The 138,257-nt window shown below is 55.6% G+C and overlaps 4 protein-coding genes across 9 annotated transcripts; 2 read left to right on the top strand and 2 right to left on the bottom strand.

The window, feature by feature from the left end:
- The first annotated feature begins 18,724 nt into the window (after window positions 1-18,724).
- TPCN1 (two pore segment channel 1) lies at window positions 18,725-80,595 on the top strand. Of its 2 annotated transcripts, XM_075534879.1 has the most exons (28): window positions 18,725-18,915; window positions 22,157-22,402; window positions 52,648-52,775; window positions 57,439-57,615; window positions 60,001-60,114; window positions 60,629-60,759; window positions 61,434-61,522; window positions 63,521-63,555; window positions 64,011-64,069; window positions 64,282-64,381; window positions 65,675-65,791; window positions 66,019-66,143; window positions 66,468-66,516; window positions 66,985-67,048; window positions 68,641-68,685; window positions 71,433-71,489; window positions 71,812-71,865; window positions 72,739-72,811; window positions 73,462-73,569; window positions 74,411-74,482; window positions 74,892-74,981; window positions 75,625-75,740; window positions 76,434-76,480; window positions 76,886-76,954; window positions 77,080-77,164; window positions 78,094-78,233; window positions 78,371-78,451; window positions 78,666-80,595. In XM_075534879.1, exons 2-28 carry the CDS (start codon window positions 22,282-22,284, stop codon window positions 78,786-78,788), a joined length of 2,469 nt encoding a protein of 822 aa, XP_075390994.1. In that variant the 5' UTR covers window positions 18,725-18,915; window positions 22,157-22,281; the 3' UTR covers window positions 78,789-80,595. The 2 variants fall into 2 exon arrangements, with proteins under 2 accessions (XP_075390994.1, XP_075390995.1); XM_075534880.1 differs by lacking the exons at window positions 18,725-18,915; window positions 22,157-22,402 and adding an exon at window positions 35,095-35,202.
- A 131-nt stretch (window positions 80,596-80,726) lies between these two features.
- SLC8B1 (solute carrier family 8 member B1) lies at window positions 80,727-100,623 on the bottom strand. Of its 5 annotated transcripts, none has more exons than XM_075534881.1 (18): window positions 100,484-100,623; window positions 99,668-99,948; window positions 99,330-99,460; window positions 98,772-98,950; window positions 95,116-95,268; window positions 94,963-95,015; window positions 94,456-94,513; window positions 94,231-94,336; window positions 93,974-94,141; window positions 93,017-93,124; window positions 91,181-91,240; window positions 90,851-90,981; window positions 89,391-89,532; window positions 87,825-87,946; window positions 86,671-86,824; window positions 86,000-86,080; window positions 84,296-84,360; window positions 80,727-82,218 (listed from the first exon to the last, which is right to left on the bottom strand). In XM_075534881.1, the coding sequence occupies exons 4-18, from the start codon at window positions 98,874-98,876 to the stop codon at window positions 82,021-82,023; spliced, it is 1,704 nt and encodes a 567-aa protein (XP_075390996.1). In that variant the 5' UTR covers window positions 98,877-98,950; window positions 99,330-99,460; window positions 99,668-99,948; window positions 100,484-100,623; the 3' UTR covers window positions 80,727-82,020. The 5 variants fall into 5 exon arrangements, with proteins under 5 accessions (XP_075390996.1, XP_075390997.1, XP_075390998.1 ...); XM_075534882.1 differs by having other exon boundaries at window positions 99,668-99,826; XM_075534883.1 differs by having other exon boundaries at window positions 99,668-99,734.
- A 7,186-nt stretch (window positions 100,624-107,809) lies between these two features.
- On the top strand, window positions 107,810-121,489 carry PLBD2 (phospholipase B domain containing 2). Its single transcript, XM_075533865.1, has 12 exons — window positions 107,810-108,148; window positions 112,545-112,638; window positions 113,576-113,734; window positions 115,381-115,481; window positions 115,690-115,904; window positions 116,778-116,875; window positions 118,262-118,422; window positions 119,144-119,239; window positions 119,389-119,460; window positions 119,995-120,147; window positions 120,504-120,666; window positions 120,776-121,489. The coding sequence occupies exons 1-12, from the start codon at window positions 107,859-107,861 to the stop codon at window positions 120,941-120,943; spliced, it is 1,770 nt and encodes a 589-aa protein (XP_075389980.1). The 5' UTR covers window positions 107,810-107,858; the 3' UTR covers window positions 120,944-121,489.
- Window positions 121,490-124,706: 3,217 nt separating this feature from the next.
- Window positions 124,707-129,704, bottom strand: SDS (serine dehydratase). The gene is made up of 7 exons (XM_075534651.1): window positions 129,552-129,704; window positions 129,183-129,222; window positions 128,837-128,976; window positions 128,662-128,753; window positions 127,381-127,608; window positions 125,659-125,783; window positions 124,707-124,915 (listed from the first exon to the last, which is right to left on the bottom strand). The coding sequence occupies exons 1-7, from the start codon at window positions 129,702-129,704 to the stop codon at window positions 124,707-124,709; spliced, it is 987 nt and encodes a 328-aa protein (XP_075390766.1).
- Window positions 129,705-138,257: the final 8,553 nt, after the last annotated feature.

Here is a 138,257-nt window from a genome sequence, read left to right as displayed (position 1 = left end):
CCCACCCCTCCTGAGGCTGAACTTTCCTGGTCATCAAACAGGACCGGCTGCTCCCAGCCCAGTCCCCAAGGCTGACTAACAACTACTGTTTTAACCCCTGTGACAGCAAATCATGGCTTCATCAGAGGCCTCCTGGTTCAGTCTCTGAGTGGGCAGGGGACCAAGGTACCCTTACAAAACACGCAAGTGGACCCCCCAAAGACCCTGGCACACCCCCATGCCTGGTCCTGCTTCTGCTTTTGTCTCTGCATTGCGCTGAGCAGCTTGGCCTGCCTGAGCGGCCCCCCCATTTTACTGCTTCCTTGCCCACCGTGTCCAACTGGCCACCCGGGCCTCCCACTGCTGCCGCCCAGCTGACTTCCGACTCCCAGCCCCCTGAAGGTGAGAGAATGCACCTGTCTTCCTGACAGCTACTCACGTGTGCTCTCTCAGTAACAGAAGCACTGGGAAAGGAGACGTGGAACCCAGAAAGGGGCTCTGAACACACAAGACAGGCGGGCTAGACCACGTGCTAAGGATGCTTGGGGCCTCAGCCAAATGGGTCCAAGCTCGGAAGCCTCTTTGGGAGCTCAGGACCGTCACCTGGTTGCCCGGGGGGGGGGGGGGGGGCACACCCCAGACAAGCTCATGGGTTCCTTTCAGGCTTTGGGGGACAGCACAGTTTAAGGAGCAGTCAAGGGGCCTTCCTCCGCCTCTCGGTGGGGGTCGGGGTGAGGAGCATGAACCAAGTGTTTGATGAATGGACTTCTCCCCAATGTCCCCCAGCGCTCTCGGGCATAAATCAAAATGCTCAAATTCATCAGCAATCGTGGCAGGGATGGCGACGTTAGAGGAAAGGTTTCCAATTTGCTTTCAGCCAAATTACCTCTTTTGCTTTAAAGGGCAAACTTGTTTTCTTTGATTATGACAACTGCCCATCAGGTCTTGACAGCTCATTTGGGGGAACAGGAAAAGTCGGTGGATGAGGATGGGGGGCGGGGGGGAATGCATCTGACTCTGATGGGGGAAGGGGGCGGGAAACACTGGCAAATCTAACTTTCCTTGAATTCTAATACGATCCTTTCACGTCCTTCTGAATGCCACCAACCTGGAGAATTCAATCATCTCCGCCCCCCCCCCCGCCCCCCTGCAGCCGCCCCTGTTGTAGAATTCCTGCCCTGAGAGTGAAGCGGGGTTGTTAATGGCCGGGCAACTTTAATTGGATCTCCTTCTTATTTGTCATTAATTCTGCTGATGAGCTTTATAAATGGAAATATATCTTTATCATGCAAATGGTACCTCATCTGCTTTCTAATAGGCGCACTGGATATCTTATTACATCCTCTCTCTCTCTCTGAGCATGTTGGAGAAAGAGAAAAAAGTTTGAGGAAAATGGTATTTTTCCCCTTGGCGGAAAAAAAAGAAAGAGAGAGAGAGAGAATCCTCTATCTACCACTACCCCAGGATTCCAACAGTGATGCGTCTGTGTTGTGTGGGGGGGAGGGTGGGGGTGGAGGTGAGGGTGGGGGACAGGGATCTCGTTTTAAGGACTGTTATTTTAATACTAGCGAGTTCTTGAGAATGTATGTACCGGATGTACTGGTCTAAGGGCTTTATATGACCCACCCCTTCAATCCTCATAGAAACCTACCAGGGGTGGGGGTGGAGGTGGAGGTGGGAGAAGGTGTCGTCCTTTCCATTTGACAGAGGGGAAACCAAGACCGGAAGTGGTTCGACGAGGAGGCTGGGGACACATAGGTGGCATGGTGACAAACCAAGGAAAGATGGGACTCGCCAGGGTTTCGCCTTGCACAAGCAGTGCTCCCGGGAGCACCATCAGGAAGCCAAGCGACGGGCTGCAGGAGGCAAATCTGTGAAGGGTCTCCCCCAGCAAAGACGTTCCTTTGAGGGGACCTGACCCAAGCTATGATCTTTCCTACCGCCTCTGTGCGTGTGAAAGTCGGACAAGGAATGAGTGATCATGTCTAGATCGGCGGTTCTCAACCTGTGGGTCTCGACCCCTTTTGGGGGTTCCAACGACCTTTTCACAGGGGTCGCCTGATTCATAACAGTAGCACAATCACAGTGATGAAGTAGCAACGAAAATAATTTTTGTGAGGAACTGTATGGAAGAGTTGCAGCCACGGGAAGGTAGGAGGTACATGCCCCACCGACCGACCGACTGACCGGCAAGACTTGGTCTCACCTCCTTTGGACATGTTGTCAGGAGAGACCAGTCCCTGGAGAAGGATGTTGTAGTTTGGTAAAGCAGAGGGGCAGGGACAAAGAGGAAGGCCCCCAAGGAGATGGATCGGCACGGTGGCCGCAACCACGGGCTGGAGCTCAGGCACCATTGTGACAATGGCGCCGGACCGGCCCGCGTTTCTGTGTGTTGTGCACCAACAGCCTCAGAGGGGAGGCCGTAGCAGGAATATCCGGGGGGGGGGTGAACATCCTTCCATCCATGCCATTCCACCCTTTGACCAACCCCCAGTCCGTGTCCCCGCTGCATCAACCCAAAGGTCTTAACATCAACTCCGAGCCCCGAACCCACCTTGTGGGTCATTTACATCAAATAGGGGTGAGGGGTGAGGTGTTCGGTGGGTCCCACCGGGGACAAAAGTCCTCTTCATTCGTGAACTCTTGAGATCCAGACAGGGTACATTTCCAGGGTGCAGTGGTGGACCCCCACACCAGGTGGACATTGCCATTACAAGAGGGAGACCTTGGAGGGAGAGTAGGGATAGCAGGTGCCCGGCAGCCCCAGAACCAATGCCCAGAGGAAGAAATTCCAATGGCTGCCCGGCTGGAAAACACTCCTCCCTTCTCAGAGTTGCTGCGCATTGCCTCCCCTCTGGGTTCAGGTCCCTCAGCCCCGGACTTTAGCTCCTGGCCTTCTGGGATGGCAACTGGACTTGGGACCTGTATTATCCCATCTTGTCTCTGCCCTCTTGTATAACCCCGAAAGAGAGAGGGTCAAGGTGCACCTGATCTTAATCTGGCCTCGTTTTGTTAGGTTTCTAGGGTGGTTTACCTTGGTTCTTGCTTCTTAACACTGAAAGAATTCATGCGGCAGAAGCACTTCCGTAACCTGTGGCAGTTACATAATCTGTCAACTTGTGAAGGGGTGGAGTCTAGTCTGTCAATCAGGTCATAGCCAATGAGGCCTCTGTGTGGGCATGGCCTTCTCCCAGGGATTCTGGGAACTCTTATTTTCCTCCTGGGAGGTGGGACACACACTCTCCCTGCGAGACATTCCTGTTGACAAGGCACATGGAGCTAAGCTGATGGAGCCAGAGCCCTGGAGCTGGAGGAGCCCCACGCCAGCACTGAGATGCTTACACTGCCACTGGATCCACAAGACTTTCCACCCACTGGCCTGTGATCTTCCTGCATTCAGTGTCATTGCATGTGTTGAGTGAGTCTGAAAAGGACTTTATAGACTGGTATCAACGTATGGGCTAATATCGGACTTATGGACTTGATCTGGACTGGGCTGGGATGTTTTCTTAATGTACAAGTGCTCCTTGATATAAAGTTCTCTCTCTCTGGATTTGTTTCTCTAGTCTACCCAGACGAATACATAATCCAAGTAACTTTTGTGAGGGAAAAGTATCATAGTCTCAGAAAGTACATGCAATCTCTGGAAAACCACGCAAGAGTTTGCGACTGAAAATGGCCACTTCAGGAGAGCGCATATGGAAAATAGATCTTTAAGAGGAGTACCCCATCCCCTTACAGAAGGGTCACCAGGAGGAGACAAGCCATCAGGGTGCAGTGTAGCAACGATGAGACATACAACTTTCCTCTAGTTCTTAAATGCTTCCTCCTCTCCACTATCATGATCCCAATCCTACCTTACAAATCCGGCTAGACCAGAGGATGTACACTGGTACAGATAGGAACTGGAAACACAGGGAATCTAGGACAGATGAACCCCTCAGGACCAGTGGTGAGAGTGGTGATACCAGGAGGGTGGAGAGAGGGTGAGGTAGAAAGGGGGAACTGATTGCAAGGATCTACATATAACCCCCTCCCTAGGGGATTGAAAACAAAATTGGGTGAAGGGAGACTTCGGACAGTGTAAGACATGACAAAATAATAATAATTTATAAATTATCAATGGTCCATGAGGGAGGGGGGTGGGGAGGGAGCGGGGAAAATGAGAATCTGATACCAAGGGCTCAAGCCGAAAGCAAATGTTTTGAGAATGATGATGGCAGCACATGTACAAAGGTGCTTGACAAATTGGATGGATGGATTGTGACAAGAGTTGTACAAGCCCCCAACAAAATGATTTTCAAGCATACTAATAAATAAATAAAATGAAATGAGAAGGGAAAAAAAAAAAGGAGTCCCCAGAGCCAAAAGAGAGCCTGAACTGACAGAGGCAGAAAAGCTCCGGGTAGAGAGAACGCACTCTGACCTATCAGAGAGCAACGGAAAGAAAGAGGGGTGGGGCACTGCCTGCCCACTATCCCCACTGGCTGCGGGTGGGGTGGCATGGGGTGGGGTGGGGCTGCTGGCCGATCTTATTGGCTGCATTTAGGCTCCTGTGTGCTGTTGCAATGTGACTGGTGCCTAGCATTGTGCCCAAGTGGGCCTCTACTGGGCCTGGGGAAGGTTAGTCTGCACATGCTCCATTTTGGATGAACCACCTGTGTGCCTGATCCTCTGTAACCCCTGTGACTGTGGCATGGCCAGCTCATTTTTGTTTAGCGTAGGCATTGGGTGGAGACCCCACCCTTTAACCCTAATCTTTCTCCCTGTCAGTTTGAATCGCCAAGACATCCCCTTCCACAGGCAATACAGATTGGGATTAGTCAACATATATATTTTTGGTGGGGGCGGTATAATTGAGTTCAGAACAATTGGATAGCACAAGCCCACGCTGTTTGAAGGAGAGAGACCTGGGTTAAAAAAAGAGTTTTTTTCCCTGTGACCCTTTTGCATTTTTAAATTTTTCTTTATTTCATAAACTTATACAAACACTCCAGGGGTGAGGTCCAGGTAGTATGGCAGGGGCCAGACCAAATCCAGGGGTATATGTGGTAGCCAACTAAAAAGGAGGGGGCAGGGAGGAGAGAAAAAAGAGAGATGTGTGTGTGGGAGGGGAGGAATAGGGCACTGACCCACCCAAGGGGAGGGTATTGTTTGTGTCTCCACAGGGAAAGAGGGACCAGACTTAAATCCAGTGTTCCAGGATGCAAATGCAGTGTGCTGACCTGGAGGGGAGCCAGTGGAGGGGCTTGAGGGCTCAGCCCCCATACCAGCTACGTGGACAACTGCCCCTCCTCCCAGAAGAATTTACTTTAGAGGACGGCACTGAAGCTGCAGCTAGGGGAGAGGTCGTGGCTGATCAGAGCACACGGGAGCAAATGAAGTGGGAGGAAGAGAGAGTGGAGCACATCCTGGTCCACCAGGCCTGGAGGACGATATCCCTGGCTCCGATGAGCCAATGCACAGAGTGGACCATATGGCTGATCCCACTATGAGACACGACGTCCTTCCCTGACCCATGGCCCTACAGGGGCAACACTGGAGACTCCGTATTGGGATTGGCCTGGACTGACCCCGAGACACCGGAGACAAAACACTAAAGGCGTGTGGCAGAGCAACGGGGTGGGGGTGGAGGGGAGCAGAGCAGGGAGCTCCCGAGGGAGTGCAAAGGATAGACTCTGGGGCCAGAGCCCCATCTGACTTGACTGGAGGACACATCTAGAGGTAAAAAATCAGACCTTGATCTATTTACAGGTTTTCTTTCTTTTTAAAATTTTTTCTTTTGCTTTTTAAAAAATTAATTCTTTTTTTAATTTTAAAAAAAGTAATTCATTCTTTTATGTGTCATTGGTTTCCTTTTGTTGTTGTCATTGTTGTGTTCTCTTTTTTGCTTTGTCTCACTATCCCTTGTTTTTTGGTGCATACTATTATCTCTACAGATCTATCTAGATAAGATAGGCTGGATGAACAGTCTAGAGGAGAAAACAATGGGATCGATGGTTCCAGGGGAACCTAGGAGAGGAGGAGGCGGGGGTAAGAAGGTGGTGTTGACTAACCCAGGGACAGGGGAGCAACAAGTGATCCAAAATTAGTGGCAAGGAGGGTGTGAGAGGCTTGGTAGGGATTCAGCAAGGGCAATGTAACCGAGACAAATTACTGAAACCCAAACGATGGCTGAGCATGATGGTGGGACAAGAAGAAAGCAAAGGGAAATTGAGGAAAGAACTAGGTGACAAAGAGTATTTATAGAGGTCTAAATACAGGCATGTACATATGTAAATATATTTATATAGGATGGTGGGGAAATAGATCTACGTGCATATATTTATAGGTCTAGTATTAAGGCAGCAGATGAACATTGGGCCTCCACTCAAGTACTTACTCAATGCAAGAATACTTTGTCCTATTAAATTGGCATTCCAAGATGCACACCTTCCCAACACGATCACTAAAGACAAATGTGTGCATAAGCAAATGTGGTGAAGAAAGCTGATGGTGCCCGGCTATTAAAAGATATAGCATCTGGGGTCTTAAAGGCTTGCAGATAAACAAGCATCCATCTATCTCAGAAGTATCAAAGTCCACATGGAAGAAGCACACCAGCCTGTGTGATCACAAGGTTTAGAAGGGACCAGGTATCAGACATCAAAGAACAAAAAATCATATCAGTGGGTGCCCACCTTCCCGATATGATCACTGAAGACAAATGTGTGCATAAGCAAATGTGGTGAAGAAAGCTGATGGTATCCGGCTATCAAAAGATATAGTGTCTGGGGTCTTAAAGGCTTGAAGATAAACAAGCGGCCATCTAGCTCAGAAGCACCAAAGTCTACATGGAAGAAGCACACTAGCCTGTGTGATCACGAGGTGTCAAAGGGATTAAGTATAAGACATCAAAGAACAAAAAATCATATCATTGTAAATGAGGGTAAGTGCAGAGTGGAGACCCAAAGCCCATTTGTAGGCAATTGGACACAACCCCTTACTGAAGGGTTACGGGGAGGAGACGAGCCAGTCAGGGTGCATGGTAGCAACGATGAAACACAACTTTCCTCTAGTTCTTAAATGCTTCCTCCACCCACTATCATGATCCCAATTCTATCTTACAAGTTTGGCTAGACCAGAGGATGAGCACTGGTACAGATAGGAACTGGAAACAGGGAATCCAGGTCAGATGACCCCTTTAGGGCCAGTGGTGAGAATGGCAATACCTGGAGGGTGGAGGGAAGAGGGGGTAGAAAGGGGGAATCGATTACAAGGATCTACATATAACCTCCACCCTGGGGGATGGACAACAGAAAAGTGGGTGAAGGGAGACATCAGACAATGTAAGATATGACAAAATAATAATAATTTATGAATTATGAAGGGTTCATTAGGGAAGGGTGGGGAGGGAGGGGGAAATGAGAAGTTGATACCAAGGGCTCAAGTAGAAAGCAAATGTTTTGAGAATGATGATGGCAACAAATATACAAGTGTGCTCGACACAATGGATGGATGGATGGGTTGTGATAAGAATTGTATGAGCTCCCAATAAAATGATTTTGTTAAATCACCAAGACACCAAGCATATTGAACTAAACATCATTGTAAGTTATTCCCCACTCTGGTAAATAAAACATACAATGATTGCAAAAAAAAAAAAGAAGAAGAGGTTTTTATGTTCAAATTTAATACCTTGGCATTTGATCTCCCCTTTGACCTGTTTTAAAGTTGTTTTAGTTTTGATTATTTTCGACTTCCTGTTCTATGGAGGTTTTTCTGTTTTATTTTGTTATTGTTGTTAGGTGTTTGCTATTATTATTAATTTTTTGGCAATTAAAACGCACTGCTATTGATTCGATGCTGACCCCTAGCGACCCTGTAAGACAGGGTAGAACTGCCTCTGTGGGTTTCTGAGACTGATACTCTATGGGAGCAAAAAGCCTCATCTTTCTCCCCCAGGGAGGCTGGTGGTAGGCACATCTATAGAGGCTGGATTTCCTGGGGGTATAACAGAGGCGGTTGGCGGGGAGGCCCGGGGGGATGGGAAGCTAATATTAACGAGTACACGAAAGAAGAAAATGATCTAAAATCGATTGTGGTCATGATTGTGCAACTTTTCTCAATAGGCTCGAACTACTGAATTATGTATGTGGATTACGGCCCAATAAAACGTTAAAAAAAAGAGCAACCCAAAGGCACGCTCCTAATAAGATAAATAAATAAACAACTTGGAGTTAAAGGTCTTCCTTGGCTTAAACCTGAGAAGAAAAGAGAATATGCCTTCAAACCCACTGCCATTGAGTCTGTTGACTCAGGGCAGGGTAGAACTGCTCCCGTGGGTTTTCTGAGAGGCTAACTCTCTGTGGGAGTAGAAAGCCTCATCTTTCTCCCAAGGAGATGCAGCGGGTTTCGAACTGCTGACCTTGCCGTTGGCTGCCTCCCGAAAAAACAAGCTCACTGACATCCTGTGGATTGAAGGTCCTAGCGGTTCGTCAGAGCACGACTACGTCACTAGAACTCCGCTAAGACGGCTCGGAGCTGCTCCCAGCTCTCTCCTGGCAGGCTGCCCGCTTGGTTTCTGCCAAGTTGATAACCCGAGCTCTGCTGTTATCAATCAACTCGACTGTTGTTTTCTTCAAGTCTACTTTCACTTTCAAGTACCGGTCTGTAAAGAGGAAACTGTATCTCGTCACTGTAAGTCAAAACCGGGGATCGCTTTCCTTGGCTGGAAGATAACACTGTCTGCACCGGGTATTAGTTTATCCTAACCAGCACCCCACAGTTTGGGGGCCTGTCAGTTGGCCTCACCACGATGGCCTGGGGGTCGCAGGGATGCTGAAATTGGGCCACCATCATTTCAAATACCAGTGGGGTCACCACCGATAGGGGACAGGTTTCAAAGAAGCTTTCAGATGCAAATGGAGCAGGAAGCTACTTCTGGAGATTAACCAGTAGATACCCTCTGGTTCAAGTTGACTATGGTCCAGCACAGCCCTGGACGATGAGAGCCCTGAGCTGGGGCTCTCTGAACGCACAGTGGCCACCGTCGTGGCTGCACACATACCTGTGGGTTTGCGTGGGTCTCACAGGTTGCAAAGCGACTCCCTGGACATCTGACAGTTGTATCGTGTTTCTGAGAGGGCTCCTTTGGGACCTAATACCCAGCTGTCTCATCCTCAGCCCTGAGGCTACGCTTGTGACTACCGTGGGCCAAGCCTGGCCTTCGCGGCCTGCTTCTCAACTCTGCACTCCGGGCGTGGAATCTTAGAAGGAGAGACCAAGTCCGAGTTGTCTGACTCATAGTGCGGTCTTTGGCTTCCCCATCCCCAAACACGTCTCCAGTTCTGAGCATGCCCATTCTGTGGGCTGTGGTTGGCTTCCACGAGAGGGACCCTGCGGTGCAGGCTAGAGGAAGGAGCGGATCCCATCTGCGCTGACAGCTCGGTGGCGGCTGGCGCCCGTGTCATTCTGGGCTTTATGGAGACAGCCGACACCAGGAGAGTGGCAGAGGATGGGAGGCAGTCGGGGGCAAGGGACAGCTTTTGAAGTCATTGGCTGTGAAGAAGCGCTCCGCACTGGCCACTCGCCACGGCTATAGCTCCAAGCAAAGGCATTTGACCTTCTGGGTCTGAGACTCCGCGGCCGTGAAAGAGGAGAGCGTGCGACTGTGTCCCGGGGTGATTACGATGTTTATTGGTTCTGGCGACAGACACTTCTAGAGCTCAGTCTTTGGGCATCGGTACTGCCTAGCTGGAGGGCTTTGGGCAAGCTGCTTAACCTCGAAGACCATCAGCTCACACTTCCGTAAAATCCCGGGGACCGTGACGGAACCCACGCTTGATAGAATGGCTGTGAGCAGGCAGTGTGAACAGTACTGGCTTTTGTTAAAAAGCAAAACAAACAAAAAGCCAACCCAAGCCGGTCGCTGTGGGGTCGATTCTGCCTGATGGAGACCCCCATCCCTCATGTGTGACCAAGCAGACACGCTCCGTCGGGTTTCCCTGGCTGTCATTGTGAATGGCAGCAGATCACCAGGCCTGTCTTCCTCGGTGCTGCTGGGTGGATCTGAACCACCGACCTTCAGGTTCGCTGTTGTTAGGGGCCCTGGAGTGGACCAGATGGACAACAGAATGAAACCGTGCCTGGGCCTGCTCACCGGGTGTCACCACCCTCGGGCCTCGTGGTTTTTCATTCTACGTCAAAAACTCTTATCATATCGCCACCTGAATTCCCCTTAATGAGCCAAAACACAAAAACAAAAACCCTCCAAACGCACTGCCATCGAGTCTATGCTGATTCATAGTGACCCCTCCCCGCCATCCCCGTGGGTTTCCGAGACTCTAAATATTTACAGCACTAAAAAGCCTCTTTTTTCTCCCACAGAGCAGCTGATGGTTTCGAACTGCTGGCCACCTGGATGGCAGCCCAACACATAACCACAACACCACCGGGGCTCCTCATGCCTCTTAAGATAGGAATTTTCCTCAAAATCATTTCTGAACAGAAAGCCCTTCTGAAGACGCCAAGTGGGACCACGCTTCACTCTTTGTTTCAGTTTTGCTGACGTCTATCTTATTCATAAGGGGCCCTGGTGGCAGGGTGGTGTCTCCTTGGGCTGCGAACCACCAGATCATCAGTTCGAAACCACCAGCTGTCTGTTCTGAGTGAGAAAGACGAGGCTTTCTATTCCTGTCGAGTTAGTCTAGGAAACCCACAGGGGCAGTTCTGCTCTGTTCCCTCGGGCCACTGTGAGTTGGTGCGGGCTCGGTGGCAGTGAGCGCCATAAGCTTCAGGGTCTCTAGTTTGTTTTCTGCTTCTTGTTCTTGTTGTTAGCCAGGGAGGAAAGCGCTCTCTCTGAAGCCACTCTATCTCCAGTTTCTTCCTTCTTCCCAAGTCGTTCACCGCGACTGATAGCGAGTTCTAGCTTTTCAGTGGTTTAAACTATGTGCTCAAAGCCGATGCCGTCTCGCATCTCTCCATCGTCGACGTCATTATCTGTGTGTTGATCTGTGTGTCTGTCTCAGCTACTCTTCACGTGCCTACCAATGTCATGACGTTAGGAGTCCGGCTGGCGCTGCGGATTGTACAAGCTGGGCAGCTCCCTGCAAGGGCAGCAATTCAAAACCACCAGCTGCTCCCTGGGGGGGAAGGTGAGGCTGCCTGCTCCCGTGCAGGTGAACCGTCTGGGGGAGCCCCCCGGAGTGGGTCGACTCCGTCCCACAGGGTCCCTGGGGGTCGGAATGGACTCAATGGCAGGGAGTTCTAGGTGGCCACAGATTTTTCTTCCTCTTTGGGTTGTGGTACAGCTTTAGAAATGCTTCTTGCTGCTTACGACCAACTGTGGAGAGGATCCCTTTGGTTCGTTCAAACACAAGGAAGACTGTCTCGCGGTGAATTTAGGGTCTTCTGAAACAAACCACACTGACTTATATATAGAGAGACATGTTTTTCCATAGTCTTATATTTATGCATATTTCTATATACGTACACGTCTACGTGCTTCGACTTCTAGATCTCTGTATTTCTTCTACACACACAGAGAGAAATTTCCATTTAAATCACAGCCTTATCAAATGCAAGATAGGAATTCTCTGACAGTCGGTTGATGGAGAGCCTGTGCAGAACCCAAAGATGCAGCCTTTGAGTGCTGGGGGCAGGGAACCTTGTCTCGCCTGAATAATCATATGGATGTTTAGCACACCAGACATGGGCCATACACAAAGGGCCCAGTTCACAATGCACCTGCTGGGTTGGGTCAGACATTGCATCAGCTTGTCTCTGATGGGATGGGTGCTGGAATGGCTTCTCTTTGGGTGAGGCATGGTGGTAGGTTATCATTCCTTGGGCCTTATGCGGTCCTGGGGCCGGACTGCCCCTGCCCCTTCTTGAGCGGGTGGCGGAATCCATCCGATGGTTGGAACTCGAGTTCAAAATGAATGGAATGGTATTGAACACACCAGCACGCGATGCAGGTGGTCAGCACGCGTGTGTCATGACGCCCGGATGCTCTGAGTGGAGGGAGGCCTGACAGTGCAGCAGTGAAAGCACCCGCTGCTAACCAAAAGGCTGTTCATGCAAATGACCTCAACTGGTCCTCAGGACCAAGGCCTGGCAGAGCAGAGCCTTGGAACCCCCCCGGGCCATTCTACTCTGTCCTACACGGTCGCTGTGGGTCAGAATCCAGAGGAGAGTGAGGCTCAGAGGAGCTGGCTTCCTCTGGTGTCAGAAAACCCCAAACAATCTCTGGACTCCAAAGCCACCCCAGACCCCCTTCCTAAAGGTATCTGGGCATAGGAGATAGATAATCTGCTGCTATGAATGTGAAAGCCAAGGTCCAAGAGATACTTGTCTTTGATGTTCTGTATTTCAAATGGTCTTGAGTCGAATCACTTAGTTTTGGGCTACCCTTATTGGGCCAGAAGGGGGAAACTCCGCTGTTGGGGTGGGGGGCTGTCTTGCATGTTCAGTAGCATCCCTGACCTCTGCGCCCTAGCTGTGTGTAGCAACGCAATTTGCAGAGCTCACTGGACTAGAAACAGAGGCCGCGGTGCCACCACTGGCCTCCCCACCCCAAGCCCAGCACACCCCTCAAGTTCAAAGGTAGGCTCCTTTATGGTCCAACCGTGCCTGATAATTGCATCCACTCAGTCTCCAGCAGTTACAGAATCAAGACTCGCTCATGAGCTGGGGGCTGGAGGCCCAGGAAATGCTCCTGCCCTGCTGGAGGCTCCCCAAGTCCTTGCTCCCTTGGAGCAAGTCCCTGATCTCGGGCAGCTGGGGAGCTGACCGCTGTCCCAGCCACTTGCAAAGGGAGCCGTGGGGCATGGAGATGGCATCACAGACCGGAAAGCTCCGGGGAGGGTTAAGAACCAAGAACTCAATGCTGACTCACGGCAACCCTACAGGACAGGGTAGAACTGCCTCCACAGGGTAGACTGCAACTTGACGGGAGCAGAAAGCCTCATCTTTCTCCCAAGGAGCGGCTGGTGGCTTTGAATTGCTGACCTGGAGGTTGGCAGCTCGAGTCACCCACTATGCCACCAGGGTGCCTCAGAGAGAGTTTTTAAAAAAATCATTTTATTGGGGCTCATACAACTCCTTTTTAAAAAAATCATTTTATTAGGGGGTCATACAACTCTTATCACCATCCATCCATCCATTGTGTCAAGCACACTTGTACATTTGTTGCCGTCATCATTCTCAAAACGTTTGCTTTCTGCTTGAGCCCTTAGTATCAGCTCCTCATTTTTGCCCCTCCCTCCCCGCTCCCCCCTTCCCTCATGAACCCTTCATAATTTACAAATTATTATTGTTTTGTCACATCTTACATCTCGTCGAGGGGCTGCCTCTTTTGTCACTGTCCTTCCACTTTACCAAGTGTGATGTCCTCCTCTAAGGCCTGGTCTCTCCTGACAACACGTCCAAAGTGCATCAGACAACGTCTCCTCATCGTTTCTTCTAGGGAGCATTCAGGCTAAACCTCTTCCAAGACACTTTGTTCTTTTTGGGGACAGGCGGTGGGTGTGGGGGCGTTGGAGAGCAGTCCACGGTACCTTCAATATACTTTTCTAGCGCCATCCTTCACAGACATCGACTGTCCTTCGGTCTTCCTTATTCAACGATGACTGTGAGCAGAGGCATACATGGGTGGTGCCTTGACTCCAGGGCCTGACGCCTCTCTCCTTGGGCCCAGCAGGAAGTGGAGGGGAGAAGCCTGCCAGGTGGCAGGCAGCTGAGCCCTTTTGTTCTCTGCCGGGACCAAGTACAAACCCCCAGAGCAGAGGCCACGGCATGTGTGTCTGACCACGTATGTGTGGAATGCGCTCCCAAGGGGAGGGAGGGCCCGCCCGGCCGTCTGGGTGCTCCGGGCCGCCTGGCCAGCGTGGTGGCTGAGGGGCAGATGCCAGGGTTCATTAGCAGCTGCTTTCAATCATCAGGGACGTTTTCGCTCTCTGGGGGAGGAGAAGACTAGGGAAGGGAACCCTCATTAGCTCCTTGCCCTCTCTGAACAACGTCCCTTCTCTCGTTCGGTCCATTTCAGCGAGGCATGCTGGCACGCTGACCTCGGCCCTCACCGCCCCTCGCTCTGGACTGTGTGAGCCCGGGCTGACTACAGAAATACACCCAGTGACACTCATCAGGTGTAAGAAAGAGCTGCCAACCAGAAGTCGTTATCGATCAAGAACGCCTCCCAGCCCATAGGTCCGACATGTGTCCAGGAGTCCGATGCTAGTCCGTAAGTCCCTCTTCCGACGATGCAGTCACATGCAGTGATGTACAACGCAAGAATATCACTGGCCCGTGGGTGCAAAGTCACATGCCAGGTCAGTGGAAGTATTGCAGGGCTTCTGCAGCTCTCAGGGTCAGCAGGGAGGGGAAAAAAAGGCTGTGTGTGTGTGTGTGTGTGTGTGTGTGTGTGTGCGCGCGCACGCGCACGTGCACGCCTGGGCCCTCCTTATGAGAGGGCCACGCCCACAAGGAGGCACCATTAGGCCGTGACCTGACCACCAGGTTGGAGACCACCTTACACATTTCTGGATCTTCAAGTTGACACGAAACTATTTAACCGCCACAGGCCTATCCCGCCATTTCTTGGTCTTTTGTCCCAGGCGGGCCTGGTTATCCTGGGTTCTGGTTTCCCTGTCCTCTGGACCACCTGACTGGATGGGCTCAGAGTATCCGGTCACAGCAGGGGGAGGAGGAAGCAAAGGGTCTGGGGGTGGTTGAAGCAGGGAGCCAGTTTGGCTTGGTTGCCCAGAATGGCGACGTGGGACAAATGGCGGCGAAAAGGTTGGCATGTGCAGGAAGGCGTGGGGGTGCACGTTTGGAAGGCTGGGGAAGAGACCCAGAGGGGAGGTGGGGTGACCTCGGGCAGGGACAAACCAGGGAGGATGGGGAGAAGCATTGGGAAGGAAGCAACAGAACGAGGTGAAGGACTGGCTGCAGGGAATGTTGCTGAACGCCATCGGCTGATGAGCCGATTCCCACTTACAGAGACAGGGCAGAACTGCCCCGTGGTGCATCCAGGGCTGCCATACTGGTGGAAGCAGGCTGCCCTGGTGCACTCCTGTGGAGTGCAAGCCTCACGCCTTCCCCTTAGCAGGCGGGCGCTTTAACCACGGCACCACCAGGGCTCCTATAACGCAGAGGGCGAGGGAGAGAGAAAGGACAGTGCCCACTTCTCTGGCTGGCTTGGCCGTTTACCCAAAGGGCAAAGTCAGGCAGAGACACGGGGCGGGGGGTGGGGGGGGAGGAGTGGAAACAGCGAGTGGAGAGTTCAGACCTGTATGTCGTGGGGTTTGAGAGGTCGATGGAACCTGGAGTTCCTGGGGGTGGGCACAGACAGTTAAATACTCAAAACATTGGCAGGTCAATACCATCCCAAGATTCCTCAAAGCTAGGTCAGCTGACCAACTGCCCACATGGGTTTACCACGAGCCAGAACCTATTCAACGGCAGCCAACAATGTGGATGAGCAGTGTGGAGCTTGAGGACCAATGTTAGCCCCACAGCTCCTGGCCTTCCCTGCTGACTTGCCACCGACAGAGCCACTTTGACAATGCTTCGTGCCACGTCCACGTGAGGGGCCGACAGTGGCACTGCTGGTTTCTACAGCCTGCCCCATCCTAGTGGAACATGCTGACCCAACTAGGGCCGTGGGAACAGGAACGCTCCGCTGCAGGGCCATATGCCGGTAGCTCCACGTTCACTTGTTGTGTCTGGTTCTAACGCACGGCGGGCACCTTAGGTACAGTAGAAAAGAACACTGCCCGGTCCCGTGCCAGCCTCTCAAGGGGGGCTATGCTTGAGCCCATCCTTACAGCTGTTTGTCAATCCATCTTACGGATGCCTGTCTTTTGTCAACCTTCCTCTTCCCCAAGCACGGTGTCATTCTCCGGGGACTGGTCTCTCCTGATAACACGCATACAGTGTGTGAAATAAAGTCTCTCTATCTGGCTTCGAAGGAGCATTCTGCCCGTACTTCTTCCAAGACAGATTTGTTTGTTCTTCTGATACTGTCAATAGTTTCCGGCAGCACCATCCGTCAAAGGCCCTGATTCTTGCTCCGTCTGTCTTCTTCACGCACTTTCAGTCGATTGCAGGACTCGGGAATCGTTGTTGTTGGCTGGCTCTGGTCACCTTTCAGAGGGCTGGAAGCCCACTACAGAACAGCTGTGTAGCTTTCTGGTTGCTAGGGTTTTTGACAAAGGGGCGTGGCAATGAATATCTATCCCTCACAATAGACCACAGGTACTTTGGTGGCATCCTGGCTACTTGTTGGGTTGCCATCCTCAGCCCAAAGGTCAGCAGTTTGAAATCACCATCCCAGGGAGATAAATGAGGCTTTCTCCTCTTGTCAAGAGTTACAGTCTAGGAAGCCCACAGGATCACTTTTACCTGGGGGGTTCGTTCTATCCCCCAACCTAGAATAGCGCCTAGTCCTGGATAAAGCACCCAATGCATACTTTCTGAACTTGTGATTAGATCTTTATTCCTTCTTAGAAAAAACAGGATAGTGGTTTGAGTGAAAGTCTACAGAACAAATTAGTGTTCCACTCAACGGTTTATCCCGATTTTGTTTCGCGGCATTAGTTCCCCCACTGTCACTATGCCCCTCCCACTTCCTGTCGGGACTTCCGGTTTCCATCTTTCTTTTCCGCCCTCCTTTCGGCTACGGCTCTCTGCCTCCAATGGCTGCTTGCTTTGAAAAGCGGCTTCATCCCAAGGGACCCCGTTCACTTTATAGGCCTGTTTGTTGGGCTGCAAGGTGCCCCCGGGGGCCGCGCTCAGTTCCAGGTTTGAAGGGTGCCTAGAACTTGGACATGTCTAAGCCATAGGTTTTCAAACTTAGCAGGCCGACTGTCTACTTTTCAGAAAAAACAAAAACAAAGAAATTATCCAGCGTCCTGTTGGCAATGGAAAATTTTGGTCTCTAGCCCATAATCCAGGATAAAGTGTGGGCTTCCGTTTGTGCAGCCTCTCCCCATCATTCCAGAGCACCCCCCTCAAGAGGGCAGTATCGAAAACTTTGAGAAACGGTGGCCTACAGGATGGCAGGAGAGAATTTCCTTGGCGCTGGATGTTTCCAGCTTTCCTTTGAAGCAGGAAGGTCGACCAGATGTGTCTTTGGAAATGGATAACGGGAAGTGGTACCATGGATTTAGCTCCGCAGACCCCTTCTCTGCTCGCCCTAGTTCAGTTGGGTTGAAGCAACGGGCACCTGGAGGTTAAGGCCCAAACCCAAACCAAACTCACTGCCTTCCAGTCAATTTTGACTCATAGACACCCTATGAGGCAGAAACCCTTGTGCGTTTCCGAGGCCGTGATTCCTGACCGGAGCAGAAAGCCTCCTTTATCCTGCAGAGCTGCTGGTGGTTTCTAACTGCTGACCTTGGGGTTAGCAGCCCAACAAACATGTAACTCACTAGTCCCGCCACCAGGGCTCCTGTGGGTAAGCGGTAGGGGTGAGGGTGTTACATCCAGTACCTGTTTTTGACTTGAAAGATGCTCATGATGATGGGAGGGGATTGAGGGGAAGCCCACTGGAGAGTAGGGTCTTCGGGCTGGGACTTGATGAGGTGTGCGCTGAGGCAGACTAGCAAAAGCAATTCCATCTTTGCAAGCTGCTAAGTAACTTGCCCTGTCCTCCATCCCATCTCTGAAAGTTGCTTACTAGTTGACCTGCCCATTCTCCCTCCCTTTATGGGAAAGTCTCTGCTGGCGATTAATTATAGAATGTCCTCCCATGTTCCCAGGTTCCGGACACTACAATTAGTTTAGACTCTTCTTCAATATATCGTTTGTTCTGATTCAATATTGTTCCCTTTGATGTTGTCACCTGAATGGCGTAGTTAATCTTGTTATAGTAACCAGAAATGTTAGAGTCCATTTTGGTCTTGTTTCATTTATGCTAAGAAATGTACGTTGTAATTCATGCTTGCTCTTCTTGAAGGTACCAGAACGTTATAATTAATGCTGTACCCTGTAACGCTCCCTAACCCTAAAGAATAGTAACGTCAATTTTGCTTTCTGCTTCTATCCGCGCTTGCTTAAGTCTTTGACAAAGGATAAATGAGTTTTTCGCCTTCAAAAGATAGACTGAAATGTGGACTCGGGACTGCAATAAAAAAGAATTGCCTTTAGATTCCAGCAGTCCGTTTACAACCGAATAAAGACTCTTCTAAATTATGAAGACACTTTGGTGGCTGTCATTTATTCGAACCCGCAACAGGCTACTCATTTTCAAAGGTTCAAAGGAGGCAGGCTAGACCCCATGGTACATCTCGCCCTCCCCTTCATCATTTTATCACTCACCTTCTTTGAGGCCTCCAATCGCTGGATCCACGGTTTACCTTTTGAGGTACCCGCGTTGCTAGGTGACCCGCCAATTTCAGGAGGCGGGACTCAGCATCTGACTGGCTTTCCTTTCCACCGTTCAATTCCTTTTCCACTCAGTTCATCCCGCCTCCTGAAAGCCGACCAATCAGGCGCAAGATCTGTCTGACTCTCCACCAATCGGGAGAGCCAGGGCTTCCCGTGGGGTGGGCCAAATGAGTAATGCGGGGACAGTGGGAGGGGAAAGGGGCGGAGTCTCTTCGTCCCGCCCCTTCCCAAGGAGGCCGCTCGCAGACCTGCTCCGGCAGCAAGCGAGGGCTGAAGAAGGACGTAAAGGTGGACCAATCATCGCTCAGCGTGACAATCCCGGTAACCAATAGATCGCGGCGGAGAAGAAATAGGGCGGGGCTGGCGGTGTTGCAAGCTCGGTAGGCGGTGGACCGGAGAGGGCTGGCGCAGCTGCTGTGGCGGCAGCGGCCGGAGTGGCGGCTAGTCGAGTGGCGGTGGCAGCGGCTGTAACAGCCCCGGGCTCGGGGCTTTGGAGGTGGAGCCGGTGGGCTGTGCTGTGCTGTGCGGATCCTGGTGCCCATGGTTCGGGTTGCTGGGGCGGCGCGTGTAAGAATCCTGGGGCGCGAGGACTTGGCCCGGGGGAGAGGGCAGGGGGCGGAGGTCATGAGGCACCGATTGTGGGATTGCGTGGGCGGGGGTGTGTGGGGGCGGCAGGACCGACTGCGGGGGGGCTCTGCAGGGACATCACCAGTGGGCTCCTCGCTCTCCAGCCCAGGCCGGTGCTTTGCACCCCTTTTACTATTGCCCAGCCCCCTGAGTCACCCCCAACGTAGGATCTTGGGCCACGAGCACATGGAACCGGACCCGGTGTCCCTTCCCTTGCCCTCCTCCCTCGCCAGCTCTCTCCCTGGCGCCCTCGGACAGCCCCACGACAGCGGGACAGCTGCCACCCCTCCCGGTGCCGACCCTCCCTGATGGGCCTTGTATAGATGAAGAAGCCCAGCCCAAGGAAGGAGAACCAGGCGGGGACACAGGAGCCGTGCGCCCTAGCTCAGGCAGCTGCGCTGTGACCTTGGGCAGGTCTCTTGCCCTCTCTGGGCCCAACTTTCCCCTCTCGAAAGGACGGATTTGAATGCTAATGGGGGACTGGTTTTGGGGGAGGAAGTACAGGGTAATGTTAAAGGTGGACCATCCCCGAGTTCTGCCCGGCTGGGTTGAAGCCTGGACTCTTAGTTTATGTCTTAGGAGGCAAGTTCAGCTAACTTCTACAAGCCTCCGTTTCCTCCTAGGGACTTCCTGGCAGACACCTCTGACACTTAGGACCCGATAATTCTTGGTTGTGGAGTGTTGTCTGGGTACTCTGAAATCTTGTCACAGCATCCATGACCTCTGCCTATGAGTTGTCATTAATAGCTCTGCCTGCCTGCTACCTGCCGGCTGTGACCATCAAACAGATACAGAAGGCAGCTGCAACTCTTTCCCCTCGGTAGCGGCTGAAACAATGCAAGGAAGTAGCCATGTATTAAACAGTTAAAGGAACCCACAAAAAACCCTTATGATCTTGCTACAATGGGGAAACCGGGTCTTGATGAGTGGAAGAGGTTACTAGGTTGCCCGCTTTCAATGCCCATGCAGGAGCGATGGAGGCAGGGGATAAATGCAAGAATGACTGTCTCTCCCTCTCCTTTTGTGAATGCGATCATGGTTGAAAAAAAAAAAGTTACAAACAAAACAAAAGTCCGTGTAATTCTTCCGGCAGCCAAACGGTGGTGTCTCTCTTGGATTTCTTCTGTTTCCTCATGCCCGAGAATCAAAAGCACAAAAACTCCAGAAAGACCCAGCTTGCGAGGAGACTTCAAAAACAAGGGCAAGCCAAACAACCCACAGGAAGTTGGCCAGGCAGAGTTACAAACTTGCCGGGAGGAGAATGGTGTGGACTGTTCTGCCTCTCTCTCTCTCTCTCTCTCTCTCTCTCTCTCTCTCTCTCTCTCTCTCTCTCTCTCTCTCTCTCTCTCTCTCTCTCTCTCTCTCTCTCTCTCTCTCTCTCTCTCTCTCTGTCTCTGAGACACATACTCTGCGGGCCTGTCCCTGCTGACTCGACCGGGGTAGTCATTTCCAGTGGCTTGCCTGACAGGGAAAGTTGGGTGAGCCCAGAAGGCAAGAGCAGGAAGCGGGCGCTGGCTGCTGTTTTCAAGTTCAAAGGTCCCTCAGTCAGATCTGCTGAAGCTGGGTTTTCCTCTCCGACCTCCCAAGCGGAAGTGAGAAAGGAGCCCCCGTGGTGCAGGGCTGGGGCTTGAGGCTGCAAACGGCACCCACCTGGCTGCTGTGGGATCTCCCCGAAGCCACTCTCTGCAAGAAAGATTATAGCCTAGAAAATCCTGTGGGCAGTTCAACCCTGTCACATGGGGTCAGCGGGAGTCAACATCAGCCCAGTGGCATCCAAGGACAACAGATGACCCCGGAAGCTAAGGCTATGAATGCTGTAGGGGTGGGGCGTTGGGGGGGAACCTAACCAAAAAACACCCCCTCCACCCCTGTTCAAAGCACCATCGAGTCGGTTCTGACTCACAGTGACCCTGGAGGACAGAGTAGAACTGCCCCTGTGGGTTTCAGAGACTACAACTCTCAGGGTACAAACAGCGTCACCCTTGGGGTGGGGCTGAAGTGCAGATTTGGGGGGCTAGTCGCTCAATGCGTAATCCACCACGCCTCCCAGGCCCTCTTCCTTAGAGTGAGGCGACTGCGAAACTCCAAGGGTGTTACTTAGTGGGATTGCAGGGCAGTCACTCTGGAGCCAGACTGCAGTGGAAAACGTTGGCTTTTTCGCTGTGTGTTCTTGAGCAAGTGACCTAGCCCCTCCGCGGCTAAAGTTACATCCTCTGTCGTGGAAAAAAAAAAATAAAAATAAGCCAACACTACCATTGAGTCAATTCCCACTGAAAGAGACCCTGTAGGACCGAGGAGAACTGCCCAGGGGGGTGGGAGGGAGGCAGTCTGAGACTGTAAATCTTAATGGGAACTCACTGCTTCCTTTTTCTCGTGGTGGGGTTGGAACCAAGATTTTGTAGGGGCCCAACCCACTGTACCCACCAGTCAAAGAGGGATACTAATTCTGCCTCTCTCATGGGGCAGTGATGAAGATCAACTTTCACTGATCAGGTGCTAGAGTGGCTGATCTATAGGAGTCGCTCGGAGAATTTTAACTACTATAATTCTATGGCTGTGTTCCCCCAGCCCTAAATCCTTAACTCTTTATGACACACACACACACACACACACACACACGGGGGTGGGCGGGGGTAGGCTAGGAGACTGGGTAGAACATATTCGTCACCCTCCAGATTTCTCTCTCTCAACTGCTCCGGGTGTGTTTTGCAGGGTTTATATCTGCAAGAGTTATGTTCTTAATGTGTTTTAACGAGATGGGTGTTTTAATGGCATTTTACTACATTTGTCATTTTCTTAATTGTAATATAATCCACACGCCCTAGAATTCGTAGAATTGTAAGATAGGTGATTCTTTTTTTAAGCATCTACCCAAAGTTGGGCAACCATTAAACGCACTGCCAACAAGACCAGTCTGACTCACAGTGACCCAGTAGGACCCGGTAGACCTGCCTCTGGGTTTCCAAGGCTGTCACTCTGTGCGGGAGGAGACAGCCTCATTTTCATCCCCTGGACCAGCCGGTGTGTTCAAACTGCCGACGTTTGCGGCAGCAGCCCACCTTGTAACTCGCCGTGCATCCGGGCTTCCCTGGGCAACTGCCACCGCTGTCCAGTTACAGAACGCGTTCATCAGTGACGGGCCTGCTCAAATAACTGTCTCTTTTCCTCCCACCAACCCTAGAAGATGCTGCTGATGGACGAGGTGATGGGAAGCACCTTGGGGACAGTGGCTTTGAAAGGGACACCAAGCCAGAGACTACTTGCAGCCTTGGCCACCGCGTCCTGAGGGCAGCCCTGGAGGAGACCATGGCCGTGAGCTTGGACGACGATGTGCCCCTGATCCTGACTTTGGATGAGGGTGGCGGTGGCAGCGGCGCTCTGTTGACTCCCTCCAATGGACTGGCCCAAGAGGAACTGCCTAGCAAAAGTAAGACCATGGGATGGGCCGGGGGTGAGGGATGTGTAGGTGGTCTTTGTGGGCTCATGGCGGAGATGGGTACCTGTCGCCCAACACCCATGTTAGACACTGAAATGGCTCCCAGTACCCCCCTGGGGCAGGTGACACTCTCAGGGGCTGTGTTGCCCTCCGGAAGCTCTTTCCTCTCTAAGATGCCACCTGCTTCCCTGGGTTTTGCCCTGGCTGCCAGGCTGGGGCCTCTGTCCAACCTGCTCCTTGGCTGACTTCCCAGCCCCATTCCCTGTTAAAAAAAAAAAAAGAACCAGCCTGCCCCCGCCTCAGCCCAGCCCAGTCTGAAGCTGCTGGCAGGAAGATGGACTTGACCGCTTCTCGCTGCCCCGCTCGGCCCTGGCAGACTGGGATGGGGTGGGTGTTTGTGGCGAGCCATCAATTTTGAGTGTTTGGGGCTTTTTGCTGTCTTCCCTAGACCTAGGTCTAGCACACAGCGAACCTAGGAAAGGTTGTGTGAGCTGTAAATTTTTAAAAACGAATAAGTGTGTTTCTGGCAGAAAGAAGAAGCTTTAAAAACGTTTCTGGTCTTCGTCCCGAAGCCATTTGCTTCCTGGGCTTGGGCTTTGGGCTCATGGGAGGCTTAAAATAGCCTGCCCTTTACGGAGGGTCCCAAGGCATCGGGGACCAGAGGGTTGGGGTCTCCTTGGCAAGTGGACACAGGGGCGTTACAGAGAAGGATAAGTCTGCTCCCCTTGGCTCCTTTGTATCGAGAGTGCACAGTTGGGTCCCGGGGAACGCAGCCGCCTCCCTCGGAGGCAATGATGTCATGTTTGGGGCTCACGAGGGTACCAGGCAGCCCGACTCCCTAAAAGCTGGCCTGTCCTTGTTTCTGCATGCCCACCCATCTAGGGTGGCCAGGCTGGTGCTGGGCGACCGACCAAGGCCCAGGAGAGCTGGACTGTAGGCGAGATTGTCGCCCTGAGTGTCCCTGGGGGCTGAGAGACTAGGATGGCTTCAGGCACGACTTCTTTGGTGGCGAGGAACTTGGGTGTCACAGCAGTTAAGCGCTCCTCTGCCGACCGACCAATGGGCAGTTGGTGTAAGCCCCCCAGGTGCTCCAATGGAGAAAGATGGAGCAGTCTGCTGCCATACAGATGGACAGCCGCGGCAACAGTACACGGGAGGCAGCTCTCCTCTGCCCTCTAAGCTCACTTGTCGACAGGAATGGGCTCAGTGGCATGCGCTTGGGTTTTCTGGTTTTTTTCTTACTTGCCTTGGAGTCGTTGGTCTACATATAAATCTCTTATCTGTTACCTCACTAAGTTTCCCTTGCAAGGTAGGAAGTCTATTTTCCCTATTTCACAGAGAAGGAAATTCTGAACCAAAGAGGTTGAGTCACTTGTCCAGGATCACACAGCTGACAGGTGTGTGTATATAGGGATTTGAACCCTGGGCTTTCTGACTCTGAAGAGCCTCCCCTTCCTCCACTTCCTCCCTGTCATTATATTAAAATAAAAAGGGGGGAGGAACCCTAACTAGCTCACTCCCATCAAGTGAATGCCTATGCTAGAGGACAGGGTAGAGCTGCCCCTGGGAGATCGTGAGCCTGTGACTCTCTGTGGAAATAGACAGCCTCGTCTTTCTCCCGTGGAGCGGCTGGTGGGTTCGAACAGCTGACCTTGCAGTTAGCAACCACAACTCCTTCCTTGTCGTCACGGGCCCATAAGAAATGTGAAAAGAGTGGCCCTTAGCCTTTATCACGTGATTGCCTCACTCAAGAAGAGCCGGCGTCACGACGATTGGGCACGCGGCTACTAGCCAGCCACGAGGTTGATGGTTTGAACCCTTCCAGCAGCCCGCTTCCATCAAGAAACCCTATTGGACAGTCCCCCTCTGCTACGTGGGGTGGCCACGAGTTGGCATTCACTTGATGGAACCTCACCACCACCGCTGCAACCTCTAGCTGTAACCTCCACGCAGCATTACTGTTATCTTGGTATGCGTACTGTTTTATTTTTAGCAGACGAGGAAACCACCTCAGAGAGGTAAGCAAGGTGTCCAGGGTCTCACAGCTGTTTGCTCTTTGCACTGCTAGGTAAAGATAGCACAGACTTCCTGTCGGGGAAGGACAAGCCCAGGGACAGCAGAGGGAGAAAGCAGGCGGGTACAAAGGGTGTGCATGGAGCCGGGAAACAGCCGGGCCCAAGGTTCCTGCACGGAGTCCTGCTTGGTGCCCGGAGTGCCACCCTGAAGTCTTCCCAGAGTGTCCGCGTTGGCGGTAAGGTGGCCAGCTTGCTCACGGGGAAACGTGGGATCGCAAGCCTGTGTTGCATCAGGATCAGGTGAATGAACTGATGCCGGGCCCCACGGAGCAGGAAATGGGCCTGACCTTGGCTAGGCCACAGACGACGGCAAAGTCCGTGGCTTTCCGTGGCCGGTTTCGTAAGCAGAAGCAATGCAGTGGCAGCGTCCAGGGGGGATGGTGCATCTTGCCCTGGGCACCAGGGCATCTGCCTCCTCTCATTTTCCTCCCACCTTCCTCCCACGTCGTTTGCTGAAATCCCTAAGGGCTTGTGGGTTTGGGCCATCGAGCCTGGCTGGGGAAACGGATTGAAGCTGTTGTTAGTGTCGTGAGTGCCTGGAATCGACCTGCTACTCAGGGCACCTGTCTCCACCAACCCTGCTGTGTCGCCATCCATGCCAGATGCAGTCTGACCTGGAGTTCTCCTCTGGTTGGAAAGTTCAAGACCTTCCCACCGGCTGCAGCGCATAAGCTGAGCCCTTTAGCGGACATCAAACCAAAACCACCACCCACCAAGTCCACTCCCACTCCTGGCAACCAACCTCCAGGGTGGAAGAGAATGGCCCCATGGGCCTCCCTGCGCTGTGAGCTGTCCAGAAGCCGATCGCCTCCTCTTTCTCCCACAGAGCGACTGGTGCATTCGAACCACTGACCTTGCAGTTGAGCATTTAGTCAGTGGGCCGCCAGGGCATCTTGTACCTGGCAGCCGAGGCCTTCCGTGTTCCAGCACCTTCTTGCTGGACCGGTCCTGTTTCCTGCCTCATCCTGTGGCATCTGAGCTTCTCAGTCCCATGCATGCTCCTGCATTCTGATACCTAACAAGCCGGGATGTTCACCCAGCCTCTTGTTGGCTCAGAAGCCTCTGTTGGGTCTTTAAAAGCCCCCTGGGGATATGCCCACTATCTCTCCTTGGGAGCCTTTGCCGAACCTCCCCTTCCTGGCAGAGTGAATGCCTCGCCGCCCTGTTTGCCTTCTGTAGTGACAGGTAGCTGGCTGGGTTGAAATGACTTGTTTAACCATCTGATTCCCCTCGTTGGTGTCTGATTAACCCTCATCATCTTGCTGCCTGGTTCGTTGTTGACACCGTGCAGGTACTTAGCACGTGAGGGCCGGAACCGACCTGGCTGGGTTTCTGAGGCTTAGCATCATGGAGGTGGCTGGCTCCTGCCCGCCTTCCGCCCCCGGGAGGCGGGTGGTACCCACTCCTGCATCTCCTCCTGACTTTGAGGTGCTGTGGGCCCCATGTCTCCCACCACAGCTGACCTCCTGGAGGCCATCATTGCTGAGCAGACAGGGGGACCTTCGACAGAGTTGGCAGCGGCACCAGCAGTGAGCCTTCTAAGGGCAGGAGTGTCCATCGGTCTGGATTCAGCAGCCACTGGCGGGGCCGTCTGCCTGTTCACCCTGCTTATTACGCCACATCTGCAGGCTCCCAGGAGCCTGGCCGCAGCACCCCTGACCTGAACCCTGTGCTAGGGACAGCTAGTGCCGTGGCTGGTGCTGGAGGATGAGTCAGGAGACCACAGGAAAAGAGCCTCAGTGCCTCACCAGGCTAAGTGCCAGCCTCTCACTGAAAGATGGTTGCTTCAAGCCCACCAACCGCTGCGAGCGAGAGAGGTGAGGCCTGTCCAGTCCAGCCCTGGGTGCCGCAATCCCCCACCCCATAGGGGTCAGAGTTTGGGGTGGTTTTATAGGGCCAGGTTGGATTTTTATGCAAGCCAAGCCTCTTTGAGCTTGCAGCCGTGGCCTGCGACATGCTAATGAATGACTCAGCGACAGAAGGGTGTCGGGGTGACAAAGGAGGCAGGTAGGAGCTGAGATATTTAAAGCTTGACCGTGAAGACTAACCTCAACACCAACAGCAGGGCTGACTTTGATGGGGGTTAGGGGGTTGGGGGTCCTCATTGTGCTTCATCAGGCTGGACTACCAAGCTCAGGAGGTCACAACGCCAGGGCAACGTGGACATCCCCATCACCACCCCCTGTGACTGTGGTCAGTCCCACTGGGTGTTGGCCTTCTCACCACCCATCTGCTGCAAGGGGCGGGCCTCCACGGCTTGCTCTTCCAGGACCACCAGATGGGCCAGGACGGCTGAGGTGGGACGGAAGCCCACACTAGTCTCTGTGGAGCTGGGCTGCTCGAGGCTCCTGGAGACAAGCCGTGCAGGGATAAGCAGTAGAGCAGGGGACGCCCCAGACACCTGGCATGCCGCTGGGAGTCACTTGGAGCTCCCGCCCTGTCCAGTACATCGAGGTCACGTGCCCCGTGTTGGGGACCCACACACCAGCCTGACTCTCTTTTCAGACTGCTTCAGGCTGGGCTGGGGCTGTCTGAATTGGGGACAGGAGTGGCCCCGATGGGGTGGGTGATTGGGAGGCGCTCAGAGGGATTATGGCATCCTGGGCTCGGCGTGGCAGGTGTCTGGGCCTGTGGCTTTTTCTCTGACCCGGTGTCCCAGCGTACTTGCCCAAGAGTGAAACCCAGGGTCTTTAGTCATTCTTGTCACATGTGGTAGCTGGGTTTCCAGAGGTGTGTGCTAAGCTGGCCAGGCCAGCTGCGAGGGGAGTTGGGTTTCCAACCAGACTGCCTGACCTGCAGGGGCCATGGGGGTGGGGGTGGGGTGTTCAGGCCTGTGGGCATGGGATGCAGGCAGTACCCACTCTGGGTCAGTGCCCGTCCAGTCTTGGGTGCTGTCCGGCAAAGCCAGAGCCTAGGCTGTTCCCCCAGCCTGGGGCCTGGTCCCAGCCAACATCGCAGCCTTTTTCTGTTCTGGCTCAGCTGGTGGAGGCAGCGTGAGGCAGCTGGGGACCAAGCAGCAGTGATCCCACCTCTCTGGCACCCAGGGAGTTGGGGAGGGGGGCATGTACCTCTGCCACCTCACTCCAAAAGCTGTTTCAGGGCCTCGCCCAGGCAGAACACTGGGTGCTACCAGACTGGCGGGGGCACCAATTAAAATGGGCGAGCGTCATGACGGAGCCCCGAAGCCGCTCTCCCTCTGCGTCTTCCCCGGGTGGGGGGGGGATCTTGCCTGTCGCCCTGGCGACCCCCACCTCGCGATGCCGTTACCCCCCTGCGCATGCAGGAGCAGGCAGACCTCCACTGTGTCTGAATGGCAGCCACCCCAGCTGGGCGCGGGGCTTCTGGGAGGGAGGACTTGGTTCCCATTGGCTCCAAGAGCAGTTCATGAGCCAGAACCCCTCGGCGCCAGCCGGCGAAGGTGCCGACAGCGGCTGGCCTGCCGCTGCTGCCGCTGGATGGGATGCCCTCCCCACCTCGCCCACCCTTGGTGAGAGCACCCAGACCCCAGGAGGAAGCCTGCCCCCTCCAGAGGAAGCACGGGGGTGGGGAGAGAACTCCAGGGGTGACTTCACCTCCCTGGAGATGTTTGTTTCCAACTGGATTGGGGTGTGAAAGCCCACCCAGAGGCTGGGCGGGATTGTTGGGGGTGGCTTCCAATGGCAGGCAACCCTCTTGGAGACCGGCCCCGCATGACTGGCTTGAGACTATGAGTGCCTTTCCCATCCGGGACCCTCTTCGATCCCTGAGTTTTGTAGGAGGTATGGACCTCATCGCAAAAGCAGCCAGCACCCCAAACCACTCTGAGAATGCCCTTACTGAGAATGTGACCTTGAAGTTGAGGTCAGGTGCCGAGGGGGGATTCCAACTAGTCCAGACCCCGGTGTGGGACAGATGAAGCACTGCCATCCCTCAGTTGTTACGTTGTAGCTTGTTGCAGCCGCCATGTCAATCCATCTGTCCTGTCCAGCCTCTCTCTGTGTCTCCATGACCCTCTCCTTCGCTTAGCATGATGTCCTCCAGGATTCAGACAACTGCGTAGGGTAGAGTGGGCCCGGGGCATGCTGGGGGGTGCATGTACCATCTATAAGGGCTGCCTCAGTCTCCTCATCTGTGGATGACGGCTGATGGCCTTCTGGAAGAGGATGGCTATGAGGGGGCTCTGGTGGTGGCATTGCATGGTGTGTGTGTGTGGTGTGGGTGGGGGGCACTTGATGGTTCGCACCCCGAGAAGAAAGATGCGTCCAGCTGCTCCCATGAACACTTTACATCCTGGGAAACCGTAGAGAGCAGTACTCTGTCCTACTGGGTCGCCATGAGTTGAAATCAACGGTGGGTTTTTACAATTTTTTATACACACACACATATATATGACAGTTCTGAGGTGCGCACAGGACACCCCACTTCAAACCCTTAGCACAGAGCCTCCAGGTGCGTTACCATGTGCGTGGTACCCATTCTTTACAGGGCCCAGGGCTCAGAACCAGGCATGCTCATTTTATGGAAGCACCCCGGCAAGTCCCAGGGAAGAGTGCAGGCCTGTTTGATAGGAAATGGGGGCTTGTGAACAGGTTTGGGTCCGAGAGTGACTTGGCCACAGTGTTTGCCTACTGACCCTGGGTCAGCTCAACATGCCACCTCCCACCATCCAAGGAACCTCCCCACTCCCTCCCCCACTCCTGAGGCCCAAGGAAGAGCCTATGTCTTTGGTTAGGGTGTCGGCAAAGAACATTAGAGCCTGTTGAAATAGCAAATACGGACAGAAGCAGCAACAGATCTGTCCGGGACGAAGTGCAGCCAGTTCCGCAGAAGCGAGGATGACCAGGCTCCGTCTCATGAGCTTTGGGCATTTTGTTAGGAGGCACTGCCCTGGTCAAATAGAAGGGCATCCTGCTTGGTCAAATAGAAGGGCAGCGGCAGAGAGGAAGACCATCAATGAGATGGGTGGGCCCTGTGGCTGCAGCAACAGCCGCTTCCTGCACCACAGTCGTGGGGATGGCGCAGGACCTGGTGGCGTTTAGTGGGGACAGGCTCACAGCACTGATAACAACAGGTGCCTTGGGGTGGGTCGGCTCTGACCACGGATTAGTCTCTCTCCTGGAGCTTGGGAAGTGGGTGCAGAGGAGACGCCCAGATACTCTGAGTGGCAGGAGTCCAATTTGGCTCCCCTCCCCCCACACCTGTGTCCGCCTCCCTGACCCAACCCTGAACCTCCATCCCAAGACCTGGGTCTGGCCTGAGTCTGACTCATCCGCACAGTCTGGGAAAAGCATAGAAGGAGCTTAGGACGAGTCTGGACAAGAGTGAACCCATGAAGACTTGGTCAGCCTCACCTGGCCTGGGGCGGAGGAGGGTGCCTCTCGAGATTAGACACCTCAGAAGCAGCGTCTGGGTGGCGAGGAAGTCGTTAGAGTACAAGAGAAACAGAGTGGGTGGGATGGACCCGTTCGGCAGGGCCTCTCCCTGGCCCGCCCAGCCCTTCCTGACCCACCACGCCAACCCCTTAGGACCCAGAACCAATCTCCTGATTAAAGAGGCCCGGCCGGCCGGGGATGCTTCCGGCAGCAAGGGCTCTGCTTTGTAGCTTGCTGACATGAAGGGGAGTGAACTCGCAGCCCCCCATGAAGGAAGCCGTTCTTTTAAAGCGGCCTGCTCAGGAAGCCAGCCGTCTGTCCTGCCAGCACGTGTTGCTCCTTAGCCGCTTCATGCTGAAGTCAGGATATCCTGGGTTTGCAGTTAGTGGGGGAAAAAGAGGACTGTGAGCTTTCATGTATGGAGGAATTGGGAGCTTGGAATACAATGGGGATATTTTAGATTAAACATTCTTTGTTACTTTTTTTTTTTTTTTTTTAGCTGTGTCTGTTTTTCCAAGGCATGCCTTGAGGAGTTTTGTTTTTCAGCATTGTTGTTTGAGCCCTGGTGGCATAGTTGGTTATATACATGTTGGGCTGTTAACCCTAGGGCCAGCAGTTTGAAACCACCAGATGCTCCTTGGGAGAAAGAGGAGGCTGACAATCTCAGAAACCCAGAGGGGGCAGTTCTAATCCACCCGTGGGTTTGCTGGGAGTCACCAAAGACTTGATGGCCGTGAGTGTTTTGGGTTTGTTAGTTCTGTAGTCAGGGGTCCTCAGCGCTTGGCTAGCGGTGACCGTCCGTCTGCACAGCTGCCTGGCCCTGCACCATCCTCACAACGGTTTTCTGAACTGAAAATCCTGTGAGCCGTAGACTTTCCCTGGCTCATTTTTGGAAGTAGATCTCCACGCCTTTCTGCCTCATCTGTCTTAGTCTAGCAGTGCCAGGGAGAGCTGGTTAGCATCATAGCGACGGGCAGCGGTGGCTGTGGGTGGTGGTGGGCAAGAGGTGTGTTGGCCAGAAATGGAACCCAGGCCTCCTGCCTCGGAGGGGTGACGTATCCCAGGGAACGACAGACTCGGTGGTGTGCAGGGACCCCTCAGCTCTGTGCTGTTCGGACTCTCAGAAACATCGGCTGTACCATGTGTCCATGTGTCAGTCCATAAGAGTACGGCGGGAGAGCCCCCTGCTCCCTGGCCCCCTGCTCCCTGGCGTGATGGTTAAGTCTAGCAGATGCAAACCAGAGAATCCTCCCCACTCCACCCCACCCCACCACTCCGTTCTGAGTCAGCCCCAGAGCCGCTCCTCCTCATCCTTCTGTGACAGGCACCGGGCACGGATCATAAATCATGCTTAGGGATGGCCCTCAGGATGTAGGCAAGATTTCTCCCCATTCTGCAGCTGTGCCAGGTATACGGCCAAGGTAGCCACAGGCAAGTGGTGGCTCGGGAAGCGCTGCTCATTCAGCACATGGCGGGCCACACTGCACATGTCCGCCAGACACCTGAGCGGAGCAGGAGTAGCTGGTGGGACCCTCTTGGGCTCCGAACAATCCCTGTCGGCACTGCCTGGGCTGCTCACCGCAAAGTCGGCTGTTCAAACCCACCAGCCGATGCACAGGTGGAAGATGAGGCAGCATAAAGGCCTTCAGCCTCAGGAACCCAGTACAGGGTCGCTGTGGGCCAGGCCCGATGCTCGACGGCCACGGCATGGCTGGATTCCTTGCTCTAGAGCCGTGGAGCCCGGCTCCTTGTTCCCCAGCCCTTGCATGTCTCTGCTCAGGCTCCGGCAGCCCCATGGGTTTGCTGACACTGGAGCATGGGGCCACAGGGGCCACAAGCTCAGGCTAGGCCAGGTTCTTGAACTAAATGAACCATGAAATCTTTTTCTTCTTCTTGCCCTTTTCTGGATACCTCCCCCAGTGTGGGCTTTCATTCATTCATTCATTCATTCATTCATTCATTCATTTCCATGCTTTATTGTATTTCTGCTGCTGTGGAGAGCATGCACGCCCTCAACAATTTCCATGCGTACACGTCTTCAAGCGTTGCTCCCAAACTCCCGCTCCTTTTCCAAATCGCTCCCCCACCCATCCCGCCCCAGCAGTAAACAAGCACGCCTCCCCCACTAGGTTTCATATCATCTCCCACAGCAGACACTGTGTGCTAATTAAGCTAAACAATTGTTTGCTTTCCAGAAGGTTTGGGGAGGGGTGAGGGTGGGGCTGCTGGTGTTTTAAGGGTTAAGAAAGACGAAGCCATTAAGACCCAGGAACTCAGACTCACCTTCCCTGCCTGCTGTAACGCGCACGCCCCCCCCCCCCATGGGCTCTTTCCAGACCGTGGGGCATCTCAGTTGACCCCCTCCCCCAGCTCTTAGCTTCCGGCCTTTCATTCCATCCTAGAAATCCCAGTCGCTCCTCTCCAGTCCCAGAATCCCCCACTCCCCGTGCAGTTATTTATCCACTGCCACCATCAGCCCTCCTGCTGGGCTCAGGCTCCACTGCTTCCGGCAGAGTCCCACTTCCGCTTTCCCCCAGGGAAGACCATTGTCTCCCTACCACAGGGACAAAGCAGGTGGGACAGAGCAGCCCCCACCCCCCCATCCTGGGAAGACTCGGGGAGGCTGTTTTCCTCTGGGTACTGCTGCCCCGCCCCCTCCTGGCCCCGTACATGATGCACATGGAAGATCATGGACAGATGGATGTGTGCCCAGTGACGTCAGGTCATCATGAAAGGACAAATGCTGTCTGAGACCACGGGAGGAAGGAAGCAAAGGGCTTCTTACCATAAGAAACAGATTTTAGTGGTTTCCGAGGGAAGTAATAGATTAGAAGGTTGATAGGTGTTAACGGGTGAAAACCAAAAACTCACAGCCATCTGGTGGATGCTGACTCACAGTGACCCTACAGGACAGGGTAGAACTGCCCCTGTGGGTTTCCGAGGCTGTGACTCTTTACGGGAATAGAAAACCCCCCTCTTTCGCCCAAGGAGCGGCTGGTGCTGTCGAACCGCTGACCTTTCTGGTGGCAGCCTAACAAGTAACCACTATGTCACCAGGGCTCTCAACCTGGGTGAAGGGGAAGACAATATTCTAAAAGAGAGATGGGGGCGGGGGGTGTGCGGTGTGTTAGTCCGCGTAGACTAGAGAAACAAATTCATAGAGACATTCATATGTGTATAAGAAGGCGCTTTATATATATAAGAGGAGAGGGGTAATTTACCCAAGCATTGCTCAGGGCACTTACAAACCTGCATTCCATTGTGATGTTAAGACAGATGACCTTAGGCCAGGCTGAGGCCATTCAGAGGGGGCTTAAAAAATGCCTCAGGGAAAAGGGTTCTAGGGGAGGGGGGGTACAGTTCTACTAAAGCAGTTGAATATTAAGAAAACATCCCAGCTCAGTCCAGATCAAGTCCAGAAATCCGACATTAGCCCATATGTCCAATATCAATGTATAAAGTCCTCTTCAGGCTCCGGAAACACGTGCAATGGCACGGAATGCAGGGAGATCACAGGCCAGTGGGTGGGAAGTCTTGTGGATCCAGTGACGACAACAAGCGTCTCAGCACTGGCAGGGGTCTCCACGTGGCTCCTCCAGTTCCCAGGGCACATAGGGCATATCAGCTTAAGGCCATGTGTCTTATCAGTAGTGTCTCTCAGGAAGTGAGGAGAGAAAGAGAGAGAGAGAGAGAGTGTCTCTGGCCTCCAAGGAGGAAAATCTGAGGTTCCCAGAATCCTGAGGGGAAGGCCATGCCCACACAGAGGTCTCATTGGCTGTCACCTGATTGACAGAATAAACTCCACCCCTTCACACTTAATCCTCAAATTGACACCGGATTATGTCACTCCCACAGGCGGGGGCTGCAGGGACAAGCCAAGCCATGGGAAGGTTGATGGGTTGTTGAGTGCATTCAGGACCCCCTGATATGTAACTCTCTCACTGCCAGGGAGGGAGTTGATCACAACCCAAAGCGACCATGTAGGACGGGGCAGATCTGCCTCTGGGGGTTTCTGAGGCTGCCAGTGAAATAGGCAAGTTCAAGGTGACCACATTTAAGTAGAACTGTACCCCCCCTCCCCTAGAACCCTTTTCCCTGAGGCATTTTTTAAGCCCCCTCTGAATGGCCTCAGCCTGGCCTAAGGTCATCTGTCTTAACATCACAATGGAATGCAGGTTTGTAAGTGCCCTGAGCAATGCTTGGGTAAATTACCCCTCTCCTCTTATCAAGAGATGCCCTAAGTCCTTCTCTCTGGGTGTCTACACCCCCCCCCCTGACACTCTACCCTAGGAGGATAAGCTAGAGAGGAAATCCTGGGTTGGGGTGCCTGAAACTTTAGCTAAATATACTTTTGTTTGACTCTGTCAATACCACTTAGCGAGACATGTATTTTAACCTGCCTTTTCTTCTGCTTTCTGTATTCTGCCCTCCCTGAGAGATATAAAAGAAAGTCAGCCAGGGAAAAGGGGGCTGCGGGCTGGAGAGAGGTTCTCTCTGAATAGTTCGGCTGAAGCCCAGGCGAGCCTGACATTAAAAATAGACTTCAATCATGCTCATTGGACACAGTAGCGGTCTTCTTTTATCCGAACCCGTGACACCAGTCTTTATGGGAGCTGGACGCTGCTTTTTTCTCCCCCGGAGTAGCTTGTGGGCTTTAACCGCTAACCTTTGAGTCAACCACCCGATGAACAGTATGCCACCAGGAACAACTCTGATACATAAGCTCCACCTAATTCACAATAAAAAGTTTAAGTATATATTTATATTTACTATATGTAAATTTATATAGATACACTTCCCCAGGGGCTTTCTGGGGTCCCCTGGCATGTGATTATTGTCGCGGGCGCCAGCCGAGGTTTGCTCTGCACCATGGCGGATTCCTAAGGCTGTTGCGAAGTGGGATTTGGGTGGCTTACAGTAGAGGCTGCAGGCCTGGCTTCCCCCAGGTCAAGTTGGGTTTTCATAAATCAGCACTCATCAGTCAAGCCCAGCCGACCCTGCATACGCACTAGCTTCTTGTGTGTCCCCATTGGAGATGGCCTGCCCGGGCGGTGTCGCAGGAGTGGACAGGCCTGGCCCTTGAGTAATGCCTGGGGTACTGACGAGGTCACTGGGCCTCTTTCTGCCAGCACAGATCCGAAGTCACATCCCCGGGGGTTGAGTCACCAGGTTCCAAAACCACGTTCCAAGTCCCGGGTGACTTCGTTCATCCGTCCGGCAGAGCTCAGCTAGCTCCCAGAGCCATCTGGGGTGAGGAGGAGACAAACGCACATGTGATCGGATCAGAAATAGCTCAGGCAGGGTGGGGTGGGCCTGGCTTCCCCTCCCTCCAGGCGCACCCTGGTCTCAGGCCTGCTTGCTGTGGGTGAGTGTTGTCCCCAGTTCTGACTCACGGTGACTCCGTGTGACGTCCGAGAGCAGCCTCAGGGGCTTTCCTAGGCTGTGAAACTTAAAAAAGAATTTTTTTTGTTTGTTTTAAAGTTTTGAATGGTGTTCTGGGTGAAAGTTTAGAGTCAGTTCTTTTTTCCATCCAGCAGTTCGTGCCATACTGTTTCCTAAAGTTGGTCACAACCACTCCCCTCAATAGGAAGGCCTTCCTCTCACTTCCTTCCCCCCAAGCCCCCCCCAACTCCCCTCTTTCCTTTGGTCCTTTGAGGCGCCTCCCTCCTCCTCAGCTTTTTTTCTAGCCCGCAGCTGCCCATTTGGTCGGCTGCCAGGCGGCTGGTCTCAGGAGCTTGGCCCTCATGGGGAGGGGCGCTCGCTTGCTCCCTTGATATGCCACCGTCTTGGGGTTCTGCCTGTCTCCATCAGACCAGAAAGCCCGGTCTGGCTTATGATTTTGAATTTGGTGCTGTGTCCTCCCCACTCTCACCCCTTCTGTTGGGATCCGGGTCCGAGCCCTTGGAAATGGGGAGTCAGGCACCACCTAGTTCAGTGATTCTCAACCTTCCCCAGGCCGCGACCCTTGAATACAGTTCCTCATGTGATGGTGACCACCCACCGTCCCACCAACCGTCAAATTATTTCAGTTGCTACTTCATCACTGTCATTTTGCTACTGTGATGAATTGGGTGACCCCTGTGAAAGGGTTGTTCGACCCCCAAAGGGGTCACCACCCACTGGTTGAGAACCGCTGGCCTAGCACCAAAGCTTGTGGAAGCAGGTGGTTAGGCCTCCCCCCCCCCCTCACCCGCTGTGGAGCTGCTAAGGGTTTGAACCAGCAGCTTTTCCATTGGCAGCCGCGCGCTTAACCCTTGCACCGCCGTGGCTCCTTGAGGACAGCTCAGTCTCTGCTCTAGCTCTGTGCATCCTCCTGGGAGCCCATAGTGGCCAGCCGTGCCAACCTGAGGTGCCTACCGCCCCTGACAGCTAAACCCTGCCCACCCACTACCCTTCTCAGGCCTCCTGCCTGTCTTTCTGTTGGAGTGGGATTTTACTTTCTGTGTTTCCTCCCCGCTCTTAGCCCTCGCTGAAACTTGGGCAGGGCTATTGTGCTCAGCGCCGCTGGCTAATGGCCTGGCGCAGCTCCAAGCTGCCGGCTGCCCCAGCTTTCACTTGTGGGTGGTCGTTGACAAGCGTGATGTCTTCTCTCTGTGACTCTCCAGGGCCCCCTCTTCTTGCGCGCTCCGCTGTTCACACTTGGCTGGCCCGCCTTGTTTTTTGGAATCGTGGTTTTTACTGCTCACCCCGGAGGCAGTCTGGTACCATCCGCGGAGTTTGGGATTTTTATGGTGTTTGTTTTCTTGTTTTCGTTTTTTTTACTTCGATACCAGCATCCATATCGCCTCCACCCCCACCGGCCCATTTGCTGTCGCTGCGTGTCATCCGGCGCTCTTTCCCAGCTGCAGGCCTGACGCTGCCCCCCAGCCGTTGAAGGGCCTCCCAAGCCCGGAGCTGGCCGGGCCTGGAGAGTTCTCTGGGGTCTGTATATCGGGTGTATGGGAATGTGTGTGCTGCGGGGAGTGTGATGCTGTCTGCTGGTAGCATTTCTTCGAGTTGCAACAAAAATACCCCAAACACACAGCCATCAGGTTAATTCCAAATCATAGCCGCCCTATAAGCCGGGGTAGATCTGCCCTGTGGACTTCTGAGACTAGACAGCCTCAGCTGTCTCCGCAGAGTGGCTGGTGGGTTCCCCTGCTGACCCTGAGGTGAACAGACCGACACCGGGTCCCCAGGGCTGCCGGTGGAGCAGCACCGTCTTCGGCAGAGGTCAGGGTTGAAGGCCAGGCATCATCTCTCGAGGTAGAACCTGAGCTCCTACGTTTCTTCCTCTGTCCAGTGGGGTGTGGGTCGCTCCCCTCAGGGCCACGGAAGACTGGCACGGGGAGGTTTCTCCAACGCAGCACAGTCCCACGTCGGCAAATGGGAACCCTCCAGCCCAGCCCATTGCTGCTGGCTGACGACAGCACTAGGGACCCTATAGGGCAGAGCAGAGTTGCCCCATGGGGCTTCCAAGACTGACCTTCATGGGAGCTGACGGCCACCTCTTCCTACCCCAGAGTGACCGGTGGGTCCAAACCACCGACCTGCCGGGTGGCGGTAGGGCGCTTTAACTGACGTGCCACCAAGGCGCCTACATGATCACAGAGCCACCGCGGCCTCATTTGCAACAAAGCAGCAGTGCTGTGCTTCCCTGCACACGGGAAGAGTTGGCCCAACAGCAGCTTGCTTTGAGGACTTGAGTTCTTGTGTTCAGGGCCCCCCGCCCCCTCCCGAGTTCTCTTCCAGACTGCCGTCTGATTTTCCTTCCATCTTCCCGAGGGCCCCGTTGTGGAGAATGGGGAGCCCGAGTGAGGCTGAGGAGGGCCAGTGGTGTCGTGGTTACGCGTGGGCGGTCCGTCGCAAGGTTAGCAGTTCAGAACCCCCCCAGCCAATCCGTGGGAGAAAGATGGAGTGTTCGATTCCTGCAAAGACTCACAGCCTTGGAAACCCACAGGGGCAGTTCTACCCTGCCCTATGGGGTCGTTGTGAATCGGCATGGACTCCGTGGCAGTGAGCAAGGGCTCCAGTCAAAGCTCCCGCCCGTTAACTGGAAGGTCGGCGGTTCCAGCCCACCAGCTACTCTGCAGTTGAAAGATGTGGCCGTCTGCCTCCGTAAAGACTGACTGAGCCTGGACACCCCACAGGGCAGTTCTCCTCTGCCCCACAGGGTTCCCACCACTCACCGATGGGGGTCTGTAGGCATCGCCGAGCTTCCTGCACGGACTCCCCTCTCCGTTGCATCAGAAGAGCAATTCGAGCCCAGCAGCATATCCCCCTTAGGGCAGTTTAGTTCCTACCACCCTTCCCCTTATGCATTCTGCCCCTCTGCAGGCTGGCTCCCCGTTTGACAGAAAGGGAAACAGAGGAAAAGGAGAGTGGGGCAGGGAGGCAGACCTCCCAGTGTGGATTTTCAAGAAGCCTATGTCTCGTCACACACACACACACACACACACACGCACGCGCGCACACACACCCAACCCCGGCCACTTGGCCCTGCTGCTGCGCCTCTGACCAAAGTCCAGATGCTGGGGCATGGCCAGTAGTTGCCCAGGCAGGGCCAGGCTGGGCCAAGCCATCACCTGACACAAGTGACCTTCCTGCGTGTCCAGTCTCGCAGCCAGACTTGTCCCTCCCAGCAGGGCCCCTGCAGAGCCACGGCGCAAAGAACCATGTCTGGCCTCCCCGTATGGCAGCCTGGAGCCCCTTCCCGGTCCCCTAGCAGTGCGCAATTAGCATTTCTGAGTCCTCCAAGAGGATACAGGACAGCTGCTGGCCCAGGTGCCGCCTGGCCGCTAGGTAAACAGAGCGACACCTGCATGCCTCAGCGCCCCCGCCCACACCTGTGTGACGCGTGGGAGTGCGCGCGCTCCGCTCCGAGTGTCTTCAGCTGGGTTCTGTAGCGGAGCAAAGCTGACGCAGGGGCCCCTCCGTTCCAGACCCCCCCCCCCCCGCCCGTGTTGTCCAAGCGGATGTCTCGAGAAGGCAAGTCACTCCACGTGTCGGGCTTTTCAGCGCCTATGAGTTAGGTGGACACTAGACTGTAGTGGATGAGGTGTGCAATAGCATGATGCAAAACTCTGAACTATCGTGGGACCCACCAAAGTGTGACGCCAGGGGAGTTGGTGAGCACCCGCTGGTGAAAAGATGGTGCCGAGAGACTGAGTAACTCGATGCCGGGTTTGCCACACACCTATACCATTTGTCATCTGTATTTCACTGCAGTTGAGAACTTTCCCCACCCCACCCACACCTGGGGCAGTAAAGCAAGGCACACTAAAAGGCGTATATGTATATGAGTTTGTATATGTGAACAGAGACCTTTGACTCAAAGGAGTGGCAGGCACAGGTGTGCAGTGCCAGGTCTGTGGGTCAGGTGTCAGGGCAGAGGGTTCTCCTGACTCACGAAGTCCCAGAGACGGCAGACTGCCCCAGTCAGCAAGTCCGATGACAGGTTGCTGCCTCAAGGGACTATGGGAGCTGGCAGATTGCAGAAATGTGCTGTTCAGAGGGCAAGCTGCTGGGTCGCATCCCCCCAAAACCTGTCAGAAGATCATGATTGAGATGCAGGACTGAGAGACGGCAAGCTTTGTCAGGACATCCAGGTACATTAGCTACAGGGAACACCCCCAAGGACATGCCCTTTTCTGTTGATTAGATGCTCACATCCCGTCTCAGAAGATAACATAACACCTGCCAAACCATTGGGAATCCTGGCCTAGCCCAGTTGACACTGAACCTTATCTTTAGAAATGGTTTTCCAGAGCATCTGAAACACTTTCCCCGTGCTAACCCCCCCCCCAAAAAAAACCCCCAAACTCAATGCTATGGGGTCATCCTGACTTACAGCAGCAGGTCAGAATAGAACCTCCAGGCCACAGTGGGATTGCGCCTGTGGATTTCCGATGCTGTCTATCTTTATGGGAGCAGTAAACTTCCTCTTTCTCCCGAGGAGCGCCTGGTGGGATCGAACCGCTGACCTGATGGTTATCTGGGGGGGGACAGTGAGGACCACCTGCTTCACAGCAAACCCAGCAGCACAAGAGCAGGTACAGGGTGAGCCAGACCTGAAAGCTCACAGGTGCAGGGAGAATGCATGGCTTACCTTACCCAGCCGTGGCACCCACAGCCCGCAGGTTCTTGCGCGGCCTCAGCAAAGGGTGGCAGTGCAGGGTGCGAGCAGAGCCCCAGCCAGACACAGCGCTCCTTCCCGGAAAGGCTGCTTGGGAGCATTGTTGTTGGGTGCCATTGAGATGTTCAGGACTCCTGGGGACTCCACGTGACGGTCGTGAGTTTGGTTTGGGTTTGAGTACGGAGCACAAGGACCCCTGGTGGCGTAGTGGGCTATGCATTAGGCTGCTGACCGCAAGGTCAGTAGTTTGGACCCATCAGCTGCTCTGAGGGGGAAAGATGAGGCTTGCTTTCTTTTTTTAAGTTTAGGTGGCATTTTATCCACACGTCGTGCAGTTCAATAATCCAGTCATATCAAGAAGCATTGGACACTTGTCATCTTATTCTAGAAAGTGGTTCTCCACCTTCCTAATTCCGTGACCCTTTCATACAGTTCCTCAGGTCGTGGTGACCCCCTGCCCCCCAACCATAAAATTATTTCCGTCGCTACTTCATCAGTCATTGTGCCACTGTTATGAACCAGGCGACCCCTATGAAAGGGTTGTTCGACACCCCCCCAAGGGTTCACGTGACCCACGGGTTGAGAACCGCTGCTCTAGGACATTTTCTTCTTCCTTGTACTCATTGTTATCCACGTAATTATTATTATTTTTTCTATTTGTGGCAAAAATATACACCACGGAACACTCTCCACCATTTCTGCTTGTATAATTCAGCGTCGTCGATTCTATTCTTTTTGATGTCCAGCCACTATTGATAGCCCAAATTATTCTGCCACCATTGACATCAGCTCAGTGCCCCCTACCCAACAACTCTTTCCCCTTCGCCTGTGGTAACTAACCACCGGTCGAGTTTGATTTCTTTCTCTCCCCCGCCCCCCAGCGGTTTTATGGATAGAGTATTCACCTATCATATCATATACTTTCGTGGTTAAAACGTTTTCAAAATGAATTGCATAATAGCAATCGTTCTAGCGCTCCTCCCCCCTTCAGCACTCATTGTTTGCTCCCCAAATCCCTTCACCCTCCCTAGCTCCACCCTCCACCCCTACATCCCCTGTAAGCCCTTGCATCAGTGATTAACTCTGCAGAAAGAGGAGGCTTTTGGATTTACTGCCTCAGGAACCGCCCTGTAGGGTCACTATGGCTTGATATCCAGCGTGGTGCCCGGTGTGTGATCCACCAGAAACGCCGAGCCCGTCGCCGTCCACTCGAGACCTCACGCGGCACCGAATGGAACTGCTCCGGAGGTTCGCGCCTCCCTAGTGGGGTTTTCTTGGCTGTGATTCTGACAAGAGCATCTCACCAGGCCTTTCTTCCGTGGAGCTGCCGGGTGGGTTCGAAAGAGGGACAATTCTGATAAGTGTCACCTCCAGTGAACCTTGCTTGCCTGCTTGTGCGCACAGGGCATCCCTCTTAGACGTCACCGCCCCCTTTTCACCCCACAAGATGGCTGTGATTAGTTAATGAGGCTCCCGAGCCGCCCACTCGCCTGGGGAAGGGTGCAGCGCCAGCCAGTCCCCGCTGCTTGTGGTCCATTGCCCGGCTCTCTGTGTCCACCTCCCGGGGCTCCTCATCCACACCCACTGCCTTGCTCATCCCTGACAGCACTAACTGTTCTGGTCCCTGCCCCCACCCCTCTCCCCCACTAGCTCAAGGCCTCTCCAGAGGGCTGGGGTGGAGTGGGCTGGTGGGGGGACTTCTCAACCGCAGGAACTCCCCAGGATTTTGCCAGTTGGTTCCCCCAGGCCCGAGCCTTTCCTGCGGTTTGGGGCTTGAGGCCAGCCATTCAACCGGGAGCGCTCTGTGCTGTCCTGGAGAGGATGGAGGTGTGCCAAGGGGCTCTACCCTGCTCCTAAGCCGGTGTGACCAGGCACCGGTAGATGGGCCTGCCGCCCACACTGACCACTTCTCAGCACGGAAGGTCCGAGCGGAGGGTCGTGAGCCCTCTGCTTTGTTTCTTTGGCGGTCTTCTTCCCGGTGGGTGTCACCAGACCGAGGAAGCTGCCGTGAGCACAGAAGCACCTCGGAGACGCCGAGAGCCTGTGAAGCTCGGCACTGTTACTCTGGCTCTTGCCTCCCCCCCCCTGCCCTTCCTCATGGAGTGGGGCTCTCCACGGCAACTGGCAGCCGGTTGGGCAGTGCCTCATTGTCATTCTGGCGGGCACCGACTTCTGGAGGGCGTGAAGGGCTCTGGGGATTCACATTTGTTTCTGTGATGGCCTGGAGCATGTTGACGATCCGGAGGCTCTGGGCACTAAGGCCACAGGCCAGAACTGGGGGTGGGGTGGACGTGGACTTGAGTGCCCAGGGCTGCAGCGGATGTGTACGGGTGTGTGTTTGCACGTATGTATGTGTAACTGTACCTGTGCATTTGTGTGCATGCCGGGGTACATGTATGTATGCATGCATTTGAATGTGTGCGCATGCCTGAAGCATATGCGTGCACACTGTACATGTGGACATATGTATGTGTGTACATGTGTTTCCATGCATGCGATGTGAGTGTGTGTTTGAGCTTGGATGCATATGTATCCATGGGTGTGCACGCTGTGTGTGTATGTGTGGACATGCGTGCATGGGCTTGCATGTGGGCGTGTGTTTGGGTGTGCATGCACTGCCCAGGTGCATGTGTGTCCACATGTCTCCTTGCACATGCACGCCCGTCCGCCTGTCTGAGAGGTAAGGGAAGGAGAATGAAAAAGAGCAGCGGCGGGAAGTGGCCCAACACAAACCCAGAACCAGCCTCTGCTCTGTGTTCTTTCTGATCCGTGTGCCCTCCCACGGGAGCTCCCAGGCCTTCGTTCAAAGAATCCTGGGATGGGGGGGGGCAGGGCGGCCCCAAACGAGGGCTGGAGCCCTACCCCAGGATGGCCCCCGCCGTGCCCTGGCTCTCCTCCCCTCTCGCTCGCTCGAGGGCCGGCATATGGAGCCGGTTCCTATTTACCGGCACCACCAGGATGCCGCTGCAGGCTCTGCTCCAGCGAACGGAAACCCTGGAGTCCCCGCAGGCTCGTTGCGCAGGCTGCATGCAAAGCAGCCAGCTGTTTTGCAGGGAGCGTCTGGGCCGTTACATCAGCGTGGCGGAAGCGTCGTCGCCATCTGTGCTAACAGGTCACCCTGGCTCTCGGCTGCTTGTCCTCTGCTGCCGCCTCCCACCCCCACCCACCCCCTGGCCAACCCCAGAACCTCAACCTTTGCTGCTTTGTACTCTAATCCCTGCCCCTTCAGCGGCTCTGGCTTTCTGCACCCTCCTCCTCCTCCACCAAGTGCTTTTACGGCCACCTCTCTGGACACATGGCTGAGGTCCAGGGAGGGTAGTTAGGGACGTAAATCTCTGTGGCAGAGGGCCACGGGCGCACTGCCCAGGGCCCCAGGAGCAGAGAACACAGCGTTTCCCCCCCTACCCCCCAGGGGACTCCCCCTTTGAGCCAGGGTGGACCTTTTTGCTTGGCAAAATTATTCCTGGTCAGCTTTTGAAAACCTGCCCCGCTCCCCCCCCCCACTCCATACACCCCTCCCCTCCCGCCCCCAGGCTCCGAAACAGGGTAATGGCTTCTTTTCTTGTCTGGGTTGCTTTGTTGCTTCCAACTTCCCCGCCCCAGCCGCTAGCCCGCCCGCCCCGCCGGCAGTGTGGGGCCTGAGAGCCGGCAGGGCGGGTCAGCATGGAGAAGGAGGAGGCTGCAGCAGGCCTGCCCCCTGACAGCCCCGTCGTGAACTCGCTCCTTCTCCACCAGCTGGGCCCAGGCAAGCCTCCATCCTCCGGAGCAGGTCTGAGAGGGCTGGGCCCAGTAACCCTGGTGGGGCTTGGTGGGTGGGGTAGGCTCTGGTCTCCTCCCTCCCTGTGTCCTGCAGAGAGGGCCCCCAAGACAAGGAGGGGAGCCGGAAACACAAGTGCAGACTCCACATGGGACCTAGTGGGCAGGGGCTGACCAGGCAGCTCATCGGTGGGGCTGGGGTCCCAACAGAACAAGTGGTGCCGTCTGGGAACCTTATGGGGATAGCAGGGACAGACTGGCCAACGGTGGCCAGTCAGGGGACCTGCCCTAGCACTGGCCACCTCCCCTGAGGGCATCGCTCCACCCTTGGTCTCCTGTGGACTAGGTCACCGCCCCCCAACCCCTCGTACCCTCTTGCCTCGGAGCTGCACCCTCTCCTCCTAATGGACTGGGATTGCCCTGTGAGCAGACCTCCTTCCAGAACAATGCCGAAGCGGGAGCATTCCCATGGGGTCAGAGGGGAAGTGGGGTCAGAGGGGAGCAGATGGGCAGGGGGCAAGAGCCCAGGAGGCCCTCCTACCCACTGATGGCTGTGTCCTCAGATTTGGCCAGCCAGCAGCGGCCGCCTGGTGAAGTTATCTACAGAAGAGCCCCGTGGGCCTCTTGGCAGTTCCCTGGGCTCTCTTGAAAAGCTCCTCCGAGGCCCACCTCACTTCGGGCCTTTCAGCCTCGTCCTGGACTGGGTCAGCGAGTCAAGTGCTGTGTTCCGGAAAGTGAATGGTTGGGCAGCTGCTCAGAGTCCACGCTGGGAGGGGACGTCTCTGTCCCCGCCCCCTCAGCCCCCAAAGCAGTGTGTTTCCCCTTTCTCTTCTCTTTACCAGCAGGCTTGGCTTTGAATGGCTCTTATGCAAAATAGCCCCTCTCCAGGCATGTCCTTGAAAGGGTGACCTTTGAAAACTACCCCAGAGCATGCTGCCCGTGAGCCCCTGCCTGTGGGGCTCCCCCTCAGGCTCCCCTTGCTGCTCACTCCCTGCGATCCTTCCATACCCCTCTGAACATTGTACCCCCCCCCCCGCCCCACCTCTGCTGGACCATCTCAGACACCCACACACACCCCAACACTGGGCTCTGGGGATGCACGGGGGAGGGGGGGCATAGAGAGAGGGAGCAGGAGCCCTGTCCCGAGGTCCCGAGACCATAGCCCAAACCAAACTCACTGCCATTGAGTCCATGCCGACCCCCCGCGGCCGTAGCAGAGTCGAACAGCTCCAGCTGTTTCTCCGAGGCCGTAAATCTCTCTGGAAGGAGAAAGCCGTCTAGTCCTCTCTCAGGTGGTTTCAGGCTGGTTTGCAAATTAGAGGAACTTGACTCTGTATCCAGGGAAAAGACAGCTTTGGAAGCCCCATGGGAGCAATTGCACTCTGTCCTTGGGGATCGAAGCCATGGGTTGAATTATGCTACCACCACCCCCTCCAAAAAAAATGTATTGATCTGGCTGGACCCTGATTCCAGGTCTGGTTCTCTAATGTGCCGACCAGTGTGAAACTGGTTACCATTCATGGCTGGCACTGGGGACCCACAGCATTGGGGTTCACAGCATAGATTGGGGCCCCTCTCTAGCTCTGTTGCTTTCTATACCTGTGACTCCAGGCAGGCCTTAGATCCCATCCCTGCCCTGTCCAATGGGAATCGGGGCGGCTTCTTCCTCTCACAGTCCGTGTGTGGATAGGTTTCACTTACTCATGCCTGCTTATGCCCAGTTCCCGGCGGGTAGTGGTGGCTGGTGTTATAAGTCTCGAAGTCTCACCTTCCATGCAAGAGACCCTGGTTCGATTCCCGGCCAGTGCTCCATGTACAACCTCCTCCAGTCTGCCAGCAGAGGCGTGCCTGGCTGCCCTGACGCTGAGCAGGGTCCAGTGCAGCTTCCAGACAAAGGTGGAAGAGAGGCCTGGTGGTCTATTTCTCAAAATCAGTCCACAGATGGCAACGGGGCTGTCTTGGACTGATTGCTGGTGGGAGGTGGCGTGGGGGGTGGACAGCAGCACAAGCCTGGACAGCATGTCCTTCCTGTGTGCCTGGGGTCACTGTGAGCCGGGGGACCAGCCTGAGGGCCGTGAATAACCTCAGCTCCTTTATGTTTTCCATTCTGTCTCAGGTGACTCGCCTGGGTTTGCACTGAGGGACCTGCCAGACTGCCGGTCACTGGGGTGGGAGGGCTGTGGTGCTTGGAGGATGGCCAGTGGCCTCTCCTCGTGGCAAAGCCCTTTGCTGACCAGCCCGGTCCAGGCACCGGCTCCTTGGTGGATCCTGCCCCCTGGCCTACAAGGACAGCTGCCCGGGGGCTGTCATCAGTGCTCGTTGACTGCCAGCTGCCTGCTGCAGCAAGACCCCTAGGAGCTGCGCAAGGATCCACCCAGTGGGTTTAGAGCCCGCTTGCTATGGCCGGGGGGGTCAGAGTCTGGGGACACGTCAGCAGAGGGCCCTGGGCAGAGTTCTCCCACAGCACAATGCTGACCGTCACAGCCTGAAGAAGACCAGTGCTGCCTTGCAGACTGGAGAGAACAAGGAGACCCTCTGCAGGCCAGGGCTGAGGGCCCTCCAGACCTGGCAACTATGGGGCCACGCGGAGTGGAGCAGGTGCCTTCTGAGTGTCCGGTCCTCCCATGGCTGCCCCGGTGGCCCCCCTCCCTGTCCCCACAAGGCTTTGAAGGGACTGAGTGTGGGCAAAGAGGGGACATCTCTCGCCCGCACCAGGACACTCTGAGACTCCAGGTGGTGCTTTGAGCCAGTCACCTGGTGCAGTGGAACTTCAGGGTGTGGCTGGAGAGCAGGGGAACATAGAGGGGGGCCAGGTGCCTGCTCCCCACCAGGGGTGGGCTGAGAGCGTGCACGGGCTGAGAAATGGCGTTCTGCTCAATCTGCTGCGATCCCCAGGAAGAGAAAAGGGTGGGCAGGCTCTGACGGCCGTCTTCCAGGCGGGGGGCCCCCACCCCGCACAGGCACTTGGCTGTTTCGTGCAGGGTAGGGATGTGGCGCTAATGCCTGCTGCCATCTGTGCCCACGCCTGCGCCCCAGCCGCTCTGCTGCTGGTTATTTATCTGACGTGGGGCGCTGTCGCAGAGCCAGAGCCGGCAGCTGCAGGGGCGCTTGAAGGTCGAGGAGGACGGGGCAGGGCACCCGAGGGTGCGTCTCCGGGTACGTCCCCACCCGCTGCACGCTCCAGATGTCCCCACACAGAAGTCACCCTATGGGCAGTGTGTCTCCAATGCATGGGAGCAGACACTCCTGAGGGAGGCCCTGTTCTCCAACACTCGGGCGCCGGGCACCCACTTGGGAGAGGCCACGCTGTGGGCACCGGGCAGAGAGCTCATCTTTGAAAAAAGACAAATGGTCGAGAGGACCAAGCACTACCTGCTTTTTCAAGACGTCTACAGCTGCAGCCATCAAGCGGTGGCGCAGGATTTGAAGCAGTCTCTTAAAACATTCACTGCACCCCTGCCGCGTGAGGGAACTGTTCCATCCCTAGGTGGCACTGTCTGACCCCAAGGTCGGCGGTTCAAACCCCCGAGCACGATGAAGCCGGCTGCTCCTATAGTGTTACAGCCTCAGCAAAAGGAGACAAGACTAACAATAATTACTTATAATATAAGAATAAGGGTTCCTGGGGGGTAGGCTGGGGGAGGGTAGGAATAAAGGGGAGCTGATGCCGAGGCGTTCCAGAAGAAAGAAAATGTTTTGAAAATGATTGTGGTAGTAATTGTACAATCATGCTGATGTCACTGCATTATGGATTGTTATAATATCTGTAAGAGCGCCTGATAAGATTTCTCAGAAACCCCACTTGATGGCAGTGAGTTTAGTGTTTCTGCTTTTTGGGGTGTGTGTGTGTGATTATTTATTTGTTAATTGGGACTTACTACATCTGTCATCTCATTCCATCGTTCAGTCACGTGCAGCAGAATTGTACAATCACGTCAACAATCAGCTTCCAATCATTCTTTTTTCTACATGGACTCCTTGACATCACCCCCCTTTGACCCGCCCCTACCACCACGGTACCCCCCGCCCCCCTGAGCCCCTTATTCTCCTGGCTGTCCCACTAGGTTCAACAATCCCGTGTTTCCTACACTGAAGAACGGGAAAGCAAAAAACACAACCTCAAGAGGGTGTCCTTGAGTGGCACGTCACCTCTGAGCCACACACCCCGATGGGAACATACAAAAATCAAACAAACCAAAAATACAGACAATTTTGGAAGCCAGATCCAGGCCTGCCTGCATCATGTGGTGGGGGAATCTACTGATAAAGTTTTAAATGCTCCAGTCCGATTGATGCCTTTGATTTTCAGTACTCATCTCCCCAAGGGCAGGGTAGGGGGGTTGGGTGATTATTGACCCAAGAGAAGCAGAAGCGTATGTGCATACAGAACCTGCACATGGCTGTCTGCTTGAAACACCCCCAAACCGGAGACAACCTAACTGCCCACCCACAGGAGAGTCTAGATTCACTGCCTTCCCATCGATGCTGATTGGGCGGAACCGCCCCTGTGGGTTTCCGAGACTGTGACTCCTTACAGGAATAGAAAGCCTTGTTTTTCTCTCTTGGAGAGACTGGTGGTTTTGAACTGCCGACCTCGTGGTTAGCAGCCCGATGCGTAACCACTACCCCAGGGCTCATTGGACACACCCATCAGTAATGGAACAGGGCTCAGTGGCACAGCAGCGTGAACTGGCTGGCAGGGCCCCAGTACAACACGGATGAGGTGAACCTTGCAGGATGAGAGAAACCAAGGGAAAAGAGGGCATGCCTTTGTACATGGGTCCAAACCTACCAGGCTGTGCTCCTGGTCTAGGTGCAGTTCAGCGTAGGCCACATTGTAACTCAAAGGGTAGGGGTGCCCCTGGTGACTCAGTGGTTAAGCGCCCAGCCGCTAACAGAAGGGTCGGTGGTTCAGACCAAACAGCTGCCTCAGATCACCCACTGCCGTCCAGTCCATGGATTCTGATCCCGAGGACAGCTTCCCCACGGGGGGGTCCACGGCTAAGTTCTTGGATGCAGATGTTGGAGACAGGAGGGATGAGCCAGGTGGGCAGCTGGTGGTCGCAAGGCTGGGTCAGGCTGGGTCTTCCTAGTTTCTGTTTCCCAGTCCGGCTCTCCCAGCCCAGAGGTGGTACCAACAGGAGCAGGGAGCCCTCCTCCTGGCTGCTCGGTGGTGGGTGCCCCCGAGTTGATGCCCCCTCTTAGGAACAACGTGTAACAGAGTAGGACAGACACATGGGTTTTCTAGGCTGTAATCTTTTTGTAAAAGCAGTTTCATTGGGCCATGCGATCATGTATCATACAATCCATTAGTTCAATCCTGTCAAGAAGACATTATATCCTATAGGGTAGCAGTTCTCAACTTGTGGGTCACAACCCCTGGGGGGGGGTGTTGAATGACAGGGATCGCCTGATTCTTAACAGTAGCAAAATGACAGTGATGAAGAAGCAACAAAAATAATTTTATGGTTGGGGGGGTCACCCCAATGAGAGGAACTGTATTAAAGGGTCGCAGCATTAGGAAGGTTGAGAACCACTGCTCTAGGGCATAGCAGAGCTGTCCCATTGGGTTTTCAAGACTATAAATCTTTACAGAAGCAGAGTGCCCCATCTTTCTTGGGAAGAGTGGCTGGTGGGATTTGAACCACTGACCTACTGGTCAGCATCCAAATTCTTTAGCCACGAGGCCACTAGGCCTCCACATTGATAGGACCCCCCCCCCAAAAAAATAATTCAGTGGAAACGGTTTGCACACACATAATACAAAAGAGTCAACTAACTGGTAAGAACAGTCTCAACCTTATTCACAAATCAAATAAAAACTGAGTATCATTTAGTTACAAGATTGGTAAAAAATTTTAAATATTTTTCGTTGGCAAAATTCTAAGGAAACAAGTTCTAACACTATAGATGATGTGCGATGGTAGGTCTCGATGAAAATATGCAGTATGCTTTTCTGTGCCCTAACAATGATCTCCTCCACCCTTTTATCGTATAAAATACATATTTAATTAAGTCAATAAAGAAATATGAGTCTGAAGCAATAACAGAAAGAAGACTATGTTACAATGATGGATGTGTACATCATGTACCAGTCGCTTTTGGAATGTTTTCCTCTTTCTTGTACTCCTTGCTGTTAGCTCCCCATTTGCCCGACCTCCCATGTCACAACCCCAAGAGACCATGAATGCAGTTACTGCCTCTATACCAGGGGTTCTCAAACTACGGCCCGCGGGCCACATGCAGCCCGCCTAGGACATTTATCCAGCCCACTGTGTGTTTTTATCCCATTTTGTTTTTTACTTCAAAATAAGATATGTACAGTGTGCATAGGAATTTATTCATAGTGGGTTGTTAAAAATCCTTTTTTGGGGGGTTCGTACAATTCTTACCACAATCCATACCTCAATCCATCGTGTCAAGAACATATGTACATTTGTTGCCATCATCATTCTCAAAACATTTGCCTTCTACTTGAGCCCTTAATATCTGCTGCTCATTTTCCCCCTCCCTCCCTACTCCCCCCTCCCTCATGAACCCTTCATCATTCATAAATTATTATTATTTTGTCATATATTACACTGTCTGACGTCTCCCCCCCACCTTCTTCTCTGCTGTCCCTCCCCCAGGGAGATGACTGTACGTAGATTCTTGTAATCAGTTCCCCCTTTCTACCCCACCTTCCCTCCACCCTCCAGGCATCGCCACTCTCACCACTGGTCCTGAAGGAGTCATCTGTCCTGGATTCCTGTGTTTCCAGTTGCTATCTGTGCCTATGTACATCCTCTGGTCTAGCCAGATTTGTAAGGTAGAATTGGGATCATGATAGTGGGGGGGGGGTATTTTAAGAACTAGAGGAAAGTTATATGTTTCATCGTTGCTACCCTGAACCCTGACCGGTTCATCTCCTCCCCACAGCCCTTCAGTAAGGGGTGTCCTGTTGGATACCATTGGGCTTTGAGTCTCCACTCTGCCCTCACCCATATTTTCAATGATATGATTTTTAGTTCCTTGATGCTTGATAGCTAATCCCTTCAACAGCTCGTGGTCACACAGGCTGGTGTGCTTCTTCCATGTGGGCTTTGTTACTTCTCAGCTAGGTGGCCACTTGTTTATCTTCGAGCCTTTAAGACCCCAGATGCTGTATCTTTTGATAGCCGGGCACCATCAGCTTTCTTCACCACATTTGCTTATGCACACATTTATCTTCAGTGGTTGTATCAGGAAGGTGGACACAAACTGATATGATTTTTATAGTGTTTTTTTTTTAAACTATAGTCTGGCCCTCCAGTGGGTCTGAGGGGCAGTGAACTGCCCCCCTGTTTAAAAAGTTTGAGGACCCCTGCTCTATACATTCACCCACTCTGGACTTCATATACCGAAAAATAAAACCCAAAAAAACAGACAGTAACCAAAACAACTAGCAACAAGAACAAAATAAGATCGAGGAAAACCACAAAATCTAAAAGAAAGCAGAGAATAACAAACACTGGACCGATTGTCTTATGAGTCCAAAGGGAGATGAAATGATACGGTGTTACATTGTAACCTAGCTGCATCTGCCACCATCCACTTTCCAGTGCACGTTGCATGCTAGCAATCTCCATTGGCCGGGCTTGAGCCTCACCCAGGCCTGAGCAGTCACAGTGGCTGGGACGGCCAGGGATGCAGGGTGGGGAAGCTGGAGCCGTGTCATGAGAGAAGACACCCCTTACCCTTACATCAGTCGAATATTAAAGCGCTACCATGAGCCCCGGCAGCGCCGTGGTTCTGTGCTGAGCTGCGAACCGTAGAGCCAGCGGTTTGAAACCACCAGCCGCTCCACAGGAGAAAGACGAGGCTTTCTACTCCTGTAAAGAGTTACGGTCTCAGAAACCCACAGGGGCAGTTCTGCCCTGTCTTATAGGGTTTGCCGCGAGTTGGCAATGACTTGATGGTAGTCAATTTAGTTTTCTGGTCCAAGAGCCAAAAAAGTATCAACTTCTACCCAGTGTTCTCCCGCCTGACTGTCGTAACCAATCTCACCACCTTCCAATTTATCCTTATTGTAGCTCCTTTCGGAAAGAACTCTGGTGACCTAGTGGGTTATACAATGGGGCGCTGAACACCAAGGTCAGCAATTCGAACTCACCACGTGCTCCAGGGGAGAAAGAGGCGGCTTTCTACTCCCGTAAAGATCGCCCAGCCTGAGAAACACCAAGCAGCCTCTCCTCTGTTACCCAGGGTCACCATGAGTCAGAATCGACTCGATGGCAGCGAAGCTGGAATTTTTGTCTTCGGAGATTTCCTTGTATAACCCTCACTAGATATGTGTGTGTTTTCTTGTCTCTTTATTATGATTATTTTTTTAACACAAAGGTTGCAATTACGCACTCCGTGTGATCGTTCGCCGTTTTTAATTAAACAAGAGAAAGAAAGCCCCGTTCAACTAGCCATACACGGTAACTCTTGCTGTCGGCCGTCCCCACGGCTGACCTGCCTACAGGCAGACGGATCTCAGCAATTCTGCAGGTCCAGTCCCCGACCACGGCATGAAGGTGAATGCCGAGATAAAGCCAGTCAGTCACGTGGGCTTTGGGGTGTGTATGTGTGTGTATCTCATAAAGGTCCTATTGAGCCTAGGCTGTCATCCTGCTGAAAGGCTGGAAGGGCTGTGAGAATGGCCAACACATGTCACCGAGATAGGAAGTGGGCACACTGTGGCGGGGAAATGACCCCCCCCAAAAGGCCTGCTTGACCCAGGGCTGTCACGGAGCTTCCGCAGTATCTACAAGCAAGGCTCAGTGAGGCGGGGTGTTCCTGGATAATAGGATCAACCCCCCAACCACCACCACCCCCAAGCGTATGCAGCACCCTCCGGACTCTCCACCTGGTCTCTGTCACCTTTTCTTCCCCTCTGAAGCCTGGCTCGTAAGTGACCTTCTCTATCCTTGGATGCAGATGGAGGCAGCTACGCCATCAGCGACTCTCAGGACCCCAGCCTGAGCTCTGGGGGCGAGAGCCCCGCCTTGAGCCCCACCGGACACAACTGGGAGATGAATTATCAAGAGGCAGCCATCTACCTCCAGGTGAGTGTCTCCTGGCCCGTACTTGCGTGTGGGAATAGAAGGTTCCAGAAGGGAGGAATGCGAAATGGCATGCGCACAGAACTGTTGACACCTATCCCACCTCACCCCCACCCCCTGGAATTCTGGGCACCCATCACTGACCACCGTCTCTGGCTGGTGGGATTTGGGAGCCTTGGTGGCACTGTGGGTTAGGCATTGGGCCATGGAATGCAAGGTCAGTGGTTCAAACTCATCAGCTGCTCCAAGGGAGACAGATGAGGCTGTCTGCTCCCGTGAAGACTGACAGCCTCAGAAAGACAAAGGGCCAGTCCTGGTCCCTGTGACCCAGAGTCAGCTGGATGGCCGATGCTTAGTTCTGTTGTCTAATCCTGGGTATTATCTAAGCAGCCTGGTGGCACAGCGGTTACCCAGTAAGTAGTCTGCTAACCACAAAGTCACCGTTGGAAACCACCCGCTGCCCCTTGGGAGAACGATGGCGCTTTCTACTCCTGTAAAGGGTGACCGTCTCAGGAGCTCACAGGGACAGCGCTATAGGCCAACCCGAGGACAGTTGCTATGAGTTCGCATCGACTTGATGTCTGTGTGAGTTTTGGACTTCGGTTTTGGTGGCGCTGTCGGGTAAGTGCTGGACTACTAACCACCAGGTCGGCAGTTCAAATCCACCAGCTGCTTGGCGGGAGAAAGACGAGGCCCCGCTGCTCCCAGAGCGAGTTATAAAACCTCTGAAACCCTAGATTTAAACCAAAAATAAAAGCGACGGACTTTATAGGACAGTGTAGAACTGGCCCAACCCCCACCCCCTTGGATCTCTGAGACATTAAATCTTTACAGGAGTAGACAGCCTCGTTTTTTTCCTGTGGAGCAGCTGGTGGGTTCGAACTGTTTACCCTTGAGGTTAGTAGGTCAACGTGGAATCCACTGCGGCATCAGAGCACCTTCACAACCCCAGATGGGGCTTGCCGTCGGTCAGAGTCCACTCGCTGGCAGTGCGTTTGGGCGGGTGCACTTCTTAAACTATTTGACTAGAGGTTCGGCATCATTCTCTAAAATAAAACAAGAGCCAAGTCTGGGAAGGGAAGGCCGGGCCTGTTTCCGGAGGCCGGCTGTCGCTGGTCTCTGAGCCACCTCTTCCTTCCCCTCTCGCTCACAAGCAGCAGTCCAGCAGACCAAGCTGGCGGTGTGCTTGGATAGACAGCTGCTCACCGCCTCGAGGCCCCTGGCAGCTGGCTCACCCTCAGAGCCAAGCACCTCCAGAAGACCCTCATTATCAGCGAGTCCCACCCCAGGGTGCAGAGACAGGAGGCCCAGAAGTCACGGACCGCAGACCCGAGTTCTTGTTCTAATCTAGCTCATGAGCCGCAGCCAGGAGACCAGGCTTGTGTGCACCGCTGGGCAGTTGGCTCAGAGTCTGATGTCACGGTTAATCTTCCACTCGCCCCCACTTCTCGGTAGTTCCAAGTTCAATGGCCAGGCCCACTTCCCATGCTTCCCGGGTCAGTGGCTTCAGGTTTCACCCAGGCTGAGGATGGGGGTATGGTTCTAGTTCGCCCGCAGGCCCGGCTAATCCGGCAAGCCTAGGGCCTCATCTGGAGCCCTGGGTCTCAGCGTTGACTCTACTTGGGACTCACCCAGGGATCTTGTGGAAATGCCCATTCCGATTCAGTTTTCCTGAGCTGGAGAGCACAGTCTGAGCCGGAGGCGGAAGCAGAACAAGCCAGTTGGAAGCCCTGGCCAGCGGATGCCTCGAGCCAGACCTGCGAGCCTGGCTAGGGGGTCGGAAGAAACCGTAATTCAAACCAGAAGCCTCACAGGCCCGCTGTGTGTGTTCCCTGCCCCGGGCCATGGAGACCGCGGGTGGCGGAAACCCCAGGACTGAGAGCCAGGCTGGTCCCGGGCCCTCGGCCTGACTGCCAAGAATTTGGCTTCCCCTGCTCTCCTGCTCCTGTCAGGCCTTCAGGGTTTGCCTACATTATTTGCTGGTGCTGAGTGACATCCCAGTGTCCAGGGAAGTAATGTACTCAGCATTTACCTAGCCCACCACAGCCAGCCAGAGCCCCAGCCCCCTAAGCTACGGGGCAGCCTCCAGGTTGGGCAGGGGCCCAGGGAAGCGGGTCCTCTCAACATCTGTAAGACACCCAGGTCCATAGGTGGTGCCAGGGGGTTGAGATCAGCTGCTCACCAGGAAGGTGGGGGGGTGGTGGTCCAAACCCATCCAGTGCTGATGTGCAGAAGAAAGGCCTGGCAGTTGACCCCCATGAAGAAAACTGTGTGGAGCCGGTGTGCTCTGTGATACACAGGGCCTTTCCTGAATGAGACAGAATCGACTGGCGGCAGTGGGCTCGGCTCAGCTTATAAAACATCTGCGCTGTGTAGCAGGAAGGAGTCCTCGTGGCACAGTGGTAAAGCACTTGACTGCTACCTGAAAAGTGGGTGGTTCCGACCCACCAGGAAGATGTGGCGATCTGTTTCAGTAGAGATTTCCACCTTGGGAACCCCATGGGGGCAGTTCTGCTCTGCCCTACCGGATGGCACTGAGGGGGTGGGGTAGCAGGCACTGTCCCAGGAGAGATACTGACCCCTCCCCACTCCCTGACATTGTCACAGGGGCTTGGGGCCAGCAGGGGAGCCCAGCAGGCCAGAGCTCTTCCCAGGGCATCAGGGAATGCTTAGCATCCCCGGCCTCTCCCCGCACCACATGCTGCCAGCACCACCCCCAGGTGTGACAACCCAGAATGCCTCCAATTGTTTCCCAGAGCTCTGGGACACAATCACCCCCAGTTGAGGACCACTGAGAGGAGGAGATGCAAGCCAAGTAAGCTGTTGCTGGTGCCAGTGGTGATGCTGATGTTGATGCTGCTGCTGCTGCTGCTGCTGTTGGTGCTGGAGCTGGCGCTGCTGCTGCTGTTGGTGCTGGTGCTGATGTTGGTGCCGGTGCTAGTGCTGATGTTGGTACTGATACTGATAGAGATGCTGATGCTGGTGTTATGTTGGTGCTGATGTTGATGCCAGTACTGATACTGATGCTGAAGTTGGTACTGATAGTGCTGATGTTGGTGCTGATGTTGATGGTGCTGATACTGGTGCTGATGTTATGTTGGTGCTGATGTTGATGCCAGTACCAATGCTGATGCTGAAGTTGGTATTGATGTTGGTGCTGGTGCTGATGTTGGTGCTAGTGCTGATACTGGTGCTGATGCTGTTACTGGTGCTGATCCTGATGTCGGTGTCGGTGCTGGTGCTGGTGCTGATGATGTTAATGCTGATACTGGTGCTGATGTTGATGCTGCTGATACTGTTGCTGATGTTATGTTGGTGCCGGTGCTAGTGCTGAAGTTGGTACTGATGTTAGTGCTGGTGCTGATGTTGATGTTGGTGCTGATGCTGGTGTTGATGATGTTGGTGCTAGTGCTGATGCTGATGTCGGTGCTGGTGTCACTGTTGATGTTGGTGCTGGTGCAGATACTGGTGCTGATCCTGATGTCGGTGTCGGTGCTGGTGTCAGTGTTGATGTTGGTGCTGGTGCTAATGCTGATGTCGGTGCTGGTGCTGATGTTGGTGCTGGTGCTGCTGATGTTGGTGTTAGTGTACAGCACAGGTCATTACTTAGTATCCCCCAACTCTGGGGACTCCTTGAGTCCCCTACTCCACAAGTAGCCTAGCAGAGCCTGCCGGAGGCTTGGCAGTGCCCTGAGAGTGTCCCCAAAGAGGACATCCTGGTCGGTATCTTTATTCCTCCTTCTCTAGCAGGAGGGCAGTAGAGTCCCTGGAGCTGCAATCTCAGCCAGCACCGAAGCTCCCGGTGCCTCAGTTTTCTCCCCTCTCTGTCAGTGGGGTCATGCGAGTGCCCACCTGAGCAGGAGGCCATGAGGATGAAGTGAGAGGGCCTTGGCAGGACTGAGCAGCACCTGGCATGTTATGGCTGTCACTGAGCAAGGATTGAGGGCAGGCTCGGCAGGGCTGCAAGGCAAGCGTTCTGCAGGCATTGGGAAATTGGGGAGAGTAACAGAGCCGTTGATCTCACAGGAGAAGCGGGGTGTTGGGAAGCCCGGGCAAAGTCCAAGTGGACACCCCAACTGGAGTTTTAAAAAGACAGCCGCTGGCCAGTCCATTCTGAGTGTCCACATGCAGAACCAGGCTGCAGTGGGTTCTCATGGTGATTGTATCCAAAGTGGATCTCCAGGTTTTTCTCTTGGGGGACTCGAGCCTCCAGCCTCCGATATAGTCAACAGCCAAGCACATAAACCGGGCAATTTGGAAAGGTCTGACGAGCTGTGCTTATTGGCTTCATATTTCTTTCCTGTTCATTAATCAATGAGCTCATCTCTGTCCTAAGTGCCTTTCTGAGCTGACTCCCCGTCCTCCTGACAGTTGCCCTGTGACTGGGAACCGACCTTTCCCATGATGTTGAAGGAGCTGTGACTTGGGGGGGGGGGGCTAGGGGGTGTAGAGGGGAAACAGGACCCGGCCCAGGTTGTCCACCCCGGGTCAGTGCAGCCTGCCTTCCACTTCCCCCCTGGACCCTTCTGCTCCAACAGTGAGTCTGGTCAGCTGTCAGGGACGAGCTGGCCGAACCCTAGGGCGTCCTGTGAAGACGGTCTTTGCCATCATGTCCCCACTCTTACCCACCTGCCATCCCCACCCGCCCCCGGGCTTGTCTCCCCAGGAAGGCGAGAATAATGACAAGTTCTTCACCCACCCCAAGAACGCCAAAGCGCTGGCCGCCTACCTCTTTGCACACAACCACCTCTTCTACCTGATGGAACTATCCACCGCCCTGCTCCTGCTGCTGCTGTCCCTGTGCGAGGCGCCCGCCGTGCCCGCACTCCGCCTGGGCATCTACGTGAGTGCTCTGCGCCCCCAGAGCAAGCTAGACCCGAACCCAGAGGTCAGAGGACCCAGCGTGCGCATGCTCCCCCACCCGCCGCTCCATGACTCCCACAGAGTAGCAGCTAAGACTGGTGCCCACACTTTGGCCATACCAGTAGGGGGTGCTCACACGTTGGCCAGTGTGGGCAGGGCACTGACAGACCCAGAGCATGGTCACCAACCTCAGCGTCAGCATCAGGAGTGGGGGTGGGCATGTAAATTCGCATTCAGACAGCGTCCCAAGCAGGGAGTGTTGGAGATGGGGGTGGGGGGTTGGGGGTGGGAGGATGGGGTGGGGGCTGGGGAGGAAGTTGGGGTCCTTCCACCTTGTTTTCTATTACCGTGACCTGGGTGAGAGTTTACATAGGGCCACTCTGTTTCCCTGCCACAGTTGACACATGTTTGGCTTTGTGACATGGCTGCAGGCCCGGCCCAGTCACATTCAACATGCTAACACTTGCTCCCCGGGTCCCCTAATTCCATTAACCCTTCTCCCCCGCCCCCGCCCCCACCCCCTTCTGAGCTTTACCTTCCGCCACGGGCAGCCGTTCTGGTCCCAGGTGCCGTGCTTATCACAGGCACACGCTGGCTCCATCTCTAAGCCTGCCTCTGTTTGCCTGAAAGAAGGTCCCCGGGCTGGGGTCCCTACCAATTTCAAAAAGTACCCGAGGGCCGTGGTCTCAGGGTCAGGCAGGCTCTGTCAGACCAGCAAGTCTGGTCTTTTTTATGATTTTGAATTCCGTGTCACATTTTCTCCCGCTCTGTCCAAGGGGAGTGAGGGTGGGGGGCTCCTCTGATCTTTTCAGCCTGGTTACTGCCTGGTTCCAGCCTGGGGTTCAAGGCCCGCCATGACTGGGTCACTTTATTTCCTTTGCACCGGCCACTCTGGACTGGCCTGCCCCCCCTTCCTCCCCACGCCCCCCCCCTATGCTGTCCCCTCTGCCAAGAAGCCCTTCCCGTCCCTTTACCCCATCAGCTCCTGCTCCCTCACCACATCATGCAGAGACACACACCCACCCACCCCCCACTCCCACCCTGCTGGTCCACAGATGGATGGGTTTCCCCACATCTGATCTAATGAGTTGGTGAGGCAGGGACCATGTCAGTCCTGGTGTGCATGGAAGCCCCTGCTTGGGCCAGCCATGCGTCAGGGGACAGCTGAGGCGGCTCCACCCTGAGAAGTTGTGCTCGGCCCCAGGTGGGAAGGGGCTCATTTTGGGATCTTCCATGTGGCCTTGACCATGTATCCAAGCGAGCACGGGAACCTAGGCCAAGCAGACCCTGTCTGAGTGACTGCCCACTTGCTCTTGGGGCCTTGCCAAGTAAACCCTGCGGGGTCTTCCCCTCCGTTTGGTTTTCCAACATGCTATTCAGTTGAGGCCCCTAATTCATGCTTCCTTAGTGTATTTTGGGAACCCTGCTGGCAAAGTTGTGCAGCACTGGGCAAAGCTGTGAATTGCCAGGCCACCGTTCCTGAGCCCCAGCTGCTGTGCAGGACAAAGACGGGGCTTTCGACTCCCATGAAGAGTTACGGTCTGGGAAACCCACAGGGGCAGGTCTAGCCCTGTCCTGAAGGGTTGGTGCGCGGCAGAGTTGACGGTGGCAGTGAATTTGAGCAGTGCAGTCACTCATTGGGTGCTAACCCTAAGTTCGTCACTCCAGACTCATCAGCCCTTCTAGAGGAGAAAAATGAGGCTGCCCCCTCCCTTTAAGATTTTATAGTGTGGGAAACCCCACACAAGGTTGCTAAGAGACAGAATCCACTCCCCGGGCAGGGGTTTGGTGAAGTGGTGAGTGCTCTGCTACCCACCCCGCCCCCCAGCTGCCCCAGATGAGAAAGAGGAGACCCCGCCAAAGCCCACGGGCAGGGGTGCTGGGAGTCCAACGAGCTCAACGGGCAGTGGGTTTGTTTTCCTGGGAGAGGGCGAAGCAGAGTCTCCTGGACCACAAGGTGGCTGTGGGCGGGGCAGAGGGTTGTGGGCAGGTGGAGAGGAGGCAGTGGGTGGGGCAGAGGGTTGGCTGTGGGCGGGGCAGAGGGTTGGGGGCAGGTGGAGAGGAGGCAGTGGGCGGGGCAGAGGGTTGGCTGTGGGCGGGGTGGAGAGGAGGCTGTGGGCATGGCAGGTTGGTTGTGGGCGGGGTGGGTTGGTTGTGGGCATGGTGGAGAAGAGACTGTGGGCAGGGCAGAGGGGCGGTTGGAGGCGGAGTCCAGAGGAGGCTGGGCGTGGGGTGGAGGGGTGGCTGTGGGCAAGGTCAAGGAAGGGGGTGACTGGAAGGGGTGTGGTGAGGAGGCTGGGGCAGGGTGGAGGGTTGGCGATGGATGGGGTGGTGCCAACTATTGCTCCCCATGCCCGGGCCGCAGGTGCACGCCACCCTGGAGCTGTTCGCCCTGATGGTGGTGGTGTTTGAACTCGGCATGAAGCTTCGGTGGCTGGGCCTCCACATTTTCATCCGGCACAAACGGACCATGGTCAAGGTGATTCTGTCCCCGTGCTTCCTCCCCTGTCACCCGCCCTCTAGCGGAGCCTTGGGTTCAATTCAGAGCACCCTGTGGGCCCAACCTGTCCACACTCTCACGTGCCTCTGGCTTGGCCAGGGGCCTGACTGGATGTGGCCGTGACGGGTGCCAGTGCCATGCCCCAGTGCCATCCATGCCCAGGACACCCCAGGCTCTAGGCTGCCCCGTGCCGTCACCTTTGGAGGAGATGGCTTGCTCCTGGTTTTACACCCAGCCAGAGGGTGGGTGCTGTTTCCTAGAGGTGGGGGTCTGCCCAAGCTAGCCTCTAGGGGTGGGGCGCACAGCAGAGAGGTCAGAGGCCCCAATGGGGTGGCTACCTGGTGCAGGTGGGCTGAACAGAGCAGTGAGAAGGGTGAGGTGGGGCTGGGCCGTCTGACGCTCTCCTCCGTCTGCACTGCGAGGGTACCCCTGGGTGCGGGTGGGAGGTGTTCGTTTTGGGGTGCTCTGACGGAGCCCCTCTGCCCGCCTGCAGGCCTCTGTGCTCATGGTCCAGCTCATCGAGGCCGTGGTGGTGCTAGTGCGGCAGACGTCCCACGTGCGGGTGACGCGCGCCCTGCGCTGCATCTTCCTGGTGGACTGCCGGTACTGTGGCGGCGTCCGGCGGTAAGGCCAGCTCTGCTCCCCTTGTTCAGCCCGCAAACCCTCAGGAGCTGGCTCCTTGCACTGAAAGAAAACTCTATATGCCTGGCAGCAGGGAGCCAGCCAAGACCACCCCCACCGGGGCGCACAGTCTGAATTCAACTCTAGGTCCAGCCTAGAAGGATTCATATTTGAAAACTCCATGTGGAAAGTCGCGTGGCAGGGGCATTGTTGGGTGATGGTGGGAGGTCATTTCTCCCTTCAGGAGCCCTGGTGGCATAGCCATTAAGCACTCGGTGACTCCTAACAGAAAATTCAGCAGTGTCATCCCACCGACTGCTCACAGCCTGCTTCCACAAAAACTCGGAGACCTGGGGGAGATCCAAGGCCGCTCGACTCTGCCTTATGGGGTCCCTGTGAGTTGCAGTCAACGGAACGGCTGCAGTTCATTTAGTCTCTGTGCCTGTCCCTAAAGGCAGAAACAAGTGCTTGTGCGGGGAGGCTGGCCTGCACCCTGGGCCCACCACGGGCTCTGTGGAGGCCTGGCCCCACACCCTCCGGCTTGGGCTTCGTCACAAGCAGGCAGCTGCTGAATGCTGCGCCCGGGCCCCCAGCCACCCTGCCACCGTTGTGTGGCCGAGGAGGAGGCTGAAGCTGCTTGAGGATCAAGCTCATCTCTCCATCCATCTCTCCCCCAGGAACCTGCGGCAGATCTTCCAGTCGCTGCCACCCTTCATGGACATCCTGCTGCTCCTGCTGTTCTTCATGATCATCTTTGCCATCCTCGGTGAGGCGCCCGCACCCCCCACCGGCTTAGCAAACGGGGCAGCCCAGAGAAGCCATCGTGCGTGCCCTTTGGTGATCTCAGGCCCCTCATCCCGAGTCCCTCGTTCCCCCGCACGCCTTTACACTTGCACTTGCTGGTGAGGTTCCGTGCAGTGCTGCTCTGTGCATTGAAACATGCCACGCACGGGGCTGCCTGCTGAGAGCACGTTGCTGTCTGCCTCCCATCACGTTCTTGACGTTGGTCTGCGTGGAGGTGAGGCTGGTGCGCAGCACGGGCCTGTGTGGGATATTCATTGTGTGGACAGCTTTCTGTCTCTGGGTTGGTGACGTAAGGAGTCACGGGGGCATAGTGCATGAAGCCGCTAAACACAAAGGTCAGTGGTTCAAACCCACCGGTCCTGTCTGTTTTAAAGTCTCAGAAACCCACAGGGACCCCGTAGGGTTGCTACGGGTCGGCATTGACCCAATGGCAGTGAGTTTGGTTTGGGGGTTTGTCTGGGTAAACGGGCAGTTCTCACTGGGCTCACATCTTGACGGTGGCCCTCCCCTGTGTCTCCTGGGCTCTCAGGGCCAGCATGCTCCCCTGGGAAGCAAAGTCATGCCCTTTATCTCTGGGGTTCAGTCTCTGCAGTGGACTGCGTAGCCATGTGGATTCCCACAGCCCTGGACTCGCCGCACACACATAGCAGTTCAAGAACTATCCTGTAGTACTTTCTCCAGAGGCTGGCGTGAAGGCCCTGCCGGGCCCTGGTGCTGCCCCTGCCTGCCCAGTAAGCCCTCGGTTTCCATGTCCCCTCCACTCACTCTCCACAGAATGCCACTTGGGCTTTCTCCTGTAGGACACACTTCCCTGAGGATGGAGACTCCCCCCCTCACCCCACTTAGGATCCGAAGGATGGGGCAAGGAGGGCAGTCATGACGGCCCAGGAGCCTTGGCCTCAAGGCATGTGTTAGTCTGGGTAGACTAGAGACAAATTCATGGACACTCATATGCATATAAGAAAGAGCTTTATGTATGATGTATACCATTGAATCTTGAGAAAACATCCCAGCCCAGTCCAGATCAAGTCCACAAGTCCGATATTAGCCCATATGTCCCATACCAATCTATAAAGTCCTCTTCAGACTCACGCAACACCGGCAATGACGCCAAATGCAGGGAGATCACAGGCCAGTGGGTGGAAAGTCTTGTGGATCCAGTGGCAGTGGAAGCATCTGCCTGCCTCCACGTGGCTCCTCTGGCAGCATCAGTGTAGCTCTATCAGGCTCATCGTTAGCCGTATCTCTCGGGGAATGTGTGTGTGCCCTGCCCCCCAGCAAGCGATTTATCTCCTTAGCGCCTCCAAATGAGGTCATCAAGCTGTGACTTGATTGACGGGCTAAACCCCACCCCTTCACTCTGAAGTCTCAAATTGACAACAGATGATGTAACTCTCACAGGGTATCAACAAGGTCTCGCATGTTCTCAGACCCAAAGAGAACAGCAAGCTACCCGGCCTGCCAGATTCCAAAGCTGGCCTGCACATGGGCTTGGTTGCTCTGAAGACTCCCAGCGAGTGCTGAAGTCACATCAAGATGTGGACGGCCAGCCTTCCCCCATCATAGGCCTGACCGTCCAGGGTCCCCGTAGACAGAGTGCGTGTTCTCTGTACCCCACTCCACACCACTCCCTCATGCCCACACACAACCCACTGCACTCATTGACCGTTGGACTGGCTCCTCACTCCCAGAACATTATCTGCCTGAACACAGAGCCGTCCCCTGTAGCAGGGAACCAGCCAAGGCTACGAGAGACAGGCAGGCTGCCCTGGGCCCTGCACGGGGCTGCAGGAGTGGTTGGCTCTAGGCTTGAACTCAAACCAGGCCTTCCGCCTAGAGTGACATTCATTCCACATGAATGTCTAATGTGGCGGGGGAGCTGTTGGTGATGGCGGCTGGCCTAGTCTTTTCTTCCTGAAGGAACTCTAACTGCTTCTGTCTGCTCCCCCCACCCTTTTAGGGTTCTACTTGTTCTCCCCGAATCCTTCAGATCCAGTAAGTATTCCGCCTGTCTGCCTTGCCTGTGAGGCATCGTCTCCCAGAACGGCAGGCCTGCCTGGTCCCTCCTCCCTCTCACAACCTGCAGATCCGCCACCTCTCCCAGAGCTCAGGGAACACCCCCGCCATTTCTGCCCTGGAGGGGGTTGTTTCCAGGGTTAGGTTGGCAGAACAATGAAGAAGGGCCCAGCTAATTTCCCCAGCAGGTGGTTCTCTGACAGCCAACATTTGCTTCAGCCAGAAACACCAAGTTCAGGAAGGCAGACGTCATGGGCCCCCCCTCTCGCACACCCATTTCCTTATTCCTCTGCCCTCCCTGGGGGATTCCTTGGCAGGCAATCAGCTGGGTGAGGGGGGGACAAAGGGCATTCTAGGTGACCTCCATGGCATGCTCCTGACTGCTGGGCCCTAGGCTGGCCCCCGTGTATTCCTCTGACTCCTTTTCCCTCTAGTACTTCAACACCCTGGAGAACAGCATCGTCAGCCTCTTTGTCCTGCTGACCACGGCCAAGTAAGTGGGGCTTTCTTTAGCTGCTGACCAGCCCCCCACTGGTGCCCCAGGGCCCTCATCACCTCTTAGCATAGAAGGCACCGGGTGCCTTTGAGAGGTGGGGTTGGCGTGAGGATCCCTGCAGTTCACAAGCTGAGACTGGGGCTGGGCGACTGGGAGGGCAAGTGTGTCCTCGGAGAAGGGGGACAGGGAGATGTCACACCTGCACACAGCTTCCCGGATGTGATGATGCCGTCATACTCGAGAAACTCCTGGTCCTGCATCTTCTTCATCGTGTACCTCTCCATCGAGCTGTACTTCATCATGAACCTGGTGAGCAACAGGGCCTTAGCCGTCTGCTTCAGCCCACATGGCGCTGGGTACCACGGGAGGGACGAGTGGAATCACCAGGCGCGCACCCCCAAGGTCAGAGTGTTGTGGGGGGATGTCAGAGACTGGTAATGAAGAGTGGTGTTGGGGTGCACCAAGACCTAAAAGACTTGGAGGAATTCAGCTGGGTACCAGGGCTGGAAGCCTCCCGGGGCAGTGCTGCTATTGCTGCTGATGCTGAGTGTTATTAATAGCCGTCAAGTCAATGCTGACGCACGGTGCCCCATGCGTGTAAAGCAGAGCTGTGCCCTAGAGGTTTCTCAGGGCTGTGACTTTTCAGAAGCCCATGGCCAGGCCCCAGTGGCACAGGTGGTTAAGCACTGGACTGTGATTAGAACAGTAAGTGGTTTAGACCCACCCAGAGGCATCTCTCAGATGTCAGGCTGCTGCCGAGAGAGAACCATATATAAGGCCAGAATACCGTGTGACAGTCTGCATTCTGAGACCGGACCCGCATCGTAGTAACCGCAAAAGCTCACGTGTTCAGCCTCAGCCGGGAGCTGCGCAAAATGCTTTGTGTACAAATGACGGATTAATCACTCCAGCTCTGGAGGTAACATTATGGTTCTCTGTGAGAGGGTCAGGCTGGAAAAGTGGCCCATTGCAGGCCGCAGAGCCAGAATCGCCACCCCTCCATCCTGCTGCACGGCTGTGCTTAGTGCTGTGTGTGTGTGTGTCTGTGTGTGTGTGTCCCCAGCCCACTGGCCCCAACCCATCAGCTCAGGGGCACGCCAAGCCACAAGCTATCCCTCTAGTTTCAAACACCAGCAGGTTCCCTGGATGGCACCCGGTGCAACAGCGGGGCGGTTACATCCCTAAGTACAGGCTTCCTCCTTCCCCGGGGCCATGTGTGATGCCATGACTCACAGGAGAGAGGACAGGAGGATGGGGAGGAAGCTTCTGGCACAATGCCACCCCTCCCTACTGGGAAGTTGGACGGGAATGGGCACGGACAGGGTAGCTGCTGAGATCCGTCTTGGCCACCGTAGGGACCTGAGCTGGTCTTGAAACCGGCCATGCTGTAGGGGGGGGCGGAGGGGAGGTACATCCTAGCAACTGTCCCTCCTGAATCTGAAGACGGGACATGGACCAGCGGCCATGGGTGGCTCACCCCAGTGGAAACTGGGAAATGGACTTCCCGCACCCCCAGGCTGTGGGTGGGAGAGGGTTTCTGGAAGCTCACCCTTGGGGGTGGACAGGCACAGGACAGTCAGAGCTTGTCCCCCCTCCCCCCAGCTTTTGGCGGTGGTGTTCGACACCTTCAACGACATCGAGAAGCGCAAGTTCAAGTCCTTGCTGCTGCATAAGCGAACCGCCATCCAGCACGCCTACCGCCTGCTCGTCAGCCAGCGGGTATGGGGACGAGGGGTGCGGGGGGTGGGGGGTCAGGAAGGAAGCCTGCGATGGGCCTGGCTCTCCCTCCCAACCTCAGCTGCCTCCAGGTGTGACATGGCCAGTGACGTTGGGGACCCAGAGTCCAGTCCTTGGGAAAAACAAGAGCCCAGCGCTAGGGGAAGGGATGTCTTGGGCCTGGGTCGTCCAGGGCGTCCCCCCACCGACACCTCCCCCCCCCCCCGCAGAGTCCAGCTGGCATCCCCTACAGGCAGTTTGAGGGCCTGATGCGGTTCTACAAGCCCCGCATGAGCGCCCGGGAACGCTACCTTACTTTCAAGGCCCTGAACCAGAGCAGCGCACCCCTGCTCAGGTGAGAACAGGGGACAGGTGGAAGGAGGCCCCGGTGTGCGAAAAGGGAATGGGACCTGGGGAAGCAACAGCAAGAGGTGGGGTGTGCTGGGCAGAGAGCGCGCCTCCGTCTCAGCGACGTGTATTCCTCGGGGTTCCCCTTAGCAGTGACAAGATCCCATCCCACATTACATTTAAACAACCCGGGAGTTCTGGCTCGCGGGATGAGAGATGTAGGGGCAAGGTGGTGGTGGTGGTGGTGGGTGTAGGATGCCGGTGCTTGGAGATCTTGTTCTGGCCTTTCTTGCTGATGGCTCTGCCTTCTCTTCTCCTTTTGCCCCGTCAGCCTGAAAGACTTTTACGACATCTATGAAGTTGCTGCTCTGAAGTGGAAGGTGAGGGCTCAGAGGGGGCCAGAGTAGGATGGTGGGCGGGAGTCACCCTGGGGGTGAGGTCTCCCCTTGTTGGAGCAGCTCAGCTTGGGGCACAGAGAGATGCCCCCGGGGGGGGGCAGGGGACGGGGAGGGCGCCTCTTGCCTCTGCCACGCAGAGCTGTGGGTAAAAGCAGCATCCGGTCTCCGTCGGTCTCCATGGTCACTGCGTGGCACCAGGCAAGTGACTGCCCTTCTCCAGAGTGGGATAATGACCAAATGCACTCAGAGTGTCATTGGGAGAGTTGTGAAAGTGCAGCAGGCTCAGGGCCCCTTCTGGCCTACTGGGCAGGGGGTGTGTGTGTGGGTCTGTTGTTGCTGTTGAGACCCCTGTGTATTTAGATCGACACCCCCCCACACACACACACAAGCTAGCCGGGTGACTTGGGGAGGTGCCCTGACACCCCGTCCCCTGCTCTGTGCCCGGGGCAGGCAAAGAAAAACCGAGAACACTGGTTTGACGAGCTGCCCCGGACGGCGTTTCTCATCTTCAAAGGTAAGGCTGGCGGCGGAGGGCAAGGTGGCCGCCTGGTCGCCTGAAGAGCGTGAGTGTGTGCGTGCATGTGCGTCAGAGAGCCGGGCAAGAAAACACTGGGTGCAAGAGGACACTGCTGACCTGAAAACCAAGCCTCAGACCAGTTTGTGGGTGTTGTATTTTTTTTTCTTCACCCAAAAACAATCTTCATGGAAGGCGATTTAGAAATTCAGATCGTTAGCAGACATGGAAACTAACCGCTCGAGTGGGGACCGCGGTTCGGTCCCCGGTGTGGGCCTGCAGCCTCTTGGCTATCTTTTTATTTAGTGGAAGGATCAGGTTGCCATCTGCCCTTTTCACTGAGTGACATCTCTGACCCCCCCCCCCCCCGTGGAAGTATCAGGAGCCCGGGGAGCATATTGGCGTAGCACGTTGGGGCCGCTAACCACAGGGTCGGCAGTTTGAGCCCCGCAGCTGCTCCTCAGGAGAAAGATGAGGCTGTCTGCCCCCGTGCAGATCGACAGCCTGGGCAAGCCCCCGGGGGCACTTCTCCTGTGCCCACAGGGTGGCAAGGAGTCGGAATCTTTCTGAGTTCACCCTGCTCGTTTGTTTTTAACGGCAGGGTAGCGTGCTAGTTGATATCGCGGTCTGTACTTGCATCGCATACAATTCAAAGACTCTTGGGTGGGGCGCCCGTAATAGTTGCCTGACTTGTGCCTTCATTTCATGCCAGTTTCGGAGCTCCTTCTGGGAGTCAGGGCTAGCTTGTGGGGAAATTTCTTGGGCAGAAAAACCTGCTGAGTCTAGGCCGTTACGAACCAGAACAGAGCTGGTGAATTCTATTCCTAGAATTTTTATTCCCCACACACACACACACCAACCCCTTCAGGCACCTCTGGCATAGCTGTTATTCCATACTCTTTAAAAAATTTTTTTTAATTTACATACTCTTTTCTTAAAAAAAACATTTTATTAGGGGCTCATACAACTATTATCACAATCCATACATATACATACATCAATTGTATAAAGCACATCTGTACATTCTTTGCCCTCATCATTTTCTTTTTTTTTCTTTTCTTTTTTTTACATTTTATTAGGGACTCATACAACTCTTCTCACAATCCACACATATACATACATCAATTGTACAAAGCACATCTTTCCGTACGCTCTTTGCCCTAATCACTCTCAAAGCATTTGCTCTCCACTTAAGCCCTCTGCATCAGGTCCTCTTTTTTTTCCCTCCCTCCCCGCTCCCCCGTCCCTCCCCGCTCCCCCCTTATTCCATACTCTTAAAGGATGTTTCTGTCCCCTGATAGGATAATCACGGGAGGGAATAAGTAGGCCCACCCAGAATGGGGTGAGCAGCCATTGAAGCAGCCTGTTTGTTCCCAGAGCTGTGTCCCGGCTCTGAACTGCCCAGGTGGCCCCCAAACAGCTGTAGTCAGTGCCGTCTGAGCAGGTGGAGGTGGGTGAAGGAGGTGGGGAGGTTCATTCTGAAAGCAGACAGGCCCCCCCCCCCCAAGCCCCACCTGCGTGAAGCACGTGGCAAGAGGTGTGGTGCTCTTGCGGATGGAAATTTTGATATTACCCTTTGTCTCTCCCGCTAGGAATTAATATCCTGGTGAAGTCCAAGGCCTTCCAGTATTTCATGTGTAAGTGCAGAAGATCGCAGCTCCAGACCCCTTTTGTCCTCAGCCCTTTGCCGTACTAGCAGGTTGAATTAGTTAGTCATGCCAACCTGACCGATAAACACATGGGAGGTTAATTGAAGGGCGGAGGGATAAATGGCTCGGTGAGCCTTGCCTTTCGAGTTCTCGGGTCTCTTGCTTTCGGATGGTCGGACCAGGGTGCAGCTGCCTTAGCCAGTCCCCTGCTTCAGCTGGCAAGGCTCACTTCCTGCAAGACCTCCCCGAGGAGAAGCCACATGGACCTACCCCAATGCAGCCCTGGGTGCTGGAGCACCCGTGTGGAGACCCCTGCTAGCGCTGAGATGCTTACACATTCACTGACTCGGCTTTCCTCCTGCAGTCTGCATCGTTGTGTGTGTTTTGTGAGATGGAGGAGGACTTTGTGGATTGGTGTTGGACATAGGGGCTCATGGACTTGTGGGCTTGGGCAGCACTGGGTTGGGATGTTTTCTTGATGCGCACTTATCCTTTCTATAAAACTCTCTCTTCTACATGCGTTTCTTTGGATGTGTTTCTGTAAAGCACCCCGACTCACACACAGGTGGAGAGACAACGGGAGTCCCCCACACAGCCACTCGGGTGGATTTCTATGGGGAACATTTCACGCCTGGACAAAGACGGAGAGGAGAATGAGCACTGATGGACACCTGTCTCTCAACTCCCACGGCCGGTCTTCCCTTGTCTCATCCAGGCGCCCTCTCTGGGCCCCCCTCCTCCAGGCCCAGGTTTTTCCCAAGCAAATTTCTCAGACAGACCACAGAGGATGCATATGGAAAGGCTCCGTGTCCACGCCCTTTCCAAAGGAAGGCGATCCAACAGAAGACAGACACGAACAAACCGTATCGTTAATGTCACACACGCGTAAGCTTCTGCGGAAGATCCAGCAAAAGCGGTTGCATCATGTCATCCATAAAGAACTGCCAGAAACGATTCAAGCTGAATTTGGAAGGACAACAGGGACCAAGAGGGTCATCCTGGCCGACAGCCGATGCAGCTTGCCTGGAAGCACAGAAGACCAGATGGATGTCCACGTGTGCCCACCTACGAAGGACTATCCGATTATGTGGGCTATAAGGCATTTTAGATGACATTGGGAATCCCAGAACACTGCCTCGTGCTCACGTGGAACCTGTGCGTGGACCAAGAGGCATTTCTTGGAGCGGGACCAGGGGATCAGATGTGTTTTAAAATCAGGAAGGTGGGGGGTTGGGGAGAAAAGAGGAGCTGATACCAAGGGCTCAAGTAGAAAGAAACTATTATGGAACTGTTGATGGCAATATACGTACAAGTGTGCTTAATACCATCGATTGATGGCTTGTTACAAGATTTGTAAGAGCCTCCGCCCCATAAAATGAGTCATTAAAAACAAATACTAATAAAATAATATTAGGAAGGGTGAGGGACTTGGAAAAGAGCTGGTACCAAGGGCTCAAGTAGAAAGAAAATGTTTTGAAAATGATGATGGCGACCTTATGGACAAATGTGCTTGACACGATGGATGGATGGATGGATGGTGATAAAAGTTGTAAGAGTCCCCCAATAAAGGATTTTTTTAAAACCTTATAAAACAAAATCAGGAAAAAATAAAATAAAATCAGGAAGGGTTGGTCTCCTTTCACCGTACGTCTTCAATCTGTATGCTGAGTAGATAAGCCAGGAAAGCAGAATGTGGCTTCAGGGTGCGAGGGAGACTCCTTAGCAATCTGCACTGAGCAGAAGCCAGAAGCCCTGACGGGTGAAGATCAAGGAATCGATATGGATCACACACACCTCCACAAAAAACAACAAAGGTCGTGGCTGGGCCCGTCGGCAACATCAAGATAAATGGAGAAAAGAGGGCCATCGCCGTCCAGGAATTCATTTTCCTTGAGCCCACGGTCAACACCCACGGGCAGCCGCTGCCAGGAAATCAAGGTGTCACACTGGGCAAAGCTGCTGCCGAAGGTCTTTGGAGAGTGTTCAGAGACAGCCCTCGGAGGACGGAGGGGTGACGCCCACGCCCTGATATTCTCAGCTCCTGCATGTGGACGTGAACGCCGGGCAGGGAGTGTCCTTGCTTGGGGGGGGAGGGGGGGCGGGATGGCCCCTTTGTTAGGGACCTTCACAGCGGCTCCGAGCCCTTTCAAGCACATCTCGAAACAGTGCCCGGTCCTGCACTGTCCTCACACTAGGTCCTAAGCCAGAGCCGGTTGCTGTGGGTTCGAAACCCGGGGCCAGCTTCAGAACTATTGTGGGCTGCCCTTCTAGAGCCCCGCAATAGAGATGTTGCCACCAGGCTGCGGGTTACACAGCCTTCCTGGTTTCTTAGTGCTTATCCCACCGATGTGTCAACTGTGAAAGGCGCAGGAGCACCCACAGAGAGGGTGAACTCCGGAGAGTCGGGCCAACACGTGATACAGAGACAGGAAGTGGGCACACACCATTGGAGACAGGGTGCCCATAGACTGGCTCGATGCAGGCCGGCTAGGGAGCCTCAGTGTGTAGAGGGCCGTGCGGTGAGGGCGGTCGGGTGAGGTGTGCCTGCATGTCCTGCCTGTACTGCCTGTCCGTCCTTGAGGCTTCTGTTTCCTGGATGAGACTGCCGGGTGATCAAGCTGAAAGCATAGCAGGGGTGGGGAGGTGGTGGGGGGAGGCAGTCCCCCATCCAAGTGGGGTGTGCGGGGTACCCTTTCGAGGCACCAAGCCCACTCGCCCTTTCTGTCTGTCTGCAGACTTGGTGGTGGCCGTGAATGGAGTCTGGATCCTTGTAGAAACGTTCATGCTGAAAGGTGAGCAAGCTTCTGCTGGGCAGCCCGGACCCCAGCTGACCCTCCAGGCTGGGACTGACTGTCCCACTGACCCGCTAGGCTGGGATTGTTCCGGCTGACCTTTCCGGCCTGGAACTTACTGTCCCGCTGACCTACCGGGCTGGAACTTACTGTCCTTCTAGGCTGGGATTGACTGTCCCGGCTAAGCCACCAGGCTGGGACTGACTATCCTGCTGACCCTCCAGGCTGGAACTGGTCGGGGTCTGGTTGACTCTAGGCTGGGACCCCACTGGGTTCTGGTCCACTTTCTGGGCTACTTCCTCAGGCTTGGCTTCGCTTGTAGGTGGGAACTTCTTCTCCAAACACGTGCCGTGGAGTTACCTCGTCTTCCTCACCAGTAAGTGTGTAACCCGGGCTCAGGCCGGCTCTCATTCTAGGTACAGCTCTTCTCAACCTGTGGGTCGCGACCCCTTTGGGGGTCAAACGACCCTTTCACAGGGGGCGCCTGATTCATCACAGTGGCAACATGACAGTGATGAAGTAGCAAAGAAAATAATTTTCTGGTTAGGGGGGTCACCACCACATGAGGAACTGTGTTAAAGGGTTGCCCGGCCTTAGGAAGGTTGAGAACCACTGGTCTAGGAGCTTGTGGCTCTTCTGGGGCACAGGGATCCTGAGGAGCATGGAGACATGCATCCTGAGCCTGTCCCGTGCCTGTTTCAGACCTGTCAGGGTCCCCAAGCCCCGGACCACAGCCTCCACCCGAGGTGTGACTCCCACTGCCGACTCGGCTGGGAGACGTAGCTCATCCCACTTTATACTTTCGCTGGGTCTTATCCAGTCAGCCCCCTCCCTCATAGATGATCCTCGAGATCATAGGTCTCCAGGCTTCTTATTTGTCCTGCCTCCTCGCTCACTGCCCCACGCCCTCTCTGCCTGGCACACGCCTCCTCTGCCGCCCCCAGTGTGTGAATGTGTGCCCACCCCTCCCTGAGCACCCCGCCCTCCTGCCCGGGCCACGCACCCGGGGAGCAGTCTGTCCTGTGCACAGGACAGGCTGTGGGAGAGGCTTGCTGGGTGGGCTAGAGGATGGAGCACATCCCCACAGTGGGGGCAGCAGGTTGCCCTCCTTCTCCAGCTAACCCGCCCCGGGTCCCCCAGCAGGCCGTGGGCATGGCTGGGTGTGTTGGGGAGCCCCACAGAAGCCCCTATGTGGGATGCAGGCAGTGAATGGGGCTGCCGCTGACCGCCCGCCACCTCCTGTTCACAGTCTACGCGGTGGAGCTCTTCCTGAAAATCGCCGGCCTGGGCCCCATTGAATACCTGTCCTCAGGGTGGAACCTGTAAGTGAGACTTTGCAGCTGCAGTGTGCCCGGGCACATACCCACGGTGCCCACAGTTTCCGGATTACAGATGGGGTGGGTGGGGGGCGTCTGAGGAGGCCCAGTAACACTCAGGGGTGGGTCCGGCCAGCCCGTGTCCCAGGGCCACCCTGTGCACAAGCCACCTGGGCCAGTTCCTCCCAAACTCACCGTAGCCCATCAACCGCCTACACCGCCCCCCCGGCTACTGTGCCCTCCTCTCACCCACACGGTGGCCCAAGGCGAGGGAACGGTCCACCCCTTGCCATAGACAGCTCAAGATGGTGGTGATAGTGAGGTCCATGGACCTCGGGCAGGTCACAGGCTCACTTGCCCGTGATGCCAGGCTCGGCCTGTCCTCTCTGTCCTCATTGCCTGCAGCCAGGAGAGGGGTCTGGCTCTTCTGCCCCGAGGGCCTGAGCCCCAGAGACTGGTGCTTAGCCTGGGCCCGGCCGAGTTCCCCCACAGGGTGGCAGGAAGCAGCTCCCCAAGGCCCCAGCTGTGGACCTCGGCCCCATGATGTGCTGTGGGTTCCTGGGCCCTGTGGTGGGGTAGGGGGTGAGGGGGTTTCCAAGAGCAGGCGACGTGACAGGTCGGTTGGCTGAAGAGCCTTGGGCTTCCCACCCTCCCAGGTTCGACTTCTCGGTCACCGTGTTCGCCTTCCTGGGGCTGCTGGCCCTGGCATTCGACATGGAGCCTTTCTACTTCATAGTGGTCCTGCGCCCCCTCCAACTGCTCAGGTGACCGGGTGGGGTGGGAGGGGAGGCCCCCCCTGGGAGCTGGCGTGAAAAGCAGCCATAGCCCAGGGCAGCCAGCCCACTAGGGGGGCAATGCTGGCTGGTGGGGTGAGCAGCCCCAGGTGGCCTCGGCTCCAGCCACAGAAACATGCCCAGGTCAGTGGCGAAGGCCACAGGCTCTGAGGGTCAGCTAGACTTTCCAGGCTGCAGTTCCAGAACATTCTCTCGGCAAAAAAAGCCCCTAGGGCAGATCATTTCCCTCTCCCCACGAAAGTAGCGTTGCAGCCAGAAATACTGTTCTGAGACTTAGGTTCGCAGAGGAACTCACGTGCTTTAGGGGTGGGTGGCCCCCTCTTGCCTACCCACCACCCGGCACCTCCGGGCTGGAAGAAAAGTGTGGATTTGGGTGGTCATCTGGGGACAGCAGTGGGGGTGGGGGTGCCCGAGGGCTCCAGTACCTACTGCTACCCACCTCTGCCATACTTATGAGTCTACTCGCCACCCTACCACCATCCCGCCCTGCCGGTATAGGGACCGCTCCTTCCCCAGGGCCGCCACACCACATGAGCCTGGCCTTGCCCTACACAAGCAACCTTCGGGGACCACTGGTCAGCTGTCTCAGCCCCCTGCTCACCCCAGTCAGACTGCCGGGAGACAGTGGGAGGAGCAGCAGGATGGCCCTGCCCCGCTGTAGCCAGGCGCGGGTCCCACCGGCCCCCCTTCCAGGGCCACTACCTGCACGAGCACCCCAAGCAGAGAAGGGCTCTGGGACCCTGCTCTGTGGGAAGCCACCCGGGCCGTGGCCTGCCATGACTTGAGCGCCTTCTGTCCACCCCTCACCTAGGTTGTTCAAGCTGAAGAAACGTTACCGCAATGTGTTGGACACCATGTTCGAGCTGCTGCCACGGATGGCCAGGTATGGGCCCGCTCCAGGCCCCAGGCCCCAGGCCCGGCCTCGGGGGGCTGGGAGCACCTGGGGCAGAGGGACAGTCAGTCCTGAGCAGGAACCCGGGCGAGGGTGGCTGAGATTTCCCCGCCCACCCCAAGACCCGTCTGGAATGTTTAGGAGGGCTGTCACCTCCCTGACCACCCGTGTCTACCTTCACAGGTAAGGGCCCCCCTGTGAGTCTACCTCCACAGGTAAGGGGTCTGCCTCTGATGAAGGGGCACTTGTTCATAGAGCCTAAACCACGAGGCCCCTCCCCTACAGGCACTTTCTGGGGACATGTCTGTCCAGTCAGTTCAGGCTCTGAGGCCACTTGGGCTGCCAGCCCCTACCCAACCCACGGCCCCGCTCACCTGGGCCCTGTTGCCCTTCTCCCCAGCCTGGGCCTCACCCTGCTCATCTTCTACTACTCCTTCGCCATCGTGGGCATGGAGTTCTTCTGTGGGATCCTCTACCCCAACTGCTGCAAGTGAGTATGCGAGGCCCGCCCTGCCCGCCCCCCTCGAGCCTCGGCCCCGACAGTCACTGGATCGATCCGAAAGGGCCCTGCACCAGAGCATCTCTGGGCTCACCCTCATGACTGAGGGGCCAGGCTGGCCCAGTGCTGGCAGGTGCTTGAGGCCTGAATCCCCTGGCTTCTAGCCCTCAGTTTCCATCTCTAGGACTAGACAGGGACACACTTTCCCAGGGGCAGTCTGTTAGGTCAAGACAGACACACAGCGGGGAGGTCTACGGGCTCAGGGGGAAGGCCGGGAGCCAGCCTCTCAGGACCTTGCTCCCCTCCTCAGCCACCGGTGGGAGCAGTGCCCTCTGTCCTTCGCCAGGTCCCTGGGAGCGCGGATGCAGGGCAGGGCCGGAGCTGGGGAGGGAGGACCAGCCTCGGAGCCACGGGGAAGGTCCTTGGTCTTGGTTTGGTTGGCTTAGACATTCTGTGGAGGTGACTGGCGGGGAAGGACGCAGCTTTCTGCTCCCATGTAGAGTCACAGCCTTGGAAGCTCACGGTTGTGGTTCTACCTTGTCCTATTGGGTCGACTCCACTGGTTGGCAGTGAGTTGGGAGTGGAGCCGTCGGCTGCTCCTGTGACCTCTGCCTCCACCCTGTGTCCCTGCTAGCGTAAGCACAGTCGCAGATGCCTACCGCTGGGTCAACCGCACCGTGGGCAACAAGACCGTGGTGGAGGAAGGCTACTACTATCTCAATAACTTCGACAACATCCTCAACAGCTTCAGTGAGCCGAGAAGCCCCAGGCAGGCGTCCCTCAGCCACAGGACAGCCCCTGGTCACAGGACAGACCCCCCTACTGAGCACCAGGCTCCTGTCCCACAGCCACCAGGTCTTCCCTCTGGCCAGCTGGAAGGCAGGGGCAGCCCCACAGGCCAGCCCGGGTTCCTTCGGCCCCAGAACTCACTCCTTGGTCCTAAGGCAGGGAGCTTATGGCCCAGTGTTAGGGTGCCCCCTGGGGACCAGCTGTACCAGCATGGTCACAATGCCGGCTGCCACCAGTTGAGCACCCCTGAGCCCTGCTCCGGGCCCGTGGAGCTCCCTGGGTAGTCAGAGAGGAAGAAGTTGCCCCGCTGGACACAGCTCCTGTAGAAGAAAGGGGGGCCTTCAATGCACACCCCTGCCTGCATCAGTACAGTCCTGATGCTGTTCCACCCCACCCCCAGCCCCCACCCCAGCTTCTGGGTCCCTGAGTCACAGCCCTGGGCTCTCACAGGCTCTGAGACCAAGGACGTGGTCTGTGGGAGGCAGGCCACAGTGGTGGGAATCCCAGGGGCAGGTGCTCCGGAGGGCTGGGCAGATCTCTCCTGGAGCCAAGCCCGAACTGGCTGAGGTAGGTGGGGAGGGGCGGGGTACACACACATGCTAGGTGGGCAGTGATTCTGATCCAGGCCCTTCCCTGTCCACCCTCCCTTGCCAGTGACCCTGTTCGAGCTCACGGTTGTCAACAACTGGTACATCATCATGGTAAGGGTCCCGGTGCCTCTCACCGCCCTCAGAGCCAGGGATGGGGTCCTGAGTCTGCAGGGCTGTATATCTGGCGAGGAGGCCCAGGTGGGCTGGAGGCTGGGGCTGGAGCTGCACCCACCAGGAGCCACTCCCTGCTGTGCCCTGGGGCTGGCTTTTGACCCTGTCCCCATGCCAGCAGCCAGTGCCCCACTGCCAGAGGTGCTGTTCCAATCCAGAAACAGTGTGGCAGCTGCTCTCGGTACTACCCCTTAAGCCCTGCTGGGGTCCCGTGACCCTGTGGGTGAAGGCTGGGGTACGTCCAGGGTGTCGGTGGCCGAGAGGATGTGTGAGCTCAGTGGGGTCTGTAATCGGCCATGGGGTGTGGCTCAGGCCCACGGCGTGTCCGCCTCCCTCTGTCCCCAGGAAGGCGTCACCTCTCAGACATCCCACTGGAGCCGCCTCTACTTCATGACCTTCTACATTGTGACCATGGTAGGTCCCAGGCCACGGGCCACGCATCTTCCAATCGCCGTGACCACAGGGGCCGCAGGGCGGGGAGGCGGAGGGGTGGCGGTCACCTCTAAGGACACAGGCTTCTTCCGCCCGCCCCTGGCCAGGTGGTGATGACCATCATCGTCGCCTTCATCCTCGAGGCCTTCGTCTTCCGCATGAACTACAGCCGCAAGAACCAGGACTCTGAGGGTCAGTGCGGCGTGGGCGGCAGCGGTGGGAGCTCATGGGACGGGCAGTTCTGTTCTCAGGGTGACCAGCCTTCTGGCTCGCCTTGCTGGGTGTCTCGTCTGCACTGATTTTCAGAGTCGTAACCAAAAAGGAAACCCCAAAACCGTCCTGGGGGCCCAGTGGGTAACATGTGGGGTGGTTAGCCACAAGGTTGAAACCACCAGCCATGGATCAGGAGAAAGACGAGGCTTCCTGCTCCCGTGGAGCTAACAGCCTGGGAAGCCTACAGCAGCAGGTCTACCTTGTCCTGTAGGGTCGCTGTGAGTCAGACAGACGCAAGGACGGAGAGAGAGCTGCCACACTTAGCCCCCCTGTGCACACTCCCATTGTTCTCTGGCCTCCAGCAGTGCCGCACCCTGTCTGGGGGTGGGGTGCGGGTGGGGGTGGGAGGGGCGTGGCTTTTCTGCATTCAAATTCCCCACCCACACCGATTATACCTTGTGGCTGGATGCCACCAGGGCTGATTCTGACTCCCAGTGACACCGCGTGGCAGAGCGAACCTGCCCCATAGCTTTCCTTAGCTGCCACCCGCCCGGGAGCTGATGATCAGGTTCTCCTCCCACCCCCCCCCACCCCCGGTTTGAACCACCAACTTCTTGGTTCATAGCCGTTTGTGGACCCCACGCTCTTCAGAACCCTCCCTGTACCCCCGGCCTCTGGGTCGTGCATGAGCGGTCAGCAGTACACTCTGGAAGCGCCCCCTCTTACTTCCACATTGCGAGTCGAGGGTGGGATGTGGGTTCCTAACCTAGTGAGGTCATGTGTGGCGGGGGCCCAGGATGCGTTGTTCAGGCAGAGGGCGCCCGCGGGGGGCGGGGCCAGGCGGTGGGGGCGTAGCTCCCTCCCAGCGTCAGTCCTTCCTTCCACTCGCCCGCTCCTCCCTCCCGCAGTGGACAGCGGCATCACGGTGGAGAAGGAGCTCTCCAAAGAGGAGCTGCTCGGGGTCCTCCAACTATATCGGGAGGTGCGGGGGGCCGCCTCCGATGTCGCCCGGCTGCTCAAGACCCTCTCCCAGATGGAGAAGTATGAGGTGAGCAGCGAGGGGTGCGGGTCCCGCCCCTCCAGCGGTGCTCCCACTCAGGGCAGGGGAGAGGGGATGGGCGATCAGGGGGTCTGAGTGGACCGTGGCCAGGCCAAGCCCCTGCAACCTCTGCTGCTCTTGCTCAGCAAAGCGCCATGATGTTCCTGGGCCGCAGATCCAGGACCAAGAGCGACCTGAGCCTGAAGATGTACCAGGAGGAAATCCAGGTAGGAGCAAGCCGCCCTCCCCACCCCACCCCCCCACCCAATCCCCAGCCACGCAGCCCTGCTCTCGCTCCGCACGGGAGCTGGGATCATCCGCTAGATCCATCACTGGAAGTGCCCGGACTCAGCTCTGGGGGCGAGGCCCCAGGTGGGCCTGGGGGGGGTAGGGGGCACAGCCTGCTCAGCACCCGCCTGCTCACCCTCTCCCCGCCCCCAGGAGTGGTACGAGGAGCACGACCGGAAGCAGGAAGAGCAGCAGCGCCTGCTCGCTGGCAGCGGTGGGGTCCCCACGCCCCAGCAGCCTCCCGGCAGCCGTCAGCGCTCCCGGACCATCACCTAGCCCCAGCTCAGACAGCCATCTCTTCTATGCAATAACACGATGTACTGACGCCATGTACGGAACTCTTGTGTGTGTGTGCACGCGCGTGTGTGTATGCATGCACACGCGTATGTGCTCACACATGTGCGCAGCTTCATTTATACGTGGAAGGAAAACAACAGGAGAGGCGGGGTCTGGTCTGTCGTCACCTTGCTCTGCTCCCTTAAACTCCAGGGGTCACTGAGGTGTGGGAGTAGGGTCAGGTCCAGAAATGGCCCCTCCGGACTGTCCGTCTCCACAGGGCTGGCCTTGAGGGTGGTCAGTCCTCACAGGCCAGGCTAGAGACCCCACACTTCCACTCCTGGGCACCCACCCCAGCTCCAGGGCTGGTTTTAAGAGTCCAAACCACTTAGGAAGGCCCCGCCCCAGGCTGGTGTTTCTGGGGTGTTTGTGTGGGCACAGGATACTGACAACCCCTTGTTGCCGCCCTCGGCTTGCTCCCAGCTCTGGTGGCCAAGTGGCTCTCTCAAAGGCCTCTCTGGGGGAAGCAGGCCTTTCTGTCCAGGCTCAAGGCCACGGCTGAGCGCCCTGGAATGAGCTTACAACATGACATCTCTTCTCGTCACTCACCTGGTTGGGCAAATAGGCACGTGGCCAGATGAAGGATTCTGCTGAAGATGGGGGCTGGGAGACCCTCAGTGGGGGCAGCCCCCCCTGGGGAATGGGAGGGAAGCAGACAGCACAAGGTTCCCCCCCCCCCAACGAAGCTGCTTGGCCCTGCCCCCACCTCACTGAGCAGGGGAGGGGATGCAGTTTGCCCAAAGAGGGGCCTGGTTGATGCAGGAGTGGGCTCAGAGGGACCCTCCGTCAGCTAAGTCCCCTGTGGGCACCTGGTGCCAGTTGTAGGTAGCAGGTGGCACCTGACAGAGGCAGGATGGGTGGCTTCCCCAGTTACACGGTGGCAGCGGCAGAGCAGGCCCGAGGAGGTAGCCTGATGGGGCTCTTCTGGGCCGCAGGCTCTCAGGGAGGCAGAGAAGTGGCTGCCTGAACTGCTTCTTGTCACCTAGAATGGGGGAGGGGCGAGTGTCCAGGGCCCCCTCCTCACATCCACATCACCACTGCAGGGTGGGCAGGCCAGTAGCTGACCAGGGGAAGTAGTTGCCGTCTGCCTCCTGCCATAGGCTCCCTCTCGGCAGAAGCACAGGTATTTGCTTACAAAGCACATCCCCTGGAGGTGCCCTTGGGGAACTGCACCCCCAGATCAGACCCCCCCCTTCCACAGCAGAAATGATTTGCACAACTGGGTGCCTTCTAGTTTGGAGGTGTTGAAATGGGCATTTGGGGCCCAGGGGGTGAGGGACGGCTGTAAGCAGGCACACACACGTCCTGACCCTGAGTATCTGGGCCCCGTCTTATTTCCCTGACTCCCTGCCCTCTCTCCCCACAGGTAGGAGGGGCTGGTCCAGCTACCGCAGCCCCCTTCAGGTGGTCACTAGATTCCATATCGCACACAACCCACCGAGCAGGGGACAGGTGTCACCTGGGCTGTGGACTCCCTGAGGCCTGGGGATGATGGCTGGGACCAGTGTCCTCTCTCACTAGCTGAAAGAAGCCAGGGCAGTAGGGACATACCCCACCCTGGCCACAGGGAAGCCTCCCCACTCCCTTTCGGGGCCCCCTTCCCCCCCCGCCTTAACTCCAAACCATGCAGACAATCATTTTGTAAGGGTCACGGAGCAATGTCGGAAGGTTTTGTACGTGGTTGATTTGCTACCTAAATCAGTCTCCGCACTTATATCGTCTTAATAAAAGAACCTCTGCTTTGTAACCTGGCTGCTGCCGCATGGTTTCTGGTGGGGGGATCGTGGGGAGAGGGGAGGGGTCCCATCCTGAACTTGGCCCCACCCCCCAGCAGCCTTTGGAGCAGCCCCAGTGAGAAAAACCCATCAGAGTTGGATATCTTTTTCCTGGGTATCTGTCATTCATTCACAAGCGTCTTTTATTTCAAGAAGAAAAAAAAGAATCCCTTTTATCACCCTCATGAGGCCACCAGGATCATTGGGCGGCTTGCTGAAAAGGAGGTGGGTGACCAGCTGCAGTGAGCCAGCATGGGGTACTCTGGCCTGTCCCCCTGAGGTCTGTAGGCATGGGCAGCCCTGGCCTGGCCTCCCCGAGGTAGGTGCAGGGTAGTCGTGGGGAGCCCTGTTTGCAGCCAGGGATGCCCAAAGCTGAAGCAGAGTCTGGAGGGAGCACCACACACTTGAGACAAGACTGGATCTAGAAGTGAAGGCCAGAGGGCTCCTTAGAGGCAAGTGTGGCGGGGCTTCATGTCGCCAACTTTGGACATGTCAGGAGAGGTCAGTCCCTGGAGCAGGACATCACCTTTGGTAAAGTGGAGGGACAGCGACAAAGAGGAAGGCTCTTGAAGAGACGGACAGACACCGTGGCTGCAACGATGGGCTCAGACCTAAGGACAGTGGTGATGAGGGCGCAGGACCAGGCGGTGTTTCGTTCAGTCCCACACAGGGCGCTATGGGTCGGGAACAACAACGCCACCTCATGAGGAACCGCATCACACTCACGTCACCTGTTTGTTTCTGCCTCCTGAGCATGGCCTCTGGGGGACGCAGCATGACAGGTGTGTCTCAGGAATGGCGCAGGCCTAGGCTCAGCATCCCTTAGGTGTCCCCTGGCCTGGCCCACCCTAGTGAGGAATGGAGCCGTCACCCTTGATCTCTGCACTAGGGCATGGTGGCCAGCCAAGCCCCAAGAAGACACTGGCAGGCCCAGAGCCCAGTGGGGACACAGGAAGGCATCAGGGGCACCTGCAGGAGGGCCCGGGCCGCAGCAATGGCCTCCAGCCCCGCACACGACGAGGGTCTTTGTAAAGCAGCCTGGACGTTGCTCTCTCATCCACTCACCCCACACCTTAGCCTTCCTCGGGCCCGGGAGGTCATTCCAGAAAGACGTCTGGCTTCCCTTAGAGCTCCGTCCACAGTGAAGCCCAGGCGCTAGACCCCAGGACAGTGGTGTCTGAGTCAGAAAGGGCACTGGGGGTGCTGGCAGGAACGGGGTCCTGACTCTCCTCCTAGCACAGAGTGGTCGGTGCCTTCAGACCCTCAGCAGCAACCGCCACCCGCAGGAGCCCTAGTCCTGTCCACTCCATTGCGCGCCCATTGGATCCCATGGAAGGGACCCTCGCAGGAGGCTGCTGGGTGCCCAGCTGCAGGGACGGACCCCGGCATGGGCTCAGTCACACGCTTTTCAAGTGAATGACTCCGAATTCGGTGAGGAGGGCCACGACCAGGAAGCCCAGGTAGAAGAGGAGCAGGCAGCTGCCGTAGGTTTTGCTCAGCTGGAAGCACTGCATGGGGACCGAGATGAGGGAGAAGACGAGGCTGAGCCCCAGCGCACCGGCCAGGACCCACACCAGCAGTCCGTCGGACTCCACCTGGGGAGGGCGGGAGGACAGAGGGGCTGGGGCAATGCTCACCACAGTTCACCCCCTCTAGCTGCACCCAAAGGACCACCCAAGGGCTGGCCAAGCTCAGGGCTGGCTCTGGGACACGGCTGTCCCAGCTTGAGTCACCCAGTTCTCATCATCTCAGAAACACGGAAGCAACCAGCAAAGGAACTTCCTCTTCCCACTTCAGGAGTTCCACATGCCGTGTGCTTCTCCACCCGCCCCCCCTCAGTCTGACGAAGTTACGGTTTCATAGGCACTTGATACTGAACTCTAGTTATTGGTGTTTGAGAGCAATGCCCATTACTTACTGTGAGATGCAGCCCAAACCAAGAGGATGAATGGGTGGTTAGATGGTTGAATGGTGGGCATATGGTTCAATAGGTGAATGGATGGCAGATGGTTGAATGGGTAGGTAGATCAATGAATGGGTGATAGAAGGATGAATGGGTGAGCAGATAGTTGAATGGATTGTAGACGGACGAATGGGTAGGTAGATGGTTGAGTGGCTGGGTAGATGGTTGAATGAGTGGGTAGATGATGAAGGGGTGGTAGATGGTTGAATTGGCGGTAGACAGATAAATGAGTTGGTAGATGGTTGAATGGGTGGGTAACTGGATGAATGGTGGGAAGGTGGTTGAATGGGTGGGCAGATAGTTGAATAGGTGGTTAGATGGATGAATGGATGGCAGATGGTTGAACGGGTGGGTAGATCAATGAATAGCTGGGTAGATGGATGAATGGGTGGGTAGATGGTTGAGTGGCTGGGTAGATGGATGAAGGGGTGAACAGATGGTGGAATGGGTAGGTAGATGGACAAGTAGGTGCTGAATGGTGGGAAGCTAAGTGTTCTCTATTAACGACTCTTTCAAGGGTTTGGGTAAAGTTTCCCAATGTCGGGGACGTCTTTGTTTTCTGATGACATGGGACACACACACATACAGGTAAGAACTTCTAAAAGCTTATGGGAAAATACCATTATCTTCATTCTATTTGTCCATGAACTTTCTGAAGCCATATGTATGTATGTTTTATAGTGCTGGTCACACCATTGCAAGTGTGGCCTAAGTGTGGCAGACAGGACTGCTCCACGGGGTGTTCCTGGCTGTGAGCTTTCACTGAAGTAGATTGTCCCCCTCCCGGAATCCCCTGTGCCCTCTGGCTCGGGGTTCCAGACTGAGGTGTAAACCAGCCTTGGGCCCCACCTGCCTTCCCCACCTACCTAGCCTGGTTGGGTCTGTACACTGATCTGTCTTGTGTGGGGTTTGGTCTGACCTGAGCAACATGTTTTAGAAAAAGCTCCCCAAATATCTGGGTCTCTCCTTCCCTAGGGAAATCAGACTCTGCGGCCACAAGAGACCACCTGAATCCTCTACTGCCTTTCACCCCCTGCCTGCCCCCAAGTGTCTCCACTGGGAACCCCAAGAGAACACTGTTTCTGAAGGAGGCCCTGGGCTCCCCACAGTAGCTTCTTCAAAATGCAGATTCCAAGTCCCCACCCCTTGGGCCCAGGGGGTCAGCGGGTCTCCTGCATCCCAAGAAACTGTTAGGTACCCCTGAAATATAAGAAGCTCTGCTGCTCAGTGTGTTCCAGAACCTTCTCCAAACTTGGGCTCTCCCCTCCCAGTTCTGGGCTGGCTTCAATGGGGGTATTGGGAGGGGTGTGTCTTCCCTCTTGTCACCATAACGCCCATATGGGCAGCATTGGGATATGATATTCGGCCTGTCCCGTGCTTCATGCACGTTGATTCTGGACACTTGGTAGGTGTCATTGACCTCATATTCCAGATGAGGAAACTGAGGCGCAGAGGTGTGCTAACTCCCCAGCTCTCACAGCAAGGCACTTAGGAGAGGGGGGGACCTCGGGCCTCCCTCCCTGGTACGTGGGCACATATGGTCAAGCCCTCTGTGCATAAGAAGCAAAAAACATTCCCTGGGTCATGGACTGCGACCCCGTCTCCTCCTCGGCAAGTGGGGATTGCTGAGACCTGCAGGGGCTCCTGGGTCCGTGGACCAGAAGAGAGCATTTCATGGAGGCCCCTTCTATAAGTTTCTGGCCACTCACCTTCACCTCGGGGTGGCCCCTGGAGATCTGGAGCAGGCAGCCCAGCCCCACGCCCACCAGGATATCTGTGGTTTGATTCAGGAAAGTGTCTCTCAGCACAGGGCCCCCAGCTGCTCCCTCGACAGGGCCCAGCCCTGGGGCTGGGTGTGTCACTCAGCTTTTGGAGTGCCTCTGGAGTGGAAAGTCTTGGATTTCTGAGACTTGATGGGAGCAGACAGTCTTGTCTGTCTCCCGAGGAGGAGCAGCTGTGAGGTCCGGGCTGCCAACCTTGCAGTTAACTGGTGACCACACCACGTGAGCTCCTGGCTAAGGTGGTTTTGCCTCCACTGCAGTGCCCTCTCCTGGTGACGTAGTGGTTGCACCGGGAGCTAACTACGAGGTCAGTGGTATGAAATCACCAGCCATTGGGGCCCGTGGGAGAAAGACAAGGCTTCCTACTCTCCTAAGGAGTTGCAACTCTTCTCGGAAACCCACAGGGGGAAGCTCTACCCTGTCCCAGGAGTCACTGAGTCGGAATCGCCCCGGAGACAGTGCCTGAGCAGACCCCTTCGTTGTGAAACACGGGAAGGGCTGTGCCTGGAGCGCTTTTGAATGAACAGCCTAGGCAGTCCCTGGGTAGCCAGTGAGCCCCAGCCCTCGGCTGTGCAGAAGTCGAATCTGTGCATTGTCAGGCGCACCCATTGAGCTCGGTTTTCTGCTCTGGGCACAAAAATACCTTCGTATGGAAGCATCTTTAACACAGAACAAGGAGGGGGCTTCGAAAAGCTGGGAACCATCTTCTGTACCTTAAACGTGTAATACAGAAGGGCTATATTCCCCCAAGTGGGTGATGCTGCCCCCCCCAGGGGGTGCTGGAATGATGGATGTGGGAGGGGGATTATGCTGCAAAGACAGATACCTATACTTTATCCTGGATGACTGGCGCTAGTACGAATGTTTTTCATTGCAGGGCGGAGCGCCAAGTGTGTTTTTAAAGTGGGCCAGAGGCCAAATCAGTTTGGGAACCTGTGGTTTCCAGGGTTGGTTTGTGAGTCTCTCGGATCCCACAGACTCGCTGGATTTCCTGTCAATCACCACAGTCTCTCCCGCTTGCTGGACTTGGCCGCCTGCTGCTGGACACGGTGGCCCGAGGGGCTGTTCCCGCTCAGGCGTCACCCCAGCCTCCTTTAACATACAGTGGAGATTTCAAGAGTTTAGAGACAGGAAGGCAGGCCCCCACGTCCACTCTTCCTCCATCACACTGGAAGTGAGACCTACACGCCCAGCTGCCTGTGCCCACAATTTCTCCCCAGGCCAGGGTTTGGCACTCTAGCCTGCAAGCCCAAATGGGACCCTACAAATAAAGTTTTATTGGAACACGGCCACGCATGCCCTTTCACGGCTCCTTTATCTTTGGCTGCGCTGACCGGCTGAATCCCACGGTCAACTGTCTGGCCCTCCAGACCAAGGGAGGCTATTCTCTGGTCCTTTATGCAAAAGTCGGCCGGCTTCTCAGAGAGAAAGCGGCATGTCCCTGCAATCCTCGGGCACCCGTATGCTCACCACCAGGGTGTCTGCCAGCACTGCCTGCCGAGTGCGGCCGGGCGCGCGCACTCTCCCCACCCCACCTCCTTAGGACAGTCCTCCCAACTGAGAGAGCCAAGCCTCAGGGTAGGGCAGGGGTCCTGCCCACGGCTCCCACACTGCCAGCCCCTCAAAGGATACTAAAGATGATGCCGCCGAAACAGGCTGAGAACGCCATCCGTGGGTAGCCCTGGCGGGCCAGGGTGAGGTCCGAGAAGGCATCTGTGAAGGAGGCAGGGTGTCCTTGGGTATGGGTGGCCACCCCTCCTTCTCATTTGTGCCCTCCCACCCATGGCTACTCAATCAAAAGGGAGTGGACTTGTGAGCCTGGCACTAGCAGATGACAGCTAGAGGGGGCCCTCTGTCCAACCCACTCCTCCCCTGCTCCCCCTAGAGGCCACTTAGGGGAAGGGGGAGGTGGGCTTGGTGTTATCCCCCAGCCCCCTTGTTGTTTGGATGTTCTCGTATGGTGTACCACCTGACCAGCCATGCCCGGCAGCCATGGCTAAGGGCATGGGTATGAGTGTGAACACCTGCATGCCATGCACCTGCTCAGCTCAGCTGTCTACCACGGGCCCTCGCCCTGTGTGAACTCTAGGGAGTCGCCACGTGGCCACTTGTCAGAGAGTGGAAAGCGTCCGGGGCCACTCAAGAGCCTCCGGGCCCTGGTGTAGCCCACGGCCACCTCAGTTCAAGTGACAGTGGGTCCCCAGTGCATGCCCTGGGTGGCCCTGCGCAAGTGCAACGGACATGGTTGAATTCAGCCCGCAACCCAGCCCTATCCCGAGTCGGGTACCCAGAGGCTCACTCACCTCCAATGCTGTTCCCCCAGGCCAGCAGTGTTAGCCCGAGGACTGTGTTGCTCAGGCGGAAGACGATGCCCAGCGACCGCAGGAGGTTCACCACCTCCGTGGCGGCTGCGTTGATCCACAGGGCGCTGGTCAGGAAGCCCAGGAAGGCAAAGAGCTGCGGAGGGGACAGAGGGGGCGCCGGTGAAACCAGCGCCAACACAGGTCCAGGCAGAAGCTCAGGGAGGAATGTGCCTACTGCATTATGCACAATGGCCCCACACTGGAAGCAATCCCAACATCCGCTCACAGATGAACGGACACCCAAGGGGCCACCCATGTGGGCCACAGAGAGAAAGGAGGTTCTAGACTTGGGCTGCGCCACGGCTGAGCCTTGCGAAGGCTGTGTGCTGGGGAAGAACCCCATCCGTGGGTCCACCTGTAGGACTTAACCCAGCAAGGTAAACCCAGAGAGACAGAGCATGCTCGCCTTGTGCGGGGAGACTGGGGGAACTGGAGGAACTGGGGAAGGGCAGCCCTAAGATAGGTAAAGGGTGTGGCGGGTGCCGGTGCAGCTAGTTCTGACCCACAGTGACCCATGTACCCGGGCCGGTCCTGCAGCCCCCTCACGGTGGTTGTGTTTGAGTCTGACATTGTAACCATTGTGTCCTGTCACTCCATCTTGCCCCCTTCTTTGCTGACCCTCCCCTACCCCGGCATGACGCCCGCCAGAGAGCATGCCCAAGGTCGGTGGCTTAAAGTCCAAGGTCAGGGGCACGTGGTGTCTTTCTGGGGCGAGGAAAAGGTCCTCACATGGATGGTGGCGATGGTGATACAGCTCCAGGAACAGAGACCTCTTCCAAAAACCTACTGAAGGCTGGACTTCAGACGGGTCCAGTGTATGCTATGTAACTTTGCATCTCAATTAGAAACAGTTACACCCCCCGCCAACACCCCAAATCCAGTAGCAGGTAAAACAATGCTCCGTGAGGAGTTTTTAAAACATGAACAAGATCTCAGAAGAGGGATAGAAAGCTCTCCAGGACACTAAAGTGTTTCCACCCTAATGGTTGGCAGCAGGGACAAGGAGTGAGTGAGGGCTGGCCCAACCCACTGCCCAGGGGTGCAGGCAGGACACACAGCTCCCTCTCTCGGCCCTCGGAGGGAGTCAGACCTACCCAGTGAAACCTGGGAATTTCGCCGTTGGATGTGACCGAAAAGGTCACGGCCGCCAAGGCTGTGCCTGCAATGACCACCACGGCCCAGACGGGGAAGAGACCGCCGATCTCATAGATGCCATCTGCGAGGGAAGAGAAAGGGCACTGGTACCCTCCCCGGCCCCGTGAGGACAGGATAAGCCCACTCACACCCGGCTGTCATGCACAAGGCCCTAATGCCTCCCATGCCCCCGACGGGTCTCTCCTGAGCACTCTTGGAGGATGTGGGGGAAGTGAGACACAGCCCCAGCCCCTCAAGTTCCTGTCACGTCGGACAGAAAAGGCAGACGGGAGAAAAACAGAAGCTATCCAACATTCGCTATTTTCTGCCACCTCAAAACTAATCAAACAAACAAACCAAAACCCGCTTTTGCCATCGAGCCGACTCTGACTCTCAGCGACCCACTCGGGCAGGGTAGAACCGCCCCTGTGAGTTTCCAAGACTGTGACTTTTCATGGGAGTAGGAAGCCTCGTCTTTCTCCCACAGAGCGGCTGGCGGTTTCGAACTGCTGACCTTGGGCAGCCCAACGCATAAGCACTGGTGCAGCCCAAGCCCTGGGCCAGTCTGTTGTACTCTGCCCTAAAGGGTCTATCTGGGTTGGAACTGTCTCGAGAGCAAAGGGTTTGGTTGGCTGGATCCTCACTGGCTCTGAAAGGGTGTTTTGTTTTTCTTTTGCACACCTAAAAATTACAGAAAGGAGTTGAAGACAGAGTTCCCCCCCCTTTCTGGCCCATTCAGGGCGATCTCCAGGGGCCATTCTGACTTTCACTGTGACTGTCTCAGAGGCAAGTGTTAGGAAAGTATTAGGAGACCCTGGACCATGGGTGGTTGGGGGTGCTTCCTGAACTGAGCATGTATTCAACAGGAAAGGAGAGGGGAGGCTCAAATGCCAGCAGAGGCCAGCCAGGTCACCCTACTTAGGACAGAGGGGACAGTGAGGAGCAGGCAGTAGGCACCCCACTCCCCTGGGGGCAGCCCCTCTCAACTGCTGACAGTTTCTGGCTCAGGAACGAGACCAGACCTTGAGAATTCCCCAGCTGGGTTTTAAGTGACATCAAAATCTAGAGACTGCACCAAGGCTGATAAGCCCGAGGGAGGGCCTGATTGGTGGGCTACCAGGTTGCCTCCATCTGGGACTGCCTGTGGACCAGCTGAACAGCTGTTCGCCACTGGGGCCCTTACTGTATGTCTGAGAAGGATCCCAGGGGCCACCATGGCTTAGCTGCCCACCAAAATGTGGATGGTTCAAATCCAGCAGCCAGACCGAGGTAAAACAACATGGTAGTCTACCAAGATTTCCTTGGGAATCCTCCCGGGCAGTTCTATTCTGCCCTCTCCCCTAGCTAGGAGACAGAAGCAACTTGATGGGGTAAGGGTGGGGGTGGGGAAGGGGTGGAGGAAGGGATGGGTGCGGGCAGGGGGTGGGCACATCCAGGATCCTGCTCCTGACCCAGGGCCCCCCGCTGGTACGGTTGAGAAGAAAGGTCTAGGCAGGGTCGGGCGGTGGCGGGGAGGGGGTACTCACAGGCCCCCGACTGCAGGGTGAGCACACAGAGCAGGGGGCTAGTGAGCAGGTGCAGGCAGTTGAGGGGCCGTGTCCAGTTCCGGTCCTCCTTGTCCGGGTCCACGACGGGCACGGTGAGGAGCAACATGAGCTCCACGGGCAGCTGTCGAGTGGCCGAGACAGGAGGGCAGCCTCAGCCATGCGGACAAGGCCGCCCGTGGGAGCCCCCGGTGTGGGCGGGCACCAGGAGGACGTGCCTTCGGTTATAACAACTGACCCCTGACGTCATGGCTTCTAACACACGTTTCTTCCCTCACACTCCTGGGGCACGAGTCCCCAATCGGGGTTCCCTCCTGAAGACTATAGGGGAGAATCCCTCCAACCAGCCCACCAGGATGGCCCTTGGCAGCTAACAAATGGAAAGGCTGGTGGTTCAAGCCCAACGGTCACTCCAGGTAGCCAGAGGCATCTATATAATTTACAATTTAGAACCCCCCTAGGGCAGTTCTATTCAGTCCGATGGGATTCGTGAGTCAGAAGTGTTTGTTTTTTTAAGAGACTAATCGCATTCTCTGGCTTGTGACCCTGTTTCCCCATCTTTCCACACCTCCTTCTCTGCTCTCCTACTGCCTCTTTCTTTCACAAGGTTGCTATGATCACTCTAATCCTCTAAGGAGTCCTGGTGGCATGGTGGGCTATGTACTGAACTGCTAACCAGAAGGTCAGTGGTTCGAACCCACCAGCCGGTCTGCAGGAGAAAAAGAAGGCTGTCTGTGACTAACCTCGTAAAGATTTAGACTCAGAAACCCAAAGACTCAGGGAGTTGAAATCCTCTCTGTGCCAGTGAGTTTGGCAGGGCTGATTACATCGGAATTCCATGAACCCACTTGACTATGGGTTGAACAGTTGGCAGTTCAAACCCGCCCTTTGGTAATCTGCTTCCCAATGGCTGCAGCCTTGAAAACCCTGTAGAGTAGCCCTCCGGTGGGTGACACCGATGGGTCTCCGTGAGCTGGAATTGGCTGGGCAACAACACCATGAGATATGTATCATCATGTGACACCATACATGCATGATGTTCTGCAGGTGGGTTATCTGTGTGTAATTAGGCAGTCTTGTGCATGTGGAGAGCATCAGATGGTGTGACATACTCATACATGTCTCCTATGGTTCTGTTTCTCCAGCAAGTTCTGTCTGGCACACTGCCCTACTCCGGCCCTCACCCTAGCCCAGTTCTCCATCAGCCTCCCAGTCAAAGTCCCTACCTCCTCCCTTTGTCCCTGACAGACACCATCTTTCCTTCATAGCATGCAGAGTCCCAGCCCCAGCCATCTGCCAAATTTCAACACCCAGTTTCCCCATCAAGCCCCAGGGGGTGGTCACAGCAGACCCTGGCCCCCTCCCCTGTCACTGAGCAGGTGAAGGTTGGGCAGTGCTGTTGTGACACCGTGAGTCCGTCCCGAGGGGCCCCCCTCTCTTACCTTGAACACTTTGAGGACCCGCCAATAGACCGACTTTCTCCTCCACTTCCTGTAGTCCAGCGGGTTAAGGGCTCTGGCCAGGATCTGGGCTGTGGTCTCCTGTCTGGGGAGCATTGGCCGGAACTCATCCCCTGAGTGTGTGGGAGGGACGGAGGATGAGGAGACAGGTGGCTATGCCTGGCTCAGCCTTCAGGAACCTTTTCCCCCACCCCCACCCACTAGTTCACGCAATGGCCCAGACAAGCCAGCCCAGGGCTCAGTGGGGTTGGCTGGGAGCCTCCCTGCTGAGGCTCATCTCCCACCCCCGCTGGGCACAGCCGCTTGACTCACTATAGTCATAGCTGTTGGTGTTTGAAGACGCCTGGTCATCCTCGGAGTCTGAGAGCAGCTCTGTAGGGGAGAGGGGTGCACATGGGAGTCCAGCTAACAAGGTCCCCCACCGGACACCGCAGTGGGCAGTGTCCAGGGGGTAAGGATCCATCCAGGCCGGCCCACTCTGGATTTCTTAGCCATTTCCAAGGTGGTCTTTGGGTCTGGGAGCACAGAGTTCGAGTCCCGGCTCCCTCTCTTGCCCTCTGGCCTGAGAGGGCCTGACCTCTTGAATTTGTTTCCTCATCCAAGAAAAGAACAAAGTGCTTTCTCAGCCTCCATGTGCTATAGAGCAGGGCATGGTGAGATGACGTACACGCCAGCAGATGGAGAGCACTCCCTAAGTCACACACATGTGTGAGGTACCTGTGCACGTGTGTGCCCTGTGTGAGCCCTTGTGTGTATTTGTGTATGTGTAAGTGCGTGTGTTGCATAAGGTGGCATAGTGCTTGTGTATTGGGATGCTAAATTCAAGGTCAGCAGTTCGAAACCACCAACCTGCTCCAAAGTAGGTAGATGAGGCTTTCTACTCGCATAGAGTTACAGTCTTGGAAACCCACAGGGGGAGTTCTGCCCTGTCCTACAGGGTGGTAGTGAGTCGGCATTGACTCGACGGCAGGGAGTTTGTTGTCTTTTAGTGTGTTGTATATGTACTTGTGTGTGTAAATGAATTTATGAATGCATGTAACTGTGCATGTGTGTTATGTAGGCATTTCTATGGCTGTGCATATGCATTGAAGCATGTGGTACTTATGTGTTTGTGTAAGTATTCGTGTGATGTGTATATATGTGTGTGTTTAATTATATACATATTTTGTGTGTGCATTTTATATATGTTGTATATGTACTTGCAGATGCCTACATGCGTGTGTCGTACATGTATCTGTGTAGATATGTGTTGAATGTGAGTGTGCATGTGCACTGTGTGCATGTGTATATGTTTGTGTGTTGTGTATTTGTTTTGTGTGTGTAGATGTGTGTGGTATGCGTGCATATGCAGTATGTTTTGCATATGTATTTGTGTTTAGATGTACATGCTTGTATGTTGTGTATTTGTGTGCATGTGTGTGTTGTGTCTGGATTTGTATGTGGTACACACCTTTGTGCATGTGTGTTATAGGCATACTTGTGGAAGTGCACAGACAAGAGACCTTCAAAAACTCAGAGAAGAGACTAGAAAGATGATGAGATTTCTGCAGAAGCTTTGAAGTCTGCATGTGTGCATATGTGTGCTGTGTACATGTGTATATGTGTGCTTTTGGTATGTGTGTGGTCCTATATGTATTTGTGTGCTGAACATGTATTTGTGTGAGGGTTTCATGTGTATCATGGTGCATGTATGTGTTGCACATACATGTATGTTTGCATCTGCATGCGTGGTGCATGCATTTGTGTGTATGTTGTGTATGCGTCATGCATGTATTTATGGGTGTTGCCATGTATGTAGGAGTATGCATATGTAAGTGTGTGTGTGTGCTGTGCATGTGTGTGTGTGAGTGGTGCCTGCATCTGTGTACACAGAGGTGCTGGATCTCATCCTAAGCAAAGCAGGGAGCCCCTGTAGAGGCCAAGCACCAGCCGGACAATGTGCCATAAGGACTCTGGGCAGCAGGGGAAGGGGACACTTTACCTGAGGCAAAAGCATACAGGTGGGTCCCCAGAAGCGTGGAGCTAAAGATGTCAAGGGGATGGGTTTGGCGGGACCGGAGAGCATGTCCTCACAGGAAAGGCAGCACAGTGAGGGACACAGTCCACCCACTCTTCCCCTCTGTCTCGGGTCTCAATTCAGCCCCTTACCTGGAGTGCCCGGCGTGGAGTACACCAGGGATTTTCTCCGCTGCCATCGGTAGAAACAGGTGCAGAGGACCACAGTGAGCACGTAGAACACGTAGAAGCCCAGGTAGCCTGCAGACCAGAAGGGCATGGGGGCGGGTGTCACTGTGTCCTTCATCAAGAGCCCAGAGAGCTGGCCCCATTAGTGCTGGCTGGACACCCGGCCGAGGCTGAGGTCCTGAGCCGCCATGCCCACTCCTCTCCTTCCTGGATCCATCAGCCCCACCCGCTTCTCCAACCCCGGCACAGAGAGACTGCTCAGAACCCCATTCATTCAGGCGCTATGATTTTGGGGGCCCCAGTCTAGCCCTCACTGCCCCCTGTCCCCTTCCCTTCCCACAACTCCCAGTCCGTGCATCCCCTAGAGGGGATGACATTTCCCACCAAGGCAGTTCCTGGGGGGTAGGGGTCTCAGCACTTCCCTATGGTACAAAGAACCAGACCAAACCCATGTTGTGACTCCCAAAATCTACAGGGAAAACCATGACAGGGAAATGGCCCCCAAGGTTTCTGAAGCTGCCATCGTGAAGGCAGGGGGTCACCAGGCCTTTCTGCCTCAGCATCACTGGGTGGTTCAGAACCAACAACCTTCAGCTGAGCAGCCGAGCTTTTGGGCCTCTCCACTGACGTCTCTTGCCTCCCCCAATACTGCCCTCTCTCCATGCTGTAGGAGATGACTCTCCAGCCATCCAAACGGAGTGTTTGCGGCCGAAGTCTGATGGTGGAGGTCAGCAGCCCAGCTGCACGGTGGGCTGGACCCCGGGCACATCACCCTGTCCCTGTCCCTCCCAGCTAACCGGCTGTGCAGCAGCTCTGCCACTTTGGCACACAGGGGCTCCGCTGGCCACCTCCCCGCCTCCCTCTGTGCCTGGGTCTCCTACCCATCAGCCCAGGGGGTATTCCGGCCTCACGGTGGCTCACCCAGGGCCCAGGCCAGTGTGACGTGGCCGACGTAGAGCGTGAGGAAGGTCAGGAAGACGGCCACCATGTAGAAGATGATGTCCCTGAGGAAGGGCCTGGAGGCGGCCAGGAAGGGCTGCAGGATGGCGATGCCACCGGCCACCACCGTGGTCACCAGCACACCGGCGCCTGCAAGAGAGGCCGCCTGTCTAGCCATCCTACCCCTGTTCCTGCCCCCTACCCCCGCCCCACCACCACCCTGTCCAGCTGACTCTCACCAAACAGTGCTCCGAAGGCCAGGCCTGCTGTGCGTGAGTCGGAGAAGGCTACCAAGGCACTGAAGATGTCGGGGGCCCCATTCCCAAAGGCCAGGAAGGTGACGCCATGGGGAGGGGTGCGTCAAGGAAGATTGGTGCAGGGGCTGCTACCCGTGCCGGGGGCGGGGGAACCCATCCTGTCTCCCCCCACCCTGCCCTCTCTCCCTCTGGGGAACAAAAGGATACTGCCACGTTGTGGGAGAGCCCCAGGGTGGTGGAAATGGCTGACAAGTTGGGGCAGAAACTACAGAGAGATGCAAGCAGTGAAGTGAGCACTCACAGAGTTCAGGGTGCCCCAGCCCCACCCCAGCCAGGCAGGGAGAGAATGCTCTCCTTCCAAGCAAGAGACCCGCATTCCATTCCTGGCCCATGCATTGCACGGGCAGCCACCACCCATCCGCCAGCAGAGCCTCTCGCGCTGAGTATGTTTCAGTGGAGTGCCCGGACCAAGTCAGACTAGGAGGAAAGGCCTGGCGATCTACTTCGGAAAATAACGAGCCAGTGGAAAATCCCAACAACCTGGTTTGCAATCCATCATAGTGATGGGGCAGGATCAGGCAGTGTTGTGCAGGTGGGGGTCCCTTTGTGCAGGGAAGGGGTCACCAGGAGGCAGGCCCGACCCCATCCTCCCTCTACCGGGCAGTCAAATAGCTAGGCCTCTGTGTTCCCATCTATAGAATGGGCCACACTCACAACTTGGCGGCAGTGACCCCCAAAATCAGGAACAGGTAAAGCAGCCAGAGAACCTGGTGGGAGGACCAGAGAGGGGCAGCGGTTGAGGGTCTGGTTGGGCCACCAGCGCCTCCCCTCCCTCCACCCCTGGCCTCCCCATGGGCGGGGCCTCACATAGAGGGTGATGACCAGAGGGAGGAGGAGGTAGGAGAAGAAGCAAAAGATGCCTTCCAGGTAGTCCAGGTATCCCCCATTGCTGTGGCAGTCAGGGTTGGTCCGGATGAAGGCACAGCGGTCAGACAGGTTCAGTTTACACACTTCCCGGCACTGCATGAAGTGGGGTGGGGGGTGTCAGGGGGCTGAGATTGAAGATGACTAGGCCAGACCCATCCACGCAGCTGAAGACCACCCCGCCTAGTCTGGTCTCTAAGCCCCTTTGCCCAAGTCTGTTCTGACTCCCAGAGACCCTAGAGGCGGGCTGACCCTGCAGCTTTCCCAGGTAGTAGAACTTTATAGAAGTAGAAAGCCTCGTCCTTCTCCCTCTGAGTGGCTAGTAGGTTCAAACCACCGACTTCGTGGTTAGCAGCCTGGCTTGTAACCCCCTATCCTTCTGTACAGCAGCACTAGAATGGAACTTGGTCCCTGTCAGCGGAGACTCTACAAAGGAAGGGAGAAGTCAGTGATGATGCCACCTGGAGGTGGCATCCTGAACTGCAAAGCCAATGGCTCCTTGTGCACCCATTAAAGTGGGGCACGACGGAAGAAAGGAAATACGCTTGAAACTGGAAAAGAGAAACCCGTCAAAAGAAACCGCGCTTAAAATGCACACGTGAAATTCGTGAATACACGCTTGTTGTTCAGAGCTCCAGCCAGACTCTCCCTGCCGTCTGTAACCCCCGCCTCTCTCTAGCGGTCCTGCCACCATCCCTTTGAAGCACATCCTCACAGACACTTCTCGGTTCTGTGACATTTGTAGATAAAACCGAGCAGATGGCTGTTGAATCGATTTTGACTCATCGCAATCCTTACGGGGCAGCGTGGAACTGCCCTGTGGGCGTCCCAAGGTTGTCAATCTTCACGGGAGCCGACTGCCACATCTTTCTCATGGGTGATTTGAACCACCCAGCTCTCGGTTAGCAGCCAACTGCTTCACCGGGGTGCCGCCAGGGCTCCGGACGGTTTGTACATGTCCCTCTCTGGAACACCTGTTGCCATCAATCTCAATTTACGAAGACCCTGTCTTCGTGTACGTTAACATAGAACTGTGTTCCGTGGGGGCTTTCAATGGCTGGCGTCGTGAGAAATCGATCGCCCCGTCTTTCTTCCAAGGTCAGCACCCTCGTGTGTTAACGCTCCCCAGTCACTGACTTTGATGGACAGAACTGGATCCATCCTCGATCTCTTCTTTGGGCCATTTGCTTTCCCCACTCAGTCCTTTGTCCAGGTTTCCCGGACAAGGCCCTGTTCTCAGCCGCAATGACTGCGTGATCCCTAAGTGCCGGAGAATATGCCGTGTGAAGGGTTAATCTCATCACCCCCATTCTACAGATTAGGAGAGTGAGTTCCGGAACAGGAGATTCTCTCCGGAAGAGTGGTGATTTAAACCCAGATCCCTTGAGGCCCCTGGGGCCTTGTCCACACTCCCCAGGCTCACGGTAGAAACATTGTAGCAGCATTGTAGGATTTCACAGTAGGATAGAACATCACGGGGGTGACCTGCTCCCTGCCTGTGGGCCCTTATCTAAGTGTAGTTTTTTTGTTTGCTATTTTTCCCCTGACGCTGCCAATGCTGCACTTCCTTGCACATGACCTGAACGCATGAGAGAATATTGTGACCGGGAGCATTCTAGAAGTGAAAGTGTTGAGTCAGAGGCTGGGTTCCTCCTGAAGGTGACTTAGAGGCCAGGACCCAGAGCAGGCTGTGGATATGTGGTGTGTGGGGGGTGGGGAGAGGAGGATGGAGAGTGGGAATGGGTTCGCGTAAGGCCTCGCTGACTTAAGAGGGGGGGTCTGGCTCCAGCCACAGAGCACCCCAGCTTTCCTGACCCGCAGGGGCACCCGCCCAAGAGGCTGGGTTTATAACTGCCGGTGCCACAAACCACTTTCCTGTCTATAAAATGCATCCGATGGCATGTACCTTCTTTACTCTGCAGCCCATGGAGGAGATATTGGCTGTCCTCCATGAGAGAACCGCAGCACGTCATTTCCGACCACCCCCCCAACCCCGCCTGGCTCCCCCGCAGTGCATGGGGCCCTGGGGTCGTTCTGAGTCACCCATTCACCTTCACACCAAATCCTCCCCCTGGCCTTTCCTCCCCTCACACACAACAGGGTGGCATGACGCAAGCTCCCCGCGAGAGCCCTATCTCAACAGATCTGCCTGCACCTGCCCAGGCAGGACGCCAACGTGCCTCCCAACTACTCCCACTCTGTGCCCTGCTCCGTGCTCTCCATTGAAGCTGGTGCTGCCACCATCCCCAGCACCCTGCAGCATCCCTGACACCTCTCTTCCTGACCACACCCTTCAGTCCTCCTCTGCTCACTCCACCTCCAACATTTATCCCCAAACCCACCACTACTCCCCCAGTGCAGGGGCCTCCCCATTGCACGTTCTGCTGTTCCCCCTGCCCCCTTGCTCCTCCCATTCACCCCCAGCAGTCAGAGTCCTCCCTAAAAAAGTTAGATTTATGTGAATGAGGGAGGGCAGAATGGAGACTCAAAGCCCATCTGTAGACAATTGGACAGCCCCTCACAGATGGGTCACAAGGAAGAAATGAGCCAACGTGCAGGATAGCACCAATGAAACATACAACTTTCCTCTAGTTCTTTAATGCTTCCTCTCCCCCCCCCCCACTATCATGACTCCAATTCTACCCTACAAATCTGGCTAGACCACAGCGTGTACACTGGTACAGATAAGAGCTGGACTTACAGGGAATCCAGGACAGATAAAGCCCTCAGGACCAATAATGAGAGTAGTGATACCAGGAAGATAAGGGGAAGGTGTGGGGAGAAAGGGGGAACCGATCATAATAATCTACATACAACCCCCTCCCAGGGGGATGGACGACAGAAAAGTGGGTAAAGGGAGTCAGTTCTAGGTATAAGAGATGAAAAAAAATTACTAAGGGTTCCTGAGGGAGGCAGAGTGGGACAGGGGGAAAATGAACTGATACCAAGGGCCAAAGTAGAAAGATAATGTTTTGAAAATGATGATGGCAACATATGTACAAATGTGCTTGACACAATGGATGGATTGTGATAAGAGCTGTAAGAGCCCCCAATTAAATGATTTTTTTAAAAAAAGAAAACTGAAGACACAAAAGACTTAGCTCTGACTTTGACCTTTCTCTGCTAAACATGCTCCATTGGTTCCCCACTGTCATACAACGATTTTAACTTTCTAGACTCAGACCTTTTGTAATCTGATTATGACTACCTCTCCACCCTCATTTCAACACTCTCTACCCTCCCCTCACCCTAGCCCAGCCACCGCTGACCTCACTGTCCAAGAAAGAAACATGTCTGCCCCAGGGCTATTCCACATGCTGGCCTCTCTGCTGGGCAATGCAAAAATGTCTTCCTCTCTCGCCCTTCAGGGCTTCATTCTCATGTTATTTCCCCCAGCAAAGCCGTCTGTGACCACCCAATCCCAAAGAGCTGGAAATGCCCTCTTCCTGCTGCTGCCCCTGCTCCTTATCAATTGACCTTGTTCTTTATCTGTCTCCCCAGGGGTCTGCCAGCTCCAGGAGGGCGGGTGCTTCAGAGCAGACACCCTTCCCCCATTGAATGTGTCCCACTTGACCTCCGCTTCCCGTCTGGATACTCACATCCACCACATGGATCTGGTTCACACCTGCTGTCAGAAGCAGGGGGCTGAGAGGGACCCCTGTGGATGGGCCCCCAAGCCCTGCTTCGAATACCACCTCTGCCATCAGCCCCAAGGGGGCCCCTGGCCTCCCTGGCTGCTTCCCCTTTTGCAGTAGTTCAGCTCCAAACTGCCAGTGGCCTGCGGGGTGAGGGTGAAGGAGAACCTTGTCAGGACCCGCTGCCATCCCCTTGCCCTGGCCAGAAACCACATTCTAGATTAGGTACCTCCCATCTCCCTAGGTCTGCCAAAGATGTTGCCACAGAAACCCCCAGTCCACCCCTTCAGGCCCAGTCCAGTCCCTGGAACCAGGAGAGCAGGGCTGGAAGGGGCCTCCTACGGGATCCACAGACCATGCCTCAAAGACAAGCTAGGCAGGGGGGCATGGGGGTGGGGACTTGGCCAAATGAGATAAACCCTTAAAATGAGGAAAGAAAACCTTCTTCTGAGGACAGGCTTGGCCTCTGGCCCCCAGGGAGGCTAGCTCATCACCTTTTTGGAGAAACTAAGCAACACTGACCTGGGAACCCTGGTGGTGTATCCGGTGATGTGCTGAGCTGCTAACCACAGGTCAGGGTCAGTAGTTCAATACCATCCCCTGTTCCTCCGAAGAGAGACCAGGGTTTCTACTCCCGCGAAGCGTGACAGTCTCTGCAGTTGGGAAACAGCAGCAAACCCAGCTAATAGCACTGGTTCGTTTGTGGGCTTTTCCGGATTGTAATTCTTTGCACAGCTGTTTCTCAATAGCTCAATGTCCCGGCAACTGAGGGTGATGGGATAAGGGGAGAAGACAGGCAGGGGGAGACAGACAGACAGACAGACAGATAGACAAGTGTTTCCCCTGCACTCCTTCCTCACCTGTGCAGGAGAAGAGATTGGCTCTTCCCTGGTTCCTGTCTTCCTCCTATGACTCACCGGGCACCACCTTAGAATGAACACCCCGTTTCCAATTTGCACTCAGCTGCTTACAGGCTGTTCAACTTAGGCGGGTGACAGCGCCTCTCTGAGCCTCTGATTCTTCATATGAAAGATGGAAGTCAATGTTGGCCACAGTGGGGGCCGGAGGGGGTAAACAACAGGGGTTCAATGAATGCTCAGTCCTTTGCCTCTCCCTTCGCCCCTCCCATTGCACTTCTGTCCTGGAATAAATACAGCCAGAATGTTCCTTAGAGGTAGGGAGGGCGAGACGTCGTCCGATGCACTTTGGACGTGTCATCATGAGGGGTTCACGAAGGGCTTCCCGTTTGGAAAAGTACAGGGGCGGCCGGAAAAGAGGGAAACTGTCCGGATGGATGGATGGGCAGACACAGCCGCTGCAACAATAGGCTCACACACCATAACAGTTGCGAGGCTGGCGCAGAGCGGGGCGGTTGTCCCCCGTGGGTCTCGAACTGGCACCGCCTCCTGTCCCCAAACTTGAGAATCAGAGCTTGTATCTGTCTCTTTCCCTGGCCGCCCGACGTCTTAAACTTGGGCACCAGTGAGCACTTCCTGAGCGCCTTCGGGGTGCCTGTCCCGTGCGGGGTGGCCGACTAGCTAGGAAAGGGCGGTGGTAGGAACCTGGGAGACCCCGGGGAACCCCTTTGCTCGGTCACCAAGTTCGCACAGAGAAGTTGAACTTGGGGTCCCCCGGTCCCGGGGAGACGCCCTGGCGGGCGGGGAGGCTCCTCTTACCTCGGGCCGAGTTGGGCTCGCGCACTCCGAACCTGGGCTCCGTCGGACCTCAGGCCTTTTCGCCAACCCCTCTCGCTAACCCTTAAGGCCAACCTTCCGCCACCAACACCGCCCCGTGCCGGCGCCCCGCCCGCGGCAGCGTCCCGGGACCCACTAGCCTCTGCAGGCCCCGCCCGGCCCCGCCCTAGAAACCCCGCCTCCAGCCCCGCCCACACCCCGCCCCTTCCCTTAAAGGCACAGTCGCCGAGGAGGCCCCGAGGGTCTTGCCCCCCTCTCCTCCTCCGCCCTGTGCCCGCCCGTGTGGTGCTTGCTGTCTTGCACCACAAGGAAGCTGAAACGAAACTAGCGGGGTGCAACTCCTGACCGCGGGGTGGGCTGGAGGATATCAGCTTTGGGAACTCTGGTGATAGTTTTTGAGGTCCTGGGACACACCCCTCGCCACCATCCCCCCATCGCCCCACCCAGCCACCCCCAGGGATCTGACCGCAGATGTCTGTATTTGAGAGGTTCGCATTTCCTTCTCTGACAGCACGGCTTATCAAATAAAAATATGACACGCTGGGTAAAGTGGGGGAGTTTCCCCAGCCTCCTGAGCAAGCTCTGGTCATCCGCCTGCTTTTCCTCTGGTCAAAAGTAGGGATAGTGGGCAGGGGCTAGGGCTGGGGAGGACGAGGCTGGGCCAAGTGTCCCCTCTTGGGCCCCTCCAGCTCTGCCTCTTTGCTCTTAAGGGGCTTTCCCCTAGAACGATGGTCGGTCCCTGCCCAGACTCACTCCTATCACATCTCACTCAAGTGTGGGGGGGAGGGGTGCTGCTTCCACATCTATCTGCCCAGGACCCCTTTCAGACTTAATCTTGGACTCTACCCCTCCTTACTCCTCTCCCTTTGGCCCCTGAAGTGCTCCCCATTCTCTCTACACAGTAGGCACTGGCAGCCTCTTCTCTACTCCTAAGCCCCTTGAGAGGGGGGACCCCAGTTACCATGGGGGGAATCCTGGTTCCTACCAGCCCTCTGTATGTCAGGGTAGAATGTGTTCCAAAGGGTTTCTGAAAGTGGGGTGTTTGTTTGTTTTTCGGCAGTAGGTCTCCAGGTCTTTCTTCCAATGCACTCAAATCTGAGTGAACTCAAATCTAATTTTTCGTTAGCCTTTGGGCACTGCATCCTTTGCACCACCCCACCCCCTCCCAGAGCCTTCCCTCAGCATGCCACCTCCCTGTTCCACAGGACAAACTCTAATAATTCACGTTGCCAGGTCCCAAGCCACCCCCTCTGCATAACCTTGCACGCACCCTCTCATATGTAGCTCATCCACCCCGGTCGGGTTCCTTACCTTCCCGGCACACGTGCATTCTCATCTCTGGGGTGTAAGGCGTGGTTGTGCCACCAGCGTATCTTGGGAATCCCAGCATGCTGTGCATCCTGGGGCAAGACTCCTGAGCTCTCTGAGCCCCAGTTCCAGACCAGTAAAATGGGGACGATGCCAGGAGGACTCGCCCCATGATGTCTTTGCATGACGACCTATGATGCTGTGTGTGAATTCATAGCAGTTGTGAGGCTGGCGCAGGGCGGGGCAGGGTTTTGTTCCCCTTAGGGGGGGCCACTATTGTTGTCAGTATCTTATTATTATGATTATTATTAATACTGCAGTGTGGTGACTTAGGAGCCCTGGTGGCATAGCGGGTATGCATTGGCCTGCTAGCCTAAAGATCGGCAGTTCGAAACCACCAGAGGCACTGTGGAAGAAAGGCAGGGCTTTCTAGTCCTGTAAAGAGTTATAGTTTAGGTGCTATAACAAAGTGTAGTGAAGAAAGTAGGTGGTGCCCAGCTATCCAGTGGACGTGTCAGGGGGCTGTAAAGGCTTGTTTTCAAACAAGCAGTCATCCAAGCAAGGAGTCAACTAAGTCCACCCAGAAGCCAACCAGCCTGTGTTCCCCAAAGGTGACAATTACACAATTTGAATCTGGCGAAGGGAAAGTATCAGCTAAAACGATAAACAGCCAATTTGTAGCCGGCGATGGAGGGAGGAAAGTGGGAGCCTGAAACCCATCTGCAGAGCATCTGGTCAGACGGAGCGGCTGGCAGATCCCCCCGAGCCACAGGCAAGAGTCTGGAACAGCCTGACTCTCAGGCGGAGACCACCGTCATCTCGAAGATGCAGACTCTAACTAGATGCTGGGCCAGGAGACCTCCTGACCGACCCGACCTGGGCTGGTTCTGGGTGTAAGTGTCTCTTCCTTGTTCCATGACAGAAATGTCTTCCCTGTTTCTTTTTTAATGTCCATGGGGGTCTTTTCTTTCTTACTCATTATTTGTATTTTGGTCTTTATATTATGATTTTATCCTGACCACCTGATTTCGATGTTGTGTTTTATTGTTTCTGTTGGGTTCCCCAGTTTGTGATGCGCTGGAGGAGTGGATGCATAGTGCTAATAACTGATACGAGGGGTGATAGGGGACGCAGGGGTGGGGGTGGGTGACAGGGAGGGAAAGGGGATTTCAGGAATGAAAAATGAAGGGGGGAGGGAGCACTGGAACTGACTGACTGCACAACTCATTTTAAAGGTGATTTAACCATGGGCGGGGGTGTACTAAAATTGATATGACAATGATTGTACAATTCTCCATGAGATGATTGAACCATTGAATTGTATGGTATGTAAATTTTGTGCCAATAAAACTGTTATTAAAAAACAAGATAAAATTACAAGCTTAGCAACTCACAGGGGCAGTTCTGCCCTGTCTTATGGTGTCACTATGAGTCGGCATCCACTCGATGGCAGTGAGTTAGGTTTGGGTTTGATGGTGACTTCTGGGTCCATGACCCTCACCACCTGGGATCCTCTGAGAGCAGGGCTCAGCCAGCTACTCCCCGGATCCAGTCGGATCCAGTCACCAAGGAATTGTGGGCAGGGCTAGCTGCCCCTCAGCTCTCCAGCAGCTTGGAAAGGTGGATCCAGCTTGCCTGAGTTTAGTACCCAAGCCCTTCTTCCGCAAAGGCCAGCTGGAGAGAGGGCTCCTATCTCTACCTCTCTGGTTCTCATGGTCTGGGGGTGGACAGGTGGGTGTGTGTGTCTGTGAGGGGACCCAGAAATGACCCAGCATGGAGAGCAATCACTAGACTCAGATGGGTGAGACAGACAGGGCCCCGGGCCCTAAGGGATGGGAGCCTCTGGCTCACACCGCTCTGGTGAATGGTGACCCCTGTAGGACCCATTTGTGGGCTGGGAGAGGTCATCTTGTATTGTGGGAGCAACCTATTTTTTTTTAATTAAATAATGCTTTAGTTTGTTTTTAGTGCAGATTTACACAGCAGGTTAGTGGTGTTGGTTCCAGGTTTTATTCCATTCCCCAGGTGGAAATACCTCCACGGTCCTTGGCCTATTAAGTGTGCAGTACCATTACGCAGAAGCTTGCAGTCTTGGGAGACTGACCAACGTGTGAGCACAAAGCAGGCACATTCTACTGGGAAAATGGCACTGATAGACTTGGTTGGCGCAGGGTTGCCACAACCCTCCAATTAAAACCATTTCCGTGAAGTCCAGTAAAGTGAAGTGCAGAAAGAAAGAATGGGAAATAAGGTGTGCCTCTATGAGTGTTTCTGTGGGGCCAGAACGGAGGAAGGGCTCAGCTGGGCGGTTTTTACTAGACTCTGTGGTTGCAGTCGATTGGTAGCTGGGGGCTGCCTGGGCATTACATACAGTTGCCGGTCCGTTCTCTGGGCTAAGGCCACGTGAGCTCATTTCTGAGCCCAGCAGCCTCAGGGCAGTAGCGTGCTCCTGAGAGGCGCAAGGGTTTCAGGAAACAAGTGGATGCCACGGGATCCTGGATGACTGGATGAGGAAGTGACACTTGCGTGACATAGTTACGGGTCTGCCTAGAGTCAAGGAGCAGGAACCTAGACTGGCCTCTCCATGGGAAGTGTGTCAGAGTCCCGTCAGGGTACGTGAGGTAAGACCCGATGTGGTTACATTTGGAGCACAAGGTCTGCCGCCGTGCCTTATTCCACGGGTTCGATGGTAGCGGCAGTTAGGTGCGGTTGGGTCGACTGTGACTTAGAGCAGCCCCTGTGTGAGGGGCAGAACTGCCCCCCAAGTGGCTTTCTAGGTGAGACTTTTTACAAAGACACATCACTGGTCCTTTCTCCCTTGGGGTCACCAGATGGATGGAAACTGACAGCCTTTCTGTTAGCAGCCAAGTGCTTAACCACGGCACCCCCGGACTCTTAATGGTGGATACTTCGGCGACTTGAGGTCCAGTGAGGTCAGATGGACTTAGAAGTTAGAGATGCAAAGGATTCACCAATCCCAGGAGGTGAACAGTGACATTCTGCATCGTCCAGGAGCTGGTCCTGTCCAGAGTATCTTTCTTCTTCTAATATTTTACTGTGACTAGAAGGAAGGCTTACCTGTCCTCTCAGCATCTCATGAACAAGCCCCAAGCCAATAAAAACCCGTAACGGTGGGGGAAGGGAGACAGCGATCGGTGTAAGATATGAAAATAGCAAAAATTTATAATTTATCAAGGGGTCACGAGGGGAGGGAGGGAAAAAAGAGGAGCTGATACTAAGGGCTCGATAGAAAGTACTAGAAAAGAATGATGGCAGCATGTACAAATATGCTTGATACAATTGATGGATGGATTGTGATAAGAGCTGTAAGAGACCCCAATAAAGTGATGTCTTAATTAAAAACAAAACAAAACTCAGAACGGCTACTTCTTTAATGAAGAGGAATCCCTAGGCACAAATAGATCATGGGCTCGGTTGCTAACTGAAAGGTTTGAAGTTAGAATCCCCCCTCCCCCAGAGGCCCCACAAAAGACAGGCCTGGGGATGAGTTCCTAAAAGTCCATCCATAAAAGCCCTCTGTGGAGCACGGTTCCATCTTGGTAGGCACGGGGATGCCTAGAGTCAGAATCGACTTGACCGCACCTGGTTTGGTTCTGTGCTAAATCCATTGTACAGAGTTGACAGTGTGCTTGTCTCTTTGACCCGGCCCCTTCCTTCATGGGGTAAGGGATCCAGCGATCTCTATTTTGAAAAGGAGGACAACTCAGGCTTGGGGAGACGGAGGGGCACACCCTCCTGGGAGGTGACAGAGATTGGGTTGGCAGCGAGGTCGGAGCCACCCTAATGGAGTCCCCTTTGCCAGCGCAGTTGGGGAGCCTGACTGCATTCACAGCGGAAGGCCAGGTCTGCCTGTGACTCAGCATGCCTGTTCAGGAGGCTCAAGGTGTGGGCGGCAGCTCTGGGACAAAACAAGGTGTTAGGAAGAGAAGCAGTCACTGGTAAGGAGAACTTAAAAGAGGAAAGAGCAGGGATAGCGTAGCTTTCACTATTAGCCTAAAGGCTAAAAACTCTGGCTCTACCTGATTCTGAAACTTGGAAAGGACCTGGAGCCCCACCTTCAACCAGTGAGAGTCTCCCCTTGATCACGGACAAACCAAATCTATTCCCATCGCCCGGCGAGTCGATTCTTCCTCATAGTGACCCTATAGGATGGCATTGAGCAGCCGCCATAGATTCCAAATCTGTACATTGGAAGCAGACGGCCACATCTGTCTCCTGCAGAGTCGCTAGTGGGTTCGAACCCTTGACCCTTCGGTTAGCACCACTAGGGCTCAGCTGTGGGCAAATAATCACACAGCTTAAACCCTCCCAGGGACAGGGAGCTCACCACCTCACAAGGCAGCCACTGACGGCAGTTAACGACCAGCTCACAGCTAGCTAGTACCCGTCCTGTGGACAGTTTCTCAGTGGTTTTTCTGGGGATGCGTCTCAAAATTCCTGGAAGACAATTTGGTCCCAAATTGATAAATGCCAATTTTACCAGTCTTGAAATCCTATTCTCCCCTTGAGCGTCCCCGTGCTGCTCCTGAAATTTTTCTGGAGTAAATTAAGAGACGAGTTGGGGAAGAGAGAGAGAGAGAGAGAGAGAGAGAGAGAATAGTCAGGCAATGTTTGGAGCACAGCAATGCTTACTACAGGGACCTCCCAGCTAGGCAAACACTGGAACAACGTATGTGCCCAATCATAGGGGACTAGGTCAGTAATGTACAAATAACCCCTCCACCACCCACACAGCTCGGTAAGACGTTTAACACCGTGAATCAGTGGCACTAAAACAATATGAAACACTAAAAATTAAAAAAAGCACTTAAACCCACATATACATTCAAACCCACATTTTATTTCTTACACACATCACTTATGTGTAGGTGTGGAAAACAGTCTAAAGAGACACACAAGCCCCTATAGCCAAGGGTTTCCCGGCTACTTTGTTGTGGTTTATATTCTTCTGTTTTGTCTCTAATGAATACCACCAGTTAGGTGGCCTTGGGTTGAGTGCCTTGGAGAGAATGCTGGGTTCAAACCTCTGACCTTGAGATCAGCAGCTTCAGTGGGTAGCCCACTCAGAACCTTCAGTGGGTAAGGGCTCCTCTTACTGACCCCCGCCCCACCCACCCACTCACTGCCATCAAGTCAATTCTAACTGACAGGGACCCTATAGGACAGGGTACTTGAACCTGTGGATTTCTGAGACTATACACCCTCATTTTTCTCCCATAGAGAAAAGGGCCTTACTGAGGGAGCTTATTTCGACATGACTTGTTTGGAATCAATCTGTGTATGCATTAATTTTAACCCAAAAAGTAATATATATTGTTAAGCATCTTGTGTGTGTGAGCATATATTTCTATATAGACATAGAGAGATTAATCAACTCTGACAAAATACTAGATATTGATGACAAGTGTATAGATATTTAGTTTTCCATTTTTGTAACTTTTCCGTTGATTTCAAAACTTGCTGATAACAAGGAGTACAAGGGGGAGGAAGGGGGAAAAAAAAGAGGACCTGATGCAAAGGGCTTAAGTGGAGAGCAAATGCTTTGAAAATGATGAGGGCAAAGAATGTACAGATGTGCTTTATACACTTGATATATGTATGGATTGTGATAAGAGTTGTATGAGTCACTAATAAAATGTTTTTTTAAAAAACCAAAGAAAAAGGAGTACAAGGTAGAAGAAAATGTTCTAAAATTGGTTGTTGTGATGGCTCTACCACTATTTTTAAAGTGATTGAACTATGTAATCGCTTGTGAGGGTGGGGCTCTTTAAGATCAAGTCCGCCCCCTGCGGCTCACTTTGGGCCCCGCCCATTCCGGAAAGGCTTGACTTAGGCCACGCCCCCATCTGGCCCCACCCTTCTTCCAGTTAGCCCCGCCCATCTCTAAACAGCGCCAGCCCCCAGAACCGTCGACCACGCCCACTCCCCGCCCGCCCCGCCCCGGCGCCTGGGCCCCGCCCCTTTCCCCGCCCTGCACGGCGGAGTGCGGTCACGTGAGCCGTGTTGTGGCGCGCCGCTCCGCGCCGTCATGGTGGCCATCGAGTACGGCTCCCCGGGCGGCCGCCTGGCCCGGGCACTGACGCGGGCGCTGGCGCTGGCTCTGATGCTGGCCCTACTGGTCGGGCTGTTCCTGAGCGGCCTCACCGGCGCGATCTCGCCCGCGGGGGGCCGCTGGAGGCCTAACGGGCGGGTGCCGCCCGCCTCCAGCAGCCGCTCAGTGCTCCTGGACCCCGCGACCGGGCAGCTGCGCCTGGTGGACGGCCGCCACCCCGAAGCGGTGGCTTGGGCCAACCTCACCAACTCCATCCGCGAGACTGGGTAAGGGTTGGCCTGACCCTGCGCGGGGCCCACCGGGAGTGGGTGCGTGGGCGCTGGCTCAGCTCCCACCGCCGGTTCTGGTATCGCGGTGGCCAACCTCTTTCCCGGTCACTTTTCTGCCCCAGAGGCAGCAACACCCTCTTCTGGACCAGATCCCTGCTTGGGGGACTAATGCAGCATCCCTCACCTCATTGGGGCTAACTCCTTGACGCCTGCAGTGACCGGTCTGGATCAGTCCCCTTTCCCAAACTTCAGAGCCGCACCCCATGAAGGCCAGCCTCCAGCCCCTGGGCCTGAAGTGGTATCCACAGTTCTCCAGGGCCAGGAAGAAGAACTGCTGGGCTCAGGAGAGGGGCCTTAAAATAAATTCACAGACTCCCCTGTTCTCACTGAACTCCTTGGCCTGTCTGGGCTCTTGTGTCCCCTCTGTGGCAGTTAGGTGTGGGGAACCCTCAGTTCTTGTCCGAGGGGAGCTTTCCGGCTTGTCATTCCTTCATTCTCCTGGAACTTGGCTTTGGGGGCCCAGAGCAGAGGAAGGCTTGTGGAACACCCGTCAGTGGGGAGAGGGAAGACGGCAGGGCCCTGTGTCTTAGGAAGCTGGACTCCCCCCAACACCAGCCCGGGCATGACTCAGTGCCCACTGCCTCCTTCCACCGCCGTGGTCACCTCCCATAGCAGCCCTCAGCTGTTTTGCTGGCAAACATGACTTCCTTTAAGTATTGGAGAGACCCAGGTTTCTGGGGACACCCCCATTCTGGTGCCTTGGGGCCCTTCCAGGTGTTCGGTAGTTAGGAGGGAGAGGTGGGCGATTTAGAACAGACAAAGAAGTGGCCGGGCAATTCTGGAAGACTCCCAGGGAGAAGCAGCCCAGTGTGGTCTGTCTTGGATGGGAGCAGAGACCCTCGTGCTGGCTGGGGGCTCTGATGACCCACCTTCTACTGGCTCAAAGCTGACAGCCTTCTGCCAAGATGCCAACTTAAGAGGGTGGCACAGAGGAGATGCCAGCATCGGGTGGGGGTGTTGGGCTGCCTCATTCTCAGTTATGGAAAGCTGGGAAATGGAGAATTTCCTTGCTAGTGCTGGCTGGGCAGTCAGGGCCAGCCCAGCCAGAGTCCATTGCTGGCCGACCCTGGGCAAATGACTTCCCCTCTCAGCCTGTTTTCTCTCCTGAACGTAGGGCTGGGAGCCATGGGAATTCAGCAGAATCTCAGAAAGTATCACTATTTGTTTACTATGTGGGTGGAGTGAGTGAAGAATGGGGGGCGGGAACAGGTATCTGTCGCCCCCATTTTACAGATGGGGCAACTGAAGCCTGGATTTACCTCTCCCCTCATCATTCTGCCATCTTTCCTGCACATTTCACACTTCCTCCTTTAAGGTTCATATGCCCCTTTCCCTCTTGAGTTTCCCAGAATGCAGGAGTACGATGTAGGGGGTAAAACCCGGAGCATTAGTCTGCAGGCAGGTAAACTGGGGCCCTATGGGATCGATGAGTTTCATCTGGGGACCACTCATATGTTTTTTTTGTGAGAGAAGGTTTTGACTCCTGTTCCTTTGGAATTGAGGGCCATTTTCCTCCCCAAATTTGGCTGACATCCCTGAGAGCATCAGGCAAAATCATCTCGCCACCAATAACCCTGCCTTTTTCCACGGGACTGTGTCTGATTTGCGACCTGTGCCCTGCTCCCTTTCCCATCCCCATCCCCAACACAGTGGCCCAACATGGTTAATTCGCTCTTGATGCTTGTGGTGTGGAAATGCTCTGACCACTTCTGCTGCAACCTGGTTCGGACCTTGCTCTTGGGAGGCCAAACCCACTGACTGTACATTTTCTTCCTTCCCGGGCTTGATGGCACCACCCCTGTGAGAAGTAAGGCACCATCCAGTGGCAACCAGGCTAGATCTGTTGCCAACACATCAGTTCACCTCATGGCAGCCCCATCGCCTGAGGGCAGTGAGTGTTAGTGTATAGAACTAAGCTGCTTTGGAGTTTCTTAGGCATAATCTAGAGACACAGATGGGCTTACGGCCTCTGCCGGAGTTCACAGAAAACCCAGCTAAGGACCCTGCACCCAGCACACCAGTCTTTTGGGTAGGACAGGCTTTGCATGGTGACCGTCAGCATGTGTGTCAGCTAGCTTCAGGTAAGCAGTGCTGTGATAAGCCACCCCAAGCCCACCCAGCCAGCAAACACACTCCTGGATCCTGGTGCATTTGTGGGGTAGTCCTATGTCAGGCTCCGGTCTCGGGACGTAGCCCGTGGCAGATACGGCTCATATTGTCAGGACCTGCAGAGCCCTGGCAGCGTAGCGGGCTACGTGTTGGGCTGCTGGCCACAAAGTCAGCAGTTTGAAACCACCGGCCACTCCAAGGGAGAAAGATGAGGCTGTCTGCTTGCGTAAAGAGTTAACCATCTCGGAAACCCACAGGGGCAGTTCCACTGTGTCGCTCTGTGTAGGTTCCCAACGACCAGTCATCAGCCACATGGTTTGGTCTTGGGAGTTAGCGAGAGTTAGCACGTAGCAATACTGGGCCTCTCAAAGGCTAATCTTAGAGCGAGCACGCTGTCACCTCTACCCACGTTGCCATTGTCCAGCCCCACTGCCTAGTTAATTCTGGTTCACAGCGGCCTGTGGGGCACAGTAGAATGGCCCCGGGGGGGTTGCCAGGACCGTGGTCCCTTACGGAAGCTGACTGCCATTCTTCCAGGGTGCAGCTGGGGGGTCCAGCAGTCAACCTCTGGTTTAGTCAATGAGTGCTTTCACCACTGTGCCACCAGGCTTCCTTTCCATTTGCCCCCATCCTGAAGCCATGTCTGAGGGCAGGGAAGGACACTTGGCCGTTGATGGAGGAACCGCAGAGGCGAGGCACAGAGCAGAAGGTGGAGCAGAGGGCGGTGGGGGGGCACTGACTGTGCCGCCATCCACAGCCGTTATGCAATGAGGCCCCCAAAACTGCCTGCCTTGTAGGAGTGTGAAGGACCCCCCTCGTAGCCGTAAGGTCAACCGTTCAAAACCACCCTCTGCTCTGTGGGAGAAAGATGAGGCTTTCTACTCCTGTAAAGAATTCAAGTCCCAGAGGTCCCCGGGGGCAGTTTCCCCTGCCTTGCAGGGTCACGATGAGCTGGTGGCAACTCAATGGCAAAACGTTCGTAAATGCTGGTTGCATGAGTATCTGAGCAAAGAGTGGGGAATTAATTATCCCTCTCCCACCATAGACTACGGGAGCCCTGGTGGAATAGTGGACGCTCATGGGGCTGCTGTCCTCACAGTCAGCAGTTCAAAATCACCATCCACGGGAGGAAAGCGGGGCTTTACCGTTCCGGACACGCACAGGGGCAGTTCTCCCCTGCCCTGTAGGGTTGCTATGAGCTGGAAGCCACTCGATGGCAGTGAGTTTGGATTTTTGTTTTGTTTTGAGTTTTCTGTTTTAGCGGTGGAAAATCTGAGGGGGCTTCAAAAAGTGTGTGGCAACACGCATGGCATTTTTTCAGGCCCCTTTTAAAGCTACCCCCCCTTAGAGATCAGTATCCCTTTGTGGAGGGGGTTGGACTGGCCCAAAGGAAACCAGCAGGGTGGCTCAGTGGGCTGAGTGCTGGGCTGTCAGTGGCAAAGTCGGCGGTTCAAACCCACCTGCTGTCTCGAGGAAGACCAAGGGCTGGCTTGTTTCCATGATGACAGACAACCTTGGAAACCCACAGGCCAGTTTGTCTCTGCCCTGTTGGCATTGACCGACAGTAGTTGGTTGGGTTTGGGTTTATTTGTTTGTTTAGATCATTTTATTGGGGGCTCTCACAACTCTTGTTACAATCCATGCGTCAATTGTATCAGATATATTAGTACATATGTTGCCATCATTCTTTTCTAGACATTTGCTTTCTATTGAGCCCTTGGGATCAGTTCTTTTTCCCCCCTTTTTTCTCCTCTCCCTCCCCCTCCCCCCAAGGCCCCTTGGTAGATTATAGATTGTTACTATTTTCAGATCTCACACCGACAACTGTCTCCCTTCCCCCTCTGGTTTCTGTTGTCCTTCCCCCTGGATAGGGGTGTGTGGTTATGTGCCATTCATTGCGATCCGTACCCACTTCCTCCCCACCTCTCCCCATCTTCCCCCGACCCATTTGGTCTCGCTATTCGCATTCCTGCTCCTGGATTCCGTGTGTCGTGAGCTTTATCCCTTGCCTATACCTATGTACATGCTCTGGTCCAGCCCGCATTGTGTTTGGTTTTAACACAACAGTTGTTTTTAGGGATTTCACCTGACCGACGTGCAGGCGAGCAGCTGCCCATAAAGGCCGCGTTGTCCGTCATGGTCTAAACTGGAGGCCAGCCTGAGGGCCGGCTTTGTAGGTGCCCCTGCACCTGACTCAATGTCCACCCCCCTCCCCATCCCCCAGGTGGGCCTTGCTGGAGTTGGGCACAAGTGGCCACTTCAATGACAGCCTGCAGGCCTACGCGGCAGGCATGGTGGAGGCCAGCGTGTCAGAGGAGGTGAGACCCCCACGGCGACCCACGCCTCAAACTCCCTGCCCCTGGTGGGTTTCCAGGATGCTTGGGGGTGGGGGACAGGGTCTCAGGGTATGTGTGAACCGGTCCTGATCCCTGGACTCTCCACCTCGTCAGGAAGAAAAGGCCCACATGCATTCTTCCTTTCTTTTTAAAAAATCTGCTCTAGGTGAAAAGGCGTCACATATTTTAAAGTAGGACATGTCATGACAAAATGACTCTTTCCCTAGGGGTGGCTTTGCCCGCGAGCTCATTGGCAGGGAATTCGCAAAGCCCTGCCCCCTCAAGCTCAGCTTCACTCCCTGCCTGGGTCATAGCACTTCCGGGGCAGAGTTCCCAATAGGTTGGGAGTCTGCTCCCAGGAAGGGTGTATGCTGTAGGGACCACCCTTGGGTGTGTAGTTTTGTGGGTTCAGGCGAGGCGTAGCTGACCTTGGCTGGGCCCATTGGTGTTCTGTGGCCGGCCAGGGTGGGCTGGCTGGCCTGCCGAGCTGGGGTGGCCTCTTTCATGTGGCTGGGGCGACTTGGCCATTCCCTGGCAGGCAAGCCCCTGGCCACAGGGCAGGGCAGGCCCGAGTCGGAGGCCTCTTGAGGCCTGGTTGGAACTGGATACAGTGTCCAAATCTGGTCAGGAGAGAGATTTGCTCTCTTGGCCTCCTGCTGCTTGTCCTCAGTGTGGGAATGGCTCCCGGCATGTGGTAGGTGCTCCGACAGCTGACTGCCAGCATGTGTAGCCAGTGGGGCTCCTGGTCTTGGAGGAGGCAGCATGCGGTGTAGACGCGGAACTCAAAATACTTCCGGGGCAGGGTGTTATGGCTCTAAGCCTGAGTGGCAGCCGGCAGGAACCAGCCCCTCCCAGGGTAGGGGGGCAGCCCTACAGGCCGGACTCCGCCCACTTTGCCTCCCCCCACCCCCACCCTCAGCTTATCTACATGCACTGGATGAACACGGTTGTGAATTACTGTGGCCCCTTTGAGTACGAAGCTGGCTACTGTGAGAAGCTCAAGAGCTTCCTGGAGACCAACCTTGAGTGGATGCAGAAGGAGATGGAGAGGAACAAGGACTCCACTTACTGGCACCAGGTGGGCATGCCCAGCACAGGAGAGGAGGGTGGGTCTGCCGCCCCACAGCCTCTGGTCCTCCCGCCAGCCTCAGCCTCTTTCATCTCATCCATCCCTCCTCTTGGCCAACCTGCCACATGGCCACCTGTCCCCTCTCCACCTGGTCCTCCGGGCTCCCTGCTGTCACAGAGGAACCAAAGCGACAGAGTCCATCCTTTTACCCATTACCCAAGGGCGCCCACTCAACACCTGCCAGGTGGATGGCACCTAGCATGGAGGAAGAAGGGACGGAGGAGATGGGCATGAGCCAGGCGGGGCAGAGGATTGCAGCACAATGGATTCTGGCCTCTTCTCCTTGGCTGAGAAGTCCCGGGCAGGGTGTGTGGCCCTTGGGACATCAAAAGTTACGCACAGAGTCAATTACTCGTGAGCTCCTCACAAAACTGCAAGAGTTTGAGTATGAAGTACATGGGACAGGTTGACTCTTTAAAATGGCCTTGGAAGGTCGCCCGGCTAGATCAGTAGGTATAGCATGAGACTCTTAAAATGGCCTTGGGGCCCATTGGCCCCTCCACTTAGCCTGGATCATTCCCTTGTACCTGCTGTGCTGCCCCACCTGCCCGCCCACCCACATTCTTACAAGAACGGGCTTTCCCACTCATTGCCCCAGTGCTCAGCCCCTGGCAGCTGCCTGAGGGTGTTTGTTGAAGACTCAGGGGCCCATCTTGTTTCTTCTCTGCCCTCCATGCGCCTGACCGATATCTGTCCGTCTGCTTCCCTTCCAGCCACGTAGCCCATCGCTCCTCACCGCTCCTCACCATGTCCTTTCTGTTGAACTTAGCAGCTACCCCTCCATCTATCTGTCCTCCTGTCCATCCAGCCATTTGTCCGTGGATCCATTTGTCCATCTACCCATCTGCTCATTCACCCTTCTCCCCATTTGTTCACCCATCTGCTCATCCATCCATCTACCCCTCTGTTCACATTTCATCTATCCACCTAGTCACCCATTCATTCATCTATCAGTTTGTTCTCTGGTCTATCTGTCCATCTGTCTGTCTTTCTAACCAAGTGTTTATCCATTCCTCTCCATGTCCATCTGTCTACCCACCTGTCCATTTATCCCTCCCTCTTTGCTTCCTTCAATCCCCCCACCCATCCATACTCCCGGCCTCCCACCCATCCATCTATCCTGCAAGTCAGTGTTTTCTGAGTGCCTGGTGTGCGTCTGGCACAGACTAAGGCCCCGCGGGGGGTGTGGTGATGATGCCCCACAGCTCTAGGCGTCTGAACCAGAACAGTGATGAAAGGGAGGGACCAGCCATGTGAGACAGGTGCCCCCCCAACCCCCGGCAGCAGTGGAGCCAGTAACGGCATGCATACAGGGAGCCCTCAGCAGTGGGCCAGGGGTAACCGGAGGCTTCCTGGAGGAGGTGGCTTTGGAGCTGGGCGCTGAAGTGGGGATCATCTCGGGTTGCCAGGGCTAGAGTTAACACACAGAAGGCAGAGCTTGACAGCGAGAGAGAGAGGTCAGAGCTGGCTGAGCCTGGCAGGTGGACCTAGGCCTCTCCTCAACCTGGGCCCCGGGCCCTGAGCCCCTTCTGTTATAGGAGAGCGTGTGAGCCCGGGAGAAAATCCCTGTTCTCCCTGTGCCCCCTGCCCTGCAGGTCCGGCTGGCCCTCCTGCAGTTGAAGGGTCTGGAGGACAGCTACGGAGGCCACGTGACCTTCCCAACTGGGAGATTCACCATCAAACCCTTAGGATTCCTGTAAGTACCCTCCCCACCTCCACCCCCCGAGTGGATGGGGGGAGGAGAAGGGCTACCCATACCAACATACCTGGGCTCCGGTACCTGCTCCACCACTTCCTGGCCACGTGGCCCCATACAGGTCGGGGCAGCCCTGCGCCTCAGCTCCCTCCTCGCTGACACGGGTGCACCAGTTGCCGTAACCCTGCACTGCCCTGACCCTCTCCAGCCTGTTGCAGCTCTCAGGGGACCTGGAAGACCTGGAGCCCGCCCTGAATAAGACCAAGACCAAGCGGTCCATGGGCTCAGGTTCATGCTCTGCCCTCATCAAGCTGCTGCCAGGCCAGCGCGACCTCCTGGTGGCCCACAACACCTGGAACTCTTACCAGCACATGCTGCGCATCGTCAAGAAGTACTCCTTCCAGTTCCACGAGGGTCCCCAAGGTAGGTGGGCCCACGGGCCTGGGTCAAGACCACTCTCCGTCCTAGAGGGGCCCTGGTGGTGTCGGGTTAAGCCGGACTGCTGGTTGCAAGGTCAGCAGTTTGAACCCACTGCCCACTGCACGGGAGAAAGAGGAGGCTCTCTGTGCCTGTTAAGGGCTGGAGTCTCGGAAGCCCCCAGGGGCAGTTCTACCCTGTCCCGTAGGTTCACTGTTAGTGGGACTAGACTCGCTGGCAGGCAGTGAGAGTGAATGAGGTGGCCTGGCGTAGTAACGGGCAGGGTGGGCTTGCTGGGTGGGGAGGGTGTCTGAGTCTGGGTTGACTAGAGAAACAAAATCATAGACACTCCTATAAGTGTATAAGAAAGAGCTTTATGTGTAAGAGCAATCGAATATTGAGAATACATCCCAGCCCAGATCAAGTCTGTAAGTCTTATATTATTAGCCCATATGCCCGATACCAATCTATAAATTCCTCTTCAGACTCACAAAACACATGCAATGACGCCAAATGCAGGAGCATCACAGGCCAGTGGGTGGGAAGTCTTGTGGATCCAGTGGCGGTGTAAGCATCTCAGCGCTGGCAGGGGTCTCCACGTGACTCCTCCAGTTCCCAGGGCATGGGGTCTATTAGTTTAGCTCCATGTGTCCTGTCAGTAGAGCATCTCTCGGGGAGTGAGTGGAGGGGAGAGTGTGTGTCTCCCGCCTCCAGGAAGGAAGACATGAATTCCCAGAGGCCTCATTGGCTGTGATCTGATTGACAGGCTAGACTCCACCCCATACACTCGTAATCCTCTCAAACTGACAACAGATTATATGACTACCACAGAGGGGGATGGTGACTGACCAACCTCCCCTGTCCGCCCACCCTCCACAGACGACTCCCTGCTGATTCCAGGCAACAAGCTGGTCTTTTCTTCCTACCCTGGCACCCTCTTCTCCTGTGACGACTTCTACATTCTGAGCAGCAGGCTGGTGAGTCAGCCACCGCCCTCCCCTTGGTGGCCAGCAGGGACTGAGCGACAGCCTCGGGCAGGGCTCAACCACCCCTCCCGCCCTCTCATACCCAGCTAAACTAGTCCTTCTGAGGGGTGCTGGGAGCTTGCAATTTGGATTCCCAGTCTCAGTCTCTGCAACAGGAAACCCAGACCCACTCCCAGCGAGTCGCTTCTGATGCAGGGCTGCCCTTCTCGGGGTCTCTGAGACCATAAAGCTTTACGAGGTGGGCCGTCTCACCTTTCTCTTGAGGAGCGGCTGGTGGCTTTGAACCGCTGACCTGACTGTGAGCAGCCCCGTGCAGATCTCACTGTCACTAGGTTGCTCTTCAGTCTCTTCAAAGGCCCTCCCCCAAAACCTATGGGCCAGCCTGGAACTCTACACTGTGACCCAGCCCCTCAGGAATAGCTGGTCCTGGGGACCTTGTGGAACGAATGCCCACGGCCTTGGCGGCTCCGGCAGCGGATGCCCCATCATGTCGCTGAATTGAAGATGCACTGCCCCCTCTCCCTTTCCATGCAGCCCTCACTTGCTCTGGAGTCGGCATCAATACTGTGTACCGTGTGTCGCTCTTCTTTCTTCCCTTAGAAAGCTTCCCCCAGCACCCGGCCATGAGCCCCACCATCACCAGGGCAACAACTGCAGGGGGAGCACACGGCTTGAAGACAGACCCTCTAGGCAGGGGCTGCTTCTGTGCTGCCTCAGCCCACCCCCTCCCCTTTCTTTTCTCTTATGTTTCTCCCCTCTTGGTGTGCAAAGGGGAGTTTTGGGGTTAGTGGGTTCCACGTGGGGTTGCTGACTGCAGGGCCAACAGGTGACCCCACCAGGCACTCTGCGGGAGAAGGATGAGGCCATGTGCTCCCACAGAGACTGACAGTCTCGTGGGCACTCCCAGGGGCGGGTCTTCTCTGTCCTGTAGAGTCACTGAGTCAGGACCAACCCGATGGCAGTGAGGGTGGGTGTGACTGCAGGACTGCGGGGTGGGGAGGGTAGGACTCTGCCCTTCTCTGCCCATGGCTGGGCTGGGCCTGCGAGATGCCCGGCCAGCATGTGTCTTGCTGCGGTGCTGAGTAAGGTCTCTGTGGCATGTCCAGACGAAGAGGGGGTAGGAAGAAAGGCCTGGAGCTCTGCTTCCGGGCATCACCCGGCCCTACCTGCGTCCTTCGCCGGTGATGTCGCGGAGCTGTGACACGGACCAGTAGTTTCCAAGCAGGTTGAGGGGCGTTGGCCCACTGTCTGTGAAGGGCATCATATCCTCGCAGTATTGAGAACCCTCCTGCCCCCCAGACTCCTCAGAGGTACCTTAGGCCCTGCCCCTTGGTGGCAGTGGCCCCTCAGTGGCCCCGTCTCCTCCGCCCCCTGCAGGTGACACTGGAGACCACCATCGGCAACAGCAACCCGGCACTGTGGAAGTACGTGCGGCCCGAGGGCAGCGTGCTCGAGTGGCTACGCAGTGTAGTGGCCAACCGCCTGGCCTTCGACGGGGCCACGTGGGCCGATGTCTTCAAGAAGTTCAACAGCGGCACGTGAGTGGGCCCCCCCTGCCCCCCAGCCCAGGGAATGGACGGCATTTCCCCAAGCCAGCCCCACTGCCCCCGAGTCTGTCCCCACTCACAGCAGTCTGAGAGGGCAGAGGGGAACCCCCTGCCCCATCACCTCCCTCCCTGGAGGAGCAGCAGCTGGCTGGTTCGAGCCCTGGGTCTTCCAGTTTAGTGTGCTCTGCCGGCTCCCTGCCGGGGCTCCTGAAGAAACTTGCGCTCACTTGCCCTTTAACTCGCAGACCCTGGGGGTCGGGTGTGGGACCAGGGCCCCTACGCTTCTGCAGGCGCTGCTCTCGGATTCTTTAGGCAGTAGCCAAGAGCCCCCTCCCTTGTTTTATTTCTGGGGAGGAAAGAGTTTGCCCTCCTCTCTCGGCGCTTAGCCCCAGGAGAGGCCGGGTGGAGGGGAGGCAAGAGGGGAATGTGTAGCTGGAGGACCTGGGTGCTCGGGGGAGGGGGCTGGGGACCAGAGAGGTTGGACCGGGTAGTGGTGGACTAGAGTCCACCAGGTGGGGGAACTGGTCTGTGCTCTGATAAGCACTAGTAACCACAGAATATTCTGAAGCAGGTGAGCTGCATGATGGGAGCAGGGTTCAGGATGACCCTGGTGCCCCCTGCCCCATGAGCCCGGGCTGTGTGGGCCTTGGGCCAGGGGAGGCTGGCCCATGGGTCCCGGCTCCTTCAAGCCCTTTCTCCTGGGGCGCGGCAGGTACAACAACCAGTGGATGATCGTGGACTACAAGGCATTTGTCCCCGGCGAGTCCAGCCCAGGGAGCAGAGTACTCACCATCCTGGAGCAGATCCCGTGAGTCCCCAAGGCAGGTGGAGGGCAGAGCCGTGGGAATGTAGGGAGGGGCGGCAACCCCACGTAGGCAGTGGGGAGCCACCGGGGGTCCTTGAGCAGGCCAGGGCCCGCAGGAAGCCCTTCTCAGCCCACCTCACTTCTTGTCCCAGGGGCATGGTGGTGGTGGCCGACAAGACCACGGAACTCTACAAGAAGACCTACTGGGCCAGCTACAACCTGCCGTACGTGGCCCCCAACTCCCCCTCCTTCCCACCCCTGCCTGGCCCATGCTTGGCTCACCGTGCTGGGCAGAGCGACGTTCCCCTCCCCACCCCCTCTCCACCGGGAAAGGTCTGGGAGTACAGCTGTGTGTCCCACCTGCTTCCTGCCCCTATGGGTTGTGGAGGCGTGGTCCGGCCCAGCTGCTGACTCTGCCCTGGTCCTCTAGCCACGCCTCTTAGCTGACAGTGTGACCCCATTGGAACCCTACATTTCAGCCACCACCCTGCCCAGCAGCTATGCTGACGGCCCCATTTCACAGATGAGCAAACTGAGGTCAGGCGAGGTCGCCCCTCTCCCGATGGCCAGGGATGAAGCCGTTTCTGTTGGCCCCCAGAACCAGAGCAGGCACCCTGACACCCTCCCACCCCGCTGAGACCAAACAAAAGGCCTTGGTATCTCAACTGCGGTGACTCAGACGAGCATCCTGAGATGATGCTCTGGCCCGGCTGGCTGTGGCCATGGGCTTCCTGGATGACCAGGCTTGTCCCTAGCAGGTCCTTTGAGGCCGTCTTCAATGCCAGTGGGCTACAGGCGCTGGTGACCCGCTACGGGGACTGGTTCTCCTACAACGAGAGTCCGAGGGCCCAGATCTTCCGGCGGAACCAGTCCCAGGTGCACGATATGGAGTCCATGATGCGGCTCATTCGGTGAGAGCAGAGGGGACACCGAGCCAGGAGTCAGGGGCTCTCTTGTGGCCTTCTGCACCTTCAGGGCCCTGGAGCTGACACCCCTGGTTTAGTCGCCAGGACAGCAGGAGGGTGGGCAGTAGCCCACTGAGTGCTTACTCTGGGCAGGACAGATGGGCGCCCAGGAACTCTGTGGTCCCCAAGGAGGGAGTTGGCCAGGACAGAGACCTGTGTGATGTGGAAGGGCCTGTTGGTGACAACACTGGGGGTGGGGGGTGGGGTGCCGGGAAAGGGAGACAGGGAGCACAAGCCTGTGGTGGGGCAGCAGGCCTCCCCCAGCCCAGAGTGACCGAACGATGTGCCCACGGCCCCTCCAGGTACAACGACTTTCTTCACGACCCGCTGTCCCTATGCAGCGCATGCCGCCCCCAGCCCAACGCTGAGAATGCCATCTCGGCTCGCTCAGACCTCAACCCCACCAACGGCTCCTACCCCTTCCAGGCGCTGCGCCAGCGCTCCCACGGGGGCATCGACGCCAAGGTGCGGCCCGCACAGGCAGGGTGGGGCAGGGCAGGGCACGGAGGGTGGGCCTGGGGAGGAGCCCACCTGGACATGGGTGCTGAGCTGCCTTCTCCACCCTGGCCCCCAGGTGACCAGCTCGGACCTTGCCAAGGCCCTGCGCCTGTGGGCGGTAAGCGGCCCCACGTGGGACCAGCTGCCTCCATTCCAGTGGAGCTTGTCGCCCTTCCGCAGCCTGCTGCACATGGGCCAGCCTGACCTCTGGAAGTTCTCGCCCATGGAGATCGGGTGGGACTGAGCCCAGCCTCGCTCTGCTGCCTTCTGTCGCTGCCCTGCCCGCCCGCTGCACCTCAGGGCCTGCCTCCCTGCTGCGCACCAACGTTGCCTGCTTAGTTCACTGTTGCCTCAGGGTGGCCTCCCTGCAGGGTGGGCGTGCCCCCAGGGGCCCAGAACTGACACCTTGTCCTCCGAGCTGGGCGAAGACTGGTCCCCCCCAACTCTCCACTGGACGTCTCCGATCGCCCTCTGCTTCTCCCTGGCTCGCTCCTACCTCCGGGGCCCCAACTTCCAGGACCTGAGAGGGGCACTGAGCCAATGGGCTTTTACATCCTGGCTGGCTGCAGAGAGTGGCCACAGCCCATAGACCTGAACCTCCTCACCAGGCCCCAGCCCCTCTGCTCTTTGGGGATGCGACCCCTGCCTCCCCCATTTCTCCTGGACTGCTTCCGAGAAAAAGAAACTGGAAGCCGTAAACCACAGTTTCCGTTTGCGCCTGGCCCTCAGCCCGTCTGCCCCCTGGCAGCCCTTGCCACCATTAAAGGAGGGGCCATGGGCCTTGCCTGTGCTTCTTGGTGTGAGTTCTCTGCCACCCACTCACCCGTTCTGGGTCCATCCATCTGCCTAGCAGTCTGTCTGATCACTTGACAGTCACTCCCCGTCTATCCCCTGCTCCGTCTGTCCACCCATCCATCCAGGTGTTTCTGGAGCACCTGCCGTGTGCTCCGTGTGGTCACCACCACGACGTCCTGTGTCCAGACCAACCTGAAGCAGGCTCTTCCCACCCAGGGCCACATGCTGGTTCCACTGCAGACCGGCCTCAGAGGAGAAGGCACACTTGCTCTGCCATCAGACACCTGGCCAGCCTGCCCTCACCACCTCGCAGTAGCTAAGGGCCTCAGGCTCCCTCATCTGTAAAATGGGACAGTGGTGTGAAGTGTGAACCGTGCTGCCCTTCCTCCATAGGGGTTACACACTGAGCTGACAGCAAGGACAGCAGTTCGAATCCTCCAGCCGCCCCGAGGGAGAAAGACGAGGCTGTCTGCTCCCAGAAAGATGGATGGCCATGGAAACCACCTGTCCTCTGGGATCGTTCTGAGTCGGGGTCGACTCGAAGGCAGTGGGTTGGGGCATCCTGGGCTCAGGCAAAGGGTACTAGGGCTACCGCTGTGGGCAAAAGTTCTTGTCCTGGTGAAGCAGATGCTCCCAGTCAAGCTGGCAGAAAGCCAGCAAGTGCCCCGAGTGCTGGGTGCCCTGTGAATGCCACAGGGTCGCTGTGTCCGCCTCGCTGTCCATCCTCTCAATCCCACTCCCCTGCAGATGGCTGACTGTGGTCTTCAAAGGCCACCTCTCAGTCCTCGGCTCCCCCTAGCCTCTCTCTGATGCTCAGCAGCTTTGGTCGGTGGGAGAGGCCTTGGCTTTCAGGTGTGTGTTTCAGATGAGGCAACAGGCAGGGTGGAGGGAACTGAATGGTAATGAGTCCCTCCCCCTCAGGTCTGGGGGCTCCGGCCCCAGCAGCACTGTGGCCACCACACACCGTCCACCATGATGGCATCTTCCCACCCACTCCTGGGCGCTGCGTTTGACAGATGGGGAAGTGGAGGCCCAGAGTCACAGTGCCCGTCCGGGGTCGCTTTGAAAGGGCCAGCTAGTCCGAGTAGGATCTGGTCTCTCTGCTTGCTGGGGCGTGGGGACAGCAGGAGGCCAGGCTAATCGGAACAGAAGATGGCAGTGTCATGAGTGGCCCCCATTGGGGCTTCAGTGGCCTGGGAACTGAAGGAGCACCCTCAGCCTGCAGTGCTGCAGCCCCCCCTGTAGGGGGCAGACCTGTCTGTGCCTGTGGGATTGCTACAAGGGCTCAGGCAGGGCCGTGGATTCGATGCTTGTCTTCTGAATGGAGGAGCATTTTAAACAGTGTAACTCCTCCACCAGGGGAGACTGGGGCTGGGGGCTGCCGGTTGTACCTCCTTGAAGCCCTGCCCCAGTTTTCCAGCACATCATGCTCTGCCAGCCACTGTCCTGACAACACATAGGCAGGCCTCCTGCCAGTGTGGACACTCCGCCTCCCACTGAAACCTGCAGCCCCTGCTATTTGGGGTCCAGGCCAGTTCTGCATGGCCGTTGGGTCGAGGTAGAACCCTGGTGCCAAGCAGTAGGTCAGACATTGGGCTTCAAACCACAGGGTCAGCCGTTTGAAACCACCAGGCGCTCCTTGGGAGAAAGATGAGGCTGTCTGCTCCCGTCAAGAGTTACAGCCCCAGAGGGTCACAGGCTCGCTACGACCAAGCAGACACGACTTGAGGGCAGTGACTTTGAAGTTTGGTTGGTTGTGCCTGGGAGCCCCTCCCCCTCTCTCTGGCATCCAGTTGATTTCGACTGGCATCAGCCCCAGAGGCCAGGGTAGAGCTGGCCTCGTGGGTCTCCGAGACGGTGACTCTTCACGGGAGTAGAAGCCCTCCTCTCCCTCAGCAGCTGGTGGTTTAGAACAGCCTACCGTGGAGTTGTCTGCCCCATGTGTGAACTCTGTGCTGCCAGCTGGTACCAACAGCAACCGAAAGGCTTCTGGTCTACCGAGAAGCACCTGGGAAGAAAGTCCTGGCATCCTGTTTCCTGAAAGCCAGCCCTCGGGAACCAGCTTCGACTCCATAGCAAGCAAGCGGCTCCCAAACTTCACTAGGAACCTGGGAGTGCGCACAGAACAGTGTCCTGGACGCTGCTGCAGTGGTGAGGGGACATTGATGAGCATGGAAATGGGGGGGGGGTACTGGGGGGAGATCTTGGCCAGACTCCCCAAACGCTGATCTGCTCTATACACGGGGCTTCGGCATTGACTTTCATTGATAAAGAGGGTTTCATGTTTCATGAGCATTCTTGAACACGGACTTCAAATGGTGGCTACCAGATCAGTTGAACCCGCCCCAGGGACGGGGAGCTCACTACCCCTGCTTGTAAGTGCTTCTGCGATGGAGGCCAAGCGAGGGCGGCCTGCCCTGTGAGGCCTGTTCCATGTGGAGTGGCGGCCTTTGTCTTCCCAAGGCCTGGCTGCTGCCCTGGTTTCCTCACCTGCTTCCAGGGGTGTAGGGGTGCCCTCCCTGCTCCAGGACAAGCCCCACCCCACCACACACACACACACACACACACACACACACACACACGCGCGCGCGCATGCCCACGCCTCTGTGGCTGAGAAAGCCAGCATGGTCAGATGAAAGGAGAGGAGAAGGTAGCTGACGGGAAAACTCAAAACCACTACAATTCATAAATAATGTATTTGTCCGTGAAAAAGTTTGCAGCCCAGAGAACTGGGTGTGGGTAGGGTGGGGCCTCAGGACGCTGACCCACCGTCTTCCCAGGGAGGAAGCCATTGGGACGGGCTCCGCCCAGTTCCCCCAGCCCACCCTGCTCTGAGGACCCCAGAAGGGCAGGGGGGTCCATCTCTGCAGAGACAGCCAGCTTCTCTGAGTGTTTCCCACAATGCAGTTGGGAGCCGGTGGCCACAAGCTTATGTGTAGGCGGCTGTCACCTAGCAGGGGTGGTCTAGGATGGTGGCTGAACAGCCCCACGGATGCCAAAGAAGATCAGGCAGAGCCTGGCTTCAATGCTCGACGGATCCTCTCTCAGGGAACCCAGGTCCCCCCCCCGTAATGGGCCCTGAAAGCTACAAGGCAGTGCACACCCCTCTGAGCCACGGCCTCGCCATCAAACATGGGTACTATTTACAGTGAGGGGCTGGATAAAACACCGGCTCCTTCAGGGGGCCCGACCAGCTGGGCTGGGAGGGCTCCTTACATGGCAAGCCCATTCTTCAAGCCCACCTGCTCCTTGAGGGCCTGCAGTTGGGCCAGGCTGATGTTGCTGCCCCCGCACACAATGATGACCAGGGAGGGCAGCGGGGCTCGGAGCTTCCCCTCCGCCTGCAGCTTCTGGACCACGCCGCTGTAAACTGCGGCCAGGGCTGCCCCACAGGCGGGCTCCACCAGGATCTTCTCGTCATCTGCCAGAGGAGGAGAAGGAGGTGTTTGTGTGTGAGTGTGTGTGTGTGTGGGGGGCCTCCATGGGGAGAGCGTGGGGACAGCAATCTTGGAATTCATGATGGATTAGCCAATTGGTTTCAGGCCCAAGAGGACTAAGGGGCAGCATAAACACTACCCCCAGTCTGCCCCACTCCCACTGTCTGAGGTCGATCCCAGGAGGTCCACTGATGCAGTGGTTACTTACGGGGTTGCAAGGTCAAAACCTGTCTGGGGGACAGAGACGAGGCTTTCTACTCCCATAATCAGTGACAGTCTCAGAAACCCACAGGGACAGATTCTCCCTGCCCTACAGCTTGGCTATGAGTCAGATTCAGCTCCGAGGCTCGGTAGGATTTGGGGCTGACCCCAGCGCCTTCCGCTGTAGCCTGGTTGCAGGCCACTCTCCACATCTCACTGTCGAGCCCCATGTTTCATCAGCACCCTGCTTGCCAGGAAGCTCGGGGCCGACACTGATCACCTGGCCAGCGGGATACAGCCACGGCCGTTAAACAATACTAAATCAACGCCATGGTCATCAGACATCTGTCTGCATCCATCCTGGCTCTGCCCCCCCTCCAGGCTTTCCTTATGGGAGGGGGACTCCAGGTGGAGGGGGACTAGACGAGGGAGGGAAATGTGAACTGAATGGAGTTGCTTGGCCCCAGAGACAGGCAGCCTACAGATTCGAGCCAGCTGGGAGGAACCCGAGGGGGCAGGCACGTACCCACAAACTTCTCGATAGCGACCACTGCCTCCTGGTCTGAGATGACTTCGGAGAAGATGGGGTGCTCCCGGAACAGCTTCAGGGTCTGCTTAGCTACCGTGTTCACGCCCAGGGCCTTGGCGACGCTGGGAGGGCGGAGAGAAAGAAGAGAGAATGGGATCAAAGGATGGTCAGTGAGGGGGAAGGGCAGAGGGCCAGTGGGCAGGGCTTCCCCCAATGGGGCACTTTTAATAAAGCCCGGCCTTATTACATAGCACCTTACGCTCCGGCTCAGCTCCAAAGCAATGCCTGAAAAGATCGTGAGAAAGTATTAACTCGTTGAGAAAATATTGTGTTTGCTGGAGAAAGGATTGCCTCACTGCCATCGAGTCAATTCTGACTCAGAGAGACCCAGCAGGCAGAGAAGAAACATAACTGTTGATGAGACCAGCAGAGCCTCGTCTTTCTCCCACAGGGCGGCTGGGTGGTTTTGAACCACTGACCTGCGTGGGACATGTGGTGCTGAGACTGCAGGCAGGATTTGTACAACTCCAGAGACTCCCGAGCTCGAGTCATGGCTGGCATGTTCTCCCTGAGGACTGCTAGCCTATTTCCAGCCCTTCGCCTTTCCCTCTTCTCACCCCCACCATCCCTCTCTCATGAACATCCCTAGAGTCAGGACCACCTTGGCTCTGAGCCCACTGTGGGTTCGATAGTCCATTTCATCTCTCTGCCACCTGGTTGATTCTAACTCACGGAGACCCTTTTGGACAGGGTAGAACTCTCCTTGTGGGTTTCTGAGACTGTCACTCTCTACAGGAATAGAAAGCCTCTTCTTTCTCCCCAGGAGTGGCTGGTGGTTTCGAACTGCTGACCTTTCCATTGGCAGCCCAGTGCATAGCCACTATGCCAACCAGCCCTCACGGGGCTGACAGTAGTCATTTGATCATGTTTCCTACCCCAACAGTGTGCCAGAGGAGAGACCCTTACTGGGACTCGGTCTTCTCCATTTGTGGTAGACACTTGTCCACCCTAGTATCTACTGCCTGATATAAAGGCATTTCCCAGCGTCCCCTGCCCCTGGATGTGGCCATGTCACTTAAGTTCTAGCCCATGGGAAGCATCGTGTCTGTCCTTACAGGGATATCCTACCAGATGGAGGGAGTGTGGATGTGATGGCTGGTGCTCTGGCAGACATTCAGGCGCATAAGGCTGTGTGCTAAGGATGGGGCAGCCAACTAGACTAGAGCCCCACGGGGCTACTTATTCCACCCCTGGACCACCCACCTCTAGGCCTTTTAAAAATGTACATAAATGCACATTCAGGCTTGTTGAAGGCAGGGTTACTTTGGGCTTCTGGTTGATTCAGGCTTGATTCTAACTGCCCCATCTATTGGGCGTCCAGGGCAGGCGGTGGACTTCTTGAGAACAGGGACTGGGTTTCTTCACCCCGTTGCTCCCTGCATCTTACACACATTAGTGGCTGCGTAGTTGGCCGGTGAGGTACCAAAAGCAGGTTTGTAACACCGGGTGTGGATGGCGATGGGGTGACAGCCTGTATATGAGGTGGCAATGAACTGGCAGATGGACAGACGGATGGACGTGGTTCGAGTTCGAGCCATATGACTCCAGGCCGAAGCCTCGCTGCCCTTGGTTGTGGGGCAGGCTGGGCTGATGTCAGGACCCACCTCGCCGCCGGCCATCAGGATGGAGAGAGAGGGTGGTTGGACCCTGGCCACTCACCTGGTGATCTTGGGCAGGGAGACCAGCTTGCCGGCCGTGGTGGCCGCGTGGAAGCTGTGGGCGCCGATGGTCTCCATGGCGACGATGGGCACGTCCCCCCAGCCCACCTCCTGCAGCCCCTGGACCACTCCGCACAGCAGGCCCCCGCCGCCCACGGAGAGCACGATGGCTCCTGGCTTTGCGCTCAGTGTCTCCTTCAGCTCTTTCACGATGGACGTGTGACCTTCCCTGCAGGGCCGGGAGGAGGGGACAGGGCAGGTCAGGCTTGGGCTCTCTGGATGGCTGGAGCCCTGCAGGGGCTCCCACTGTGGGTCGGTGATGGGCCTGCAAGCCAGTCACTCCCCTTCGTTCCCACTGCCAGCATCTGCATCACTCTGTCGGGGACTTACTGCAGCCACTGTGGCCTCTCCCCTGAGTGTCAACCTGGAAGTGTCACCTGGAAGGGCCAGGGCATTCCCATGTCCTGACAGCAGCCTTCCACCTATGGGAGTAGATGCAGACATGTCCACTCCCTCTCCCTTGAGTGGGATAATGGTGGGGGTAGTTTCCACACTGGCTCCCACGGTCCCCAGACCGGCCAAGCTAGACCTGCTCCCAGTCTGCTCACAAAAGCCCCTTCCAGTAGCTTCCTTCCCTCCCCGACTCCAGGGAACCAGCTCCTGGTAAGGAGCCAATGGTCTTTCCTGAACAGGTCTTGGGAGCCTAGCCCCAGACCCGTGGATGGGTTTCGGTTCGGTTTTAAATTCTGTGATGCTGGTCTGCTGATACCTGGCGGGGGGAGGTGGCTTCCAGACCGAATCACTTCTATGTTATCACGTCCCCCTCCCTGCAGGATGGGAGGCGGGGAGCGGAGGGTAGAGGCAGGGGGCTTATGAAGGTCGTATGTGAGCAGGGGAAGGCCAGGCTTACCACAGGTCCCAAGAGGTGCGGGCTCTCGCCAGAAGAGTGAAAAACTAAATGCTTGCTCCTTGACATCAGCCCCTTGTGGCGTTTGTGCTAGAAAACCAAGATCCCTCCCTAATAAAATGAGTCCCTTTCGATCCTCGCCTGGGGGACAGTGTCGGGGACAAACCCAGCCTCACCTGCCAACACACAAGGGTGCACGTATGTCCACCTGCTGGGCGTGCAGGTATGTGTGTATGTGTGTGGACATGGGGAAGGGCGAGGGTCTGTGTGCACACGTGTCCAAGTGCAGTGTGCACAGCAGGGTGGCGGTGTGCATGGTGGCAGGTGCCGGCCGCCCACACCCAGTGTCCCCCCACCACTCCGGGCCCCACCTACCAGATGAGGGGGTCGTCAAAAGGAGGGATGTAGACCCAGCCCGGGCTGTTCTTCGCCAGGGACTTAGCCAGCTCGAAGGCCTCGTCCAGAGACTGTGAGATCACAGAGGTGTGAGGCTCCGGGTGAGATGGGGGAGGGAGGCGCCCCCGTGGCTCTGCCCTGGGGTGGCACTCACCTCGCCCACCACCTTGACCGTGGCACCTTCATTCTTCAGTCGCTCAATGGTGAGAGCAGGCGTGGTGCAGGGCACCACGATGGTGGCGGGGATGCCCAGCTTCCGGGCAGCATAGGCTGTGGCCATGCCTGCGTTACCCGCTGCCCAGGGAAGGGAGTATGGTATCACACAGAAGGGCCTGGGCATCCAGCCGAGGGCTGGGCACCCCCCGCCCCCTGGGGGCTCTCAGCAACCTCTGGCTGCCCTCCAAACTGGGAAATGGTGCCCATGCTCTTGGGTTGGCAGAACTGGGGAGATCAGGACTAGAGAGGTGGGGGCCCAGGCCCGGGACACACAGCTCGCTTACCTGAGGAGCAGACAAAATTCTCACAGCCTTTCTCTGCCCACTGTGGAGATAAGGCGGGAGGGGGTCAGCCCACCTCCCAGTCTGGGCCTGGGAGCTTCCCGTCCACCCAGAGGGACTTCTGGAAGATTCCGAGGTACAGTGGCTTGCCCTGTGTTGTCATGGTCTCCTGAGACTACATCAGGCTCATGGGAGGATGAGAGAGAGGCCTAAGGGTCAGTCTGGGAGGTGTCCTCCTGCATGGATCAGAGTCCCTTAACCAGAGAAACTAATGGGAGAGGGGCAGGCACTGGGAGGGGCAGCGGACCCATCCTGGGGCTCAGGGAAGAGGACTTGTCCCCTGCCTGGAGGACATGGACATCCAGCCTGTACCGTCTTGCAGAGGTGCCCAATGCCCCGGATCTTGAAGGAGCCGGAGGGCTGGGCACTGTCCATCTTGAGGTAGACGCTGGTGCCCGCCACCTTGGACAGGGCCATGCTGTCCCGGATGGGGGTCTTCACGTGCAGGACCTCTCCAGATGCCATTTCTGGGGGAAGCAAGGAGACCTGGGGTGTCAGCAACACCAGGCTCAGGGGGGCAGGTCAGCAGCTCCCCAATGGGCAGTGTAACCGGGGGTGGCCACTTCGCTCCCTCTCCGAAGACCAGCCGATAGCGTCACGGAGACTGGACTGAGTTCTCAACTCTGTCACCTACTCACAAAGTGATGTCAGACAGGTCACTAGGGTCCCCTCTCAGTCTCAGCCTCAGTCTCAACTAGACGGGGAAGAGAACTTCCACCAACCCTGACACACACACATGTACATATATGCACATGCATACACACACATGTACACACACAAATACACATGCATACATGTACACACTCACACACAAGTGCCTCCCAGATACACACACACAAGTGCCCCCAGAAGCACATCACACCCACCATACCTGTGCACACTCGCGCATGCCCATGCACACACTTGTGCACACGCCCTTGATGAAAGGCTGTGATGATCAGAAGTGAGTCACATTTAACCTCTATTTTTTTCTTTCTAGATTTCGATGTAGTTGAAAAGCCACACAGCAAAATGCGCCCACCGGGTTACATCGGGTTACACTGGTACTTGGCTTACATTGTTTTAAGTTGCACGACCATTTCCAACTGCTCCTCCCCCTCTCAGGTAAACTCCCGGAGATCTTTGGGGTTGTTACTATCAGTTGGAACCCACAGAGATAGTTCTTAACACAAGAGAATGCTCAAGACCACACGTTTACTAATGCCCTGAGCCATCCTTCCATTTTTACCACTCTGCAGGGCAATCTTTCTAGTTCAAGGTTTGATGATCTCAGGGCAGTCGTTTCAGGGTCTGGCCGCCTTCCTGACTCCAGAAACTGGGAGTTCACTGGAAATGCCCGTGCCGCATTGCCCCTCTCTTTGATCCCGATTGTGCTCTGGCATCTGTGACCAAAATGGTAATGGTAGCTGGAAGCTTTCCAGCTCTTCCAGCCTGAGATGGTGGCGACAACTAGCTATACAATCCACATCCTCCCCTCCCCCTCCTCCTCCTCTCCCTCCCCTCCCCCCTTCACCTCCTCCTCCTCCCCCTCCCCTTCCCCTCCTCCTCCCCCTAACCCTCCTCCTCCTCCCCCTCCCCTTCCCCTCCTCCTCCCCCTACCCCTCCTCCTCTCCCTCCTCCTTCTTCTCTTCTCCTCCCCCTACCCCTCCTGCTCTCCCCCTCCCCTTCCTTCTCCCCCTCCTGCTCCTCCTTCTCCCCCTCCTCCTCCTCCCCCTCCTCCTCCTTCTCCTCCCCCTCCTCCCCCTCCTCCCCCTCCTCCTCCTCCTCTGTTGCCGCAGGTGAATAGAGACCAACTATGGGCATGCTCCTAAGACCCCAGGCCCTAGGCAGTGAACCAGGAGCTAGAACAACAAACTAAACACCACACGACGAAGTTCACTAACTGGTCATCCCACGAATCCACGAGTCCAAACCTTGCCTGCTCCCTTTGGGTGGGGGCAGGGAGTAGGGGTGGGGTGGGTCATGTATCGACCAAGTGACTTTTTTTTGCCAATCCAACTTGACAGGTGTGCAACTTATAAGAGTCCTGGCGGCATAGTGGGTTACAGGTTGGGCTGTTCACCGCAAGGTCAGGAGTTTGAACCCACGGGCCACTCCGTGGGAGCAGGATGAGGCTTTCTTCCCCCATCAAGAGTTACAGCCTCAGAAGTCCAGAGGGGCAGTTCTACCCTCTCTTAGAAGGTGACTCTGTCAGAAGTGCCCGCGTGGCTCCTTCTGAGCAGCAGCAACAATAATCGGCTTGCAGTAATTTCCTGGACTCCTGCTTTTTTCCTCAGTGAGATCTCCCACCCCGCCCCCCATCACCTTCAACCCCCTCCCCGTGCTCCCTTCTTCTCACCCTCAATAAACGCTGGTCTCTAAACATGTGACTTTTCATGTCTTTTCTAAGAAGTGACATCCTGCAGTGTCTGTCCTTTTGGGGTGGGCTTCTTTTTCTCAGCACACTGTCTTCAGGCTCCACCCAGACCGCGGATAGTCTGGAGACTTTGTTTCACCTGCTGGCTGAGTCGTCGTCCACTGTATCGATGGACCGCGGCCTGGTCACCCGGCCGATCGTCTGTGGAGGGCAGGTAGGCGGCTCCCACCTGTTGGCCACAGTGAGTCATGCTGCCACGCACGTCCGTGTGGAAGGCTCTTGTTCAACTTCTGTTTTCAAGCCTTTGGAGAATCTACCTGGAGGAGGATTACTGGGTCACACGGTCGGGTGGGCGTGAAGCGGTGCCTGCTTGTGGTTTTGCTCGGCTCCTTGCTGATGGCTAACGAGGCGGGGTCTCTTCTCACGCATTTGGCGAACATCTGAGTGTCCTCTTTGGTGCAAGAGCTACTCTGTAGCCAGTTTTAGGATTGGATCGTTTGTCTGCTTGCCGCTAAATTGTTGACATTAATAGATGAGGGGGCTCAAAAGAAGTTCCTTTAAAAAAATAAACAAGGAACGTAAGATAGTAGACTCTCTACACCAATTCTTCGACACCCCTTTGGGCATTTGGGGACTTAGACTCTTACCAGATATATGGTTTTTGAAGCGGCTCTCCCACTCTGTGGCTTGTCACTTTTGGAGTAGCCTTATTGAACAACAGTTTTTAAAGGTTTATGAGGTCCTATTTATTTCATCTCTTGCTGTTTGGACTATTGTTATTATATTGGGGAACTCATTGCTGGAAGCTAGGCCTGATCACGTTGCCCCTGCCCGTTCTTTCTTCTGAGAATGCTATGGCTTCAGTTTGCGTGTTTAAATCCTTGATCGACTTTGAATTTGTGTTTTTGTGTGGTGTGCAGCGCAGATCCTGTTTCATTTTCTGCATGTGGAAATACAATTTTCCCCAGCACCGTTTCTTGAAGAGATAGATGCTCCTTTTCCCATGAAGAAGTTTAGTACTCCGGTCGGAAGTCAGTGGTGTTAGGTGTGTAGGTTTATTTCTTGGATGCTCAGTTCTACTCCTTCGGTTTATACATGTTTATGGTTATACCGGTGCCAGGCTTCGGTATTGATTATTACAGCTATATAGTATGTTTTGTTCTTCTCCTTAGGAGTTCTTTCCACCCATGTAAAGTTGAAGGTGAGTCAAGAAGGCTGTGGGAATTTTTATCGGGACTGAACTGAGGTTACATGGATCACTTTGAGTAGTACTGACATCTTAACACTATTATGTCTTCCACTCCATGAACATGGGACACCTTTCCATTTATTTACATTTTCTTTACAGTGTTCATTAGATACAATTGTCACATTCCTGGTTAGATTTATTCCAAGGAGTTCGTTTTATTCTCTTGGATGCTATTCTAAATGGAATTGTTTCCCTAGTTGCCTTTTCAGATTTCTCATTTCTGGCATCTGATTTTATTTTAAAGATTTTTTTTTTAGCCTTGTACCCTGCAACTTAGTTAAATCACTCTATCAGCCCTAACATTTTTCTGGTTGATACTTTAGGATTTTCAATAGTTAGGATCATATCATCTGCAAATAGGTACTTTTTCTTGTTTTCCATTATATATTCCTTTTTTTATTGCATTGCTCTGGCTAGGACTCTCAAACAAGAGCATGCACTCGTGTCTTGTTCCTGATTTCCTGGGAGAAAGTGCTCAGTCCTTCCCCATCAAATGTAAGGTTGACAGTTAGCTTCTCATCTCTTTACTGAATCGCACGGGGGAATTTCTGTTTTATGCCAGGCTTCTTTAGGGTTTTCATCAAGGGAGGTGCTGGATTTCCTCGGGTGCTTTTTCTGCATCCATCGAGATGCCCTTTTCCTTCGTGCTATTGATGTGTTGCGTTACTTTCATCGATTTTCTATTGAGCCTTCCTTGCATTCCCGGAACGAATCCTCCTTGACCATGCGGTATGCTCTTTTGACGTATGCACTGGGCTTTCATTGAGCAGTGTTGCATCTATATTCTTTGCCGCCTTTGAAAAGCATGAGGTAGAGGTAGATTTCCGTGTGTAGCTATGGAGTAGGATGCAGGTTTGTTAAGTGGGTGAAGTGAGAGCAGGCCATCGAGCATAGTCTCGCTGTGTATAAAACACCACACACACACACACACACACACACACACCATATAAACAACTCAGAAGCTTCCATGCACACAGAGCATCTCAGCAGACCCACACAGGAAGCTGGCAAGGGTAGAGCTTTAGGGGAAGCTGGCACTCAGTATACACAGTGCCCCCTTTGGCTGTTTGACTGCTTTGTTCTGTGTGTACATTGCTTATTTAAATGCATACTTTGAAAAACAAACCAGCTACTCTTTGGAAAGCCCAGTGTCCAGGGAGGCAAAGCTATTATAACATGATGGAAGAAACCACTTGGTTAAGTAACTCCCATGTGCCAGACACTGTTTTACGTCTACAGACATGAACTCAGCCGTCCTTTTAATACTCCCAAAGGGTTGCCGTTGAAGGTGCCATGGACTGCCAAAAGAACAAACAAATCTGTCGTGAAAGAAGTACAATCAGAATGTTCCTTAGAAGCAAGGACGGTGGGGCTTCTTTTCATGCACCGTGGACATGCTATTAGGAGAGATTGATCCTTGAAGGAGGACATCATACTTGGTAAAGTGGAGGGGTAGCCAAACGGGGACAACATGGATGGTACTCACACATCACACTGAGGAGCTCACACATCACCCTGAGGAGCTCACACATCACACTGAGGGTGGGGGCAGTGCAGGACCACGCAGTGCTGGGTTCAGCCATATGGGGTCACTATGAGTCGGGACTGATTGGGAGACATCTAATGGCAACAGCATGGAGTCGTTCTGGGCCAGATGAGCTCAATGGCAGTGAGTTTGTTTTCTGTTTTTGATGGGGGGGGGTGGGCTCTTAGCTCCACCCACAGGACCTCACTGAGCCCAGCCAAGGCCCTGGACCATGAGTCAAATTCACTCTCTGCCACTGAGTCTATTCCAACTCATAGTGACCCTATGGGAAAGGGTAGAACTGCCCTTGTGGGTTTCCAAGACCTTGAACTCTTTTTTTTTCATTGCCCTCATCATTTTATTTATTTTTTTTTCTTTTTTTACATTTTATTAGGGACTCATACAACTCTTATCACAATCCATATATATACATACATCAATTGTATAAAGCACATCCATACATTCCCTGCCCCAATCTTTCTCAAGGCATTTGCTCTCCACTTAAGCCCCTTGCATCAGGTCCTCTTTTTTCCCCCCTCCCTCCCCTTTGATCTTGAACTCTTTAAGAACATAGAAAGCCTCATCTTTCTCCTGGGAAGCTGCCGGTGGTCTAGAACAGTGGACCTTGCAGATCACAACACAATGCATAACCATACCCATAAAAGGATTGCTTGGGTTTAAGCCACTATGTTTTGGAGTAGCTCGTAGCACAATAGAAGGAACGGGAATGTTAAAGTGACCCGGTCATAACTAGCCGGTGGGAGAGGCAGGATTTGAACTCGGGCCATCCGGTCTAGGTCCCAGGTACTGTCTAGATCACAGGCTTGTGAAGTCTCCAGGTGACTCATAAGCTGAGGTGGGCTGCAGGCTGGCCACAGGCTTAAGCATATGCTCCTGCCCCCCCCAACTTGGGCAGAAGCAGGACAGGTGAGGCAGGGGTTGCTGCATGAGGGGCTTCTCTGACTCTCACCTCCCACCATCCTGAAGACCAAGCAAGAGTAGCTGCCCTCTTTCCATACCCAAAGCATCAAGTGATCAAGTCCCTCACTGGGGACTCCTGGCCCATCCATTACCCCACCCAGACTGGCCCAGATACCCCATTGGAAAGTGGGAGGTGGGAGTTTTGGCCATCTCAACAGCCTGAGCACCTCCCCAAATATGAGTACCCCCATGTCTATCTGAATTTACAGAGCCTAAGATAAGGAACTCCCACAGTTCTAGAAAAGTCAGCCCCAAACAGGGGCCTTCCAGCTCCTGGAGGTATCCCCCTAAAATAGGGCACCCCAGTGAAATGTTAATGACCAGTTTAGACCGCTGAGCCCCTGGCTTCAGGGAGAGCCCCATGGTCAGGGGTGGGAGGAGTGGGCCACAAAGACCTCTTCCAGGGGAGAGATCTTGGACAGCATCCCCTGTACCCTGCCCGCCCCGGACCTTCACCACACCCTACCTAAAATGGACATCAGGTCTTTCAGAACCAGCCTCCCCTGTCTGTCCTGCCCCAGGAAGAGAATACTTTGGCAAAGGAGGTCATGCCAGCATGGCAGAGAGAGGGGCACAGGAAGCTACCACCTGTATGCCACCCCCACCCCCTGCTCTGGGGTCTGAAGTTGCTCCCCTCCCTCACTGGCCTCATCAATATTGCTCAATAAACATGACTTGTTAGGCTGTCCGGGCAGGGTCCTTGAAGTACACACGCTACGTTCACCCTCAAAACAAGCCAATGAGGACGGCTCTCTCACTGTCCTCATTTTACAGATGAGAAGACTGAGGCACTGAGCTGGGCTGGAAGCCAGGCTAGTCTGGCTCCAAAGCCTGACTCTCCCACCCCTCCCCTCATCCAGCTCTCTGTGTGACACGTCCAGCCTCTGGGCTTGCCTTCTGTACTCTTCCTAGCCCCGGGTGGGGTGGGGCCGAGGATGGGGGTGGGGGGTGCGGGAGCTGCTCACCTGCTGGAGGCAATGGAGCTCGGCCTGGGACGGAGAGATCCCTGCAGGGAGGAAGTGGCTCAGGGTGGCCAAGCTCAGACAGGTAGGGAGGAAGAGAGCAGGTGGACTGATCTCTGAATTGCCCCTGGGCTTTATTCTCCTGAAGCCCTTGAATAGCCAATGGGACCTCAGGACTGGCCACACCCCTGCCCGACCTGCCCCGCTGGCCCGAGGCCACCAGCACTTCTAGAAGAGGAGAGGGCAACTTCCTCCTGCCTTTCTTGCCACTTCCTCTCCCTTGTTGCCCAGTTCCTCAGATGCGGATGAGACTCAGGGCTCAAGGGCCAGCCGGAGGACGGTGCAAGAGACTGCATGGACAGTCAGTCCTAGCATGTGCATGCCTCAGATTACGTGACCAAGACACCACAACAACGTCACAGAGCCAGCGTGCCTAACAGCCACCAAACTGCCCCCTGTGGTTTCTTTCCCAGGCGGTGGGGCTGCTAACTACAAGGTCAGCAGTTCAAATACACCAGCTGCCCTCCAGAAGAAAGACGAGGCTCACAACTCCCTTAAAGGATTGCAGCCTCGGGAACTGCCGGAGCAGTCAGTTCTCCCCTGTCCTATAGGGTCGTTCTGAGTTGGCATCGCTTGGGTGGCAGTGAGGGGTTAGCGAAGCCGGGTTCCAGCACCTTCCTCCCTCTGCATAAACCATGGGTGGGTTGGCCCTGTTTGAATGAGCCACCGGGTGCTGGATGAGTGTGCCACCAAGACTGGTTGTTGCGGTTGCCGCCGCGGGCTGTCAAACCCGATTCATCCTAAGTGCCCAGCCACCGCGGGACATGGGCACCATTGTCACCCCCATCACACACAGACAGACTGAGGCAGAAGAGGTCGGTGCTTGCCCCTGGGCGGTGAGAGGGGGTCGCTGGAGTGTGCACCCGGACAGGCTGGCTCTCGAACTGGCAATACCAGCACAGTGATCTCTCCTGCGTTTTGGGTTTGGTATTTTTAAACTCTCTCTCGACATCAAAAGGCAGACGGCAACGTGGGTGTGAGCCTGGAGCCTGATGGGCCGGGGTTCCAATCCTGCCTCTGGCCTCGGGCAAGCTGTGCTGCTTGCTGTAGGTCGTCTCTTTGCCCCCACCTGTAACACGGGGTGCTCATGGTAGCGCCGTGGTGTGCCGACAGGTTAAGGGTTGGTCTGCTAGACATGGCAGTTCAAGCCCCCAGCTGCCCCGTGGACGAAAGCTGAGTTTCCGTTTGCTTCCCATAAAGATGCACAGCCGTGGAAACAGTACAGACAGTCACTATGTGTCAGGATCCACAGGACGGCAGTGGGTGTGCTTTGGGGTTTGGGGAGTCTTGGTGCTGTCCTGCGGTGATTAAGTACCCGCAGAACGATGTTTGTAAGGGGTCTGGTCAGTTGTGTGTGATCACGTCTTGCTCTCATCACTGCCGGACTATGGGACTGGCACATGAAATCCCTCCACGCTGCATCACGCCTCAGGACCTCATCACCTATGTGTCCCTGGGGGGCACACACATGCACACGCACATGTGCATACACACGTGCACACACTCCCGCTGACTGCACACTCACTGCCTGGCGCCCTCTCTGTCCCCGTCCACAGGGCTCTGTGGTCAGTCAGGCTGGACAAGAGTATTGATGAAGCAGAGGCCAGCCAGCGGCAAACACCCGCGGTGCCATCCCTCTCTGTGGGACATGCTGTCCCTCTCTGTGGGACGTGCTGTCCTCTCCCACTGGTGCCCTGTCACCTTCACCAGGGACTCCCCAGCCCCCTCCCCATTGGGACGTCCATGGGGATGCGGGTGGCAGAAAAGGCCACCAAGGCACTCACGTGTCGTCACAGACCCACCCCCTCCACTGTGTACTGGAGTGTGTCCAGCTGACAGGCACGGGTTCAAGCCCTCGCCAGGTCTTTCCCAGGTAGAAGGAGAC

The sequence above is a fragment of the Tenrec ecaudatus genome, chromosome 16, assembly GCF_050624435.1.
Source record: "Tenrec ecaudatus isolate mTenEca1 chromosome 16, mTenEca1.hap1, whole genome shotgun sequence".
In the NCBI taxonomy this organism is placed as follows: Eukaryota; Metazoa; Chordata; class Mammalia; order Afrosoricida; family Tenrecidae; genus Tenrec; species Tenrec ecaudatus.
This window is presented reverse-complemented; position numbering and strand designations above follow the sequence as displayed.

Excerpts from the sequence above, each read along its gene's own strand:
- SLC8B1 (XM_075534881.1), bottom strand. The coding sequence starts at position 98,876 with ATGGCAGAGGTGGTATTCGAAGCAGGGCTTGGGGGCCCATCCACAGGG. Across the intron at positions 91,241-93,016 it reads CTCCACGCCGGGCACTCCAG|AGCTGCTCTCAGACTCCGAG; the intron begins GTAAGGGGCTGA and ends TCTCCCCTACAG. Across the intron at positions 82,219-84,295 it reads GGGGCCACCCCGAGGTGAAG|GTGGAGTCCGACGGACTGCT; the intron begins GTGAGTGGCCAG and ends CGCCCTCCCCAG.
- SDS (XM_075534651.1), bottom strand. The coding sequence starts at position 129,704 with ATGGCATCTGGAGAGGTCCTGCACGTGAAGACCCCCATCCGGGACAGC. Across the intron at positions 128,977-129,182 it reads GAATTTTGTCTGCTCCTCAG|CGGGTAACGCAGGCATGGCC; the intron begins GTAAGCGAGCTG and ends TTCCCTGGGCAG. Across the intron at positions 128,754-128,836 it reads CGGTCAAGGTGGTGGGCGAG|TCTCTGGACGAGGCCTTCGA; the intron begins GTGAGTGCCACC and ends GTGATCTCACAG.
- TPCN1 (XM_075534879.1), top strand. The coding sequence starts at position 22,282 with ATGGCCGTGAGCTTGGACGACGATGTGCCCCTGATCCTGACTTTGGAT. Across the intron at positions 65,792-66,018 it reads GCCTGCTCGTCAGCCAGCGG|AGTCCAGCTGGCATCCCCTA; the intron begins GTATGGGGACGA and ends CCCCCCCCGCAG. Across the intron at positions 74,483-74,891 it reads CTGCTGCCACGGATGGCCAG|CCTGGGCCTCACCCTGCTCA; the intron begins GTATGGGCCCGC and ends CCTTCTCCCCAG.
- PLBD2 (XM_075533865.1), top strand. The coding sequence starts at position 107,859 with ATGGTGGCCATCGAGTACGGCTCCCCGGGCGGCCGCCTGGCCCGGGCA. Across the intron at positions 119,461-119,994 it reads TGGGCCAGCTACAACCTGCC|GTCCTTTGAGGCCGTCTTCA; the intron begins GTACGTGGCCCC and ends TGTCCCTAGCAG. Across the intron at positions 120,667-120,775 it reads ACGGGGGCATCGACGCCAAG|GTGACCAGCTCGGACCTTGC; the intron begins GTGCGGCCCGCA and ends CCTGGCCCCCAG.